The sequence below is a fragment of the Phymastichus coffea genome, unplaced genomic scaffold (genome assembly GCF_024137745.1).
Source record: "Phymastichus coffea isolate CEN01 unplaced genomic scaffold, Cenicafe_Pcof_1.1 PCOF00059, whole genome shotgun sequence".
In the NCBI taxonomy this organism is placed as follows: domain Eukaryota; kingdom Metazoa; phylum Arthropoda; class Insecta; order Hymenoptera; family Eulophidae; genus Phymastichus; species Phymastichus coffea.
In genome coordinates, this window is record NW_026706870.1 from 1,529,455 (window position 1) to 1,673,297 (window position 143,843).

General features: G+C 36.7%; 12 protein-coding genes and 1 long non-coding RNA gene across 21 annotated transcripts in view; 5 read left to right on the forward strand and 8 right to left on the reverse strand.

The window, feature by feature from the left end:
• The first annotated feature begins 14,751 nt into the window (after positions 1-14,751).
• On the forward strand, positions 14,752-18,721 carry LOC131666618 (uncharacterized). Of its 3 annotated transcripts, none has more exons than XM_058939455.1 (5): positions 14,752-14,873; positions 14,944-15,102; positions 15,187-15,373; positions 15,442-17,120; positions 17,196-18,721. In XM_058939455.1, exons 2-4 carry the CDS (start codon positions 15,010-15,012, stop codon positions 17,079-17,081), a joined length of 1,920 nt encoding a protein of 639 aa, XP_058795438.1. In that variant the 5' UTR covers positions 14,752-14,873; positions 14,944-15,009; the 3' UTR covers positions 17,082-17,120; positions 17,196-18,721. The 3 variants fall into 3 exon arrangements, with proteins under 3 accessions (XP_058795438.1, XP_058795435.1, XP_058795437.1); XM_058939454.1 differs by having other exon boundaries at positions 14,760-14,866; XM_058939452.1 differs by having other exon boundaries at positions 14,754-15,102.
• Positions 18,722-21,032: 2,311 nt separating this feature from the next.
• On the reverse strand, positions 21,033-23,227 carry LOC131666620 (MD-2-related lipid-recognition protein-like). The gene is made up of 4 exons (XM_058939457.1): positions 23,040-23,227; positions 21,668-21,790; positions 21,302-21,474; positions 21,033-21,213 (listed from the first exon to the last, which is right to left on the reverse strand). Exons 1-4 carry the CDS (start codon positions 23,131-23,133, stop codon positions 21,124-21,126), a joined length of 480 nt encoding a protein of 159 aa, XP_058795440.1. The 5' UTR covers positions 23,134-23,227; the 3' UTR covers positions 21,033-21,123.
• A 3,276-nt stretch (positions 23,228-26,503) lies between these two features.
• LOC131666617 (splicing factor 3B subunit 3) lies at positions 26,504-33,541 on the reverse strand. Its single transcript, XM_058939451.1, has 12 exons — positions 33,351-33,541; positions 32,378-32,856; positions 31,361-32,196; positions 30,959-31,127; positions 30,235-30,386; positions 29,826-29,981; positions 29,299-29,590; positions 28,821-29,106; positions 28,161-28,541; positions 27,747-27,860; positions 27,143-27,521; positions 26,504-27,052 (listed from the first exon to the last, which is right to left on the reverse strand). The coding sequence occupies exons 2-12, from the start codon at positions 32,772-32,774 to the stop codon at positions 26,564-26,566; spliced, it is 3,651 nt and encodes a 1,216-aa protein (XP_058795434.1). The 5' UTR covers positions 32,775-32,856; positions 33,351-33,541; the 3' UTR covers positions 26,504-26,563.
• Positions 33,542-33,738: 197 nt separating this feature from the next.
• LOC131666619 (uncharacterized) lies at positions 33,739-38,127 on the reverse strand. The gene is made up of 3 exons (XM_058939456.1): positions 37,941-38,127; positions 36,738-37,355; positions 33,739-36,334 (listed from the first exon to the last, which is right to left on the reverse strand). Exons 1-3 carry the CDS (start codon positions 38,002-38,004, stop codon positions 35,784-35,786), a joined length of 1,233 nt encoding a protein of 410 aa, XP_058795439.1. The 5' UTR covers positions 38,005-38,127; the 3' UTR covers positions 33,739-35,783.
• An 844-nt stretch (positions 38,128-38,971) lies between these two features.
• Positions 38,972-48,937, forward strand: LOC131666616 (laminin subunit beta-1). Of its 2 annotated transcripts, XM_058939449.1 has the most exons (17): positions 38,972-39,094; positions 39,654-39,813; positions 41,451-41,519; positions 42,115-42,340; positions 42,416-42,724; positions 42,833-42,853; positions 43,154-43,716; positions 43,795-43,974; positions 44,247-44,572; positions 44,656-45,069; positions 45,130-45,340; positions 45,415-45,861; positions 45,937-46,444; positions 46,515-46,917; positions 46,996-47,676; positions 47,745-48,306; positions 48,386-48,937. In XM_058939449.1, exons 2-17 carry the CDS (start codon positions 39,753-39,755, stop codon positions 48,793-48,795), a joined length of 5,391 nt encoding a protein of 1,796 aa, XP_058795432.1. In that variant the 5' UTR covers positions 38,972-39,094; positions 39,654-39,752; the 3' UTR covers positions 48,796-48,937. The 2 variants fall into 2 exon arrangements, with proteins under 2 accessions (XP_058795432.1, XP_058795433.1); XM_058939450.1 differs by lacking the exon at positions 42,833-42,853.
• A 19,256-nt stretch (positions 48,938-68,193) lies between these two features.
• Positions 68,194-76,273, forward strand: LOC131666577 (protein trapped in endoderm-1-like). The gene is made up of 4 exons (XM_058939369.1): positions 68,194-68,366; positions 71,230-71,446; positions 73,983-74,229; positions 74,680-76,273. Exons 2-4 carry the CDS (start codon positions 71,326-71,328, stop codon positions 75,341-75,343), a joined length of 1,032 nt encoding a protein of 343 aa, XP_058795352.1. The 5' UTR covers positions 68,194-68,366; positions 71,230-71,325; the 3' UTR covers positions 75,344-76,273.
• Positions 76,274-76,426: 153 nt separating this feature from the next.
• On the reverse strand, positions 76,427-80,403 carry LOC131666576 (putative inactive tyrosine-protein kinase Wsck). Its single transcript, XM_058939368.1, has 9 exons — positions 80,257-80,403; positions 79,847-80,132; positions 79,269-79,423; positions 78,569-79,194; positions 78,275-78,487; positions 77,912-78,204; positions 77,330-77,637; positions 76,838-77,145; positions 76,427-76,769 (listed from the first exon to the last, which is right to left on the reverse strand). The coding sequence occupies exons 2-9, from the start codon at positions 80,029-80,031 to the stop codon at positions 76,698-76,700; spliced, it is 2,160 nt and encodes a 719-aa protein (XP_058795351.1). The 5' UTR covers positions 80,032-80,132; positions 80,257-80,403; the 3' UTR covers positions 76,427-76,697.
• A 3,361-nt stretch (positions 80,404-83,764) lies between these two features.
• Positions 83,765-89,777, reverse strand: LOC131666643 (farnesol dehydrogenase-like). Its single transcript, XM_058939478.1, has 5 exons — positions 89,646-89,777; positions 88,079-88,244; positions 87,614-87,740; positions 87,355-87,499; positions 83,765-83,953 (listed from the first exon to the last, which is right to left on the reverse strand). Exons 1-5 carry the CDS (start codon positions 89,775-89,777, stop codon positions 83,765-83,767), a joined length of 759 nt encoding a protein of 252 aa, XP_058795461.1.
• A 2,669-nt stretch (positions 89,778-92,446) lies between these two features.
• Positions 92,447-94,105, forward strand: LOC131666592 (odorant receptor 22c-like). Its single transcript, XM_058939398.1, has 8 exons — positions 92,447-92,529; positions 92,604-92,721; positions 92,798-93,059; positions 93,295-93,408; positions 93,477-93,567; positions 93,648-93,784; positions 93,844-93,976; positions 94,042-94,105. Exons 1-8 carry the CDS (start codon positions 92,449-92,451, stop codon positions 94,090-94,092), a joined length of 987 nt encoding a protein of 328 aa, XP_058795381.1. The 5' UTR covers positions 92,447-92,448; the 3' UTR covers positions 94,093-94,105.
• Positions 94,106-129,024: 34,919 nt separating this feature from the next.
• Positions 129,025-131,480, reverse strand: LOC131666520 (farnesol dehydrogenase-like). Its single transcript, XM_058939267.1, has 5 exons — positions 131,246-131,480; positions 130,344-130,509; positions 130,150-130,276; positions 129,797-129,941; positions 129,025-129,710 (listed from the first exon to the last, which is right to left on the reverse strand). Exons 1-5 carry the CDS (start codon positions 131,375-131,377, stop codon positions 129,519-129,521), a joined length of 762 nt encoding a protein of 253 aa, XP_058795250.1. The 5' UTR covers positions 131,378-131,480; the 3' UTR covers positions 129,025-129,518.
• Positions 131,481-138,017: 6,537 nt separating this feature from the next.
• LOC131666472 (uncharacterized) lies at positions 138,018-139,611 on the reverse strand. Of its 2 annotated transcripts, XR_009302098.1 has the most exons (4): positions 139,560-139,611; positions 139,210-139,435; positions 138,890-139,124; positions 138,018-138,187 (listed from the first exon to the last, which is right to left on the reverse strand). It is a non-coding gene; the product is annotated as an uncharacterized LOC131666472 (long non-coding RNA). The 2 variants fall into 2 exon arrangements; XR_009302097.1 differs by having other exon boundaries at positions 138,890-139,435.
• Positions 138,206-142,335, forward strand: LOC131666471 (lipase 3-like). Of its 2 annotated transcripts, XM_058939155.1 has the most exons (9): positions 138,206-138,383; positions 139,920-140,121; positions 140,209-140,329; positions 140,407-140,653; positions 140,716-140,865; positions 140,945-141,029; positions 141,092-141,234; positions 141,313-141,479; positions 142,196-142,335. In XM_058939155.1, the coding sequence occupies exons 1-8, from the start codon at positions 138,213-138,215 to the stop codon at positions 141,463-141,465; spliced, it is 1,272 nt and encodes a 423-aa protein (XP_058795138.1). In that variant the 5' UTR covers positions 138,206-138,212; the 3' UTR covers positions 141,466-141,479; positions 142,196-142,335. The 2 variants fall into 2 exon arrangements, 1 of the variants encoding a protein (XP_058795138.1); XR_009302096.1 differs by lacking the exon at positions 142,196-142,335 and having other exon boundaries at positions 141,126-141,234; positions 141,313-141,341.
• LOC131666470 (uncharacterized) overlaps positions 141,158-143,843 on the reverse strand; it is a 3,817-nt gene continuing 1,131 nt past the window's right edge. For 3 of the 4 annotated variants that reach the window (XM_058939152.1, XM_058939151.1, XM_058939154.1), the window contains 5 exons: positions 143,790-143,843; positions 143,543-143,720; positions 143,242-143,469; positions 142,432-142,661; positions 141,518-142,295 (listed from right to left, as the gene is read on the reverse strand). The exon at positions 143,790-143,843 is cut by the window's right edge and continues 419 nt beyond it. In XM_058939152.1, coding sequence (XP_058795135.1) covers positions 142,128-142,295; positions 142,432-142,661; positions 143,242-143,469; positions 143,543-143,720; positions 143,790-143,843 — 858 coding nt within the window. In that variant the 3' untranslated portion in view covers positions 141,518-142,127. Of the gene's footprint in view, positions 141,355-141,517; positions 142,296-142,431; positions 142,662-143,241; positions 143,470-143,542; positions 143,721-143,789 lie in introns of those variants that run through there. The other variant, XM_058939153.1, reaches the window with a different exon arrangement.

The following is a 143,843-nucleotide window of genomic DNA, read 5'->3' on the forward strand; positions in this document are numbered from 1 at the left end:
ATATAAGTATTAATTATTTTTCAGACCTACACCCGTCGCTACACCTGCCATTCATAACTTTAGAAATCCAAATCGAATCATTGTTAAATTAAAAGCAATGTTGTAAACTCTGTAAGAAGTTTATGAAATAAAATAAAAACTGAAAATAACAAATAGATGGATGTTCATTTAAGAATCCCAATAAAAAAAGAAACCCATAGTATCAAAACCGAACTAAAATACTCAAAAAATCTGAGAAAAATTAAAAGCACGAATTTGTAAGAAATTATATATATATATATATATATTAGATATTTATTCATATTTTTATTCACACATAAAAATTCAAAAATTATTTCTAAATTAAATGATCAGGTGTAAAACTTGATCGGTGGAAACTTCATTAGTAAAATTAGAATCCAACGTATTTGAACAAGGGTGGTTGAATTCACAATATTCGTGTGGATTTTACTGCCAGCGGATTTACATACACACACACACGCACGCACACATGCACACGCACACACGCTCGCGCACACACACACACACGCACACACACACATACATATTCGTGCATACAAAACCAGTAGAAAAATAAAAATTCTTTGACAAAGACCATTTGGCGTAAAAGTATGAATCATTCATTAACCCTTTCGCTACGGTGGGCCTCGCCGCGGAGTACCTCGTCTAGAACGGAGGGCCGTGCCGAAAGTGGGAACATTAAGCGCGCGCAGTCTTATCTTAACATTTGGTTCCATTTTTGGAGCGGGTGACTATAGTCACCCGTCGTGTGCGGGTGTCGTTTTGTGGCGGGTGACTATAGTCACCCATAGTAGTGAAAGGGTTAATGCACAGTTGCATCTTTGGAGTGTGACATACTACCTATGTCACGTGTTTTGTGCATAATATTGTAGGCATATAAATAATAAATAACAGCCACGCAAATATTTAAAACTCCTTTGTTTGGTATTTTAACTTGTTATTCTCAGCTGCGTAGTTTTCTTAGTTTTCACGCTCGTTAAATATGTTTTTGTTTTCCTTTCAATACTTAAAACTTAGAAATTCGAACGCTCATAAAATGATCACTTGAACGCTGCGACGTGCTGGTTCATAAATTGGAAAACAAAAACAATAGTCTTATCGACAAGTCTCAACTCGTCAATAGCCACGCTGCACGTGTGGGCCACCTGCGAGGAAGGAATAGGCCGAAGCTGAGAGAACAGAAAAGTGAAAATCAGCCTTCCAATTCGCCAGCGCTCAGAAAGGAGACGCCCTGTTGCCTCACACGCACGCGCGAATGCAACGAGCAGCATCTCGAGCAGAACTTCGAGACTGCATCACAAAATCAAAACCTTTCGAATTTCTTTTCAACGCGCTTTTTAAAAGTATCGACAGTGCATATATTTGAATTAGCTCGAGACGCGCGCCACAACCTCTGGCGGGGATATTACAGGAGTATTGAAAAATCTTAATGTAGATATACTTGAAAAATGACGACAACTCTGTATCCTGGAGCAGCTTCAAAAACCTCTAAACAATTTCAAACAGGGCATTTCGCGCAAAGACGTAAGATTGGATATTTACGCTTTCAGTTTTCGAACGGCAATTATTGCAACATTGCTCATATTTCCAATCAAATGGTAGTTTCAGAAATAGCGTGGAGTTTAGATGGGCCTAGATAAACACAAGTCGTTTATAAGGACTGAATTATAGGTCTATAAAAGAACCTTGAAAAATCAGACAAGCGCAGAAAGGGAACATACATGCTGTTAATTCTCCAAAGAACGATCTACTTCAGAAGAAATTTATCTTGCGATTGAGATTCAGGAAGATGTATGAATTCTTTATTTCAATTGGAAGCTCAATGAAACTTTACGTCATGACAAAAATCACGCCAGAGTGAATATTTGTCCAGAAGACGACGATTCTAAAGCAGCACACTTCATTTTAGCGGAAGAGCGTCGTTGTTGAGCAATTAATTTTCGCGATATACTGTGTAGTTTTTATTAACTACAAGGAAAAAACTTCTTAAAATAAATTAATTGTATTTTACTCACTTTAATTTAAATATAAAATAAAATAGATGTAAATAAAAATGTATGAATGTCACGAGAGAAAAGATTGGCCACTCAAGGCAACAATAGGAAGAGGAGATTATTATAACTGCATTCCATTATCGACTGATCGATGTCAATCGATGATGGAGTGAATAGAATAAAATGAAGGAAAATATATTTATATCTGTTAGCAATTGTGATAACAATCTATATAACAAGGCACAATAATTATCAGAATATCAAATCCCTTGAACTCGAAAAATGTTGACGAGTATTTTCAAAGAGGCAAAAAACAGAAACAATTTAAAAGAAACAGCGCTAAATAACTCTAGTTGTAGATACTATAGTCATGGTAGACGAGCTGAAATAAAAAAGGTTTCGACTCTTGCGCTTACAGCGTCGTAATGCAATTAGTCTGACTTTTTTATTGATGACAGAATTTTATAAAGTGTGTTTGGACATGAGCTCGCGGGTAAGTCCTGAAAACAAGACTTCAAGAAGGGCGTTTCATCAAAAAGAGTGAGATTGAACTCCTTAATAAGAATGAGACACCACTCTCTATGATCTTTCGTACTCGAATTTATACATTGGACGTAGTTACTTCTTTCAAAGAATCATAAGTCCACCTAGCGGCAAATAATTTCACCCAATTGCCGTTGTGTTATTTGAAAAATATGTTATCATGATTCAAGCTATTCAGTGCCTGTGTGAACAAATTTAAAAGTTTGTATACATATTATAGGAGAGATCTAACTTTGTCAATATATAAAATCATTTTATGCATTTCCATTATATTTAATGATAAACTCTATTCATAGATTTATATATTATAAATAGGAATTATAGTCATGATAAATTCTATTTTATTAAAATAAGCAAATGATTCACGTAATATTTGACTGTAAGGAATCACTCAACTAACAAACTATAATTACAAATTGACAGGATAGTAACTAAATAAAGATCTCATAAATATAAATGCATGTTTTGTTAGTACCATGCATAGCATATCAGGAAATATGATTTGAGCGGAAAGGCGTGATTATACCAAACAAGCAATAGACTGGTGCTTTTAATTTTTCTCTGATTATTTGAGTATTTCATAGATTTGTTAAAATTGCGGATTGACGTTTGGTTTCAAACTTGATTTATTCTAGTATTGAATAGACTCGTATATATAGGTAAATTGAAAGATTCGAATTCGGGTTACCCTGCATCGATAACATAAAAAGAATCTTATAGGCAGCAAACATAATATTGTTTTTTTAATATTCTTGACAACTACTTATTATAAAAAAGACACTAAAACGAAAAAATGAAATGACAATTTTTCAACGCTCTTTTAATTTCTCCAATGAGTTTTGAGACTATGGATTTCTTTTTTTATTGGAATTCTTAAGTGAACATTCACTCATTTTTTATTTTCAGTTTTTATTTTATTACATAAACTTCTTACAGAGTTTACAACATTGCTTTTAATTTAACAATGATTCGATTTGGATTTCTAAAGTTATGAATGGCAGGTGTAGCGACGGGCGTAGGTCTGAAAAATTATTACTGTATATATTGTTGATCGTACGTGACAATAATGATTATGTTTATTATGAAAATGCTAAATAATTTTCAGGAGCTAACATTCAATGCCAGCACGTAAAGATGAAAATCGATTGAATCATGATTAATTGTATAATAGTAGTGTTTATTATGTGTTAGAGTCAGAGTCCTTTTTATGTGTTAGTTGTGGAAGTGAAAGTAATTGATAATTGTATAAAAATAATCTTACCTTACAATGCTGTACCAATGATTGGAAGTATTTTGTATTACTGTCTGTTTTTTTTACTTTTACAATCTTGGGAAAATCGTAAAGACAGAAATTGACATAATTTTTGCAAGTGACGTTTTTCTGAAAGACAATAAATTTAATTATTCATTTATCGGTACTATAGATACTCCTAACAAGTGAGTAATAAGTTATGGTAGTTGCGGTTATCAGTGATAAATTTATTCGACTTAGGAACGAAAAAGTTACAGTTTTCCAAAGTGCATTTTGTAGATTGTTTTCTACTTGAACAATACCTGTTTAATAGCCGCGCGAATTTTATTTTCATAATTAAAGAGGAATTCTTCATCTGGCATCATCTGAAAAATAATAATAGTCAGTCAAAAAATAATAATAATAATAATTTCTACGTAATTATTTAAAACATTTCTAGAATACCTCGGTATTTCCTTTAGCCTCATGCAAAACAATAAACGAGAATAAAATTAAGCAAATTAGTTTTCTGTGCGACATTTTTTTTCTAGTTCAAGTCTGCTTGTGAGCGTGATATAGATTGAACTGTACTTGAAGAGAAACGTTCGACTTTATATAACGCTATTTATAGCGAATTTTTATTTCTCTTGCACGATTTTTAAGTATAACTGTAGAAATTTCATTATTTTCAACATTTATTTTTTATTTTCTACTTATTTTCAGAAATGACATTGAAATGTTATATTATTACTCAGCTAAATATTGTTCCATGGAATAATCCAATCGATTATTTATAGACGTATTTCAACAAGAGACGATTCAACAGATTTTTAAATATTTGTGTTATTAATAGGTAATTGTTTTCAAGTATAGACAATTAAATTATAATAAATAATAATTGTAGTTATAATTATAATTAAAATGTATCATATGTGATTTCATAAGTGATTAATTGTAAAGTTAACGAAATTGTTCACTGTATTAATTTTCATTTATAGACATATTTTGTCTTATTCTTTTCGACCAACCGATACAGTTTCTTCATTTTGCATATGTACTATTCTTTCTTCGTTGGACTGTCTTTGTTGTGCCAAACGTTTTTCCTTTGACACTTTATGAGATAATCCTAAAAATAATAAATAAAATGAAATATCAAGTATTTAAAAAATAATGAGGAAGATTCTAATCATATATTTAGCAGTAGTAGTTCGACATACAGCTTGTCTATTTGATATTGATGTTAATTTAGTATGTTTTTGTTTTGTATATTATTTGATATTACGGTTAGTTGATTATATATATGATGAAGTGAATAAAACTACATCACCTGATTTACAATACAAATAAAAGGAAAAATAAAATATGAAAATGTGTAGATTTCAAAGCTATTGTTTAATTAAGGAGCGATTATATCTCAACCCTATAATAATTTTGATGATTCAGAACTATTCTCCTAGACAATGTTTTACTGTATTTATGCTTGCAATGATTGGAATCATATGATATAGTTTTGCCTCGGTCCATTGGTTCAACCGCCTTAAAATCGTCCGAAATGATGTATCAATTGAGTCCAACCAATACGCATGCAAATTATATTGTTCATGCATGTATACTATATGCTTGTGAACACGTGTAGCATTAAAAGAAACGAAGTCGCAATTTATTTGCTATCGTTCTAGTTTGATATATATTTTATAATATATAAATTTTGCAATCGCGTCCAGAGTAAACTAGTTAATTTTGCAATCAATGTTTATAGGCCTCTAAGTCTCGGCGCGTTATAAAAGATCTCAAGCCGCTAATATCCTTTGGAGGTAGAAACAAATAGCTCATGAAGATGATTCATACATATTTGAAATCCATTCGCATAAGGCATATAGCGCGGTACACTTTTATGTACACTAAACGCCCCTAATAATTTTGAGTACACGGCTTACATTTAATTTTTTCATGTATCTATTGTTCCTGTGTGCTAAAAACTTGAAAAATAAAGGAACTCTTTTGAAAATAGAGCATAAGATCTTGGGTAAGAATTTTCGTACGAAATTGCATAAGAAATAGCATGAGAACTTAAATATATGAGCACTTGTACAAGATCTATCGGTGGGTATTCCACGGAAGAATTTACGTAAGAAATTGCGTAAGAACTTGACTACTATTTAATTAAAAAAATCATTTTGATTATTATTTGACAATAATTGATTATTTTATTTATAATTTTAATATTCTACGTTCGTGCCAATAATCAAGCATAATTGCTATACATATATTATAACTTTTAACGAAAATTGTTCACCAAATCAAAACTTATGGGACTGGGCATATAACTCACTGACTGATTTTTTGCAATTTTGCTTGCGAGTTACAAGCAGCTGTACAAAATCAATGTACTACTTTCCAACCCGCTATTCGCCTATACGTTTATGAACTAGTCCAAGAAATAGATTTGACGTTATTAGTTCTTTAATGTTCTCATCCGCCGAGATTTCGTCTATATCCATGTCAGTGCAATCAAAATAGTGATTCGTGTCGACTTTATCTTGAATTGTCCACCTTTCATACTTTCTATAAAAGAAAACTTCTTAAATATATAAAATGTTTACTTACATTATTTATAAATGTACCTTCTACTGTTAAAGTTTTATCATTTTCGAAGATGCTAGAGTCACTTTTCAAAAATTTTTCTAATCGATGTTGCATTAAATGAGAATAATTTTAAAAAATTTCTCGAATATTTTCCTGCATTTCCGTAAATAATAGACTGTCGATAATTATTAACAAATGTATAGTTAATCTTGGACCTGTTTAAATACCGAAAACTTTGATTCGTGTTAACGTGGCAATATAAAAGCTCATTATTATTGTTATCAAGAAATGTCCAACATGACAATCCAATGAATTCCAAGTCTGCGTTAAACGCTTAATCTATAATCACGCTCAATGATATCTGGTAACTTAGACACTAGTGTCGTCAAGCGTGCTTCACTTTTGTTTGCGTGCCATGTTGAGCTGCAAGTCAAATCTATTTCTTGGACTAATTCATAGACGCATAGGCAGAAGGTACTTAGATTTTATACAGCCGCTTGCAAATCGCAAACAAAATTGCGACTGGTAATTGTATAAGAGAAATCAGTCAATGCGTTAATATACCGAGTCCCATAAGTTCTATGCTAACGAATAATTTTTGCAAAACGTTATAATATGTGTATAGCGAGTATGCTTGATTATTGACACGAGCGTAGAATATTAACATCATAAATAAAATAGTCAATTATTGTCCAATAATAATCCAAAAATTTATTTAAATTAAATATCAGTCAAGTTTTTACGCAATTTCTTACGCAAGTTCTTATCCAAGATCTTATGCTTTATTTTCAAGTGGGTTCCTTTATGTTTTAAATTTTTAGCACAAAGGAACCATAGATACATGAACAAATTTAATGTAAACCGTGAACTCAGATTATTAGGGGTGCTTTGTATACATAAAAGTGTACCGCGCTATATTCCTTATGTGAATGGATTTCGAGTGTGTATGAATCATCTTCCTGGACTATTCGTATCTAACTACAAAAGATATTAGCCGGTTAAGATCTTTTATAACGCGCCGAGACTTAGAGGCCTATAAACATTGATTGCAAAATTAACTAGTTTACTCTGGACGCGATTACAAAATTTACATATTTATGAAATATATTTCAAACTAGAACGATATAGTACATTACGATACAAGTACGGGAAAATAGATTCTTGACTCGTGTGGCGTATACGCCCGTGCGAAGCGAGGGTGTAAAGGTACACGAGACGAGAAACTCTTTCCCGAACATGTGCCCTACCGTATTTTTCGATACAACGTGTGGAAAATACGATTTTCAACACACGTTTTTTGCTAAGCGTGCGGGAAAAACGCACTCTCCGCACGGAGTATCGAAAACAAATAAACTGCGATTTCGTTTGTCTTAATGCTACGCGTATCTACAAGCATATAGTATACATGAACAATATAGTCTACATACGTATTGGTTTGACTCAATTGATACACCATTTCGGACGATTTGAAGAAAATCGAACGAATGGCCTGAGGCAAAACTATATCATATGATTCCAATCATTGCAAACATAAATGCAGTAAAACATTGTCTAAGAGAATAGTTCTGAATCATCTAAATTATTATCAGATTTAGATGTAATCTCATCCTAACGCTCCTTAATTAAATCATAGCTTTGAAATCGATGCATTTTGACATTTAGTTTTCTTTTATTTATATTGTAAATCAGGTGATGTAGTTTGATTCACTGGTCATTAATATATAATTAACTTACCGTAATATCAAATAATATACTGTAACGGTCACAATACACAATACAAAAACAAAAACAAACTAAATTAACATCAATATTAAACAGACGAGCTGTATATCGATCTACTACTGCTAAATATATGATTAGAATCTTCCTCATTATTTTTTAAATACTTGATATTTCATTTTATTTATTATTTTTAGTATTATCTCATAAAGTGTCAAAGGAAAAACGTTTGGCACAACAAAGACAGTCCAACGAAGAAAGAATAGTACATATGCAAAATGAAGAAACTGTATCGGTTGGTCGAAAAGAATAAGACAAAATATGTCTATAAATGAAAATTAATACAGTGAACAATTTCGTTAACTTTACAATTAATCACTTATGAAATCGCATATGATAGATTTTAAATATACTTATATCTACAACTAATTAATTATTATAATTTAATTGTCTATACTTGAAAACAATTACCTATTAATAACACAAATATTTAAAAATCTGTTGGATTACCTCTTGTTGAAAAACTTCTGTAATTGATCGATTGGAATATTCCGTTGAACAATATTTAGCTGAGTGGAACTACCTCTTATGTATGCTTGTTTATTGAAATAAGATAAATATTATCAATTCGTAAAATAACATTTCAATGTCATATCTGAAAATAAGTAGAAAACAAAAAATAAATGTTAAAGATAATGAAGTTTGTACAGTTGTATCTAAAAATCGTGCAAGAGGAATAAAAATTCGCAATAAATTGTATTTTATAAAGTCTAACGTTCCTCTTTAAGTACAGTTCAATATATATCATACTTACAAGCAGACTTTAACTAGAAAAACAATGTTGCACGGAAAAGTGATTTTCTTAATTTTATTCTAGTTTATTGTTTTATATGAGGCTAGGAAATGCCGAGGTATTCTAGAAATTGTTAAAAAAATTACAAAGAAATTCTGACTATTATTATTATTCAGTTTGTATATAAGATGATCAATTCGTCTTCACTTATGAAAATAAAATTCGCGCGGCTATCAAACAGGTATTTTTTAAGTAGAAAACTATCTACAAAAAGCACTTTAAGAAACTGTAACTTTTCCGTTCCTAAGTCCCATAAATTATCACTGATAACCGCAACTACCATAGCTTATCACTCACTTGTCACGAGCATCTATAGTACCGATAAATGAATTATTAAATTTATTGTCTTCAAGAAAAACGTTATGTACTTGAAAAATTACATCAATTTCTGTCTTGACGACTTTCCCAAGGTTGCAAGTATACGAAAAACAGGAAAAAATATTAAATACTTCCAATCATTGGTAGAGCGTTGTAAGGTAAGATTATTTTCACACAATTATCAATTACTTTCACTTCCACAACTAACATATAATAAACGCTACTGTTATGCAATTGATCATGATTCAATCGGTTTTCATCTTTACGTGCTGGCATTGAATGTTAGCTTCTGAAAATTATTTAGCATTTTCATAATAAACATAATCATTATTGTCACGTACGATCAACAATATATGCAGTAATAATTTTTCAGACCTACGCCCGTCGCTACACCTGCGATTCATAATTTTAGAAATTCAAATCGAATCATTGTGTAAGTAGTTTATGAAATAAAATAAAAACTGAAAATAAGAAATGGGTGAATGTTCACTTAAGAATCCCAATAAAAAAAGAAATCCATAGTCTTAAAACTCATTGAAGAAATTAAAAGAGCGTCGAAAAATTGTTATTTCCTTTTATCGCTTTAGTGTCTTTTTTATAATAAGTAGTTATCAAGAAATATCAAAAAAACAATATTATGTTTGCTGCCTATAAGATTCTTTTTAGTGTTGCTAAGTTATCGATGCAGGGTAACCCGAATCCGAATCATTCAATTTACCTATATGTGTCTATTCATTACCAGAGTAAATCGAGTCTGAAACCAAACGTCGATCCACAATTCAACAAGTCCATGAAATATTCAAAAAATCTGAGAAAAATTAAAAGCGCAAATTTTTACGAAATTACATATATATATATATAGGTCACGAATTTATTTTATAAAATAGAAAGAAAATGTAAAGGCAGTGTCACGATTAAACGTGATTTAAAAAATATTGTTCAACATTAAAACATGCTGTGCAGTCTATTGCCTTTTTGGTATAATCACGCCTTTCTGCCCAAGTAATATTTCGTGATATGCTGTGCATTAGGGTGGTTCTTAATTTTTTTTTTCTTAGTAGACCTTAGGTCCGGGTTAAAATGGCTTCTAGGTACTCTATAAACTCTGCGCAAATAGTTTTTAATTTTTTTTTATTGTATTAACACGTGCCTCAAAGCACCTCAAGTTTCCTATTGATTTTATATGGGAAAAACGAGTTAAACGGTTTACCCTTCTAAAACCTAGTCTAATTTTCGGATTTTTAATTTTGAAACCACATACTCTTGTGTATTTTGAGTTGCCAAATCGAATGGCACTATTAGCTTTTGTCTAAAATGCGATTAAAAAATTTTATAAGCGAAAATTGTCAAAAAAATGGAAAAATCAGTGAAAAAAAGACAATTAACTGGCTTGTAATGTTTGTAACCAGTCAGTTATGTTTTTAGAAATACATATTTCCATGTATTTTGAGCTGCCAAATCGAATGGTATCATTAATTTCCTGAAAGCTAAGCGGAATATTAAAGTTATAGGCCAATATCGGTGAAAAACTTGGAAAATCACCGGAAAACGGCAAATAACTTGCATACAATGTTTATATCCGGTAATATATCAGAAATTTCTTCGCGCTCACGTCAATTTCTATATATTTAAAGCCGCTAAAATGAAGAGTACGAGTATGTTTTTGTCAGTATAGCCACACTAATTAGTTGTAAACCAAAATCCTTAAAAAACCCGCGCAAAGAAAAGGAATAAGAATCGTATACTTTTGATGAACATAATTATCAAATTTTTCCAGAGTAGTTCATATATTTTTTGACACAAGAAGAAAAAACAACGACTTATTTCTGACATTTTTTAACTATAAAATTCAAATTGTAGTAAGTACACGTATAAATTTTCACTAAGGGTCTGTCTCCATAGGGCCTGCCTGAGTCCGTCCGAGCCGGCCGAGATTTTTTATGGGCACGCCATCTCTATAATTTCGTGTTCATGCGTTTCTCGTATTGGCTGCGTCCGATCGGGCTCGTTTATGTAAACGCAGCCATTCACTATGAAACTCGCCATTGGATACGAAATTATAGAGATGGCGTGCCCATAAAAAATCTCGGCCGGCTCGGACGGACTCAGGCAGGCCCTATGGAGACAGACCCTAATGCATGGCATTCCAGTTCGAGCTATAGCGCCCCCGTCGGTCGAAACCATGAATTACAAAGCAGCTTCAATTTTGAAATAGTAACTTTTTAGGATTTCACCTCATGTGTTTTATTTTCCACGAATTCGAAAATTAACTCGGAAAATTCTTTTTATTGAGTCAATAGTTTTTGAGTAAAAAATTAATCAATTTTATTCCTAGTATACATTTTTTTCAAATTGGTTTCACAAAATTTGAAAAAATTTCAAGTCTGACAATTATTTTTTTTTGCTACCCTCGCTAAAAGTCGATTTTCCTGATCGCGACGCGATAGGACTTTAGGCGAGAGAGTTAATTTTCGAATTCGTGGAAAATCGGAAAATCGAAATTTCCAAATTCGCTATAAAAAAATCTGAAAAAATTTGAGAGTATTTCTTGACTAATTTTAAGACATTTTTGTTCTTAAAAATTTGTCACTAAACTTGATAGTTTTGGAGAAAAAAATTCGTCAAGTTTAAAAAAAAAATTTTTCCTTTCGAACGCCATTTTGTGTTCGCTATTTTGAATTTCAGAAAAAATCCAACGGCATTTGAAAGAAAAGACATCTATAACACCGATAACAGTGTTTCCAATGGTGTGTGCAAACTTTTTCCATTTCAAAATATACTTTTTTTAGAAAAAAATACGCGAAAAATCTGTGAATTTTCCGGAAAACCGGCCTATAACGTTTCCGGCTTACAATTTAGGCAAATTTTGTCAACGGCATTCGAAAGAGGAGGTCAAAATCTACAAGATGTGATGCTTGATAAATTTTTCATACGATTTTTTCATTAAAAGATATGAGGATGAAAGTTAAGAAAAAACTTGTGTTATTTGGGAGGAAAAGGGTTAACGCAATCCTACATAACTACTGTAGACAATGTAATTCAAAGGTGCGATAACACATCTTCCCTGCGTATAATAATCGAGAGAACATTAGTTACTCTTTCAATGTCACTAATATCACAAATACAATAGTTTTTTGAAAGAGAAGATTTTTAAAATAAGTTGAATGATCGATGTCGTCGACAAAATTAACGAAAATTATGAAGATATTGTTAACGGATCTATTTATAATTCTCTCCTTCCTGTTTTTTTAAAAACTAATGATAATATTACATTCACATGGAACACTGATGGGATGCCGTTATTCAAATCTTTCAAAATTAGTATTTGGCCTTCTTACTTTATGATTAACGAATTGCCGAACAGAGAAATACAATTAAAAAAGAAAATTAACTACACATTAAGGCTTTATTTTTAAATATCAAACAATTCACCAGTATTTATGCTTTTCCAAGTAGCAAAATAAGAGATAGAGGAGAAGGAAACGTTACGATATATCCTTACATAAAAAATCTTGAATTACGAACTGTAGATGAGTCGAGACTGTCCAGGTGAGGCTATTGAAACTGAAGACTCGATGTTTGAGGTGAAAGGTTCTACAGATCTCAGTTTTAACGTATATTTGGTTTTAGTTCAACGTAGATTACCATGTTTAAGGTTTTCCTCCTTTACCTCTCTCATTAATGGCTATTTATACTGCTAGCATCGGAACTTAAATTATGCTTTTGAATATACAACTTGTCTACATTAGCAAAGATCACCATACCTAAATACTGCAATCGTCATATTATACTTCTACATTGAAATACACTGTTAAAATGCAGAAATGTATCAGATGCCATGACTGATTAAGCTGTTACGATCTTAAATGAGTACACGCTACGATTCGATGATAGAAGTAGAGAGTATACAATTTTAAGACTCCATAGTTGGCTCTTAAGTCTTGTTAGAAAGTAAACAAACCCAGAATATTATAAATAACTTGCGAAATATTCCTAACATTGAAATCAATTTAACGAAATATTATATATTTCACAGGATATTGATAAATGTAATTTATTATGGATCAGACTAGTATGTCAAAAAAATGAACATTGATTAAATAGAATTGCAATGGACAGAGCTGCTTCAAGATTCTTTATTTTGTAAATGTGCTTGTGAAAAACAGTACTACGAATACGTTGAAAATTGTAAAATGCATGCAATTATTACTATACATGCGAGATACAAAGTGCATTTGAGGTATTTTTATTGCAACTCACTTTCCAACTATTTACACGTGAAAGGCACTGATAATAATTTAATAGCTTTTGATGTAGGTGCAGTGAAACCGATCTGTATTTCACTAAATATGTTGTAATTCCAACGAACTTCAAAGTAAATTAAATTTATTAAATCAGTAATTATAAATATTATATCCCTAACTTATATTTTGTAATCAATAAAGATGACATTATGATATTTAATTATTCTTATTCAATTACAAATTTATACTTATTTAACAACGACTAATAAACATATCAGTAAAATTTTCATGAAATCATGATTACTTCTGTCAAATTTTTAAAACTAACAGAATATGTACTCATGTACTTTTTATTTCCGAGAAATATATTTAATTACTCGAGATTTTTCAAGTTTTAAAAACTTACAACAATTTGTATAAACTTGTAAAAATGTGACTAATCAATGCAAAACCTCTGATGGTTTTCATATAAAAAATTAGACAAAATTTTTTGTAAACTGTACAAACTTGCGCGAAACTTGCAATAAAATTTCATTTTTCAGTTTTATTGGATTACGTGATAAACCTATAAACTTATCATTAGTTCCATATTAAGTGACAAACTTTTCGGAAATATGTTACTTATGTTTTCATTTCCATGTTACTAACATTTCTATTCATGAAAAGAATCCGAAAATTTTATCAATGAGATAACTTACATTAAACTTGGGAGAAAGGAAATAATTTTTACGCTGAAATATGATGAAATTCAAAATTAAAAATTCACAACCACTTTACACATCAACCAATTACAATGCTAAATGTCGGAGACTCATCATTTGTTTAAAATAGGATCATTGAAGTGAATATTATACTTCATATTTTTCGAAAATTAAATTCATGACTTTTTTCCAATATTTTCTGACAGAGTTACACTTTCATATTTCAGCTGTATTGCGCTTACCAAATCCAAGTCTTCATAAATATATAATAACATATTCTAAGTTAATAAATATATTCCAAAACCTGTATAGATTTATAGGTACCATTGACATACAAATCCATTAATGGAAGATTTCCAATAGGCTTCCAACAAATTTAACTTCCAGTTAAAATAAAGTACATTATCAATAGGGTAATATATACATCTAAGTTTTATTTAGCAGGTCGTATTAGCTCGTTAAGTCCTAATGTAAGCCAGGAATATACTCAAAATTACAAGCTACTGATCTACTAATTCTACCTCATTATCGTTTCATCAATTGTGTTGTGACAAGCCCGGAACATTAAATAATGTTAATTATCTTGGTAAATTATTGATTTCGATTTTTATCCGAGAAAAACATATATTGACTCTATGGTGACAGGATTTATCCAAGTAATTTGTAAATAACTAGAATGATTTGTGATATTTATCAATACTATCGCGCTAATATTAATAACTTTTCTATTTAGAACTGAAATAAAAATCGCAAATTTATCTAATATAACAGATCATTCAGTGTACGCGAAAGAAAAATTATGATGAATACTACTATTGAATGTTATAAGTGTGCCAAAAGTGAGTGCAATTTACCACAGGAACAATGGTCACTTTGCGTGACTGCATTTAACGTAAGTAAAAGACTCAATGACTTCATCTGCAAATTTTTTACGTGTTCAATTTGCGTATAAGCAACAAATATTTCGTAATTTCAGTGTTGGAAATCTATCTCTCGAAAAAATTCATTCGTGGTTTGGAGTAATAGTGGATGCATCAATACATGGCGTGAAAACAATACTATTTGCGGAAATAGTAGAGGGATAACTGAAGCTGGAGATAATATCAAATGCTGTGCAACAGAATTATGCAATGATTATGATTTTCAAGTACAAGAGGCACCATGTAAGCAGAGTTTTTTTTTCATTCAATAAAAGTGTACTATACTATAACTCGTAATTCAATCGATACAGCTGGTAGTTATGTGCTGAGTATTCTTGTCATCGGTTTCCTTACTATATCATTACTCTTTACATTGTATATGGTGTTCTTTGAATGCATGGACAAATCATGGAAAATTGTTCCGCAACGAAGGGCTCATCCAGTGTTAGACGACGAAGAAGTAATGGAGGAAATACCTATGTATGTATATTATTCAGAAGCGCTCGCGAACGAAAATGCCTGGGCTTTTTCTAGAAGAAATAGTGAAGAGATTGTAGTACCACCGCCAATAATAGGATTTAATGCACCTCCATTACCGGCCACAAGCACAAATGCCCGGGTCGATGTTCGTGAGAAAAGTCCAGACATTCCAGAAATACCGCTAATAATGGTGACTCAACAACCTTCAGAAAGTTCCGGGACTGAAAATACTGGCAGTAATTCTAGCAGAAATAGTCCGGAGGTTCAAGAAATAACGCATGTAGTAGAAATTTATGCCGAGAATAAACAAAGAATACCGAGAATAATTGTGACTAGTGCATCTCCAGAAAGGTTCGTGAACAAAAATGCTTGCACCGATGTTGGCCAGATGAGTCCAGAGATTCAAGAACTACCGGAAATAACTAATGAATCTCCAAAAAGGCACGTGAAAAAAATTGCCTGCACCTATTCTGGTAAGATGAGTCCAGAAATTCAAGAACTACCGGAAATAACTGAAGAATCTCCAGAAAGGCACGTGCACGAAAATGCCTGCACCGATGCTGGCAAGATGAGTCCAGAGATTCAAGAGCTACCCGAAATAACTAAAGAATCTCCAGAAAGGCACGCGAACGAAAATGCCTGCACCGATGCTGGCAAGATGAGTCCAGAGATTCAAGAGCTACCCGAAATAACTAAAGAATCTCCAGAAAGGCACGCGCACAAAAATGCCTGCACCGATGCTGGCAAGATGAGTCCAGAGATTCAAGAGCTACCGGAAATAACTAAAGAATCTCCAGAAAGGCACGCGAACGAAAATACCTGCACCGATGCTGGCAAGATGAATCCAGAGATTCAAGAGCTACCCGAAATAACTAAAGAATCTCCAGAAAGGCACGCGCACAAAAATGCCTGCACCGATGCTGGCAAGATGAGTTCAGAGATTCAAGAGCTATCGGAAATAACTAAAGAATCTCCAGAAAGGCGCGTGGACGAAAATGCCTGCACCGATGCTGGCAAGATGAGTCCAGAGATTCAAGAGCTACCGGAAATAACTAATGAATCTCCAGAAAGGCACGCACACAAAAATGCCTGCACCGATGCTGGCAAGATGAGTCCAGAGATTCAAGAGCTATCGGAAATAACTAAAGAATCTCCAGAAAGGCGCGTGGACGAAAATGTCTGCACCGATGCTGGCAAGATTAGTCCAGAGATTCAAGAACTACCGGAAAGAACTAATGAATCTCCAGAAAGGCACGTGGACGTAAATGTCTGCATCGATGCTGGCAAGATTAGTCCAGAGATTCAAGAGCTACCGGAAAGAACTAATGAATCTCCGGAAAGGCACGTGGACGAAAATGTCTGCACTGATGCTGGCACGATTAGTCCAGAGATTCAAGAACTACCGGAAATAACTGGTCAATCTCCAGAAAGGCACGTGGACGAAAATACCGAGGCTACCTCTAAAGTATAGTTCAGCATGTTAGACAAAGTATCAAGTCCTTTATGAATGGTAATATCTAGTTTGTTTATCAACTGCAAATATCTTAAATTGACTTCTGATTAATTTAAATACGATTCTTTGCAGGAACGCTTCAATGACCTTACGAAAGCTCAGCGACTTTTCTAAGCATATCTCATTTATCATTTATCAATTTAATTAATTGACGAACCAATAATAGGCTTTCAACTTTCACAAGGAGATTGGAAATTTAGACAGTTTTCAACAAACTAACATTTACAACTTGAGCCTTCAAAATATGACTTCGATTTCCAAGTGGCTGTTTAAAAAAACAAAAGTTTTATTTCAATGAAACAAAATCTGAGGAAACGTGCGAATTGATGGACAATAATTGAAGGCCTGAAATTTTCTATCATGAGTATACTACTCATCTAGATGACTAATATAACGATGATCTTGGATGACATTTAATTTTTCAAAGACGTAATTCTTTTATTTTTAATATCACTATAATGAACTGATGGCGTTCATTAATGATCGAAAACTAGTTGATATTTATATATCATTGTGACTTGCGTATATCTTTAAATGTTTAATCATCAGTGATTTTTAAACATTTGGTTTGTCTCTATATATTACCATCGTTAAGCACAGTAAAAAGATATTCCGCGGCTTCAAGAAAGTTTTAATTCCATTAGTTATAATTTTTCAATTGTACATAATTTTTTATGCAATTTATCTCTTGATTATTTGTATGTATTATTTTCTCGCGATATGTTTTAGTTTACTTATTTCGAACGCCTTGTACGCAACCTTAATTTAATCATCGAGACTCAGAATGTTAATTGTAACAAATGTCAAGTATTTATATGATAAAATTACCTCACACATGTCGTGTTTATTAGGGTCATACGTAAAAAGTGAACGTCGAAGTAGATCAATCTACGCGTTTAAATATCTGTGGAATTCCGTGACGCATCGAGAAGTGCATAACTAAACTTCAACATTTTTAATGGCTTCTAATGGCTTCAAACATTTAATGGACTAAACCATTATAAGTTTAAAATTAATATAGGACCACCTATAGGTTCACAATCAAGGTGTGCGAGCGAATAACATTGTGACGTACATTATCGTTCAATGATCTCTACTAGGTGCAGGCGAACCTTGATTAATTTGTAAATATTTATAATTTACAAGCAAATGTAATTTTTGCGTGTATTTTGTGGACGTTGATATCTTATGTCAATATACATATACTTGGTGTAATTTGGGAAAGCTAGTTTATTCGTTATCATAAAGACGTTTCGTTTCAAGTTATAACAAGCATATGCATTATTATCTTGTTATAACGGGAACTTTACTCCTTTTTGTACCTTCATCTTTGTTTGTCCAACTACTTGCCCCTTTCCATTTTTGTTCCATTTTTTGTTCCATTTTTTGTTCCATTTTTCTTTCATATTTCTCGACATTTTAACAAATAAAATCTTTGCCCATGTAATATACCTTATATACTCCTTTTTGCTCTTTGCTTCTGCCCCTTCCTTTAATTCTTCTTTGCCACTGCTTTACCTCGTTCTTTATAAATGCATGATATCTGTAGATATCTTTTGCACTTTTTTTATTGGACAATACATTTGTATAATTTTTCCATTACATTTTTATGTTATATTTTTATTTTTTGAAGTTTGTTCGTATATAATTATTCCAACTGCTCTCAAATCTTTCAAACTGACTGAATAATAGTAACAATAATAGTATCGTTTAAATCTCAAAATCTCTAATTCTACTCTTTTTAAAATGATTACATTATTTATTACCATTTAAACATATAATTTGTTAACTAATTACTCGTCTATTTTTCGATAAACCACTCCAGATATTCGCCTTTAGCTCGTTAAAATACATATCATGTGCATAGCTTGTTATAAAGCGATAAAATTATTAAATATTAAGATATATTTTATTCAGAGTGCATAGAAAAATTAAGGTAAGTAATTATAAGGTTTGAATTATAAGAATGACGTTATTAAACGCTATTAAAAAAAAGATTCGGTGCGTTCTTTATTACGAAACACGTAGTATTAATATAATTATAAGTCAACGATAGATTTAATTTTTGTTTTTCAAATATATTCCAAAGAAAATGTTGCACTTATCTTATCTAATTAGTATAAAACTCGGTTATACATTATCTACTGTAATCGTTTTTTATTGCTGTCATAGTTACTTCGTAGGTAGTCAATAATAAAATTAATGAGGAGCCTTAGCCTGAAACGGCACTGATGAAACAGCTAACACAATAAAAAAATATACAGAGTAGAACTGCAGGAAACTCGAAAACAGAATTTCGGGACTCTAAGGGCAATTTATCGAACGGTAGTGTTGGTGAAGAATTTTTATTCGGTAATATGGTAAACACCACCATCGATCTCGATATCCACGTCATCCCCTCTAAATTCCAAGTTTCAACAGAACTAAAAAAAAAACATTCAGTTTATTGCGTGTGTATGCTTCTATGAGAATTGACAACAACTTTACCAGACTTTGATATACAAGAACAGGCAAAAGTTTGACCTGAAGTTTACTTGGTTGTAACGTTCCTGTTATAGGCTAGTCTCTTATTCTCACTGGATTACTGCAACCCGCTAAACTCGTCAACCTACTAACATCAATTAGCATATTAAACGGCGCCACCTTATATATTATATGATTATCTTAGTACCAGAGTCAAATTTCATGACCATATAAGGAGCGTGAACCTATTTACAGATATCGATATAATAGTTTTTGTTGTTTTATTAAAATATGTTAATTAAGAGTGATTTCGATGAAACAAAGCATTTTTTATATAGATTTTATGGCATAGATTTAGATTATAACAATTTTAATTGCGTTTAACTACTAAATTATATTGAATTTTAATGTGCAAAGTTCATTTGTTTATTACATTGTAAATATTAATTATTAGAATAATGCGGATACTCTAAATTCGTGAAGATTATCTAAGTAATATGAGTAAGAAGTTGTTTCATTGATAACAGCTTAGTTATTACTGTTATCAATAAATAAACAATTAATAATTTATTTAAACACATAATTGTATATAGATCGAAAGCGTTAATTTTGTACATAACAACGACAACTTTATAATTTATTGATCTTAATTAACTAATCTAGTATTTGCATTATAAGATTTTACAAAAAATGATTATAATTCAAATGTTATTAACTAATTTAAGTATTTCTTTTTAGGAATTACTTCTACTAGTGATATATGTAACATTTTATCATTGTTTTATTGTAAATATTGCGCTATCACATTAATTAACTTAATTAGTTAATAACTTTTGACGATACTTTTTGCGATGATTGTAAATTATACTAAAATGATCGATATCTACTTCTGTAAAGTTTACATGACGTGATACTTGAGTCATAAATATCGTACAGCATTTTATGGCATTGCCGATCTTAAATCAGCACTTACGGTTCGTTTATCCGTGAATTAAAACGGTTCAATTTTACATTTTGTGGTCGGGGCACAGCGCAAAAATGAGCTACTTAAGTAACGGACAGGCGTTACTTAAGTGCTGATTTAAACCGCGCAGAGCTGTAAAATGTACTTTGTTTTACCGAGATATTGTCAAGCTATCCGAAAGAATTTTTCGCCAATGTGTGCGCAATATATTCGCAACACTTTCAATTCCCACACGGGAATCACCAAATTTATATATTTATACAATCTCTGCTGCTGCACTGTTAAATCTCGAACATGCAACTCGTTTTAATCTTTAGATTGTTGAAGACTAAACATGAACAATCGTATTAAATAGCGATTGTCGTGCAAGTTGTTTGGCTTACTTAGTCGAAATAATGAGATAAGATTTATATGGAAGGTTATACGTAAAAATAGGGAATCGATCATGGCCAAGAATAAATAATTGTTTGAAATAGTCAATAGTTTTTCGAATTATTTTAATAGTTTTTAATGTCCACCGTCAATTTTCACATAAGGGTATTTGTTTCAAATCAAATAATGATTGGATGTATTTCATTTGACCAGCTTGACTTGAATCATGAAGCAGCAATTTTCTTCATCTTTATCCGTATTCCATAATTTGAATTTAACATCAAATGGTCTCTGAAAATGTGCACGTGTTCTCAATAGTATCAAGTTTATTTGTGGTAAAAAATTTATGGATAATACATTATAATGATAATCAACTTACAGCGGGATATTCCTTGAGTATAGGCAATTTTATCTTGTAAGTGTTTTGAGCGTCTTTCTTTAAAGGACACGTTGTTCCTTCTTTGCAAGCATTTGTTTCCATACCCATGAAAGGTAAATCTATCAGCTGATTAGACCAGAAAGCTCGGGATTCCAAGTTTTTGGATTCAAACTCTTCAAAAATAATGTATTGATTAATACGTATTAGTACGGATTATGAACAATTAACTAATAATATACCCGGTATACTAGCGATTTTTTAATAGAGAGCAATTTATTGTGTACATCTGATATTTTATTAAAAGTTCTTGATGAACCTATATACCAAATTAAACTACGTCGGTATGAAAAACGAAAAATAACTCACTTGGAGTAAAGTCGTAGCTGATTGTCGCATCCTCGCCTTTTTTCAACACGCAAGCTTTACCTTGGGCTGCTTCCTTGCAAGGATCAACGCGTATTTCATTTATCGTGCAGAAGTTGGTTTTTGCTTAATGAAAAAAAGAAAAGTGAAGATTAGGTAGTTAGAAAACTTCGCAATGAAATTTCATCGCAACAGAAGAAATTGACAAACACAGAGAAAGAAAAATTAAGGGTCATCAATAATACAACCATGTCGGTTATCGTCGTTTTCTAAGTTAAAATATTAGTAGGTATCATCAGACCTTTATAAGTACTACTACTTATATATTATCAATTTGTTATACCGAGTGACCAATGAGTAGTAAATTTTAAGAAGTGTTAAAATTATTATTGATATTTTTAACTTAAATGGTAATTTATGCCTTTTTTGAATTGTCTACTTCTTTAATCTGTTTTCTATTTTAATATAAATACTTTAAGATACTTTTTTTGCAACTGTGGCTTTAAGAAAACTTCTTAATCGGAATTATATTTATTAGTTATTACAGAATAATCGATATAAAGTTCGCATATTGGTTCTATTTAAAATGCAGGTGATATGCATGTTCACGTCATCTAGAGTTGAAAATATCTTTGGCTACACATGCTAACTCGATAATATATTACGTATTGGCAATGTTACATAATAAAATTATTTTTGTGAGTCACTTTTGTTTCTACCATCGAAAAACGAAATTTATTGTGATAAACTGCTAAACTTAGTGTAAAATATTCAAAATTTATTTTATTCTGAGGAAACAATTTTTTTTACTAAAGTTACGTTATAAAATATTTTTCAATTTGGGTATCCGCGAACAGCTGTAGTTAAAAATGTTATAATATCTAATAGCGCGTTATTAAAAAAAAATCTTTTAAAAACTATAAATTAAATAATAGTTTTTGTTTAAATGCTCCGTTCAAAGTTTACACGGATATAACAATGAATCGACCAAACTTTGATAGAAAATTATTATTCAGTCGAACTTCCCAAAAGGGCACGTCAATAAGTTGTCTGAAATAAACAATTGGCTTATTATTAGCTTTTAGCGGAGAATTTTTTAAATAGAACCAATTTAAGTATTCTTTCAATGAAACATTAATTTAATATTTTGAAAAAAAAATTCAAATTTGTATAGCTTAATTATTTAATAAATTAAACGTTGAAAAAACAAACGACTAAGATTTTCTGACTAGGAATAAAGAGATGGAAACTTGAAAAGGCAAAAGTTCTAAGCAAAACGAAAAATCATCGATTGCCGATAGGCGTCGCGTGATAAAATTGAAAGGTGCGCATAAGCGAAGAGCGAGAGATGAAGCGAGATATGAACAAGACTTACTTTCGGGGCATGCTTTGAAGGGGACAACTTCGGCGTGCACCGCGAGGTCGAGGCAGGCAGCCAGGATAAGCAGACCGATCCAGGAGCTGGTCATTTCAGTCGGGTGTCTTAGAGAGCAATGATAAGAGAAGAACAAGGAAGAAGTACAGTTGAGCAAAATAGCCGGTGATTCACGAGAGTCGGAATGGGGACCGAGAAAGGCCACGGGTCACAGACACACTTTACTAATTCTCTCTTTCCCTTTCTCCCTCGCGCTCCGACAGCGTTCTTTCAACCAAATCTCCAATTGTTCTATTGAATCGTGTCGAGTCGTGCCTCGTGATGTCATAGCCAGCATCTCGACGAGTCATTTTCGAAGCCCTCCGCGCGCATCACGCGACGCGTATTATCTGCTTTTATCTACGCTTTCAATGGACGTATTTCGCTCCCGGCCGGCTGGCAACGCATGCATCTCTCCTTTGTGCGTTTGACCGTAGCCTCCTCGCGCTTTCTCTCCCGAAAGGCAGACTTTTTCTTCTTCCAAGTTCGCTTCGTCGGATCTCGACGGATTACCCGCTATCGGACGGACTTCAATCAAGTATTACATTAATGATAAACTTTATTTGCAATATGAATAGAAACTCTGCAGCCTTTTGGCATTATTCGTAGCATCTTGTACGAATTAGGCCAGTCACCCCGACGCAGATTAAATGATTGAAGAGAATGAACGTATTTTGTAAAAGGAAGCGTTGGAGACGTGTCGTCGCGCCCGTATCTCTCCATTACGTTATTTTTTTTAATCTTGCGTGGTAGGATTCGATGTCGTGCACGCGACCTTTTTCAAAGTGGAAAAGCAGCGAATGCTTTGATCAACGCGCTACAACACGGAAATTGCAATTGAAAGCATTATTCCCGTCTTGGAGCTCGGAGACCAAAGCTGCTTCGCTGGAGATGCTTCAAAAACACATTTTTTTCAATTGCTATCCATTTATTTTATTATCATTTTAATGCAAACATTCATATGATGTATACTTTATTAAATATTTGATGGGGTTATTTCCTATTTTTAATAGCATATTCGCAGACATTTATCTTATTTAACTAATTCAGTTTTCTTATGAATGTTTAACGCGTTTAACTATTTATTATTAAACCACTAGATTACATCATTGTTTTCTTTGAAACGGAAAGATAACTAATTTTAAACACTTTACTCAGTCGAAGTCTGCCAGAAAAACATTATTTCATTACATTCTTATTATTAATTGAAATTCTCATTTTTTAATAAAAGTTTTAATTTACAATCAAAATTATAATTTTTAATGAGTTGAGATTCACTCATTATGCCTCTCTCTCCTCTGTCAACTATTTATAATAATGTTAATAGTAATAATGATTGTATCTATTTTCTTATTTACTACCTCCGTATGAATCAGCATTAGATCAAGTAAGGTGTACGAGATAGAAAGAGTACGCATACCGTAAATACAGTGCGAATAGAAAAGTTGAGAGTTCTCTTCAAAATGCGTCAAACTAGAGGACAGAGATTCATAATCTTAATTTAAGGTCGGAGAAAAATATTTAGGTCGGATTTGCTTTTCCTGAACACGCTTTCCACATTCTACACTATTATTTCAGTATAAGTATATACTGCACCACTACTTGCAACAAATAGTACAACGTCAAACGAAACAACGTACAAGTAAAGCAGAACGACGTGAGTGAAGATGCCTGATGGTAGTATGCAGATGATGGCTATGACTGTAATTAACGAGTTAAAGAGCTTGGCAAGCGGAATGGCAAGTCCTGCAAATCCACATACAATCACATAGCCTCATAGCTTTTTTAGAGAAAGAAAAAATAAACTTGTCTGCAATCGATATTATCTACAAAACGCAAATAAAACAATCGAAGTAATAAACGTAGTTATATTGCAAGTTGGAATAAATAATTTAAAAGGATAACAACATAACGACTTGCACATTCAAATTAAAAGCTGAAAAACATTATATACGCTACAGTGCCACTAGTAGCTTGAAGGGTATATGTATACATTTTGCAGACCTTTGACCTGAATTATTACGATATTTAAAATGAAAATTTAACACAGTTGACGGCACCGTCACCATGCAACCTATATGCGTCAGTATTTTATTTGACAACGAAGGCTACGTTACAGCCCTCCATGAAACTCCTTGGCTTAGGATTGGCGCACCAATATGTTGACGGCTGTAACGTCTTGTATGGCGACTCGTAATTTCCAATCTGGAAGCATAACCTGGGGGAGGCATATGCCCTCCAATTGACCTGTAACGGCATGCCTCGGGTTATATCGGCTAACTACACTGATTGGACTAATAGTTACAAAATCGAGGAGTATTGCAAACAAGTATTTCGTAACGTGTAATGTGCAATTTAATACTTCACACGATTGATAACGAAGATAATTTGAAAGACAGTTTTGGTAATAACGACGGCTCATTTTCAATAAGCATCGAAAAAACTTTCCATAATCAAGGTCGCCATGAACAAATCAACGTGGATATTGACGTATATAGGATAGCAACCAGCATAGAGATTCATAGTCCACATTGATGAGATACACGAACTGGAACGAACGTTATAAACTAGGATCAGTGCTCTTTTCATGTCGCATTTAAAAGCCTATTATATATATGTTTTTGGCAATTAATTAAATTTTTTTCAATATGAAATACAAATTAATTACGTTATATAAGTCCATAAATATCTAACATTAAAATTTAATTTAATGAAATTTTCAAAATATTAACCGAGGTCACAACCTGAATATCAATCAAAATGCAACTATTTGAGTCTCTTCAACTTGAGCTTGAATGGAAGCTTTTATTCTTGAGTTCAATAACACAGACTCGAGCTTCAGCTGGTCGACTGATTTGACCAGCCATTTATAAATTAATAAAGGAAAGCGTATATGAAACTATTGATGGAGCTGAAGTTCCAGATCAAATTTATCGAGCCATTACAATTGTGATTTAAGAGACGACTTTACCTTCTTTAAATATTATAATTTCATGAATGTTTCTATTTATTCATCAGAATGAATAGATGTAAATTCAATCTTTGCAAATATGCAATTTAAATCTGAGCATTAATACGACCTTGCATACAGACGTGATATGAATTTGAAGTTTCAATCAGTAATTATAAATTCTATATGAGCATCTTTTAAAGATAAGATTTTTTATAAAACTAAAGACGGCAGTAAATTTTTATTGAAATAAAGTAATAAGATCATAATAAAATAATCTGAATTGCTAAAAAGAATGAGATAACATATTATACTGAAAATTGAATAAATTATTATTATGTACAATCTTACAGAAGTAAAGAAATTCTCATACAAGTAAATGCCGTAAAATTATCACTAAAATGAAGTCAATATTTACAAAAGTTACTTAACCACTTGGTTGAATGATGAGGAAACGTACAATAGTTGAGTGCAAAAAAAGAATGTGATTACACTGCGTCCAATACTTTGAAATAAGGTCTATGCAAAAACCCGTTTAGAATGCGTAACGTGTTCTAATGTCTTCAAGTTTCTTCGATACTTCTGCCGGTGTTCTCTCGAGATCTCCTGCTATGCTTTTTTGCTTTGCAGGTTCAATAGAGTTGAACTGCTCACAAAGATCACCATCGATCACGTTCTTCACCGGATAGTAATAAGACCTGAAGCTCAAATGGTCGCGACCGCAAATGGGAGGATGTTCAGACCTCATATGCATCTCCAAGTGTTGGAAAAAGTCATGATCTTCGTGGCTAGTGAATGCCACGAGGACACCGACAGTACCACTCAACGTGGTATATACCAGTGACTCGCTACCTCCAGGAATAAGAGTAGCTCTTTGCAACGACATCACCGTTTCGCCTACGTGGAAGCAAGCGACAGTGTCGGCTTTCTGAGACGCGCCATTCAATAAACCACGATCCCAAAGTGCCTTATTCCCTGTTGGATCTTCGTCTACATCATCGTTTATTCCACTTGCTAAACGAACCTGTGTATGAAAAAATAGAATTCACGAGTGAAGACATTCATGGCCAAGGAGCAATATAAGCAAAATAAGCAAGATAAAAAGAGTATTCACCACAGCAATATTTCCAAATTTGTCAGCCGTAGCAACAGTGTCATAATCAAGTACACAAGTAGTAGTAATCCACCTCGGGTGCGTATCGTCAGCGAATACGATGAGCTGATTCTCCTGTCGCTTGTATCTGACAGCATAAACCGACTCCTGTACGTCACTGGCGTATATTCGCTGACCAATGGCATTGATGCAAATAACAGCATTCGGGATATGTTTATTTTCACATTTGCGTAACAGTTTCTTCTTGCCAAGGTCATAGAGGCGCAACATACGACCAACGCCTACTAAAACGCGACCCTGGTACGGACAAATTGACAAGGGAATCTCGTCAAGCGTCGTACGGTGTATGAGTTCGATAAATGTGCATTCGGCATTCACTCTGAAATCAAAAAGCATATATGTTATTCAATGTTAAAAAAAGAAGAAAAATATTATTTTTTTTTTAAGAATTTAAAGTCAGTACTGCAGGGTTCTCATCAATGAGCAGTTAGTGTGATATTGTCATCATTCAGAGTAGTTATTTCAACATTTATTAATTTATCTTTAAGAAATTAATATCAACTAAATAATTAACGTGAGTGAGAATTTTATTGATAACACTTACTTGTACGTGTACAAGAAACCACCATTGCTGATCCTTGGATTTAGTTGGTATTCTTTTGCAACTCCTACTATGAGGAACTGTTGTGGATTATTAGCGAATTTAACAAAAGCCAAGCTGAAACAAAAGATAATATATTTTAATACTCTTTATTTAGTCAATAAATATTATTGTAATCCACTTCAACTCTAACTGATTTATAACAATTTTAAAAGTGTTTGCTCACTTACGACTTCAGTAAGCAACAGATACAGACTGAAGATGGGATATAGCAGCAATTTGATATTCGCGTTTTTGCTATCTACAGGTTGATAACAACATTTGCAGAGAACGAAACGCGATATTATAGTTCTTCAAATACCACAAAAACATGTTTTATAAAATATTTGATAAACAGAGCAACGAAACGAAACTTACCACATGGCAGCAAGATTTTGTTCCAGCCTATGAACCTGGAAAGTATTTCCCGAAGTCGGCGCCATAATTCTGATCATCGAAGCCCATAGTCCAGGACCAGCTCTAGGTGCACCGAAGACCTGCTCGTTTGGTTCTTCCGAGAGAAAAGCCTCGGCGAGCTCTCGAGCTACAGCCGCTTCCTCAGCACCAGCAGCTTCTTGCATTTCTTCGGCCATTTGCAATCGTCGCTGCTGCTTGGTCTCTTCAGTATAAGCATTATGCTCTGTCTCGATCACCACAATGTGCGCCGTCTCGTTATGGATAATAAACTTGCGTGGCGTATACTCCAGTGGGAAACTGACTTGATTGAATACCGCTCCAAGTTTTTCCAGGGCCAAAATTCTGGAAAAGAATAAGAAAACCGTTACGCTTCAGAATTGCCCTAAAAATATTATACGAAATAGACAAAAATATTCTTATTAAGCTTAAAATTTAGTGATTTTTAATTGTTTAGGCCCGTTTACCAGGAGTACATTAAGAATGATTGCAGCACACCAACGATGCAAAGCCTAATTTTATCTCGCACTGTTTTACGACCGGCAGTGGAACGGAGAACGCACGCCGGAGATACCACAATGCTTTTACCACATTATAACAACCAAATAAATATCTCTCGTTCACCTTAAAGTATTCGTTGAGATGGCAACGATACCTTCCGGACATTGTTCGGAGCTGAATCCCGATGCGTACTCGAGACTCTCGTAAGATAATGGGGTAAGGTGGAAGCGATTTTGGAAGTAATAGCTAAGCCAAGAGCGACTACTCATAGCGAGAACAGCTTCCTTGCCCTGCATTTTTATACGGAAAAGTTGTACTGGCCTAGAACCGAGATAACGGGTTCTGGTATCTGACAGATCACCCGATATAGGATCCAATACTGTTCTCAGCAGTACTCCGTTCTGCAAACCTGATGAATAAAATTTAATATCATTTTTTGCGAAACAACTCGACTAATTCTTCTTAATATATTTAAGAAATAGTCATTTTCAGAGGTTGTAATCAATGCTTTCAGGTGAAACACGGACTGATAAAAATAATCATTCATAAACTCCATTTTAAGCGATACCAAATAAATAAAGATAGCATTTCAACAACGTACCAATATTTAAATGTAGCGTCGACTGTATTTGATTGCTGTCTTCGCCAGCATCGTTATCCTTGATACCCATTTCAACGATACACAAACTTTCAGCAGCTGCTGGCAAGGCCTGCATACTCCTCGGCGACAGACAGTCTGACGGATCAAGCGAGATTATACGCACAGTATTGTCCTGAAGACCAACGGCTAAAAACCAAGAACGTTGCTCTCCTGCTGCTACATTTCCAAGGGCCATGCACATCACTTCCGATGGCATCTTTTTACGCTCCGTGTACTCGTTTAGTTGGCCGGTCTATGATAAAGTGGTGAGTTAGTTTTCAACATTCCAATAGAAATATAAAAGGATTATTTTAATAAATAAAAAAGTGTTGGCATCATAACGACTTCGGCAAGCAACAGTGACGCGACGAAGATGGGATGAGGCTAATTACTTTACGCGTCCTTTACAACTCCGAGCATACCAAATGATTACTCGCAGTGAACAGAACGCCATCGTTTCAGAGAAAACATAATATTAGTGAACTTACAGGGTCCATTTCAAAGTAAACAAGTTCGCCGCCGGTTAAGGCGATGACGACCTGTCGCTGATTGACGGCACATTTGATGATTGTTTTTTTGCCCGGTGCCTTCCACTCGTTAACTCTCTTATCTGCTCGAATATGGCGAATACCATCAGGGTAAACCTGTAAAAAGTACCACGAATATTAGTTTGGTTAAAATATCAATTATTAATCACAACCATCAAGATTATTGATTTGAAATATTTGAGCTCGTGAACGGAATGCTTTAGCAAATAACAAGCAAACCAACCTAAAACTCAATTTCATATTGCACTTTCTTGCGACCGACGCGTGGAGAAGTTCCAGACATCGAAGATACCGCAGTGCTTCAATCAGACACTTTTCATTCTTTCAATATATTAAAATTAAAAATTACCTGAACCAGAGCATCATCTCCAAGAGCTGAACAACTGAGCGTACGCGTAGTTCCAAGAAATCCCGAATCAGTGACTTCCTCGACGGTTTCACCGATACTAAGTACCAAGGTGGCGTTCACGAAGGACACTATGATGTAAGCATCGAATTCCTCTGAAAACAGAATAAAAAATAGTTTGTCCAGCTTAACGGAATCGCTTGAAATGCACATCATTGTATTACAGATTTCTCTGCATTAATAACCATCAGTGATTGAATTATCAATCAATGATGGAGGTAAAAAATTTCAAGTGTTTTAAAAATAAAATTTTAAATTGCGTAGTTCCGTGGATAGTTTTCTCACGCAAAAGCAGCTTCCTTTACCTTTTGCACTTTCATGAGCCTGGTTTTAATAGACAGAGCATGGGTTGTTGATCGCCTGAAAGGAGAGAACTGGTGTTTGATAAGAGTGTATCAAACCACCAGACTGCTATTATCTTTACTTTTTTAAATTTGTTCATTCCAAGTAGAAATCTTATTTCATTGATTCAACACCAAAATATGAATTACTTAAAGATTTGATTATTATACGATTTTTTCTACGAGGTTTAACAGGGTTTGAAAGTAAAAAAAAAGAAGTTTGCTAAAGTGTGAAAATCAGAGTGACAAATTCTAGAATATTGAACACCTTTGCAAAAGAGTAGTCTAAAATATATTCCGGTGTATACAATAAGTTTTTCACTAACCGTCAATACGCCGCTTCACAGTCCATACAGCATTAGGATTACCGGGCAGTTCACTCACAGCCATTTCTGATACTTCAAGACCGTGTCTTAAGACCCTGAGAGTTGAGCGAGGTCCACGTCCACAAGCAATGTAAAGTTGTGGGGTATCTTCATTAGCCAAGTCAGCAACCTGAAAATTGAAATCACATTAAAATTCAATTTTCTTCACTTTATTTATATTTACAAATCAAAAGCTTTATGTTGTAAATCCATGTTATACTTTGATTCACTTCGAAATGCAATTACAATTCAAAGGCGACAAAGCATAATTACTCTGGCACTCTTCACAGAGAAACAACTTGAGCATGATCATTTCTCTACTTGCGAGTGCTATTCTTTGATTAAAAACATTAAAAACTTTACCTGACAAGTCATGATTGGTGATAAGCTGTCCATTTCATCAACAAGAACGAGATTCCTTAATGGTCTAGGTGCAAAGAAGAATGTGTCTCCCTCCTCAAGAGGCATAGCTGAGCTGAATTCAGGCTCGTCATCATCATCACCAAGGTGAGCAATCTGGTACAGGTAGTGATTACCAAATTCTGATGCAATGAACAGAAAACCAGTTTTCAAGACACACATGCTTGTAGCTACTGGTACTGTATCAAAATACTTTAGTTTGATTTCAGTTACTACATCTTCATCTGTCTCCAAGGTGATTTTAAAAATATCCCCTTGTTCTGTTTGAGCAAGGAAGAAAAACATGCTCTTTGTCTTGTGAGTAGCTGAACAGACAAAAATCATTCCTCGTTCAGGATCGTCAAGGTCATTCCTACGTCTTGGAATTGGACAGCGAATATCTGGCTGGTCACCTAAATTCTTATAGGTCAAGTAATTCTCAGAGCAAATCAAAACACCACTAGGTCCATCATGACCACCAGGAACAGATACAAGGAAATTTGCGTGCTCCTCCAATGGTTCACTGTACTTTCGTACGACATGATTTAAACCAAGATCAAGTTCATAAAAAGTTAGTGTTTGCTGAGTCTTAATAGCAGCTTCTCCTGTTGGATCAGAGTCAGCCTCCTCATAATCAATTTCAAGGCAAGCAAACATTGGATTTTCAAAGCCTACATCTACTCCCACCAAATGGTAGACTAAGGTGTTACTCTTGTGAGCTTCAAGAGGTGATGAAATGGTAAGTCTTGCCTCTGGATCTCGATTGAGAATGTAGACAAGTTTTTGTTTCTCAACAGCTCCTAAAAAATACAAAATAACTATATGTAAATTTATGTGACTAACCACATTAAAAAATTAATAAATTTATTTCCATCATTATCTAAGTATATAATCAACATTTATTCAGTTGAAACACGGATAGGTATAGTAATCACTTGAATTTGTTAAGGAGAATATGTCTTCAAATGTCATGTTCCTTACCAATCATGACAGCACGACCCTTAGGATCAATAGCCAAATATTGCCCAGGAACAATTCTTCTACAACCACTCTTTCCAAAAGTTTCTTGATGGACCTTTTCAAAGATATTCTTAGCAGGGATATATTCCAATATGACAATGCGCCCGGAATCAGATCCAACAACTATGTAATCCTTTGTACCACCAGTCAATCTGAAGGCTATCAGAGATCTGATTATACCAAATACTTCAACTGTAAGTACCGTATGGACTTTGCCAGTGTTAGGGTCTGGCCTAAGAAGTTCTAATGATTTCCCCCTGGACACCAAGATTTCCTGCATCTTGGTGCCAGAAAAGTTTCCATGAACGGCATGTGTGATGCCTGTGGCACGCTGCAGGGTTAAGTTGTACAAATACATCTTGTCAAAGTTCTTCCAGTGAAGTTCTCGATGATTAAAAAGTAAGAATGATCACTCTTGATGAAAAAAATGTCTGTGTATACTGAAAATAATATAAAATAATTAAAATGCAAAAGATAATTGTTTGTTTGAAAAAAATTATCTCACTTGTCCAGAATGTAGGTTATATAATAATGCAGTAAATGAGAGTGCAGATTGAAAAGATAAAATTACCAAGTGGAAAACCACCGAAAGGAATGATGTATGACAGAACATAAAAAAACAAATTATTCGAAATCGAGTTTTAAAAATTTACGAAATTTATGTTAGCTTTATCAACTGAAAAGTATGAAAATTATCCAAATTTGCTACGATTATCGCACATTAAGGTTATTACAACATACGAATGTCGAGAACTAAAATCTACTGTTTTTCAACCATCGCGAGTAAAAACCAACATACGGACAAACAATTTATTACGTTAAGGCATAAGCAATGTCCTGATTAGGTTACTCCAAAAAAGCAGACAAAATACACTAATTGAGAGAAAAATATTCAAGTAAAAATTTAAATGGAATCGTAAGCTACTAAACTCACATTATTTTACAAGGCCATGATCAGTAACAGAACCGATGTATATGGATTCGGCCGCAAGGATGCCTCTTACCAAAGTGGCCATTCACAACGACAACAAAAATCCGCCAGTTGGCAACCGACGCCGTTCAAAGCAGAAAAAAAATGGAGGAGCCGCGACGATTCCGCCGGCAATCATAACGCCGAAGCCGGGCCGGGCGGAAATGGCGGAAATACGCGTAAAAGAGATAAGTCAACGGTAATATAGATGGCACTGTAACATTCACCCGCGAGTTTCAAAATACTTTCGACTATGTACTTATTACTTATTTAGTTTTCATACAATTTGAAACTAGTTTTATATACGTTTTTCTTTAATAACATATATCAGCCTTTATAATTACATAGGTGTAAATATTTATTTGTTCAAATTAGATTGGTATTTTTATCTAAAACTTGTTTTTAATAAAATTCAACGAACTTGTAAATGATTCTAAGAAAATATATATGCTTTATATTGTACAGAAAATATTTACATTGTATGTTTCATCAATTTATTCGAGTGTAGTTTTAATTTTTTTTCTTAATTCGTCATAACTTATATTTATTATTTATTTTCAATTCTATAAATTTTGCATTACTTTCAGAAAATTCAAAAATTTTCACAGTATCTATTTTTTACTTATTGTTGTGCTTTGACTTATGATTGCTTTGCACCTTTTAATGGAACTGCGAATTATACGTAAAGTTATTTACAAATAACTCAGAAATGTTAATTTCACATTCATGTTCGTATCTTGTTAACAAAATAAAATAAAAATAAGATAAAATTTACCCGTGCATATATAAAATGTACCAAAATATTGATTTTTTTTCACCAGAGACAAGGGTGCAATCGCATCCGTGGGCGTCTATACATGGCGTGTCCCAAAAGAAGAGGGGGCGGCGAATTACACGAGGATAAATACGGCATCATCAAGAATATCGAAAGAGCAGAACGTCATAAGAAAAGCGTTAAAAATGAATAATATGAAAATTAAGGAACGGTTCCCAGCAAATGAAAACGTTCGTGTCGGTATTGCACCCACCAATAAAACAAAATGTTAAGATAAACGAAGAAATAACACGAAAAGCTATCTGCGATTGGGCAATTCGCGCGAACAAACGAATTAAGAAATGAAGAAGAGAAAGAGCCACAGAGCGCGTAAATTAGCGCGCGCAGCCGAAACCGTCGGAGCTGGCTCGTTCAGCGCGGCGACGAGGATTTTATCGGGACCGGAGTTCAAAGGCGATAACGACCCACGCTCTCTTTCTCTCAGTGTGCCTCTTCCTTCCTCCGACGTCGCCGCGTCGAGATATACGCGCCTTGTCTGCCTGCACCACCGTCCTCGGGTCCTTTTTCCTCGGCGCGTGCTTGTTAACTGCTCTGTGCCTATAAGTGCCTCCATTACAGCGGTTTGTCAGTGAGTACTCAAGTTCTCATAGCTTCTACCTACCGTTGCTTTCTTAATTTCTTCATTCCATTTTCATCGGCATGTTATTGCCGCTTTCTGATCATCCAAGGCAGTTTCCGAATAGCTATATACTTATCGCGTATGCCTCACTGCCGAAATTGAATAAACCGATATGGAAAAACTTTATTATAATTGCACTCCGGTTTGGTTGATCGCGATAAAAGACCGGTATGCGCGTGAATGTCGCGAACGAGTAAAAAGCGAGCAAAAATAAAAAAGAGCTAGAGAGATACGAAGTTGTATGTGAGCAAATCATCACGGAGTTCCTTCTCATCGTCGACGCGGCCATCTCATTCAGATAAATTCACTATCGGAGATTTCAGGAAATTGCCGTACGCGAGCGACGACCGAGGGGAAAAACAGCGCTTCTTCTCTCCCCTTCCCCCATTAGCGTTTCTATATCGCTCCGCGAGTCTCTTGCGCCTTTGTCACAATGTGACGAACTTTTCGAAGAGCTTGCGCATCTTTCTTCAAAGTCAGCCACAGAGGCTTGCCTCGCGTGGCTCACAAGTGCGCCGCACGTGTGCGTCAGCTCTCGGACGAAGCTGCACGCCGTACGTCGCAGTCGGCCCTCGCTTTCGATTTCCGTGAACGCTGATCGCGTCGGGAGACGAGCCGACGGTTTCTCTCACGGCGACTCGTCGAATTTGTTTACTGCCTCGATGGGAAATGCTTACGAGATCGGAGCACCTCGTTCTGCCGACGGCCAGCTTCTTTCAAATGTCCTCGTCGCTACACACTCACCTGAAAAGTATTTCGATCCCTTACGTATATCATCTCTGCGGCAATAGAACAAATAATCTGCTCAAGTAAGCAGTTACGATTACTCGATTGAAATCAGCCGGCGGCACCGAGAGACAGAGAGAGAGAGAAAGTTTTGACCTACAGCTCGATTAACAACTCGGCAGCCCGTTCATTCGAAATTCGTGTTCGCCCAATCGCATTAATGCAAAGTCAGAGGCTTCGCGTTGCTAATGTTCAGCGGTAAAAGGTCCGGCCAACTCTTGACGAATTCGTCGTAGGTGCAGCAGTAGGTGTAACCCTCGCGCCTCTGGCGAAACTGCGCGAATTTGTCGTCGCACTGGCGATACGCCCCGCAGGTCTTGTACTCGCGGGCCAGCGACGCGTCGTCCGCGTAGGGATTGTTGACGGTGACGAAGACCAGGGCCTCGTTGCTCTTCGCGTCGTAGGCCAGCTTGAACAGGAGCTTGGGCGCGGGCACGAGTCGCCTGTTGTCGTTACGCCTGTCGGTGGCCAGATAGATCTCGCGGTCCGAGAGCCGCAGCACGCCGAGGCCACCGGTCCAGACCTCCATCTCGCCGACGATGCCGGCGATACGCCGCACCGTCGCCTCCACGACGCGCCAATTGCCGTTGTTGATGCTCTGCCACATCGGCAGCGCGTTCACGTAGAAGTACGTCGAGCGCTGCTCCGCGTGATAAAACTTGTCGGCTCGAGCCACCAGATGGCCCCTCACCAAGTAGTTCTTGTCGCCTGGGTGCAGCGGCAGTGCGTCTCGTGAGCATTCGCCGACGTACCGCGCGTTAGTCACCGTCCCCGGATCAGCCCCGGAAAATACTCAACGTGAAATTAAAAATAAAAAGAAAAATAGTCTTCATTCGCATGGGAATTGTTGAATTGTGCCTAACCTTTGTCCGCGGTATCCACGTAAAATGACGATATTTTGTAAGTCTTGAGCTTTCGACAAAATTGCTCTCCACTTGAAGAACTTCGCTCCGATATGATTTGATTGAATACTGAATAAGACACTACTAATAAATTACACGTATTGTGTATCTACAAGCAACGAAAAGAGCAAATTCGTCGAAAGTGAAAACTATTGTTTTTTGATGTTGAGCACTTGCCGAGGCTGATCTGGGGGTGGTGCAGTACTCACCACTGGCAGGAAGATACTTGTCGACCAGATCTTTATTCCCATCGAAAATCTGCATGAAGGTCTGCACTTGGTTATTCCTAGGATACACGTTTCCCATCAGCACGCTCTTGAAGTAATTGCCTTTGCCGAAAGAGGCGGTTTGAGGCTCTCTGCTCCTGAAACCGTTCACGGCGCCGGGGATCTTCGAGTGAGCCCAACTGGTCGTGGCCAACTCGTCCACGTAGCACAGGTCGATCGTGGTGAGGAACCCGGAGCTCAACTCGTAGCCCAGGTTCACGACCACGCCGTTCTTGCATTTCCGCGCGGCGTCTTCTCTCGTCGTGGCGTCGGGACTCTTCGAGCAGTGCACCCGGTCGATCGAGTACTCTTTGCGCTTGGCCACGCTCGAGAACGTCTTTCCGCCGACGCACCTCGACAGGTCGCTCGCCGAACCCAGGCCCGGCTGCAGTGTGCCGCCGAGGCAGTGCAGCACGCGCTCGTCGCCGGGCGAAAGCGACAAGACGCGCGGCTGGCTTTTGCTTGGATAGACGACTTCCAGACCGCGGGAGTCAAGCAGCAGCGGCGAGCTTGCGTTCAAGTCCACGCTCACGTCGATGCTGCATCTCGCTGTGCTCACTGCTGCTCGAATTGCAATTCACACGTCCATTACTGCGTACTCCGAATTCGCGCTCTCTTTGTCGAGAGGCGGGGCAGAGTTCGGAGGTAGAAAAATTCAAGGACTAACGGAATTGCTCTACCAATCGCGAAGCGGCCATTAGCAATATCATCTTTCTGTCTTGGTTGTCGTCGACGACGCATATTCTTTTAACGCTAAAGTGCAGACGACGTTTCGGCACCTATAAAGTCTGTTCCTCGTCGCATCGTCTCTCGTAAAAGCAGCGAACCGAGCGACAGGCGTTCGCGTATCGATCATTTGCATAAATTCAAATGTGCGCACACGGCAGATTAGTCACTTTATCGTTCAATGATTTTCCGCGATCGTCAATCCGTATGTGGCAAATATTCCAGTCGAGCGAAGCCAACGTACACTCTTCAAACGTGATACTCGTGAAAATTTTCCGAAGCCGAATGTCCTCCGCGTAAATCAACTTCGACGTTGGCCCGAGTGCGCGATGCACTGGCGCGCCCGAGCCCCGCGAAGGAAAAGGAAAATCCGAAAGTTGGCCCGCGATAAGCGCGGAAACGAAGGGATCCAATACTTACGGTGCGCCTGGCGCAGAAATAGAGCGAGCGACAAAGCTAGAAGGCGAACGACGCCCGCAGCCATTTGGCCTGGCGCGCGAAGCTCGACTGCCGACGAAGGCGGCGCGACGTAATATTACGCGCGCGCACGCGAGGCCAGAGTTCAGCCGATAGCCGCTCGCAACAGTGCACTTCCCTCGCTGGCAGCCTTCGGTCCCGGACTGGCGATAAATTAGCGCGAACGCGTCACGCGGTTCTCGTTCGCGGCGCGCCCGTCGACGTGCACGGCGGAGCTGCGGCACGAGGATGAGCCGTCGGACCGCGAGCTTTCGAACCGCTCGAGTCCTCGCTTCTCGGCGGCCGAGCGAGTCGCGCTTTTCGGGGCACGGCGGCGCTCGAGAGCCCCTCGCTCGTCGCGAGCGCCTGCTAAGTCGCGAATAACGCGTCTATGGGAGCGGCAAAAACTAGCTCACCGCCTTGCCTTGCATTCGGAACGGAAGAGAAGGAATGAAAGTGCGCTCCGCACTGCGGATAGAGACGCTCGTACGAGAGAGAGAGAGAGTCTCTGCTATAGGTTTTTCAGTCCTGCTCTGGCGGGCTCTCCCTCGAGTGGCGCGCCGGCTGCTTACAAACCATAGAGCGGAGCGCAGACAGAAATAGGAAGGCGGCGGCGACGTGGGTGAGAGAACGACGGAAATGAGGAGAAAGAGAGAGAGAGAGAGAGAGAGAGAGAGCTTGTCGGACGTGAAGTGCGCACCGGTGGAGTTCAACGATTTTCGCATGAGTTGTTCGGCGATTGTTTAGCAACAAAAAGAGAGAAAAAAATTGAACGGCGAGATTGAAGGTTCAACCGAGTAGCGAGAGAGACGAATGCACGTGCGGTGTGGATCCCTCGGTACTCTCCTCTCTCTCTCTCGTCACTTGGCTCGCGTCTGTGTGTTGGTAGCTGGGCTCCCCTCTCCTTAAAGCACGTCGCGCAGAGTCTCTCTCGCTCTCTCTCGACTCAACTGTAAAGAGGTTTCCGTCTTCTCAGTGTGTGTGGTGTGCCAGTGCAGCTCGCTGGCGCTGGATGCTGCTGCTCTCTCTCTCTTTCTCAGACGCGACAGACAATCCAAAGAGGCCGCGAGGAGAGAAAAAAAAAAGAACGACGAAGAGAGCCAGTTACGGTTTTGCAGGTATATACACGTGCTAGCGGTCGCTCCAAGTGTGCACAGTGCGGCGTTTCGAGCTCGCGAGCAGCAAAGAGAAACGCGAGAAAGAGCCAAGGCCTTTTAGGGATATAACGCGGTCGCGCCCATGTTGCAGCCCTGCGCCGTTGCTCGGCGCGCGCGAGGCAACAGAGCTGCGCCTGGCTGCAGCCTCCGCGGGCGCGCTCCGTCGGCCGACGCGGCTCCGAAGTCGCCCGCGCGGCGCTCGCCGTTCGCGCCGACAGTCCGCGGCCGCCGATCGCGGCGCGCTACCGACCAGTGCACATCGTAAACTCTCGACGCTTTATTGCGCGGACCCCGCTGCTACGGAATTCGTCGCGGGCCAGTCGGCCGCAGCTTTGAGCTCGCTTCTGCGCGCGATTTCTTCCGTGGCGGCTTGTCTGACCGACCGATTCGCACGCGACGTGGCCCTCGAATCTGTTCGCTCTCGTGAATTCATTAATTCCTCTTTTTCTTTTGTCTTCGTAAAACCTCGTTGGGCGCTGACATTACGTTGACGCGAGCGTGTTGGAAATCTGTGTTGCAGATAAGAATGGAGTTGAGCGACTAAAGCGGTGGCAGCATCTACGGTGAAAAGAGAGTGAATCGGCTGCAAAGACACAGGCGCACGCATACAGCCACCACGATGACTCGGTCTAACCTGGCCCTCAACCTCTTCGCTTCAATTCTGTTCGTCTGTCTCGCAGGTAAATTACTATTCTTTTTTTTCCCCCTTCCCTCCAAGCTCGCAACTGAAAAGTCTCGAAATCCGCCTTCGCATTCCGCGCCACTTTGCACGAGCAAGTAATTTTGCGAAAATTCCACCTACGTAAGGCCTTCTCTTGCCGCGAACGTATCAGTTTTCGGATGGAATTGTACTCTGCTCGCGAAATGTTACACCGCGGTCGCGCGGCTGAAATCGCTGTCCCAATGCAATCTGCAATGACACCGCCAAGCTGTGAGCTTCTTCGTTATTTCTGTGCGAAAATCAGACAAAAGTGTTACCTTCCATCAAATAAGCGAGTTTTTTTATCTAATCGAGATTTCGATCGATTCAATTTGTTTGCGCGATCGCATTCAATTTATAATAGAACTTTTTTTGGAATTGAATATATTTTCAAGTCTACGCCTCATTTAAAACTTATCCATGCACGTCAACGTTCAAAATCTGTGGACGTCTTTCTAAAGTACCTTCGAATTCTTCGGATGTTCTATTCTTAAATGGTCCGATGAAAATCCAAAGTAGGCTTTGTCGAATGATTCGAATTCACATACAGCGTGTTAACATCATGGATATACACTAAAGAAATAACGCATCTCGAGATGACGACACGCATCGTTCGAAATTGAATTCTTACGAGAATAGTTGCGAAATGATAATTTCATATTCGGCACGAATCCGAAGATTAGAAACAGACTTTGTCAATTCATGAGATGAGTAAACATTTACGCAAATTAGCTATTTCAATTTTCGATGCTTTTATAATTCAATAAACAATCAATTTTTGTTGATCAGTCACCTCTGTAAATAAATGCTATTTAATTAGCAATATTCACGGGAAATCTTAAAACAGTAGTAAGTTTAACTAAATCGAGAAGAATTTTCGGGGCAAGCAGTCGCGTAATAAGCGAGGGTCGACGGGAGGTCAGCAGTTGGTCGGCGCCGGTATCTAATCTTTGGTGGCAAACCGGCCTGGATAAAGCCGAAAAGAAGAAGGCGCGAGAGAAATAAAAAGTCTGTCGCTCTCTCTGTCTGATGCGACGAGAAGCGTTGAACTCCTTTGATAATGGCCCTCGAGGTTGGAGATCTGGGTTATGTAAAAACTTCATTACGCGATCAACGTGCAACGGCCACATACGTGGGTATCGCGAGAACGCGCGTATCTCGCTCGTTGCGAATTGACTGTCGTGCAGGCGTAGCTCGCCCGCCGATATCCCGAATCGCGGATAGCCATCGCGCTGGAAGGGCAATCGTTCGAGCGGTGCGGAGGCAAGTGGACTTTCCAAATGGACGCTTGCCGGCAGAGAAGAGCGGCGGTTTCGAAAGGGAGGCAAACGCGAAAGCCAAGAGCACTTTTGTTAAACTCGTCGATCGAGAGGCGCGAGGGAGAAGGGGAGGGGGGGAATAGATGGCCGCGGTTAGCGCAGGCAGCTCGCGAGATTCTCGTAAACATCCGGCGCTGTGTCCCTAGCCGATAAGCCCGCGGCGATAGCGGCTCTTCTCCGAAAAATCAAAGTGCCCGATCGCCTCGCTCGCCCGAACTCCACAGCGATCTCTTTCAGGCCGGTCCTTGCCCTCCCTCGAGATCCGATCGCGACTAATGCGACGGCTTTGTCTGCGCAGGCCTCGTCGGTTCAGCCGGAGGACAGGCACGAGATTATGGCAGGAACTACACTCGAGTGCCGGGACGAGGTAAGATTACAACAATTAGACAAATGACTTTCCGTTGATATCGAGCGCGGGGCAAGCGGGCCGTCCCGTCGAAACCGAGAGCGGAGTCGAGATGCCAGAGAAAGGAGACAGTGGTTGGACGCGGGCATGAACGATGAAATTGTAGGTACGAGCGCGATCCAGAGGGGCGACATTAGCGGCGTGGAAGAAGAGCCGCTGATGGAAGATCGTCTCGACTGGTCCTGGCTGAACGTGCTGCGTCCTCGAGGTAGTCCTTGTGAGAGACATTGACAATCAATCTACCTCCTTAGTCTTTCTCTCTTTCTCTCTCTCTCTCTCTCTCTCTCTCTCTCTCTCTCTCTCTCTCTCTCTCTCTCTCTCTCTCTCTTTCTCTCACCTTGACAGTAACCACGGATCATTTGTTTCCTATTTGTTAACGAGTTTGAGTATGACGGGAGAATGCGGATTTAACAGGTGCAGTTGGTACTAGGCGAGGGCTAACCAAAACGACAAAACTGCCGCTATTAATGATATTAACACGTAGTCGCGTACGTGCAGCAACCGACTCGTTCGGCGAGTGCATTCTTTAACGAACGCGATCGATCGTTTGGCGCAGGCATGCAGATCAAGCGGCCACACCCGTGCGAGCAGGGCTCCTGTTACCCGGCCACGGGTAACCTGCTGATCGGCAGGAGCAAGGCGCTCTACGCATCGTCGACTTGTGGACTGCGAGAGCCCGAGCGCTACTGCATCATCTCGCACCTGAAGGACCGCAAGAAGTGCTTCTTCTGCGACGCGCGCAATCCGCGACACCAGCACGACATCACCAACATCGTCAGCGGGTTCGTCCACGCCTGCGCGCGCGACTCGCCGGGGACACCCCGCTTTTGGCTGACGCCCGGCTTTTGTGCTTTCAGAACGCCGCACCGCACCTGGTGGCAAGCCGAGAACGGCAAAGAGGACGTGTACATTCAGTTCGACCTGGAGGCCGAGTTCCACTTCACTCACATCATCATTCACTTTCAAACGTTCAGGCCTGCGGCCATGGTCCTCGAGAGGTCCTACGACTTCGGCCAGACTTGGCAGGTTTATCGTTACTTTGCGCACGACTGCGCCTCGGCGTTCCCCGGTGTGCCGACTCACCAGCCGCAGAAGCTCAGCGACGTCGTGTGCGACTCGCGATACTCGCACGTCGAGCCTTCCACGGACGGCGAGGTGATCTTCAGGTAGGAACGTTTAAAGGCTGTTCGAAACGCTGAGTCAGCGAAGCGAGCACACAAGAAAAGTGCGATATTCATTCTAAAAGCAACGTCTGTGTTCTTTCACGCGCGCAGTCTCGAGGAACTTGAGAAAACGTAAGCTCTAAAACTCTGGTAAATGTGATCGATTCGCACCCGTAGTGCACTGTGCATTATGCAAAGTCCGATGTGTACACGATGTTCGCACGTAGTCATTCTCGTAATTAGCTTCAAGTAACGTTGCAACAATGAGTAGTTTGAAGTTGCGTAAAATCCTTGCGACACACGCGTGTCTAGACGTCCAATGTGATCGGCAAAGGTTTCCCGCAACATAGCCCGAAACTACACGGTCACAGACAGCACCGATAGCAGTTGATTCGAATGAATAAAGGCGAACGAATACTTGGCGTTTCGCAGAGTGTTGCCGAGCAATCTGAAAATCGACAATCCATACTCGAAGGAAGTGCAGAATCTGCTGAAGATCACGAACCTGCGCATAAACTTCACGATGCAGCACCGCTTGGGCGACGAGAAACTCGACAATCGTCCCGAAATCAACGAGAAATACTATTACGCCATCAAAGACATGTTCATTCGCGGCTCTTGCTCGTGTTACGGGCATGCGTCTCGCTGTCTGCCCATCAACGACTGGGTCGACGAGGAGGAGATGGTCCACGGCAGGTGCAACTGCACTCACAACACCAAGGGACGCAACTGCGAGCAGTGCCAGGAATTCTACAACGACCTGCCCTGGAAACCGGCCGTGGGCAAGCAGACCAACGCCTGCAGGAAGTGCAACTGCAACGAGCACAGCCAGAGCTGCCACTTCGACGAGGCCGTGTACGAGAGGAGCGGCCGCGTCTCCGGCGGCGTCTGCGACGACTGCCAGCACAACACCATGGGCCAGAACTGCGAGCTCTGCAAGCCCTTCTTCTATCACGAGCCCTCCAGGGACATCACCGACTACCAAGCTTGCCAACGTCGGTATAGCGCCTTCGGTTCGCCTGCTTTGCGAGCCATCGTTCTTACGATTTATTTTTCGCTTCGGCGTTGAACAGCTTGCGACTGCGATCCGAGGGGCTCGCTGGACGAAGGCATCTGCGACGCTCGCACCGACCCGCTGAGCGGCGACGAGTCCGGACGCTGCCACTGCAAGACCAACGTCGAAGGTAGGCGCTGCGATCGCTGCAAGAACGGATTCTGGAACTTCACCGAGCTCAATCCTGATGGATGCCAAGGTGATCATTTTACCACGTCTCTTGCTCTTTTACATAGAACTCAACATTCCATAAGTTGACAAAAGCGCGTGCTTCTTCCACTTGCTATCTATCTCATTATCGCCAGAGGAAATTTGAGTCAGCGCGCGCGGGGCTGTGCAGATTAGATTCTCGGAATAGGTCGAGCACACAGCGTAACATCGATAGCCGAAGCGCATAAATTTCAAGCGAGTCCGCCCCGCGTCCCTTCCTGAAAAAAAAAAATCATTTCGACAATGGTAAATACGTTTCAGCGTGCACCTGCAACACTCTGGGCACGATAAACAATCAGGGCTGCAACATGATGAGCGGCGAGTGTACGTGCAAGCGTTACGTCACCGGTCGCGACTGCAACCAATGTCTGCCGGAATTCTGGGGTCTGTCGGACGAGACGGAGGGCTGCAAAGCTTGCGACTGCGACCCGGGCGGCTCCTACGACAATAACTGCGACGTCGAGACCGGGCAATGTCGCTGTAGACCACACGTCGGTGGCCGTACATGCAGCAATCCCGAGCAGAGTTACTACACCGGCTCGATCGATTATCTGATCTACGAAGGCGAGCACGCCAGAGGCTCCGACGTGAGTTGCCTTATTTCGAATCGAGTCTCGCGCGAGCCCTCGTGAGATCATTCTAACTCCGTGACATTTGTGTGCGAGTGCAGAACTGCCAAGTGGTCATTCGCGAGCCGTACCGCGACGGTCGCAACAGCACGTGGACCGGACTGGGCTTCATGCAGGTGATCGAGGGTTCGGTATTGAACTTCACCATCGACGACGTGCGACGCTCGATGTGGTACGACATAATAGTGCGCTACGAGCCTAAATATCCCGGAGTCTGGGAGGACGCTCGGATTGTGCTCGAACGCGACGGACCGCCGAGCCCCGATGGCCCATGCGGCAGCGACTGGCAGCCGGAAAACGACCGACTCGTGGTGCCGCTGCCCGCCAACCAGAGGAGTTCCGTGGCCATGCCGTCGGTTTGCCTGGAAGCCGACAAGATTTACACGGTGCTGCTCGAGATCAGGAGGTTCAGCGGACCCGGCGACTCGTCCATGGCTTCGATTCTCATCGACTCGGTAAGCTCGTCCAAGCGAAGAACAATGGGCGTCGGCGTCTAACGTAATCGGCTATCGCAGATCGTCCTCAGTCCAAGAATAGACTCCATTCCATTCTTTACCGGGGGTCCTGGAGAAATTCGCCGTCAGGAGTACGAACGATTCCGTTGCGCCGATTACTACAACAACGTCTACGACTACTACAGCATCTACGAGAACAGAAGCGACATCCGCGAGATCTGCTCCAAGTACCAGAACAGCGTGGGTCTCTACGTCTACGACGGCGCTCATTGTAAGCACATTTTTCGCGGACTCGACGAGAATCCACGCAGGAAGCTGGCTCAGCGGCCAATTTTCGTTCGACAGCTTGCGAGTGCAACCCGACGGGCTCGCACAGTTTGCTCTGCGAGAAGTACGGTGGCACGTGTCAGTGCAAGCCCTACGTGGTCGGTCGTCGCTGCGACCGCTGCGCTCCGGGCACGTACGGCTTCGGACCGGAAGGTTGCATACCTTGCGACTGCGACGGCATCGGAGCCTTGGACAACTTCTGCGACGTCGTCACGGGCAGATGCAAGTGTCGGCCCAACACCTACGGTCGCTCTTGCGGCCAGTGCGAGCCTGGCTTCTGGAACTTCCCGCACTGCATGCGTTGCGAGTGCAACGGTCACGCCGACAACTGCGACTCGGCTACCGGCGCTTGCCTCGAATGCAGAGACTCGACCACTGGGCACAACTGCGAGAGGTGCGTCGACGCCTTCTACGGCGATCCCCGAATCGGCGTGGACATCCCTTGCCGGGCTTGTCCCTGTCCAGGTTAGACGAGCAGCTCTGCTTTCTCGACTCGGCCGTTCGATCCCCGCGCTACCACCCTTCGGCTCTGATTGTCAGGAACGCTGGAGAGTGGACACGCCTACGCGGACAGTTGCTCGCTCGACCCGATATCCCAGGACGTGGTGTGCGACTGCTACCAAGGCTACGCAGGGCCGCGCTGCGACGTGTGCGCCGACAACCACTTCGGCAACCCCGAGGTGGCGGGCGGCAAGTGCCGGCAGTGCGACTGCAGCGGCAACATCGACGTCGCTCGGCCGGGCAACTGCGACGCGAGGACCGGTCACTGCTTGCAGTGCCTGTACAACACCGCCGGGGCCAATTGCGAAGTCTGCCAGCCGAATTATTACGGCGACGCGCTGATGAAAACTTGCCAGGAGTGCGGCTGCAACATCTTGGGCACGGACTCGAGCGCCGGGTCCTGCAATCACAGAACCGGACAGTGCCCCTGCCTGCCGCACGTGATCGGCCAGGTGTGCGACACTTGCGAGGATTATCACTGGAGGATCGCCAGTGGGCAGGGCTGCGACCCGTGCGAGTGCGACGTCGTCGGGAGCGTCTCCGACAGGTTCGTCCGAAGAGCTTCCCCGAAAGCTCCCCCCATTCGGAAGCTCGATCGACGTTTGCTCTCGGCGCAGGTGCAACCCTTACGACGGCACGTGCGAATGCAAGCCGGGCTTCGGGGGTCGCCGCTGCAACGAGTGCCAGGCCAACTACTACGGCAACCCGAACGTGCAGTGCCACCCGTGCGAGTGCGACGAGATCGGCTCGGCGAGCCTGCAGTGCGACCGCAACACCGGCGCGTGCGTTTGCCACGAGGGCATTGGCGGCGACAAGTGCGACCAGTGCGACCGCAGCTACATCGGCGTCGCGCCGAGCTGCTCGCCCTGCGGCGAGTGCTTCGACAATTGGGACGGCATCCTCGACGGCCTGAGGAACAAGACCGCGTTCGTCATCGACGAAGCCTCCAACATTCAGAAGGTCGGCACCACGGGCATCTACAGCCAGGAGTTCGACGAGATCGACAGCGCCATTGCTCAGGTGAGGCTTCCTTGCGCAAATCGATTGCGAGCGAGCGAGCGACATTGTAATCGGTGACGCGCCTTGGCTTGGGAACAGGTGAACGCCGTGATCGAGAGCTCCTCGGTGAAGAATCAAGATCTCGAGGAGGTGAACCAGCTGGAAGCGAGACTGGCAAAGGACATCGACCATTCGTCGATGATCCTGGACGACTTGACCGACCAGCTGGAGAACGTCTCGGGACGAGTGACGCTGGCCGACGAGGCGCTGAAGCGTCTGAAGAACCGCACCGACGTTCTCCACGAGGACGCCGGCAAGCTGCGCGAGTCGGCCAATCGCCTGCAGGAAGCCAACGTTCAGGGCGCGTTGAACATCACGCAGCAGATGGCCGACCAGTCGAAGATGGCAGAGCGCATGGCCGCGGACACGGGCAACGTGCTGCTCGACGCGGAGAGATACAAGAAGAACACGGAGAACCTGATCGCCAAGAGCAGCGCCAGTGTCGACGAGAATAGGCTGAGGAATCAGCAGTCTCTGGACTCCTTGAACGCCCACCTGGACGAGTTGAAGGGCCACGTGCCGCAGCTCAACCAGGACATGTGCGGTCGCAACGTGTCGGACTGCAGCGACGTCTGCGGCGGTGCTGGCTGCGGACACTGCGGCGGTCTGTCCTGCGACGCCGGTGCGCTCACCAAGGCCAGCCAAGCGCTCGACGTCGCCAAGCAGCAGGCCTCCAAGATCAAGAGCCACCAGGAGGAGGCCGAGCAGCTGCTTCGCAACGTGAGTATTGCCTCGGCCCGCGGGCTTCCGCTTCAAGTCGAGAGCACCGATTCGATCGCCACTTCCAGATGAACCGGCTGAGAGACAGCTCCACCGGGGCGCGCGGCAACGCCCAAGAGGCATTCGATCTGGCCTCCCAAGCGCGCAACCAGTCGGACAAGCTCACCGAGGACCTGTCGGACGTCAACAAGAAGATCTTCGATTTGCTGAGAGCCGAGCAACCGACGCCTGCGGAGGTGCGCGACCTCGCCAGGGAGGTGCTCAACAAGAGTATCACGCTCACCCCGGAGGAGATCAAGGATCTAGCCGACAAAATCGCCGAGATCGTCGGATCCCTCAGCGACCCCGAGCGCATCCTCAGCGAGACGTCGAACGATCTGCAGCTGGCCAATGACCTCAGAGACAGAGCCAATTGGACGAGGGCGATGGCCGAGGAGAAGGAGGCGTTGGCCGGCAAGGTCATCGAATTGCTGAGGGAGACGCAGGAGTCGCAAGAGTTGGCTCAGGAGGCTATCAGCAAGGCCGAGAACGACATTGAATTGTCGCAGAAGGACCTCGACGAGATCTCGCAGATCACGAAGGACGCCAAGGGGAAGGCCAACGACACTGCCAATTCGGTCAATGAGTTGGGTAAGCGTACTTTGTCCGTTGCTTCCGTCGCTCGCGGTAAACCAGTCACTCGCGAACGCCGGTTTTTCTCTCGTTTCAGAGACAAGATTGAAACATCTGCAGACGGAATCGGTCAAGAACGACTTCATGATCAAGCAGGAGATTCAACTGCAAGCCAGTAACATCTCCGACGAAGCTAAGAAGGTTCAATCGCAAGCTGAAAGTCTTGGCGAACAGTACAAGCAGGTCGCCGAGTCGCTGAACCAACGCGTAAGCAAGAGCAAGAACGACATCATTCGCGCCAAAGAGTTGCTTCAGCGAGCCAGCGAGTTGACCGCTGACACGCAGTCCAAATTCAAAGACCTTGAGGGTATGGAGAGCGTTTACAAGGACAACGACAATTTGCTGCGCGAACTTATGAGAGACGTTGACAAGCTCAACGACCAGATGGACAAGGAACTTGCCGAGTTCGAAGCCAAGGCCCAACTTTACCGGCAATGTATGCAGTAGGCGTAGTATTCATTCATCATCGCAAACGCATCACCTTCTTTTTTGTCTCTCTCTCTCTCTCTCTCTCTCTCTCTCTCTCTCTCTCTCTCTCTCTCTCTCTCTCTCTCTCTCTCTCTCTCTCTCTCTCTCTCTCTCTCTGTATGTTAACAAAGGATTCAAGCGGAAGGCTGCGTGATTTTTAACGACGTACTTCAACTGGTACTTAGCTGTAAAATTGCCTCGTTTTACAGCACTAAAAAACTCAATTTTTTATCATCTTGTGTTCAAAGCTATATACCAGAAAAGCATTTCTTATTGTACTTTTATATATTCTTTTTTTTATGCACCACCAGTATGACTTATTCAAAAAACAACTCGTCAATATTCTTCTATAAAAGTGCCATAAAAAGATGACGCGTAGCACTCGGAAGCTTAGAAATTAAGAAATAAAAGAAAATTTTGAAAAGCAATACCTTTTTAGCTTGCGAGGCTGTAAATAAATGACAAACAAGTGTAAATAATATATGACGAAGTAAGTCTGACAATCAATACTCTGACAATGCTTGCATTATGTTTCGTTCTCAGCAGAGTAAATAGTGTTTCTTTCCTAATTTTATCAGAAAATCATGTAACTGTAGAAATAGTTTAGTAGATTCCAGTACAAGTTTTCAACTAATAATTGTAGAAACTATAAATGAATTTGAAAAAAAAAAAATATATATATATATATACATATATGTATAATTAGTTTTTTCTATGTTGTAATTTGATACTATGAAGTTGAAAGAAAAATTTTATTAGATTTACAAAACTATGCATTGGCTATTAAAACCAAAGTTTATCTTAATACGTAGCAAAGTATTTGACATGTAGGAGACCTTTTGGACGATGAAAAGAAAATCAAATGAACAAAAAAACAAGAAATTTTCTCGTCGCATAGTTGTTTCGATTCTTTGCGAATTGAAATTTTTTTTGACGGGATTTAATAATACGTAAATGTTTGAAGCCAAAAGTTTTGAATTTTTGTACGAATATTTAATACTTTGTATATGAATGTATGCTTAATGAAAATATTGTATAAGAAACATATATAATAAATTAGCTTGTCGAAAAAAGTATAGAAGTAATAATGATGTATTTTATTGACATGATTATAAATATAACAATTATCATTAATCCTAATGTATTCAATGTATTATGTTTTTCAATTAAATAGCAGTTATTCAAAGAGTTTTATATTTGGTTAATTAATTTTATAGAATTTTCATTATATCGGTGTGCAATTGTCAAAGCATATAGGTCTACAATCCTCTGGAACTATAGGTCTAAATTTTTGTATAGTTGAGAAGTACGTATTTGTTAAGATTACGTATAGTTTTTCAAAATTAATTAATAGTGTTTGCCATGTTATAGCAAACAGTACGTAGAATCAACATGATATACTGACATTTTTTCTCTCTCTTACCAAAGCGTTAGTAATTAAAAAAAATTCATTAAAAAATGACACAAATAAAACCATTTATTATGTATAAGAGATTCTTATGAGTTCTTGTTAAATAATTCATGCCAATTTTGTCAACAGAAAATGATATGATGACAAACTGGTTTGCTCCAACTAACAGCACACTTTGCTGTAATTAAACTTAAATTTCTGAGGAGGTTAACGAATTCTGCTTCTTCTTCTTATAGATGGTTATGCCTAAGTTAACGAATTAGTTAAAGTGAAAAATTATTTGATCGTTTCTTTACCTACACCAAGCTCAATTTCCTTCATATTTCTTCACAGACAAATTGGGAAGAGCAACAGTTCAACTTGGCGAGTTCTCTTAGAAAGGATTGAAATTTTTACGTATGCCCGAGGCTTTTGCAATAAAAGGTACCTAGATTAAACAATAAAAATGCAAGTAGTTCTGGTACAATTGCAAAAATATTGCATGTATTTACAATTGATAACATGTTCTAAATCGTAATTATACAAAGATAATACGTTAGAACAATTAACCTATTCCACTTGTAAAGAAACACGAACAATCAATCTATATAAGACGACAAAAATGCCAGCAGAGTACAGGGACACTAATAATAATCAATGGTTCTATCGGAATAATTTTTTAATGGATATATAAATTGATCAATGCTTAATTGTTATCACAAACGTTAACAACTCATCAAAACATTTAACAGGAATCTTTTACAATTATTTTTTGATAATCTATTATTTGACTCGTGTTCACAAAATCATAATTTGTGAAATATACAACTCTATATTTTTAAATTTTTGTCAAGTTAGTGTTACGATTAATATAATTTTTATTTAAACTTTACGAATCAACTATAATATCAATCAGTGAAAAAGCCGTATACTAATTATTAATTTTTATCACGTTTTCACGAGTTCAACAAGTTTCATATTTATATTTTCTACTTACTCTTTTTATTAGGAATACTCCGTCAGCAAATAATCAACTATAGGTCACGAGTAATCAAATGAGATATATTCAGATAAAAATCCACAGAGTCTATTAATTATCTTTAAACCTTCCCCATCTACAGTTTTTTCAAAACACAGTTTCACGACAAATAATATTAAAAATAAATATCATTACTCTTAATAACTAGTGTACATAGTAAAATTAATATAATTTTTTTATTTCCGTTTTTCAACTTTTGAGTAATCAGAAAGTGCCGCATAACTCATAAAAAACAAGGAAATAGTGCTTTACATATAACATTCACGATAAACAATTCTTATGTTAATATTTTATTTTTTCCGACTATTCGTTTATAGTGAATGTTCCTAATAAAGGGACGTCAAGTAGGAAACAATGATGACTAAACAGCTAAAAAAGCTTTAAGGTTTGCAGTGTATACTAGCCTAGGACCCCGTTGCGCTTTTCGTTGACTCATCTTAAAAAAGCTATTTATCAAATATATGGTAGATCCTATCCCAGTATGAAACGAAAAGACCTTCAGCTAATAAGGGAACGGGGGATATGCTTATAGGGTAGCTACCCTTGTGTAATTTTTTTTAACAAAATTATATTAGCAAAACTAAAATGAAAATATATGACTATTAAGGTTATAAATGGTTTTACGAAAAAAATATTCAGCTGGTAATTTACCGTGATGAAGTCTTTCATATAGCCGGGTAAAAAATAAAAATAAATGTTTGTTTCCATTTAAATTGACAAATAGCAGCAACTCAGATATAACTAAAATTTTTTTTTTGTTTTTCATCATAATTAATAGGTCATTTTCTAATTTATTCACTTGATAACAGACAGGAATATAACATATCTTTTCATTAGCTTCAAAAATTCAATAATGACTTTTGACTGACATCTCCGTGAAGAAAATGAATATCATATATATTGAAATATTTATGACTAATAGTTGAAGTGTAGAATATGATCCACGCAAATTGTAGATTTGTTGTCGATGTATTTTTTTGTTGTCATTTAATATATATTAATTTAATTTGTATAAGAGATCTGAAACTAATTTTTAATATCATGCCATTTTTAAATAGATTTCATTACTTTCAAAACTTTACAAACAATTTAACGTAAATAATAAGATGATAGAGAGTGAATTTCAAACTGAGAAGTTTTTTAAATTTTGTAAGAAATAGTGTTATTTTTTTTAATTAATAAGATATTAATTGAAAGTAGCTGACAACCATACTAACAAAATTTTTTTTAAGTATTTTTTCTGTTTTATTTAATAATAATTTACGAAACCAATATGATAGTAATTCATAGCATCTTTGTCATTCTGTAGATAGATTTCATTTTTTTCAAAATTTTGTAAACAGTTTCTAAAAATATATGGGTTACAATGCTTAAAAATTAAAAATTAGAATAAACTAAATATAGAAAAAATTAAATTATTACTTTGATTTTCTTAGATTTTTATACAAGCTTTTATAGTCAATATTGAGATATTGGATATCTTCCATTTTATTTATTGTATTTTCCTCAAAATTGATTTGTATCATTTCGGATATCAATCTCTTAATGTGATTACCTTCCCTGTCTAAAATAGCAATATTACCTCAATCAAACTTACAGTTTGGAATTTTCATAATTAGGAGTGACACTGCAGTAATAATTTATCTTTTGTATAGTAACATAAATTAGTTTCACTGTATATGTCAAAACTATCCTTACTCAATTTTATATCCTGTAACTTACGGTTAATTAAAGGAATACATCATATATATTTTTTAATACTAATTGGACTGATACAAGCATTAATATAAATTTTTACTTAAAAAACTGTTTTTCTCGTGGAGATTTCACTTATTTCAATATAAGATATGGTCAATTATTTTACGTCAATAGTAATAAAAAATCTATTACTAACAATCTTTCAGATCATGTTCAGATTAATAAAATTGAATGTTAATTCATTAAATAACATATTTCTGTTAAAATTACTTTCTGTATGTCACAGTAGAAATGCCTTTGAATAATTAATAATTTTGTGGTATATGTCGACTAAAACTCTAGAGGCTTGACTCTACTAATCTGTTGTGTAAATGAAAGTCTGTAATAAAAAATCAGTCCTAGAAATCTGGTAGATTCGCTGGATTTAATCACTAAGCCGTCAATTTGGATTTCTGTTTCACCGGGTTTTACGTTCTTGTTGTTAATATGAATGAGTACAGTTTTTTCAGGTATGAGAGAGAGATAAATTTTAGTTAGATTATTTTTAATTTGATTCATGACTTTTTAGAATGACGTCAAACTACTGAAATAGAGTGCTATATCGTCGATAAATTGAGGTATTAGGACTTCTTTTGGAATACTTTTGATAATATCGGCAACAAATATTATGTATAGAAGGGGGCTAAGAACCCCCCTTGCGGAACGCCTCTACACGTCAATTTTGGTTCGCTTTGTTCGTTGGCGTATACAAGTCTATTCGTGAATTAATCAGTGTTAGAGGGCATCCAATTTTCGCTAGTTTATTTAGTAAAATTTTTATATTCACATTATCAAACGCGCCTTTAACATCTAAGAAAACGGAATAAATATCTTGGTTTCTTCGTAAAGCTTTTTGTACAGTAATTGCTAAGTTTATTAAATTATCCTGACATGATTAAGCCTTACGGAATCCACTCAGACTATATCGAGCAAAATATTATTGGTTTCTATCCACCATTGAAATTTACTCTTAATTATTGTCTCAAATAATTTGCAGAGTGCTAAGGTGAGGGCCATCGGCCTGTAGCCTTTATTGTCAGGTTTTAGGATGAGGTGTACGTATGACTTTTTCCAGTTGGCAGGGAAATCGCTGATCTCATACATCTCGTTATAAATATCGAGAAGTATAAGTCTGTACTTCAGTGGGAGACTTTTAATTGTAAAGTAATCTATTCCGTCAAAACCAGGGGATAAGTTCCGTGAGTCAAGAGCATGATTGAATTCGGCAAAAAAGAAGGATTTTTCTAGAAAGTTATTTGGTTAGTAGTCTGGAAGGTAATTTGGATTAGTTTGTTTTTTTAATTGAAAGGCATAGTTTATTAAGAGCTTCTAGTTTTTTTACTAAGTTGTAGATTTTCCAGGACATGAGGTACGTTAACTTTGATCCACTTGTTTTTCAGGATTTTTACGTAGCGTCCTTTCGAAAGTACATTAATTGTGCTGGCAAATTTTTTATAGCTTTCTTTCTTTTTTCTTTTAAAAGTTTTTATAGAAAGTGCTAACTGGTTTTTGTACTCAATGAGATCATTTATGTTTTTTTTTCTCTTCTATATTTTGAAAGCAGCGTTTCTTTGCTTTTTGATGATTAGAAATGGCTCTTGTTATTTTGCTTACAAAATATTCATATTTTTGACTGGCGCTTAAGTTTTCGTAAACGCTTGGTAAAAAAATTAACGTATGAGCTGTCAAGTTGTTGCATTACATTGTTCCGAATTGTTCGTTGCGATCTGATTTTATGGCTTTTTTATGGTAGATGTGTTTTTCAGCACATTAATATTAATGTAGATAGGGCGCCATGTATCTTCGCAAACTTGAATCGTTCTGCTATGTTTTCGCTTGAAATAATTAAGTCAATATTCGACGAAGAAGTGGAATCTATGTGAGAGTAGCTGTCACTATTATGTATAAACAGATTATTTTTTGAATGCATACTAATAAGTTTTCACCCTTTGTATCTGATTTATTGCAATTCTAGTTTGTATGGTGAGCATTGAAATCGCCAACAAATATGCAGTTGTGTAAATTTTTTAGATTATTGAAGATTATTACTGCCTACTTTGTATGCGCTAAGACCAAATTTGTCATTATTAATATTTTTGATTCAAACTCTATAAGGGCCTTTGTTATCTATTTTGAACTGCATGATTTGATTAGACGAGGGCCGTTTTAGAGTTGAAGGGCATCTTTATTCAGTGGGTGTGGATTTTCGGCGCCATAGGTATCTTTGTATGGACGTCATTGATCAGTCAGTAAAACCTTATTTTGATGAGAAATATCATCTTCAGCATTTCTTTTCTTACTGTTAAGCTTTGCGTTAATCTCCATGGGGCTGGGATTATAAAGATCATGATTGTTTGGTTCTATGATTATAGAGGCATGAAATTCATGAAAGTCTGAATGTGGTAAAAAGGCACTGTTAGCTTAATAGATTTAGCTTAAAGAGATACGTTTTCACCCACTGCGCTTCGTGCCCGTGATGTCTTGAGAATTGTTTACATTTGTGACCGAGTTGGAATTTTAGGTAGGATTTTTTAACAATTTTTGAATCAGAAATATGAAAACAATTATTTTCTTGGTGTAATATACATTGAAATATTACCCATTCAAAATTTCTCTCAAAATGAAAAATTATATTTATTATATTATATTACTTATATTACTTAATTGTACTAAAACATTTATCGCCCATTGAAACTTTAGCCTTAAGCACTTTGTTAATTTTTAAGCCAATTATTTTATTCTTGTCTGAAAATAGTAAAAATTTAATTATCAAAATCAATACGAAAAAATACTCTATTTTGTTTTTTATGTTTACAATTATTACGACAACTTTTTTCAGTATCGCGCCACACATTAATATTTTCATGAATAATTAAATTACGATAACTCGTATAAGTAACAACAAAAATTATAAATGGTTTTACGAGTTCATTCCAAAAACATACCGACAATGCTCAATCATGGTTACTCATTTACCCCATAATGGTTCGCGAGATTCGAAATGAGAAATCAAAAATTAGTTAGAAAATTTTCAAAAATGGTTCTCTTATATGTTCTACGGAACATCTAACAGCCAGGAGACTAAGGTATGCCATTGGATTTTTACTGAGGAGTTTGATTCAACAATACGGACGAAACGCCTAATTTTTGCTAATGAGTGACAATGTTTAAGCGTTGTCGGTATTTTTTTGGGATGAATTCGTAAAACCGATTATAATTTTTATTTTCATAACTCATTTGCTGCACCGCAGATGCCTCATTGTTTTCTGAATTTGAGTATAAATTAAAAATTTAGTTATATGTTCTAATGAATAAGTAGTCAATAAAGCGCGCGCATGTAATAAAGAGAGACTGCGACGGAAAATAGCGAGCGCGAATGTGAGAGACCGGAGGAAATTTCGGAAGCACACTGAGGAGAAGCATGCGGTCGCGGGGTTGGAAGGGGGAGAGCTGCACGCGACTAGACGAATATTAGTATCGCTTCGATCGGCGAACCGGACAGAAGGAAAGAAAAAAAGAGTTAGCCTGCGTCAATTTTCTCTCGCCAATTTCTCGTCGTATCCCGTTCTCGCTGGAAAATTCGTGTGATTTTTGGTGCGACTGATCCAAACAATAATTTTAGGAGCGTTCGTCGAGAGTTGGACGTCCGGTGCAGTTGACAACAAGAAATTCATCGTCCGGACCGTCGCTTTTCGGATGACAAACGCTAGAAAAACTAGAAACCATCGACCGTCACCAGCAGCTCTCGTACGCCTGGCACGCGTATATCCACATCGTTGTCTGCAGCAACGATGTTAGATGCTAAGTAAGTGAGGAATAATTATTTTTCGAGTGCAATACTTTGACTTGCGTGCGTCGCGTTTTGTGCTATTTCGCGCTGATTTTTGTTTTCTCTTTGTTTTTACTAGTAGCGGTCAACAAGTACGACTGCTTGTTGACACTTTTATTATTGCGTGCTCCCAAATCTTTCGGTCAAAATTTTGTTGTGTGTTTGTCACAGGAAGATAAAATAAAATCCGCACATTTTTTCTCACATTTTTTCGTGTAACGCTTTACGTATCTCCGATTAAAATTTTACTTATTCTCGCTCAGAGTAAAGAACCGAAACTTAATTTTATTCATCTCTTGATTTATTTCGTGCTTTCGCGTTCGTTTTTAGCCGCGTGAAATGGCTGCACGCTACCATATCAGGAACGGATCGAGGCGGCGGTATTGAAAATTGAACTGCGACATGATTAAAGGATTTCAATATCCCGCTTAACCGTAAAATTGTCTCTTTTGATCACTGTTCTTTAGCCTACCTAATGATCTTATGTTACAAGTAGTTGTTAAAAAATGGAAACACTTAAGAAACTTTATTTCTTTGTCAAATTCTATCGTAAATATTTATGCTTGTAATATAGTAATCAAATTATTTATTAATGTAATACACTGCCGTTCATATTTATTTGCTCATTCAAAGAAGAAATTATATAAAACAAAAAATTTTGTTACTACAGGCAATAAATTTCTTATAAAAATTACAATGATCCTCACGGCAAAGCTGAGACACTTAAATAGTTAATTAATAACAAACTAAGTTATATGTTTTATAACTCGATCACAAGATGATTTTTGTCATAAAAAAGTAATAGTGTTTTTAAATGTGAAAATAATTGATAAATATTTATTAGATAGAATTGTCTTTGATAGATATTAATCAAACTTCAAAACTTGTTTTTACATTTTGTGACAACATTCATAATCTTAATAAATAAAGTATTATGAGTTAGCTTTATTTTATCGAACGAATTTGCTGATTTTAGGGTAAGGGAAATTTACCATGATGGTTTCATAAAATAATTTTTTTGAAGTGAGATTCTTATACTGTTATGTTTTTAGAAGTGACTTAGCTGTTTAGATATTTTTATTAATATAATATGTAATATTTCGATTAAACATCAATTTCTGAAGTTGTCAACACGTGTCAAATCAAACTATGTATAACAATGACAACTAATAAGGAAACCCCTCCCCCAACTCGAAATCATCGATTTTAATAATCTTTTGATATCTGATAGTTCATAAAAAAAACAAGTAATACGTATTTTTCTTTATCTGCAGAAAAACACTTTTAGGGGGTGAAAAAGGCCATCAATGTACACCCCTAAAAACGTATTTTGCAATATATCTGAGGTTCTAATTGATATTTTACGATGAAACAAATTTCATTTGACTGCTAACGTAAATACGAAACTAATGCATGCAGTTTCGACGATAAGGAATGCTAGTCTTATTTTTTTAAATAAAAATTCAACTCTTTTTATGACTATTGTTATAAAAAAAAGAAAAAAATAAACTTAAAATAGCCACAAAAAAAATATTATCGTAGATAGAATGCTAAAATAAATTTGACCTATTCGAGATTATTTTTCAAACCTCCCTCAAAATGGGAAAACCACCCCCGAAATCTATTTTACGACATATTTCAAGTTCTATGTGATAATTTACTATGAATTAAATTGCGTACTATTCCTATACAATTTATGCATATAGTTCTAATAGTGAGGGGGTTGGGTTGGGTTCAGGTTGGGTTAGGCTCAGGTATAGGCTCACGAAATGCAAACTTGATGTAAACGTGCCAATCCCGGCTTATTACGGGCAATCATAAAGACTGATGACTATTTACAGTCAAAACATTCCTTTTTCCTATCGTCGCCCGTAAGAGTTTAAGAATGCGTTTGTTTGTTTCCGACTCTTAATGTTAATTACGTCGGGTCGAATATTGCCTTCATTTGTAGATCTACTTCGCATCATTAACAAATACATCCCTATCGATAGTAATCACATAATTCAGTCTAACCTTCACACCACTTTTATTATATAGCGTTACTTTGTCCTCAGAACCACATGACAATACCAATTTCGTTGGTCGTCGCACAGTGTTAATTACTCGTTTGCAATTTCGGCGCGCGTTTGGGCAACCCCTATTTTTTTCAATGAAATTTCTATCTTTTTGTGCCTATTATAATGAAAAAAAATTTTAAACGAACCAACAAAAATTGAAAAATATATTATCGTGGATTGAAATCAAAAATTAAGTTGAGCTGTTTCAGGTTATCTTTTAAATTACTCTTAAAATAGAAAATCCACCTCCAAAAAGTGTTTGTTTTTTCGATATACTACAAGTTCTTCTTGATAATTTACTATGAATTACAATGCGCAGTACTTCTGAAAAAAAACTACAACTAAAACATCTAATTCAAAAATAAAGGTATATACGTGCACGAGTCGAAGGGGAATTCGGGTTGCGGATGGATGTCAAAGTCTTTCCGTAAAACGAAAGGTTTTTAGTTGGTACCCAATACTTGGAATTCCAACACACTGCTATATTGGGGCTAGGGTCGTTTACACGATCCCAACAACAATGACATGCAATGGTCTATAAAAGATTTTTACCTTAAAACCCCTTAAAAAAAAAAAAAAAAAAAAAAATTATGTTCATGAAGCTCAGGAGAGTCTCGGAGTCCTTATCACTCAATGCCCTCCATTTACGCTCACACTCTGAAGGAGCGGTACTACTGGCTATGGCCCAAATGTTTATCTACTCAGAAAATGCCAACACATATTGAGGTCCGAGCGCTGCTGGCACAGGGCTTCGAGACAACCTTCCTTTCTGAGCGGGTAGACCAGGCTCTACATCTACCTAAGCAGTCCTCACGGGTGACCATTAGTGGCGTAAGTGGCAATCAACCCTTAGGGAAGGTAGATGCCATGCTAACATCTATCATCATGCCCTTCTGGATGCATTTCACGGCCTTCGTATTGCCAAAGATCACTACGATCCTTCCTGTCAGGTCAGTCACTAGGAAAACCTGGTCTCCTCTGGATCGGCTAAATGAATTTAATTCTATTATAAGAGGGCGTAAAATTTTTCAACAATGGATAGTAGATAGTTATGTAAACAAGAAAAAATTGAAAAAGATAGAATTGAGTATTGTAAGAAACATCAGAAAGAATTACGAGCAGACACGTAAAAAGGTTTACATGATTACATAAGGAATTGTACAAATGATATTAATGGTCATGTAGGTAAGACTGTAATTCTTCCTTCCTCGTTTATTATCATTATTTATTGGAAAAATTATTATTCTGTAATATTTAACCTTTAGATGGCCGGAAAGCCACTATAATGGCTCACCCCCTGATCGACACTTTGCCTGTGATCAATTAATGATATAAGGTACCTTTTATACCAGTTTTCTGAGGGCGATATTCCCCTTGAAATCCCGGCTGTCTAAAAGTTAATAAACCACATTTTAATTTTTCTAATTAGATTCAAGTAATAATTTGTATGAAAAATAATATTATAGATGCTACACTCTCATGATTATTGGAATTCATCCATATTTTACGTAACAGAGCGGAAAAAGGTTCATGTCGTAAAATACGTATAATTATAAAACTGAATCATATTTTTGATGAATAGTTCGTACTGGGTAAAAAAATAAAATTCCTAATTAATGATTCTTACGCTTTAAAACTATTAGAAAATCGAAATATTCGAGAAAATGTGACAGTCAATTATTTGGTCTATTTTAGAAGCTCCATTCTAATTTTTTAACTGTTCCGTATGGTCCGTATGGTCCCGTCAATTTCTGGCAACAGCGTATCCCATTTTATATGTAGTAATAAGTAGAGTTAGTTTACTATAGTATAGGTTTACTTGATGTACACAATGGTTAAAGTTAAACATAAAAATAATAAAATAATATTTGACAGTCAAGTTTGTAACAAAAGGGGTAAATAAAAGCTAAATGATAAAAAAGCCCTTTTTCAACTATTGAGGGTGTTACCTCAACTTACTAACTGAATAATGGGTTTACTATTTCAGAAAATATAGTTCAACCAAAAGATGCAGTACCAATGCTTTTTTAATCATCTGCTGGAAGAAGCCTTACTACAAATCCTTCAAGTGAAATTCTTATATTCATATAATAATCGACATATGAATTAGTGTATATTGTCAAAATGTAGATATTAAATTTATCCTGATAATATTTTTATCATTTTATGAAATTCTAAATAAATAGATATGTTTTGGATAGAAGCACTGCATTTTCCTAAAATTATAGACGGTAAGAAAGTTGCTATACATTCTAAAGAGTGGAAGGGTAGCAAGAAAAAGAAAATCAGATTCACAACAGATAAAAGAAATTCGAAAAATTGTAAGAAAAGTTAAAAAAAAAATCAAATTACCGAAAGACGGAAATAAGAAGAAAGAGAGAGAAATAAAAATAGAATTGCAAGTGAAAAAGAAAATGGTGAAAGAAAGAAAAAAAGAAGAAAGACAGGCAAAGATTGCTCTACTCATAGCAGGTAAAGCAAAGACACTGTACGTTGAAACGATTGTTGATTAAAAAGCTTTAACTGATATTAGCAATATTACAGTAAATGTTATAAAAATAACCGATATTAGCAATATATTAGTAAATGTTGTAAACGAGATTATTTATTAGTGTAAAATAAAGTTCTTAAATAAAATGTTAAGATTGCCAGTTGGTTATAAAATAAATAGTATTTCGTCTAATCAAAAATAAAAGTGTGATGAAAATATACCTTACAGATTTGCGATGTACGGATTGAATATTTTTAACCGTTCACTATTTGTAATTACTAGAAAAATAACATTACATTTGATATCATTTGGTTCAGATTTTTGTTACAAACGCACGTCTCGTCCTATATTGCATAGATACAGTAAATTTATGCGATGGTCAATTACTGGCTAAACATTGGTCAATTTTTAAGTTGGAGCGGTCTAAAACTAGCTTTATGAGATTCTCCGGTAAAAACGTTATTTCAATAATATTAATTCTAATAATCATTAATTTTTATATTTACTTTTGAAACTTAAAGGTACTGCAAGAACGATTCGAAAAGATTAGTATAAATAATTATAATATAATTTAAATACCAGCTGCTGAAGGTCGTAATTTCACAAACCGGTTAAAAAACGGGCGATTTACTCCCTCCTGGCTTCTCTACGGTGCGCTTTCGAATTTTTGGCCGATCTCTCTCACCTTCACGTTTGCGCACCCGTTAATGAATGTTTATTCGTTACAATATGTGTGTGTGTGTGTGCACGCGCTTGCGCGTGTGTATGTACATATATGCACACACACACACTAGAGGGAGATCTCCGCCCCCCTGAGCGCTTCGCGTGCCAACCCCCTCCTCCTACTCCAAATAAAACATCTTTCGCATCAGCAGTTAAATTTACTTTGAAAATTAAAGGAATGAAAATATGATTCATAATGTTCGAGTCTTCTAATTCATAACAAATTCTTCCAAATACAAATAAAAAATATTATGTATGAGTTCGAGCAGTTGATTTTTATTGAATTTCTATTTCTTTGAGAGTTTTTCGACATAAAGCCCAATAAATTTTAAGGCAAGGCTTATGAAATGCGTTAACGTATTTACATTCCCGATAAGAAAGATTTACCTCACGTTCCATATCAGAATCCAAGCTACATCATCGAGTGCGTAATGCCAACAAAGAGTATCGACAATAAAGCCTCATCGGCCTGCGAATTGATAAAGTTCAACATAAGAAATGGAATAGCAAGCGAGCGAATTTATACTTTCCGTATATCTCGGTCCTTCAGAGAAGCCCGTCGCGCATCTGCGACGGGCGCCGCGGTCGCGATAAACACAAGCGCGTCGTTTATCTATTCACATGCGGCGCGGGACGGCACGTGCGCTGCACCTGCTGCGCGCATCTCTTTCCGTCAGGGTCTTCTTGGCCGCTAATGCGCTCTCGCTCTCTCTCTCTCTCTCTCTCTCTCTTTCGCTCTCGCTCTCTGTTTATTTGAATTCGTCAGGAGGACATGGGGCTCGACCTCGCCGGCGATTTCGAAGCGCGTTTTTAACCTACACATTCGCGGCATGTGACTGTGTTTTTCACGAAACTCTGTGTTCGATTTGCTCGGCCAGCTGGCAAATCGTCGAGTGAGGGAACCAGCTTCGAAGACACGTGACGGAGTGCAACCCCGACGATTTTTACGGTACGAAAACTGCCAAACAAATTGAAATTCTCGTTGATGTGTGACTGAAACGAATGCCCCTGTCGAGCTTCTGAATGCAATTGTCTGTTGCGTGCATGCGTGCACACATCAGCACAGGCGTCCTTTCTTCAATTATGACTTTCTCTTGTTAAGCAATATCGAGGAGCGTTCAATGTTACTCTTCATTGAACTTTTTCTTTCTCAACATATTTCGCGGAATTATTATTATCCTTTGCTTTTTCAACACTGCCATTTAGCGAAAAAACGGAAAAACGGAGTGTAATCTAGACGCCGCCATTTTTCGGAGATATATGAAACTTATATTATATATACTACTCAGACTTTGGTTAAATTGTAGGGGAAATTAGCCGATGGTTTTTGCGAGACCACTACATTTATCGCATTCTAATCTCGTTGTGTGCCTTTTACGAAAATCTTCTAAAAATGTATACATAATTTGAAAAAGATTGGTCAAGATGAATTACTGATATGATTATTTTGTTTATTTGTTTTTTATTTATTTCTTTACTTATTTTATCTTATAACGAATAATTATTTAAACAACGTCAATTTATTTTTACCGAAAATATATAACGATAATGAAAAAATATCTACATGGATTTTTTAATTTTCTAGTTATTCAAATGTGTACTCATTAATCAGTAATTACAAAATGATCCTACTTAGATAGTAATTTTAATCCTAACAATAATATTAATCTCCATTACATTTCTTTTTTATTATAGTATTCATACCCCCCGTATATATTATACAAAATAAGAAAGCTCACAGTAACGTTCACAAGATTCGCTTGTAGAAAAAAGTATGTCAAATGTTATTCGTGAATACTGTCCACAGGATGCCTGCATGAAAAAGTTTAATATGTTTAGTTAATAAACTGCCATAGTAATCGAGCGAAGGTGAACCCGATGTGAGTATTGTCAAATGAGGATATACGTCAGACAAAATGAGATCCAAGACGTGAGTAGCATTTAATAAGCGTACAACTATTCGCCGACTTCAAAAAGGAGGAGGTTCTGCATTAAATTTTTTATATATGTATGCGTACATTCCAGGAACCATTAAACTGATTGCAATAGGGTGAATTCATTTAAAAGGATATGTATTCCGAAATTGTTTCGTTCGTTATTGACTTGATTAAAGCATAATTTTATGAGTAATTACAAAAAATAAAGTTGAAGTTAGCCTTCTTTTTGGAAAAGTTACTTGTATTACATAGAATTTTAAAAGAATGGCTTTTGGATAATATATGGATTTATATATCCATATATTATTTATATTCAAAATCCTGAATGTTTGTGCATTTTTATTCACAAAAATTCAAAAAAGTAGCAATATTAATCTTCATTAAACAAAATTAATTTTTGTAGATCGAAAGAGTGACGATAAATCGATGCCAAAAGTACATGAAATCCATAGCGGTCAACACTACTCAAAACGGCCAGCAGCCATTCAAGTTGAAAAAGTTCCGTCAAGAACCCGGTGATGCCGATAAAGTTATTTGTATTTCAAACATAACTGGAGACTGTGTAACGTTTTCCGAAAGATTGGGATATGGATGAAGAAATCTGCAAGGTACTTACGTTTTTTCACTTCAAGTATTTCTTTTTCTGTCGTGCCTATGTAGGATTACGTCATCCCACGCGAATTTATAATTGTAACTTATATCTGTGTAATTTCATTCCTTGCAGTTAAAAATTGTTAACTTTAAAATTGAGAAAATCAATCTTGTTTAATAAATTTGAATTGTACTTCTAGATTCAAAAAAATGATTTTGCGTTTTTTAACTTTATCAGACTGATTAATTGTTTTCTTTTGGTTTTCATATCAACGTTTCGGAAAATTTTATTAAGTTAATTGGTTTTCAAACTTACGGCACATAACTGTAATAATTATCCGCCAGTTAAAAGAAATAAAAGACCAAATAGAAATTCAAGATAAACAAATTGTAATACTACTTTGTAAAGGAGCTTTAAATAATGTAATTATAATTTTGCCACATTCCTTGAAAACACCACAGCTGGAAAAGCTTTTTTTATCTGAATAGACTTGAACTATCAATGCATTAAAGTTGGTATTCGTTTGTTAGATATTTTATTTACTATAGATAAATATTCTAGAATACTGAATATAACTAGAAAAATTATATTGTAATCCTTCACTTTAAAAAAAAATTTTTTCAATAAAATTATGAAACTTTGATCGTGTGTTAAAAAAAAATAACAAAAATTGAAATGCAAGCGGTTTTAAGAGTTTATTTCGTTCGTGTGTATGTTATATCTTACTGTGGCACTACTGATTTCAAAAGGATTAAAAATACATGTTATGCTGTATCCGACTCCGTATTTATTTATACTTACGTTAATTTAACCTGCACAGTCATATACATTTGAAATCTATTCAACGTTGAGCAAATAATATGAGTTGAAACGAAAAGTTTGATCAAGACAATTTCTTGTAAGGTGTTCGACCAGTCGAGTAATGGAATTGATGTTACTAACTAGTACCTATGGTGCGACTCTTCATGAATTGAATTTCAAAAACATATGAAGGTTGGAATTTTCTGCCGGTCGAGTTCTTTTAATTATTCCATTGACGTTCGTTGCAAATTTAATTCGACGATCGCCTGATTCTGCTGCGGTCATGTCAATAATACTGATGATGTTCATTTCAATAACGAATAAATAATTCTAATCGCTTACTGTTGACTAAACATTTTCAAGTACTCAGACGCTCAGCAAAAGATACTTCAAAATACTATTAAAGTGTCCAGAGTTCCATTCATAATATTTTCGAAAGTTCATTGATATTTGTTTACAGCACATAGGCATCGTTTGTTATCGACGGTTTTACAAAAAGTAGAGTTGTTTTCTTTTCAAGGAGTCGAAAAAATCCGGAACCAGTGAAACAATTAGCTCGAGCCGAAGGACGATCGCGGTGAATTTCTGTTGGCGTTAATTTGCCGTTCGGAATAACGGCGATGAATCATGTGGCGTAGCTTCATAATAAGCGCCGCTTTATCCGCGAAGTCGGTGAGCGAGTAGATTGCACAGAAAACAAAGCCAAAGCTAATCCGCGATCGGCGAACAAGAGGCGAGAAATCACGGTCCGCTGTGGGGCGGGGGGGGGGGGGGAGCAACAAAGCGGACCGAAGGCACACGCGCAAAGCGCGTTTTAGCGCGAAACGAGGATACGGCTTATCGGCGGCGCATGCCTCGGCTATGCGCGGCTCCTGCTATCGCTCGCGCGATGAGTGTGGCTACTCATCCGGCCCCCGCCGACCTCGATAACGGCTCCTTTTTTTTTTTCACTCCGCTCGTTCCTTTTCTTTCTCCGATGACCGGCTCCCGAGTGGTCGGCAGCGCACGCGCGCTTCAACCTACGACTACGAGGCGCTCGCTGCGCGCTAATTGGAGCCCTAACGCGCGGCGTTAATCGCGTGCAAAGCTCGCGCGAGCTGCGATTCAATATCCACTGCGACAATGTCGGCAGCGCACACTGTAAGCCGATTTGGAAGCGACTGCACGCGAGCCCAATTAGAGCGTTCGAGCAGATGTTCGCAGCCTAACGAGGCCGTGCCTGTCGACTTTAAAATGAATCGACGAACCATTGTAACGCACCAATCGATCTCCGTCGCGCGGGTGAATCTCGGCGGATAACGCACTCTCCCCTCGGTGCGCGACGTGACTCACGCGACGGCGCTCGGCTCGGTATCGATTGGCTCTCGCTCCTTGCGACGGTGATGCTGCTCCGCGCACGTCAACGATTCGGCGAATAGCAGAGCCGAGTACAACTTCGTACTAGTGTCACGGCGAGCGACGTAGGTCGAATAGAAAAGAAGGCGAGAGAGGGAATATGACGAGGGTTCGCCTTGTTGGCCGCGCGTCAACAATAATACACCTGCATCTCTCGACTGCGCTCCTTTGAGAATTTTTCATCCATGGCAATTATGTTGCCGTGTTTAAGTTATTTGACAAATGATAATTTTCAAAAGTCTCGAAGTCTTAACATGGAACAACGTGCTCGGTATTTTTGACTAGGATTTATGTATTTTCTTTTAATGAAAGGCGCAAAAACCGACCGAAATTGAAGAGAGTTTTGCCGAAAATAAAGTATTCGTTGTAGTTCATTATCAACATGAACTTGGAGATGTTGGCGTTTCCAATGGATGGCCTAAACAGTTTTTACCGATTACTCGACAAGTTTTGATAGAGCATTAGAACTGCGTACATTCCCCGGCGGCGCATCATCCGTACACGAATAAATAGCGAAGAAGCACGCAGCAGGATGCGATCCAACTCGGCGACAGCTCCTCCCTTGATTACCCGAAAGCGCGAGCAAACACGGAAAAAGCAACCCCGAGAGTGCAACGGCAGTTGGCATTCGGGCCGCGTTATTTGTTCTCTTCGGCGCAGCTGTTTCCTCGGCACAATGGCTCGAACTACGGGGCTGCGCCTTTCGCGCGAAATCGCGGCGTGATTTTCTTTCTTCTCGGATCCGAGTCGCCGCTGCCAAGAGGAAGTTGGCCTCTTTCATACGTCGCGCGTCCGATCGACAATCCTCCTTTTAATATGCCCAGCGAGCTGCGTGGCCGGTTTGATCGGACGTGATGAGTATTGGCGATCGGTCGCTGTCCAAAAAACGTGACGTAGACGCGCGCGCGCGCTTTATCAGATTTAGCGCGTTTTGTCATTGATCAAAGAATTGATTCACGTCTTCCCGGAGCACGCGCCGGGTGACTTATTCCCTCGTCTGCCGGGCGAACCACTTGAACAATTGCCAGTGCAGAAGGAACTGAAAATCTGGGAATCCCGTTTGGCCCGATGAACTCGCGCGATAAGATAAGCCCGTCTACGAAAGTTCCCGCGGAGTGCGCGAGTTAAAAATAGAAACAAGCGTTTTGTGTTTTTTTTTTATTTTTTATTTTTCCTCGCTTACTTCTTCGGTGCGGACCGGATTACTCCCGCGCGCGAGAAAAACCCCGACGCGCTCGCGCACGAAACCCTTGCTTGTCGTCGTGGACCCGCGCGCTCATACGTGACTCACGGCCACGACGACGTGTATATGCGCGCGGAGCAGCTTCAGCTGTGGGGCGAGTATGTCGGCTCTACGCGCGTCGCAGGTTCAGTCGGCGTGCGGCCGCGTGCGAGCGAACCTCTCGTACGTCGAGACCATGAGGCGCCCGGAGTGACGTTTTTTTCTCTTCGTCGTCTATCCGTTCTTTCTTTTATTTTCGTTTCCGCGCAAGTCAGTTCCTTACTTTTGCCCGGCAAGCGTGTGTCTTGTCGACGCCGTGGCTGCGACGTGTCTGCTGGTAAAGTGTGCTCTACTAATGTATTATCGTATACAGTGCAATGTGCATTGAGTGACAAGCAAGGAAGAGAAAAAGAAGCGAGTGTGTGCCATCGAACGAAGGCGATATATTCGAATGTTAATGTATGCTAAGCGAGTCGATAATAATACGTCGCCCCCTTCTTTCAAGAATTCCTCTCCGCGAGGCGAAGCGAATAAAGAATTTTTCATCGCGCGAGTGTTTAAAGTCAGTTATTTATTTTTTTTTTTTTTGTGACGAGCGCAGCTTGTCAAGAGCGAGAGAGAGAATATAGAAGCGCGGCAAGGCTATCATTTGCCGCTAATCGCCGTGCGGCCGCGCCACGCACTTCCCATCCATCGGAGAGCTATCGCGCAATTTTCTCGTATCGACAAGTCGCGATGAAAAATCTCTCGCGAGCGCGCGATTGACTTTCGACGAGAGCGAGCGAATCCTCGTCTCCGTCAGCGCCAACTTCGTTCCGTTCATGTATCGTAGGTATACGATTTTGTTCGCGCGTCGCGAGTGGCTATTCAATGAGAGAACGAGCCGGAAGCGTTTCGATGAATACGCGACCTTTTGATCGATTGTCACACGCCACGATGATACGACGTAGTCGCGTGCTAGGACAGACGAAACGCTCGTTTGCCTAATGCACGGCGCGTCACTTTGAAAATTAAAGGAAAAGGAAAGACGAAAAGCAATTTGCCGTGGCACAAGATGAGTCTGTCGCGGGCGGAGAGGCGAAATGCCAAAATTGATTAAGTCGATGGGCCGATTAATAAGTCAAGCCCGACGAATATATAGTCGGCCTGATAGTCTTATCGGTCGATTGTCGCGTTTACATCTCAGCCCGCCGACCGCGACCATATCTCCGTGTGACTAATTTGCACCGTTCGCATGCCGACGTTTCCCACACGCGAAAAACAGGTTCCCGCAAGCGCGCGAAATCTGCCCGGCAGATGCTGCGCGGAACGCGCGTGGCCCCTCGACTCGTTTTGTTTCGCGGGCTGGCGGACTGCGACACCAGCCGACGGCTCATTCCTCGCTCATCGAGACATCTCAATTAGCGACCGCCGATTGCCGATGTACTGTTACATCGCAAGGTCACTGTAACCATGCTCGTCAGCGTTATTAACGAACTATTTTATGCTTTTTGCCTGTATAAACAAACGGACGACGTTTGCAAGTTGACGAATATGTAAACTTGAGGAAATTAATGTTACATTATATTAATCGCAATTTCGGTTTGCTCGTCACTTTTATCGCATGTTGGGATGATGTAATATTTATTAGTGTGCCCGGTGACAATAACACGAAGAATATTGACACTTACCGATCGATATGTGTCGATATTATATCAATCTATCGCCAATACGCATGAAAATAATACTACAGTACGCAAAGCTCTGACTTTTACATCTTAATTTTACCTTCTTTTTCTAGAAGAATAATTTGTTCGTTGCGTGGTTCACAACAAATACTATCTTATTTTTGTACGCGATTGAAAATAGAAGATTTAATCCAGTCATTGATTACACGAGGCGGCCGACGACGATGCCGACGAAGGAAAAAAATGCTATGTTAAAACGCCATTATTTTTAGACGACGGGCACTGAGCGCGACTGAAGGCGACGGAAATAAGAAGAGAGAGAGAGAAAGAGAGAGAGAGAGAGAAACGAATGAATTTGAAAAACCATCCATTGAGTTGAAAAGCATGTGTGTCCCTTCCTCATTATCTTGCGGCGGCGGCGTCCATTTGGGCCGACCGCATTACAAAAGAACAGCCAATACAAACACCATTGTTACCCGATGACGATTGTAGGCACACGAACTCTGTTGCGTGCACAAACAAGACGGAGCTTTTCGATTGTATTTACTAGCTTTCGCGCACCGACGATGATCGAACCGCCACGTCGTATCGCGAGCAAACGTCCAACTGCCAATTTCTGCCTGATTTTATTGTGACTCGGTCGTCTTTGTAAAAAAAATCGTCGACCCGATTGAAAATTTAAAGGCCCCCGATACGAGTCATATCGCGGCTCCGGAAGCGCTTGTAATTGCGCGCGGCATCGAGCCCGTGATCCGGGGGCCGCGTAGCGCGCACTTGCCTCGAAAACAGGCCGACTAATTGGGCTTCCCCCCTCGCCGTCGTCCCAATATTATTGAATCACGGCGACAATGAGGATATCGGCACGATGCCACCGTCACGTCTCGCGCTCCAAATAAGCCTCCTCCATCTCTTCCTTTTTCTGTTGCTCTTTGGGTCCTCGTTAGGTTTGTTTTTGTTTTTATACGGTTTATTCTCGGATATTGCCTTGTCTAGAAATTACTGAATTCCACGATGCGCATTTATGTGACTCCTAATTTGATCGTTCAACTACTTTATAACTGTTCTAGTTGATTCTCAATTACGTTATCGTTGACTCTTTAAAACATTCTTCAACATTACGTGCACGTTTTTTATAAAGTTATAAGTTCTGAATGTCATATATGTAAATATAAATTCTCCGGGAAAAGAATCTCGAACTGACTTAATATTTTATTCCCTTTCGGTATGTTGAGAATATATCGTAAAATCTGCATTCCGTCAAATACTTCGTGTCAACGCAGATCTTTTCAATTTTGGCAAGACCTTACGTGTTATTTAAAAAGACAAATTTCTAATTTCAAGAAAAATCGTGTTGTTCCAAGATATTTTCCTTTGAGCTTTGCGAACACTTCAGACGCCTATAATTCTGTCGAGCATTGCGATACAGTCGAAACTAGATCTATATAAATATCTCCGGCACAAGGAGTTTGTAGTTTCCGCGATCTGGCGTGAGAACAAACCAACCATTATCATTGACTGTTTTTCTGTTGGCAGCGAGCAGCAAAATGTGCGACAGGTGATGAAGGAAACACAGCATACCAAAGCAACGAATCGAGCAATAGACAAAACCAAAAATCAGAGTAGCGAACAATGGTAAATGGTACGATGGGATTGACGATGGATCATCACGAGCAGATGGTGCATTTTCCACGGCCGCTCACCATCTTCGCCGCGGTCTGTGCCATCATTTTCAGCATCGTCGGCGTTCTCGGTAACGACACTTCATACCGCTACTACTCATTGCTTCTCTGTTCTTTTTTGCAAGTGTCCGCGATTCTTCTAATTGTTCTCTTGTTATTCGGCTTGGACGACTTATTTTTTACTGCATAATTTTCGAGGAGCGCGTTTGCTGTTATTCAAAAATTCTTTTGTAAAGAATGTCTTATATTCTATTACTTTCACTAGAACTGCGAATCATCGACTGTGAATTTCGATTACTCATAATTTTAGTTTTGAGAGTGAAAAATCGAAATACGGTGAATGGCAAATGGTGATGAAAGTGATATATTGCTGAAATATATCTTTCACTTGTCCAAGCTACAAATCACATACGAAAACAGCAGACAACTATGACAACGTAATTGAAAATGAAAAGTCGATTGAATCTCGGTGAGGTCGCGATCGACTGACGACATCAATTGAACTAACGACTCATCCTTTTTCTTTTTTTTTTATTCACTGGCGCAGAAGTGTGCAACGCAACTTGGTAGTACGCGCGGTGGCTTAATTTGCCGATTAGCAGAGGGATCATGTTCGGAGGCGCTCCCATAATATGCGAGAGTAGGTGCGTACACAGAGTCAGAGGCCCTCGATTAGATAGGCCTTCTATTTTAATAAAATAGCATCGCGCCATGAACTATGTCACCGCGAGCGCCCGAACGACTATTAATAGGACCTTTTTCATTTCGCCACGCACCTCCCTTCTTCTTCTTCGATCATCATTTTCGCATTATACGATGTAGGTGTTGATTCGCACGTCGTTCGCCGTTCGATCTCGACTGGATGATAAGAGAAGGAAAATTCCTGCTGACCGTTTCATTCCATTGCTTCAGTTTGCGTTCGCTTATTTCAATAACCTTTCGTCTTTCTCGTTGCTGGCGCGTTTACGTTTTTCTTTATCATTGATTACTCCGCGCGCAAGTAGTCTCTATAAGATAACGCGACGCGTACTTTATACCGAGCGGTAATTCAATGCCAAATGCGCCGAAAACACGAAGAGCCTCGTTTTGCCGGAAATTCGAAAAAAAAATAAAATAAAACGGAAAAACAAAGCAACTATTGTCAGGCGAGCGCGAGTGAGTGAGAGAAGAGGAAAAAAAAAATCACGCATCTGGAGCATCGCATCGGGCGCAAACGCTGGCGTCAACTGGAATTGATATTACCGCGATGGCGTCACGTAATTAAAGCCGCAGCGAGCGGCTAAATAAGCTTAATGAGATTCGCTTGTGGCGAGAAGAAAGGAAAAAAAGAAAGAAAGAAAAAAAGACGGGCGGCTCAATTGGAGAAACAGGAAGAAGCAGCGCCCTATTTCTTCTTCTTCCTTCTCTATCCACATTTAGCGAATTCATTGAGCTCCCTCCCCTAAGTAAATTCATTGATTTCGTCGCTGGCGATTGATCAAAGTGACCTCTCTTTATCCCCCTTCGGTAAGCTGACGATCACCCGTGTGAGTTTTGAATCGCGTGCCCCCGATTAGCAGTCAATGCTATGGGCACGCAACAGTTTCTAAAGTTTCAGTCGAGCATATGTCGGCCGATTGGTTTGCCCGGCGACAGCTACTCATTCGTAATTTTCGGGCCGATTTTGCATATGCGTACAGAGGCGAGCTCTGCGTTACTTTGCGCAAGACGCATAAATTAATTTTTTATATAGCTATCGGCAGAATAATTAGGAGAAAACTAGATCATCGACTGCATTTGCGAGTCTTCGAATTAAGCAGTGGGATCTCCTCTGATTCGCCTCCTGAATCGATGACATCACAATTTTATTGTAGACTATCCACTTGTTCCATGCTACGTTCAACGAGCGGAGTGAAGCGTCAACAGCCGGGAAGAAAGTATCCGAGGAGCGAAGTAAACAACAGACTTAGAAAAAAAGTGTCGAGAAACAGGCCGAGCGAGTCGTTAACGTCATCCTCGCGACGCCTCGAGTCGCGTGGGCGGAATTCCTTCGATTAGCCCGACAGGCGCGCTAACGAGCTTTTATTCAATCATCGCTCGGGCTCTATTAGATTTTGATGCATGTATGATCTCCGAGGTAGCTTTCTTGAGCCTCCCGTGATTTGTTCCTTCCCAGCTGGCGTCGTACTTGAAAAATGTCAGTTTAATCTCGATAAAGTAAAGAAACCTCTGGGAAAGTCGTCGCGAGCAAGCAAATATGAAGCTTCGGATAAACGTTTGCTTTTGGATAATGGCAGGGTCACCAGATCAAATACACCTTCGCAAAGTGTACTTCGTACAAGCGAAAAACTCCGCGCGCAAGAGCGAGATCACAAGTCCAAATCCACGCGCTCGAAGCTAAGCGAGTCGAGTTAATTTTACAGCCAGGCTTGCGTACCGTTAAAACGACGTACTGCGAGGATAGGAAAAAGAGGCTGGTCTCGAAAATAAACCCATGAAAGTCGTCCGTAAAAAAAAAATGATAGCAGACGGGAGCCCCGGAAAAAAAATCGCGGCACTAACAAAGGGTCCCATTGAACATTGTTTCGATCTGACGTATGGCTGTTTTTTATTTTGTATCCGGTGCAGGCAACTTGGTAACAGTGATAGCGTTGTTGCGCTTCACGCGGTTGAGGCGGCACGCAACCACAGCCTTCGTCATAAGCTTGAGCGTCTCGGACCTGATCTTCTGCGCGGTCAACATGCCTCTCACTGCCAGCAGGTATCTGCACGAGCGCTGGATCCTCGGGGACGCCTTGTGCCAGGTGTTCCCGTTGTTTTTCTACGGCAACGTGGCTGTCTCGCTGCTGAGCATGGTCGCCATCACGATTAATAGGTGAGTTGTCTTTTCTCGCGTACGACTCGCAGTCCGAATCAGTCTGGCTCCGTCGGAAGTCGAGTAGATCTTGGGTTATTGCTTTGATGAGTACTCGAACCGACAATGTCTCGAGGAATTTAGCGTGTGCGATTCTAGACGGCCGAGCGAGGGGAAAGAAAGAGTGTCGGTGAAAGAAAAGAAGGAAAGAAAGACTCGCGGCACTAGTGAATCACGCGTTCTTCGGCGCGTTATCGGCACGGGAGAGACGGCGCGCGTGTGCGCCACACACCTACGCGCTCGCTCGACTCTCGAGTGCCGCGCACTCGAGTGATGCGCGCCAGAGAAAGCTCTTTCTCCTCGTAAATTTCAACGGCCCGAGCCGTCACTTTTCAAGAGCGCGCCCGGTGCTGGGAATACTAGTGGTGGCGTCTTCTCATGAACGCCGCTCGCATGTGTCTCGGTTCGCAGGTACGTGCTGATCTCACGCGCCGAGATCTACAGCAAAATATACACGAATCGCGGCATAACGCTGATGCTGATAGCGATTTGGACAATCAGCTTCTCGCTGCTGGTGCCGCCGCTGCTCGGAGTATGGGGCCGCCTGGGCCTTGACGAGGCCACCTTCTCCTGCACGATACTCAAGAAGCACGGCAGAAGCCCCAAGAAACTTCTGTTCGTGGTGGGATTTCTCGTGCCGTGTATAGTAATCATCGTGTCGTACCTGTGCATCTACTGGAAGGTGCGCTCGAGTCGCAAGAACCTCGAGGCGCACAGCTCCGTGGCGACCAACCGCCGGAAGAAGCCGGGCTTCCAGCGACGAGAGGACTCGCGAGTCACTCGCCTCATGCTCATCATCTTCGTGGGCTTCCTGCTCTGCTTCCTGCCGCTTATGCTGGCCAACGTGGTCGATGACCAGATGCGCATCCCCTCGCTCACAGTGCTCGCGTCGCTGCTCGCTTGGGCGTCCGCCGTCGTCAATCCTTTCATCTACGCCGGGACCAACAAGCTCTACAGGGAGGCCTACAAGCAGTTGCTCTGCCCCCGGAGACTTCAAAAGTCCAAGGCAGTGCTCTCGGCCCAGCCGAGGCCGATAAACTCGCACTCGAGCAAGCTGTCGTCGCAGCCTACCTGAGCCCGAGCTTGCACTTGAGTCTAGCGACACACGGTGACACTGCTCGGAGTGAGACCGTGCCAGAGACTCGAGTGTGACACCTTCTCTCCTTGTACATATCAATTTACTCGCAATCGCACGGCCTTTTCACACTTTTGTATAGGACATCGACGTGTACGCCAAAGTACTAGTTTTATCTATTTATTTATATTTAGCCAAAAACACACAGAGTCAATTAACTAACCAAAGAAAGCTGAGGGTAAGAGACAAGATGTAAGAACGACGCGTTTATGCAAATAATACTATTGTATTTTATCATTGTATAAATGTTTATGTGCGCTATTTACACGTATTACTGCACGTCCGTCTCTTAGATTCTATTTACAAAAATGTATAATGTAGCTGCTTCGACGCTTTCGTAAGCTTACAAATTTACCGACGGTTTTCTCAGTTCAGTTGACATGCCAAAGTATATTATATATATTTATATATATGTATAGGAAGTAGTACGAGTTTCGACCATATTATTTATTTAATTTGAATAGAAAATGCTCACGTTTTATCAATATTATTATTATAATAATTATTATTATTACATTTTGTTGTTTTTGTACTCTTGTGACTTAGTCACGAAGATGTAAGGCATCGACGATATTAATTAATTTTGAATATAGCAATTATATTTCTTAATTATTTCTCGTTTATTTATTTTCCCTTCCTGTGTTTGTGACAAATACAAATATGTCTGAAAGTATATCATAAATATACTATTCGAGTAAGGCAGAAATATCAATTTTCTTTCTCAGGAAGCGTCAGCAGTTTCATAAATATAAGATGTGTAAAAAGTATCTCGTAATTAAATATAAATACTCTAATGAATAATTTGATTTTAATATATTTTTCAGAGTACGATTCGTCGTGATATATAATCAGTCTATAAAAATTATTTATTTCGTTTGATGAAATACGCTTTCAGTATCTTTAAAAATCTTACAACTAGATTAAATTTAAATTTCTTAATATATGGCTTATTTAGTATAAAAATGGACGGAAACAGTGTCATCGAAAATTTTCTCTCATTAGAATGGCTCATTAAAATGGAGATTATTTGAATACTGTGTAGTGCTTAGTAAAAAAACTTCTATAAAGTTCTTTAAATGCATAATAAAACGTTCACGCCAAGCGAAATATTGTAAAAATGTAATTTCGCTGTAGTATTAAGTGGCTGGGTAACTATATAGGCATATTGCTGCATCCAAATTAGAGTATTATCCTAAACGAATATCGAGAAATTAAATGCAAGTACAATCGCATCATTAAGTACAAGTAACTCATTCCTTCATTAATCTCTGATATGGAAGCAAAATATTAGCTTTTAATTATTCAACTCCAGTTCTTGTAGGTACGGTTCCGTTATCGATGCAACAGGACAAATAGACAACGTATCCTGTAAAACATGTAATTGACGTAGAGTGGAAATTGAGTTATAGAATTCATCAAAGAAAGATCCTTTACCAATCTCACAAGCTCATCAAAGGTCGGCCTTTCAAGCGGATCAACGAGCCAACAAGAGCTCATTACCTCATACAGGGAGTCGGGTATGTGCATGAGCTGATGAAGTCTTAGACCAGCGTTAACCAAATCCTCGACATCGCTATCCATTAGGACATTGGAATAGGGTGTACCTCCCAAGCTGAATATCTCCCAAAGTAACACACCGTAAGCCCAAACTACTCCTGGCTGATGCTTTGTCTGATTGTTGAAGCACTCAATTGCTGTCCAACGAGCGTATTTAACAGCTTTGAGTGCATTCTTTGATAGGCCTAAACAGACAAGAAATTATTATAATATTAAGATTCGTAAAATGTGGTTCCAAAGTTCTAACCAACTAGTTTTATATTTTTTTAGTGAAAAACTATTTTTAAATAATATTTAATTTACTAATTTTCGAATAAATAAAATGTATAAGGTCACAGTCTTTTGAGATATTACAAACAAATAATTTACCATGGCCCATGAGCTTGGGTGTCCAATCGTTATTCAAACCAACGCTTCTAGCACATACGCAGGTGTGTACGATTTTAAGACTTTCGAGGTGTCTTAAAGCTTCAGCAACACCTGCGCCTATCTTCAGCATTTGGTCATGAGGGAAATTTTCGCCTGATCTTGCTGCTATTAGCCGAGTTTTGAGATTCTGCGGTGGCATTTCCAATGCAACAAATAGTGTGTGAGGAATCTCACAATTACCTACTAGACCAGCTAGATATTTAGAATTGCCTGCTTTAATGCAGATGTCCAACTCGCGTAGCATTTTCCTGTAAAGAATTTTTGTTAATTAATTCATTTGACTATTATTACGTTTAATTAATACAAACGTAATTCATAGTTTTATTTTGTTTTTATTTGTAGATACAGTCATCATTAAAAATAAATGTTTCTTAGAAAGACAAATAGTCTACTAATTAATAAATAGCTTTAGATTATTAATTAACTATATTATTTTTGTTCATTAGAAAATCTTTATTTTAAATTATTGAAAAAATGAAAAGTAGGTAGAGTTAAATAAAACTTTGTCAGTCTTCAAAATACCTCTTTTCAGAGCCTCTCAACTGAGTATCTAATATTTTATGAACCGCAACCGCAACCGGAATTCCATCTCTCTGCACAGTACCCATATGTACTGTCCAAAAACGACCACAACGTATGGAATCGGTATCGAAATTCAAAAAATTCCGTGGTATGCTCCAAACTCTGTTTTTCAATTCTTCATAATGATTCGTTCTTTCAGGAATATCTTCGGGAATATAAGCTGTATTATCAACTTCAAAAACAGGTCCTTGGAGTGTCAATTCTTGTTGCTCTGGTAGCCTCTGCATTCGCACCTACAACAACAAATAGTTTTTCTAACTTTTATATTCAATCCTTTTACAGCATGTCCAAGCTCGATCATACCTTTTCAAACTTTTTACGAAGTAACACAAAAATTAACATCGAGGCTAATAATAGCATAGCTAATAATACTATAAGAACCCAGAGAATGGTGTTGGCTGCACTGAAATTCATATCTTGACTATCGCTAGTTGCCAATTTATGCATTCCATTCGCCAAATTAGAATAACTGTATTGTACTTCGCCCCGAACCCTCGATTCGAGAGCAATACCAATCTAAAAATAATAATAATAGAATAATTCTTTTAAAAGCTTACTTTTTGATATTAAGAGCATTATAAAAACTATCATCCGAACCTGTGGTTGCCGCTGGTTTTTTTCTAGTGGTGCATTGTAGTAGCCGCCAATCATCCGACCATCACCAACGACAAACCTCTTGTAATGTGCATAATCCGAAATATCAAATTTACCAGTAATGTAATATCCTAAACCTTCTTTACTGGCCCTGTCGTAATTATCATAAACAACGTCACTTCCCGTTGGTGGTACTGTACCAGATTGGACCACTATAACGTGGTAGTAAGTAATAGGTCCATTTTCACTGGTTCCAGGAGGAATTTCAATGGTAATAGTGTTCTCGCCTTTAGTAATAATTTTGGGAGGATTAGGTTTATTTGGAGGTCCGATACGCGTCCAGTCAATAGTGTAAGCCTCGTCGCTAGACCCTTGAGTGTTAGTTGCGAAAATTGTTATATTGTACTTGGTACCAGGGTGTAGGCCTAAGATAGTTGTTGAATTAGCAGATTCTCCCTGAACTTCTGCCTCTATTGGAGCCAACGGATATAGGGATTTGGTTTCTAAAGCTGAAGCCTTCAAAGTATATGACACTATTTTCCCATTAGGTACATCAGGCAACTGCCAAATTACTTTTAAAAAATCCTGGCCATACTTGCTCACTGATACTCGTCTTGGAGGACTTGGTCCTAAAATCAAATTTAGAATAATCCAAATGTTGAACAAAAACTTCAATATTACACTATAAAAATTATCTCTTTACCTTTTTGACCAGTTGAGTAGACATTTATGGCATCATTAGAACCACAAGTTATTGAGGAATCATCTATGCATGGATCTTTACACTCGTCGGATGGCCCATTTTTGCCATAATGACTACCACAATAACACTGATGGCCATTCATCAATCCAGAGAATCTAGAAATTATGATTGATATATAATAACTGTTAACTATTATTTTAAAGTTAACTCAAAATCAAATTAAATGAACCCTAACATAGTATGTTTAATTATGAACTATCTGCACAGAAATGAGAAACTACACATCCAATCCATAAAGTAAGTCACATATGTTAATCGTAATTTTTTCAACATTAGTTTTAAATTGGTTTAAAGTAAGGTAAATAGCCTGTTTAAGTGACTAATCAAGTACAATTTGACAATGTGACTTATAGCTACACCATACAGCTCAAATATGAATTTAAAGCAACTTCATCAAATAAACAAACAAATAATTCATTGTATATGTTGTAAATATTACAACGTTCCTATAACAATAATATACACTTGTTATGCTCTTCTGAATAGCAATATAATAATAAAAAAAAATCGATGCTCACATAAAGTACCGAGCCTTGCATTCTCTGATGCATTCTTCGGGCGAGCCAACCCTTTTAGCGACGAGAACAGGCAAGTCGGGATCGTTTGGGGAACTCTTGAAGCATCCGATGCTTTGCTGACCTGCGGCCAAAGCAAGCAGCCACAGAAGCAGCCAGCTCCAGGTGACCCTCCTCGAAACACTCATGTTGAAGATTCAATGCATCATTGACTAACCGAGGCGTATACCTTTTAACTGTAGCGGTTCTTGGCCTGAGTCAGCTGCGAGTTTTCAAAGTGACAACAAAGCTGCAAGAGAGAAGGCTATAGTAAACTAGAGAGAGTGGGGTTATATTGTACAGAAATTCAAGTATATTTTAGGCTGAGATATATCAATATATATACAGGTATACGGCTGAATATTTTTACTTGCCTTTTGTCGGCCGGTTAGTTAGTAGAGTTGATAAACGGGTGATGAGATGGATGCAGGGCGCGGTTTGCGCGCGCGGAAATCGCGCGATGCCGACAACGGCAACCCGACAGCAACCAACTCTGACGTGTGGCGTTGTGTATATGTGCGTTGCTCCGTTCCCCAGCCGTTCCCCTCCCGTTCTTCACGTTCTTTCATACGATACACATCGAGGTTATTAACGGCTTTATTGGGATTGGAAAAGCTAGTATCAGCGCTCCTTGTGATCGAAATCGTAAGCCGGGAGAGAGGTTCGCGCGAGAAGCTCCTGGCCTCCTGCTTATTTTTACATCTGAAAGTAAGAAGACGATTGTTGATTACTCAGTTATTTGCAGTAACGTAATTTTTTGCATAAATAGATTGAAAATTATTGTTTTAAAATAACATTTCTTATAAACAGAAAAGTCGAACGCTACCAAGAAAAAGCAATTTTGCTTATTGTGTAAAAAACTGTCAATCGTAAGTACGCGTCAACACTAAATTAAGTTTCTACGTTTTTTCTTCATATACAAAAATTATTTGAAATATTATTTATTAAAAAATATTATTAAAAAACATATTTAGAATTGTTGATTTAACTAATTAATTTGCAATGTTCTTGGAATAAAGCTTTGAGTATCATAGCTTTAAACAAATATTGGAGAGTTTGTTCAAAGCATTTTAGTCTCGATGACTTTTACAAGTGGTAAATAAATAATTACCGCAAAACTTATTTCATTTAAGATATAGCTTATAATTTCTAAATTCCTTTTTTCGATTAAAGGATCTATAAAAAGGTTAAAGCAAACAGTTATTCCTTCAATAAATTTACCATCTCAGCAAAATCCTGATTATATTGCAGCAAATAGAAAGAGAAAATAGCGCACAGAACGTTGTGAAAGTTGTGAAAATGCACAGAACGTGCATTAAAAGTCATTAGAAAAAATGAAGTACGTAATGACTTCTGCAACAAAGATAATACGAAAAATTTGGATTTTTACGAAAATGATTAAACAGCAACATTGCAGATAGATATTTACGTAAATACATACAGTTAAAAAAAACAACTAAGCAATGCACACGGTCATATGCACAACTCGTTTAGAAACTTCTCACGGCTTGTGATTTTAGCCACTAGGGGCGCTGATGCTAGCTTTTCCGATGCGAATTGTACCACGTTTCTTGTGCGTCTTCCTTCGCAGAAGTGCACTAGTGTCTTTCCATACCGAGGGAATATTCCTAATATAATTAATAAGAAAAGTTTTATATTAATGAAATATGTTATTAGATAATGGACGATATGACTGCATGCGTATACGAAAAATCTTGTAATTAATGTCTATCATGTATGTTTAAGAAAAATTTTATTACGATAGTTAGCATTAACTTAAAAATTGCATCAGCAGCAGTTCAAAGAAAGATGATAATATTATTTACTGAAAAAAGTTTCAAAGTTCAAATCTCTCTGTAATTTAAAAAAAATTTTCAAAATTTGTGAATTCAATTCGCTATCTACACTGGTATGAAAAGTTTATACTAAAAAATTATAATATATGTACATATACATATACACTCACGTAGACACACACACACACATATCTAGGTTTTATCGTTACTGCAAAGCATTATATTATAGGATTCCTACAAACCGTCATACTTTCGATTCTACGGTTGGTGCAAAGCACAAATTACTGTTCAATATAGTCATTTGGATTTGATATAAAATTATGCTTGTATGACATTTCATCTTGAAATTTCTGTTATAAATAATTAAACTACATAAGATGAAATAATAATACAGGTCTACAAAATAAGACTTTTTACTCCAAGAATACCAGTAATGTATCCTAAAGGATTTTTATGCGCTGAACACAAATCCGGCCTCGAAATTCCTCTATCACGTCTCACTTTCGAGATATCTTAACTTAAAAGTGCAAAAAACACGTTTTATGGCTATATTTACGCTTTTACTACATCACCAGAAAAATTTTTTATTTTAAAACTACTCACACCATCTAAAAGTATAACTCTTACTCTTCAAAATCCATTTTTCAGATTTGGAATATCTTTTTTTCATCGAGATATCGTCAATTGAAGTTAAGTACTTTAGTGGTATCTTAACATCGCACATATACTTCATTTGTTTTATCTAAGTCGATACACCAGATCTTGCAGGTGACATTATAAACATGAGGGTTCTTTGAATCGCTGATCATGAATCCTAGGTCTTTTAACCTCTCACGTCAAGTTCAAGGATTTCGAAGGTCAAATCGCTGTTGATCAAATAAAAATCTGACAAAAATTAGATATCTATTTTAAGAATCGATGAATTTGAATATATCATTTGCTTGACCCTATATGGTCATATAGAGGTTAATTAAAGGACATTTAAGGGTTAGATAAACAGGATAACAGGCTTATCGATAAAACAATGACGTGTGCGTGCAATGTTAAGATACCACTAATACTTAACTTTAATTGACGATATTTCAATGAAAAAAAGATATTTCTAACCTGAAAAATGGATTTTGAATGGTAAGAGTTGTACTTTTAGATGGTATGAGTCGTTTTAAAAAAAAATTTTTTCTCGTAATGTAATAAAAGCTCAAATATAGCCAAAAAACGTATTTTTGCACTTTTAAGTTAAGATTTTTCGAAAGTGTGACGTGATAGAGCGATTTCAAGAACATATTCGTGTTCAGTGCACCGAAATTCTTCGGGATACATTACTCTTGGAGAAATATCATATTGACCTGGGTAATTTGTACTAAGGTCGACGAACCAAATGTGGGACTACTATGCACAAGCTGCTGTAACGTTTGATTAAAATTATAAAGGCTTATTCAATAGCTGATGAAAGTAGTTTTAAAATGAGACATCGCTCGGTCAATTTAAATGATAATAATATGCCAAGAAAGGGCATTCAAATATAGAACTACTTTACGTATACCTGAATCGTGTGTGAAGCATAAATGAGTTAAAACATCAATTTTACATTCGAAGACAGCTAGTATACACGACATTTAAAAACAGACGAAAATTGAAAATTTGAATGAAAAAGTTGAATAAAAAAAGAAACGTAAAATAAGTTCATTCTTTTATTAAAATCAAATTTGCATTTTAGTATATATAGTAACACACACACACACACACACACACACACACACACACACACACACACACACACACACACACACACACACACACACACACACACACACACGTACGTATATACATACATACATATCTATTATAGTATAGTATATAATATGTATATATAATATAGTATAGTATACTATGTTATACTATTTTATACTAGCTGTCTTCGAATGTAAAATTCTGTAGAATTTAAAGAAAGTCTATAATTATAATTGAATTAGTAGTATTAAGTACATATTAAAAAAAATACATGATCCTCCTTTCAGTATAAAGAAACGTTGTAAATTCCACTTGTAAAATTTTTATAAATAACACGATCAGTCCATAATATTTTTCATATTAAGATATCTCCCGGCGACTTTATTGTTAGTTCAGCAATTTGAACGTGCTGAGGGGTTCCAACAATGTACACAACAGCATCAGCGATGTCTTCTACATCTAAAGCTGCAAGCGGATTTTCATTCTTTATAGAATGTACTTCAGCACCTCCGATATCGGTCTTTACATATCCCGGGCTGAGACTCTGAAAGAAGGAAAAATATTTTCAAAATTTTCAATGATTACACAAAGACAAAAATAGTTTGTCAGATTCAGTGCAATTTTTTGCATTACAAAATGATGGAACTATGTTTCAATTTCCTAGTTAGTTTTAATAAAAAATGTCATTTGGATAAAAGGATCATTATTATTATTATTATTATTATTATTATTATTATTATTATTATTATTATTATTATTATTATTATTATTTTTTTTTTTTTTTTTTTTTTTATGGTGGTAAAAAAACAGGATAAATCCTCATGGACCATAACGGTTGGAGTGTGACGGCAGTTCACCGAAGCTACCCACCTACACTCTCCCACCCGCCGTGTGACGTGACTCGCTGATCCTCTCAGACCGGGCTGTTTCAAGCGATCTATCAATCGAACGCAAGGAGCCTCCGGGTCGTCGAAGACCAGCTGACCGCCCAAATCCCGCTTCTCTTCAACCGGAGGGTAAACCATCCGGGGAAGAGTAGTAAAGTCCACCTACACCATTCTCCAGCGGGGAACCGCGTAAGCATTACTTCCCGCTGGAGAACCCCGTCAAGTCCTCTCGTTGTCCACGGGTCCTGTATCGTTTCGTTACGTCCGTTTATTCACATTCATCCATTTGTTCATACCATTTACTCCCGCATTCTTCTCGTCTAACACTCGACTTCCAGGCAACCGTCCGCCTTTTTCCCTCGTAGGATAGTCTCAACGTACGTTGCCGTTACCGTCCAGTAGTCTTTGTCTTGTAGCATCTTTGCCACAATGTTGTTGGGCGTGATGTTTCCAAGCGTCGTCTCCAGTCTTTGCCTTTCGTCGTTCCAGTGTGAGCATTTGAAAAATGTATGCTCTGCGTCATCACATTTGTATCCACAGTATTTACAGTCGGCGCTGTTAACTTTGTTTCTGTCAAACAGATATTTCCTGAAATACCCGTGGCCGGTAAGAAACTGGGTCAGGTAAAAATTCACTTCCCCAAATTGCCTCTCCGTCCACGGTCTCAGGTCGTCAATGAGTCGTCTAGTCCATGCTCCGTTCGTGCTCATCCTCCATTGTTTGTTCCAGTCCGTCATCGTCCTAGTTCTTTCGTCCTGGGCAGCTTCCGTTCTGGTCATGTCGCTGTTTCGTTCGTACACGCGTTTCCGCTCTCTGGCGAGCATGTTTATCGGGATAACCCCCGCCACCACCAGGACAGCCTCAGCCGAGACTGTCCTGTAGGCGCAGGCTATCCTCAGTGCTCCCTGTCTTTGTACGTTTGTCAGTCGTTTGCAGTATTTCTTGACCCCCAACGCGTCGGCCCACACCTCCGCCCCGTAGAGCATGATCGAGTGGGTCGTTGTCATCAGTAGTCGTCTCTTCCATTGTCTCGGTCCAAATGTATTTGCCATAAGACGACTGAGAGCGGAAGTCCTCTCTGCCGCCTTCCTCGCTGTCTGTTGTATGTGCGGCCAGAAGGTCATCTTCGTATCTAGGGTCACCCCCAGATACTCGACCGCCCCACTGGTCCGCAGCGATACCTCTCCGACTGTCATGGGAATCAGGGTATTAATCCTGCTTCCCGTCAGAAGGATGAGTTCTGTCTTGGCCAGGGCAAGGCTAAGTCCGCGTTCAGTCATCCATCTATTGATTCGTAACATCGCGCGGTTCAGAAGCATTTGCGCCAGCTCCGGGGTACGGGCTATTATCACCACAGCCACATCATCGGCGTAGGCAACCAGCTCCACCCCCGGTGGCATCGGTAGTCTTAGTAGTGCGTCGTACAGTATGTTCCAGAAGTCGGGTCCAAGGATTGAGCCTTGGGCGACTCCTGCTGTGATTCGTCTGGTCACTGTTCTGTCGGTCGTCTCGTATCGAATCCATCTGTCGTGTAGGTACTCCCTCATCACCCGCATCAGGTATTCGGGAACCCTGAAAGTTTGTAGGGCCTCCAGAATATCCCCCCACCGAGCGGAGTTGAAGGCATTCCTGACATCAAGAGTCGCGAGAAGTACTATTGGCCTCGCTCCGTAGCACACGAGCCTCGTCCGCCGAAAGGCGTCGGTCACTTGTCGAATCGCCCCTATAGTTGAGCAGCCCCGTCTGAATCCGTACTGGTTTCCTGCAAGTCCTCCGTTTGCAGTTACCGCGTTCGTCAGTCTTGGTTTCAATAACGCTTCGTAAAGTTTACCCGCTGTGTCTAGAAGACTCAGGGGTCTATAGGAAGACGGACTATTCGGCTCTCCTTTTCCTTTATGCAGGAGAACCAGTCTAGCAGTCTTCCATCGTCTGGGAAAGATGCCCGCACGTAAGACCGCGTTATACTTATCCAGGAGGAGTCCTGGACGTACGCTCACGATCTGCTGGAGGATCTCTCCCGGTATACCGTCTGGTCCGGGTGCCTTACCAGGCTTGATCGTGGACACAGCCTTAATAAGCTCTGCCCCGACAAACTCTGGCACTGTCGTCTCTTGTTCGTTCGTCATTTCTTCCGTCTCTGGTTGGTTTGGGAAAAGTCCATCTACTATTGCTTTCATGGTGTCTTTGTCTTTTGGTTCAGAAGGGCCAAGGGCCCCCAATTTCTTGGTCACAATCTTGTAGCCAAGTCCCCAGGGGTCCCGCTCCACTTCTTCACACAACTGTCTAGCGCATCGGTTTTTACTGTCCTTTATTTTAGTGGTCAGTCTCTTACGTGCCATCTTGTACGCTGTCGATAGTTCGTCCGCGTCTGGTCTGCTCTTTTTCCGTGCGCGGTTCATCCTCCGGCGGCAGGCAATGCATTCTCCACGGAGGAGGCCAATCTCGTCCGTCCACCAGTACATTGCTCGTTTGTGTGTTCGGCCCTTGCGTCGAGTCATCGTGGCGTCGCACAGTTCCGTTATCAGTTCCGTTGTCTTGTCCGTTATCCATTCGGCACGCTCCCGCAGACCAAGCTCTGCCGGGACAGACTCGGCGGGTAACGGTGCCTCCCTTAGCAGTTTGTCAAACAGCTCTCTATCTTGTCGTCGTAAGTTCCAATACGTTGAAGTCCTGTCTCTAGTTTGTCCGTTTCGTATGTTCGTCGATTGATTTGTCACCTCAAAGACGATGTGCTGATGATCGCTGGCTGTATAGTCCTCGGTCACCCGCCATCCTCTTATCCGCGACGAGATCCTGTCTGACGTCATCGTCACATCGGGTATTGAGTATCCGAAGCCCGGTCGTCTATAGGTCGTTGTCGTCCCTTGGTTGACCACTACCAGATCAAGCCTTGCGGCCATTTCCAGAAGCAGTCTTCCTCGTTTGTCCGTCGTTGTCATACCCCACTCGACCGCTCTCGCGTTCATGTCTCCCGCGACGACAAAGTCACCCGGATTATTATTATTATTATTATTATTATTATTATTATTATTATTATTATTATTATTAAATCTCTTACCGAAACGCGGATTTTACTGCCCAGTAGTTCGTTGGACAAAACTTCTGAGACCGCGGTAACAGCATACTTGGTGGGTGAATAAACGTTCAAATTTACTCTCGAGCCATCTGGAAGCATGATGTTTGGCACTTTGTGACCTGCAGTACTGCAAACAAACCATTATGGATAAAAAGTGCTTTATAATCAATTACCATAAAAAACAAGAAGCTTTCGCCGGAAAAACTTATTATCATAAATTTGAAAGTAAAATGTTCAATACCTATTTATATTGATGATAAGGCCTTCGTGGTCTTTTTCTTTCATCAGTTTTATGGCGTGTTTCGCGCAGCATACCACACCCATGAGATTAACATTGATAACCTCTTGTATATCCTTCATGTCAGATCCTAAATCATTGGAAAATTGCAGATTAAACTTTGATCCGGATTATCTTCGTGTCATGGAAAATATTTAATAATTCGCTAGTTTTGATCATTTACTCATTGTTAGTATTCTAAATCGTTGCTTTCAAAACCGACGTTTAGTTGAATAATTTTTTTTTATTAAAAAAAAAACAGAAGCGTAGAGATCGATTAAACGTTGTCCAGTGAGGACGTGTTACAAACCGTTTTGAAAGGCAAAGGTGCCGTGTAATTGTACAATAAAGTTTAATTAAAGTTTAAATTATATAATTTCGTTGTCAAGTTATTGTTATTTATAATATTCGGTATTGTTCGTACGTCACCTTCGATAGTTTGCTTTTTTGCAATACCAGCGTTATTAACTAGAATGTGGACAGTTTCGAAGGTCTCCTTTACATATTCAAAAGCTTCGTCAACGTCCTTGTCTTTGGAGACATCGCAATACCTAGCGAAAAACTTTCCGGGACCATCTACGCCTTTCATTTCATTCTGAAATTATAATAAGAAGTGCTCTTAATTATCTCTTGCTAATCTCTGTCCTGCACCTTCGTCACTTGTTTTTAGCAATTTTATGGCTCAAAAATACTGTGTGCGTGTATTATTACATGATTGTCTGATACGTTAACACTGTTATCAGGTCGACTTGATTTGAAATATATGAATCCGAATATAATTTCACTAGCATGAGCCATTATGAGCATCCATTGTTTCGAAAGCTTTGGAAAGGTGATTTTTTTCTATCGTAAAAAAAAACCAAAGCATGACTTCTCGTGGTTTGATTTGTGGAACTATTAATACATTAAAATAAACTTTTCTCGTCAGATATTTAGATTATTTTTTACATTTTTGGTACTGCTTAATTAGTTCTTAGGGAATATTAGCTTTTATTGTTAAATAATTATTTATTTAGATATAGGATATTCATAATTCTTAATATATATTCTTTTGTAATTTTTGGAGAGAAATGCAACTACGTACTTAGAATTTAGAAAAATCGCGTTTTACATTGAGAAATCCTTCAAAATATCTAGACACAAATTTGGATGTGTAAGAAAGGCATCAAAAAATGAAAACAAAATTACAATTTTCATAATGGAGCCAAAAATTCAATGTTGGATGAAGAGATAAGATACGAATAATTATATGTAAGAGATAAGACAGAAAGACGTCAACAATACGTCACATAGATAAGTTAATTAATCTTTTTTAATACTTCATTATAAAATAAAGATTAAATATTATTATTGGATAACTTGTTCCTCTATCGGAAATCTGGTCGAGTTTCTTACAAAATCAAAATAAATTCAGACGTAAAAATAAAATAAATTTTTCCTTAATGAACCTAATTGCAATTATTGTGATTGTTATCATTTTGAAAACGTTTAAAATACGTCAGATTAAAAAACAGATCACTTATTGACGCAACGCACGCTATCACGTCACGAGAACTTATAAAAATGTTTTTGATAAAAACCTCATTTGTGGGTAAAAGCAGCGAACATAGACGCTTTTTAAAACAGCAATTTACCAAAGATAGAAACAAGGTTGTTGTTCAACCTTTTCCGAATCCTTGGTTTGTAGTTCGTAATCTTGACTTTCTACTCATCGTATTCGAATTTGATCTTTACTTACCGGATACCTCACCCAATGCATCAACCATTTAGGTGATGCTTACATATATATATATATACGTGAAGCGGTATATTCAAGGGAGCAAACGTTCACGCGCAGCTATTTTCATATTAAAAGTCAATAAGTATGATAGAGCAATTGTGCACTGTACAGCACGAAAACACAATGATTCCTGATCTGCGAAGTGCACTGCACGCGCCGACTGCTTTCCTATTTGAATGACGAGCAAGTGACTTGCGCTGCGAAGCGAAGATTTACCAGCATTTTTTCCATCCTGCGAGCGAAACCGACTACGGTCAGTCCTTCGCGAACCAGCCTTTTGGCAATGGCCAAGCCGATGCCACCCGATGCTCCGGTCACCACAGCCACTTTACCTCTCCAGCGCTCCATTTTCGCGAACGAGAATACAGCTGTACTCTGTGTCGATGCTTGCGGCGCAACGAGGCTGCGGCGACTGGTTGCCGGATGCCAGAAAACACGAGCCCACTCCTGCTACGCGACACGGGTATTCGACCTGAATCTCGCTGCCTCACTTAATTCACAGTTTAATCGTCATGATACAGCCGAATTCCAACCTTCTTTCTTATTTAGTATCTCTGGCCAAATCATCAATCTTAGATGAATAATGTATCGTTTATTCATGTAAAAATATCTATATCGTTAAAAACATCAGCCTCATAGAAGTCATTTCATTATTCCATTAAGATGCAACATTTTATTTTTGCAAACAATTACTGAATGTTTGTGTCGGATTTTGAATTCGTTGTATAGTCCTTATGATAAAAATTGAAACAAAAACATAATATAATAATAATATGCATTATAATCTGATTCGATGTTTCATACACTATACTGCTGTTAGAGCAAATAATAAATACAGTTAATTTTTAGCATTTCTACACCGCTGTGAGTATTCATCTTATTCGTACGACTGATACAAACGGCGTTATTAAAAATATCTTCGTAGAAAAAAGTTCGAGCGAACGTATATATAGTAGTACAGGACAGCGCGTATAGTGACGTTATACACGGTAAACCCATGTGTTTAAATTTAAACGTTTAATATGACGTCACCAATAAGAAATACGTTGTCCTCAATTTTAAACACTTCTAAACGTTTAAATTCAGCGACAATGTATTTCTTATGGGTGACGTCAAAATTACACACTTAAAACGTTTAAATTTAAACACATAGGATTTTAAGGTTTTGCCGTGATATTAACGAACACTCTTGAATGATTATTGAATGAACTTTCAACTCGTAGATTCATCGCCATGAACTATAGTCAATTTAAACTCTTGAGCCTCTATTTTCGTTATATTCGTTATTGCGATTATACTTATATTACTGACATTACTTATAAACTACTAAATCAAAGAAGAAATTAGATCACCTGTAATATGATTTTTTTTGATGATCATGTAATCAGTTAAATTAAATTTTTTTATAAAAGTCAAACGTTTCTTTTATCAATATTCAATCCAATGTAGAAGCAGTTACGAATGACGCAATGTTCGACATCCCGAAATTCAAGTACGCAAGTTGGTCTAACTTTCATATTACTCTATTGGTATTATTGTATTACTGTATCTCTGGTATTATTGTAATTGATGAGGTTAGCAGATTTCTTTTTCATGTCTGAAGTTTGAAGTGTTTCTAATATTTAACCGCTCTAGTTTTTAAGAGACCTGTTGATTAAATCGAAAAATTGTATAATGCTCGTTCTTATAAACTTATTTTTTGTCTAAATTTAATGTGTATGTCATATGATCAAATCTTCTTTGATATCTGTGAAGTTCCTAAAATATGTGTCTAAATTCGATTGCATTTCGATGTAATGAGAACGTTCACGTATGATTGCCTTATAATGTAAAATCTGAACTATTGAAAGTTTAAATTTTATTAAAAGGTATTTTAACGTTACATAAAAAGATAGCGAACAAGGTATTTTAACGTCGCATCGAAAAATAAAGTTAGAAAAAGCAATTTCACACTTGTTTCGCTTGGGCGCAAACGTCCACACAAGAGAAATTATTACTTTATCACATTAAAATGTAAATGAAATATTTTCAGATTATCTATTAAGATTTGACATCGATGAATCATGACATTGCATTGCGTATTTAAAAATGTGCTGTGGAAAACATTTCAAGTTCTTGGCACTCCATCAATAATTTATATAAAATATCGACTTGGTGTTGAGCTGGCCGATTTAGCTTGTGTGAAAATTTCAGTGCCAGTCACAAAGCATTGCGATTAAATATTAACATGCACTATATTTTTGCTCAACCACATTCCAACTTACTTATGTATTTATGAACGCACTCAATTATTTTGTTTTTCTCCATTCGCTGCACACAAGAAAGTGTTAGAGTACAGCATAAAAGCAGCTGTACCGGTTTGCCAATAAGATTACACAGCGCAAAATTCGGCCTCTTTAAGAAACTGATGCAATTTGGCATAAGGGCACACTGTTTCCTTTAATTGTGCCTGACAATATGTGTTGGGTTGACTATAGATTAGCTGATGGATTTACCGACTCGATCGTAGTCGAATGAACAATTACATACTTTCGTTTCCGTTTTGAAATTCCTCCGGTGATGGCAGAAACAAAATTCGTCACAAGTTTGGCGATTATTGCGAAGGCGAGCTAGGGAAGGAGCTATATGCAAAAGTTTTGGGTATAGCAACAGTCAACTGTACATAGCGAGGGCGCGGCGTCACTTTGCGCTTTGCTTTCCAAATGATTAGTCGTGCCCACGCTGTTAGATTGGCAAGACGCTCTCTTGGGGTTGGCTGTATGGATATCTTCGAAGATTATTACTTGAGTTTAAACAAAAAGTTTTTGATGATCATAGGCCTTTGGCCGTACAGTCAAACCAGATCTAAAATCATACTAAAAAGCTTTTTCATGGGCATGATAGTGATACTCGCCATACCACAGGCAGGTTATCAACTTGATTTGCTTCATAAGTCCCCTTTGACTCACAATGGACATCATTTTGTTTTACTATCGTGTAGCTGATAAGTGCGGTAGTGCATTACGAGGATGTGGACAGAATGATGCTGAGTCTGCTCGCGTTCCTTACCGCGACGAACACTTGTTTCAAGATGCTCGGGGTGTTTATAACAGAAATGGAGGTTGAATGCTTTGTACTTCGATGGTAGGTCGAGATGGTAGGTCATTATTAACCGACGGCCACGACTGTTGTTAGATGAGAGTACTTTGCGAAAGCATCGCGGATAATTGGCTGACAATCCAGGATGAAAACGAGAGAAAGATACTGTGCGAATATTCGCGAAGAGGCAGAGCCTTGACTATTTACATTGCTAGTGAGTATACAGTAGCTAATCGCGTTATTTATTTTTATGGTAATAGTCAAGTTCGCCGACTTAATCGATTCATAAGTTTTTTATTCGACGGCTGGTATATCGATGTCTCTGCCGCCATTGATCCCGAAAACATTGGATCGAATATATCCGTTAGACGAGCCACGGCCAGACGTCTACTTGCTGCAAGGCGAGTTCTTCATTGACCGAGACGAGCATTTTTTCAAACTACTCTTTTGCGATGCCATCATGTGTATCGCAATGTGCACGCTCGTCATAGGCATCGAAAGCATGTACATCGTTTCCTCCCAACATTGCTGCGCATTGTATGCTATCCTTCGGTAAGTTCTCGCTTTTCACAAGTGCAAGTGATTCGGGTTTTTTACTTATAACACCTTTCTTATATACTCATTAGTTATTCGTATATAAGCCATTTTAACGTATGTTGAAAAATCAAGATAGTTTTCTCGTGAGTCGCGCAAAGAATAAAAAAACATTCATTTTTATACTGTAAAGCTGATTTTTATTTGTTGCGACTGCGAGTTATTGTGATTGTATTCTCTTATATTTTTTTAGATATCGTTTACAGAACGTGAGGTCAATAAGTTGCGACAATCCGCTTACAGTCGTGGATGGTGACTCGCATAATTGGATGATTCGTACGATTGAGCTTCATCAGAAAGCTTTAAAGTGGGTTTGGATTGGTCAACACTAAATCACTGACGTTCTAGATTAACAGTATTTTTATGATTTTCTAGCTTCACGTCGACAGTGAATGCTACCTTTTCCTTGACTTTCCTGTTCATAATGACATTGTTTATTGCGATGATTCCTCTGACTGCGTGTTCGGTAGGTTAAATCGGATAATTATCAGCAATGGTATCGCTAAATTAGTTGCTGAATAATTGCACAATTATCGGCTTTTCTAGATACTTGCCAACCTACGTAGTTTGCTGGGGGTTTATCCGTACATCGTAATTTTCGTAGCCTTCGCTATAAATCTCTTCATTCTTTGCTGGCCGGGGCAAATGATTCTCGACCACGGACGTAATCTCTACGTTACCACGTAAGTTTTTCATCAAATCCTTTCCTGCTTTTCGTTGTCAAACCGCTGCGCATCTACAGTTACTGTAATGAGTGGTATGCCATGCCTCTTCATACCAAAAAGCTGCTTCTGACTTGCATGCAACGATGTTCGAAGCCTGTTTCGTTGAATGTAGGCGAGATATTGGAGATCAACTATGAACTCTATTCTAAAGTATGCTGTTTAACGCTTTGCTGCACATTGCTCATTTATTATTTTAACGTTTTGAATTATTTTAGATATTGAAGACGGCCATATCCTACATTACGGTCCTCGCATCATTCCGTTGAATGTATCTTTCCGTATATTTATCGAAGTCTATGGCACGAAATTTGATGTCAATTTTATTTAATTTCTAAAAGTATTTTATAAATATATAAAGAAATAAATATGGTCAATTTCAAAATTATTTTTATTTTTCAACTTGGAGTCTCCTTGAGCAGGGCGATCGATCAGAGTTAAACCGTTTATCAAGTTCTTATTACAATAGACTTATTCAGTGTTTAATTTTTAATGAATATTCAAGGTACAAATTACATTCTTTTTTTCGTTTTCTAAACTTTTAATCACTACTTCCGCCATTTCTACAGATGATTTATGTTTATCCAGCTAGATATCGCTAAATTAAATTTGTTTCATCAAGACTCCTTTTAAAAGGTATAATATATTCAAATGTAGACGAACGGAAACTCGGTTTCTGGTCTAAAGATACGATTGTTGGCGGTTTTGAATTCAGCCTACTGCATGTAGAATACTTTACTTAATTGAGCTCTATATACTAAATTACAGATTTCAAAATGATCTCTAGCGTGAAAATAATTTGTAATCTTGTTGCTATAAATTTTAATCAACCTAGAGCTGCACAAGGCTACAATACGCAATCGCATCATAAATAGAAATTGTATGGTTTAGTTACGTTCAATGCTTCCAGGCGCACACGTTTTTTTTTGTTTTATTTAGTTAATTATTACTAATACGAATATGCAGATCTATAACAGACGATTTTTCAAATTATTAAATGTGTCATCGCTTAAACATAATTAATAGGGTACTAAAATTTGTAAATATAAACTAATGATCAAAATAAAGTTAGTTTTTTGACAATGAAAGATATTTGAACATTTGCAATATGTATGATTATTAAAAAATATATATGTCGAAGAAAAAGTTTCTTTTCCATTTTCTTTCTATTTTGGAAAATGATAATATTACTGACTAATGTATACATACATATATTATTTTGCACAAGTTTAAATGTTTGAGAAGATTATTACTAATTTTACCTATTGCTATTGTTGATTTGATTAAAAAATATCAAGATAATGTATGGAAAATTGTTTTAGAATTAAGAGAAGTCGGTAATCTTTCATGTTAACCCGCATTACCTGAAGTTCGAGTAGCTCTTTTACAGTCAAGCATAGTTACTTGAATTTAAGAATCAAATGTTTTCTAAACATTGATATGAAGCTAAAGTATAATTTTCTCGTACACTACTTAGAACTCATAAGAATATACGGGCCTTTATAACATTTATGGACCCTTAGATTTGAAAGCAAACATAAATATTCAAAAACTATTGTTAAACACATACAACATTTTGAAAACGCAACCCAAACTCTTACAAAAAAGCACGAGCTTTTACAAAGTTCATTTATAAACCAATTTATAAAAAGCAAACTTTTTTAGCTATTAATTCGTATTTTAAAACAAATATTAGTTCCATTGAGTGTCTTTATAGGTCTGGATGAAGATAATACCGAAGAGGGAAAAACTATTACCTCAATCAAAACTATAGTCACTTATTTTAATGAAAATTTTAATGATTTATTCCTGACAGCACGTGAAAGTACAAAATTTCTTACAATATTTTACAATGTTTTACGTTACATGTTAAGCTACAATATAATCAACTTTTTAGAATTTCTAGTTCGAAAAAATATAACTTACAGAGAGTTATCCAACAATTTTGACAAGACTTACGTATAACTTGTGTATTTAAGATAAAAATCATAAATTTCATGAATTATTATAAAATTTTTCAGCCCTCACTAACGAAAATAATATCAATTGTTCTACTCAACAAAAATACACCCTTTTCTTAGACGGCAAATTTGCCGATACTGTGGAAACCTTTGTAGAAGCAGAAATTATGATGATCCAATCTTACTTCGTCTTTAATCGTCTATGGGCGAAGAAAGTTGCTTGTTTGTTAGAGTTTCTACAAATTCACTATTTGAATATCTTGGAAGATAAAAGTAGAAGCCATTCGAAAAAAGTAACAGAAAAAGTATTAACATTTAAGAAAAATTGGCACTGTGTTTCAATAGATTCATCACAGTAACTTCATTTTCTTTCATAATTATTAGCATTTTTCAACGTTTTTTTACAAGTGTAAAATAATATTTTTTCTAATTGTAACAAGTTCTAGATTGAACGTAAAAGTTTGCTGAAATTCACAAAAAATTGAGTATTTAAAATGATTTTAGATCGAATGTCTGTTTAGCATATTTTTCATGTTTGACAAATATCTTAAAATTAGTCATTGCATATCTTAATCTCATCAATTGACAAATATTGATCTTTGATTTTATCGTAATTTATACAATAAGTATATGATATTTATAAAAATGACTTTTTTAATCTGAGCCTATATTTTGATTCTTATTAGATATTTCGGTGTGCGCACATGCGTATTTATTTTTTAGTAAAGTAAAAGTTACGAAGCTTCAAAGAAACTTAAGTTTAGAAGAAACTGGCATACTTTATTGTACTTATTAATTTTAAGCTGATTTAAGAACTTACTACCAAAACTATCATTTGAAAAAATATATACAATGGTGTAATTAATAGATATTATTTAAAACATTATAAAGTACAAGTTACAAAAATGTGAGCAGTAAATGTAATTGTTACTATAAAATTACTAGATTATCGAGATTTCACTGTTCTCAGAATCGTTTCACATCCAACTCTCAGACTAGTGATTTTATAAAAGTAATTTTTACAGTGTAGCATTATTTAGTACGCGCTCTTTTGTTATTTTTATTTTATTTATATCATACAACCATAAGTTTACTTAATAATAGCAGTATTTTTCTATAGCCTTAGTATTATATTACTATTAGTGATAAATTTCAACATTGAATGTTTTCTTGTTTCCTCGTTGAAAATATCAGCGAACATTCTTTTCAATTTAATATTTTAATAATTAGTTTCCGTTTCCCGCATACCTCTCTTGACGATGTAAAAACTTAATTTCATCCAATTCTATTTGAAAACGATACTTTTCATTTCACAGATGGTAATCAAATTATTGATTCCTACTAATTATTCCAGTATAATTTGAAATGATAATTACTTATTTTTTTAAAATGATTTTTTATCACGGTATATTTCTATTTTTGCAGATTATTATCCACTTTAATTATTCATAAATTGAATTTACTGCTGTAATATGAGTTTCATACTCTTAGATATATAATACAAATAAGTATACGAAAATTCAAATTTTCGTGCTTTTAATATCAATCACAATACTGGCTGTCGTTGACTTGTCACTTTTTTAAGATAGGATATAATAATGATAAGTGATAAATTGAACACATGCTCCCCTGTTAAACATAACCTCTTATTTTACTTGACCAAAACCAAAAGGACTACAGGAAACCGTAGCAATCATAATTAAAAGTTTCACAACATCTAACCATTATTTTTTTTTTAAAGGAAAAAAGAGGATGTTTTATAGTATAGTAAAGGCGGTAAGTTAAAAAAGTAAAAAGCAATTTTTCGATTTCGCTTAATTTAGTTTTGCGGTTACGATTTTTATTTTCATTTGGATTTTTGAGTGGACATGAATCTAGTTTTCATTTCAATGTTTATTTTATTAGATAAGAGCATAATAGATCTTACCACACTTTAAACAGATGAAAATAGCAGACGTATTTTTTGATAAGGCTCTGAAAAATAATCACTGCATGTATATTGTTGCTCCTACATTACAATAATGATTTTGTTTATAATGAAAATGCCAAATAATTTACAGTGGTAAAAATTGAATGCCAGTATGTAATGATAAAAATTGATGATTTATTCATAAATTTAAAGCACAAGACTGCTTATTTGGCTTTTTTATGTGTCTATGAGTATAAAGTAAAAATAATTTATGACAATCTTACCTTGCAATTATTTACTTGTAGATATTCAAATCTATTATTTGGTTCATATATGTTCATAATCTTGGGAAACTCATTATCACAGAAATCGACGTAATTATTGCAGGTTATGTTTTTCTAGAAAATAACAAACTTAAATATTCATTCATCGTTACTATAAAGATACTCGTAACAAGTAAATGAGAATTATTAAGGCATAGAGATAATTTATGGCAGTTGAGGTTGTCAGTACTAAAGTTACATTACTTCGAAAAGAAAACGTCATAGAGTTACGATTCCACAAAGTGATTTTTACAGATAATTTTCTATTCAAATCGGTACCTCTTTGATAGCCATGCGAAGTTTGGCGTCATAAGAGAAGAGAAAATACATATCGTTATCATGTATCTGAAAAATTATAATAGTCAGAATTTCTTAGTGATTTCTTTTAACAATTTATTGAGTACCTGCCAATTTGAAGATATTTCCGCTACGCAAAAGGCAACGAACGTGAGTAAAATAAAGAACAAGGTTACTTTTCCATGCGACATTTTTTTTCTAACTAAAGTCTGCTTGCGAGTGTGCTTCAGATTAAACTGTACTTGCAGAGATTAGTTTGGTTCTGTAATAAAGTATTTTATCTTGAATTTTATTCATCTCTTATATCTGGATACATCTGTGTAAACTCTATTCTATTCAACATTTAATTATTATTTTCTATTTGCTTCGAAATGTGATATTGAATTGCTATATCTCACAGATTTATTACTTAGCATACATTCTAGGAATTTTCACTCAGCTAAATATTATCCCTACGAAATAATACATTTTCCAACTGATCAATTATAAAAATATTTTAACCAGGAACGTTTTAACAGATTTTTCTAATTTTTAAAAAACTAATTGAAATCCTATAAAAAAACGTGTTCTCGGGTTACATTTGCATGAATGGGACAAAGCATTCAATTATTCGTTGTATGTTATAAAATGTTATAAAATGAACTTCTGCGTGACGTTTCGACGATCGATTGTTACACAGCTGTGGTATTTCAACATCGATGTGAAATGTACGAAAAAATACCTTCGATGAATTGAAATAGTACATTACGATACAAGTGCGGGAAAGTAGATTCTTGTGTCGTGTGGCGAAGCGAGGGTGGAAAGGTACACAAGACGAGAAACTTGTTCCCGAACATGTGCCGTACCGTATTTTTTGATAGGACGTGTGAAAAGTGCGATTTTCAACCCACGTTTTTTGCCGAGCGTGCGGGAAAAACGCACTATCCGTACGGAGTGTCGAAAAGTAATAAAAACTAGAATCAATACTTTTTATCACGATATTGATCTGTGAAATAATATTTATTAAGAAAATACGCTGGCAAAATAATATTTGTTTAAAACAACGAGATAAAATGAAAATATATACCACCTATAGGGGTAAACTGTGCACTAATCCTGTTATCCTTATGTCATGTAATCGCACAATTGTTGAAAGATTCGTACAACCAACATAAACGTAACGTACAGGACTATAAATTTTAATTGAATGTTTACTACTAAAATTTTAACTTCAAACCAAGCATGCATGGTTCTTTGCCGCGACAGAGCAGTATATAACATGATCACATCGCAGTCAATCAGATCACCAATAAAATGCTTCCGTGGCATCTATCACGTTTTTATAAGGAGATAACGAGATACTTGTTACCATAGTGATAGCTAAGGGCGAGGCAGAGTGTTTTTTTCCAACGTTAAAGAGAAAAATGTTTTACGTTCAAAAATATCAGACGAAATATTGTTATAAACACTGGCGAGATTAGTGATTGAAAACGAATCACGCAGAAAAATTGACTTCGAAAGAGCTCATTCACAGTTTTGCAGAATAAAAGTGCAGGAAAAAGATCATTGATTATTTTTATTTATTTTGTTAAAAACATTTGATTGTTATTTTTTATTTTATTGTAAAAAATAAAAATTGTTATTCATGTCTATTTATGAAAAAATATACGATTGAATTATTTATCAAATGTATGTAAAAAATGACTCAGTGAAATTTTTCCGAAATTTCAAATCTCTTTAATGGGCTCTATACCGATTTTAGTCTCTGACCTTGGGAGAGCTGAATCCGACTCTACGTGGTATGGTTTCGGATTGAGATTTTAGTTATAAATTTTATAGATTAAAAGAATGTAAAGATTATTCATATATAATATTTTTCGATATGATAAATCATGAATTTGAAATATATGAAACTATTCTACTAATGCACATTTTTCCGTTGTGATATGTGTTTTATACAAAATTGTAAAATCTACCCGTAAAAAAATGTACCTGTAAAAAATTTATGTGAAATTCGTACGTTATAGTCAATATGACAAGAAACAAAAAAGAAGATATGAGAGCACGAAATATGACTAACGATAATCTATTCAGCTGTTTCAATAATTGACATAGTCTAACGAAGTGGTGTCTAAGGTAAAGCTGTACGTAACACGTGCGTGGGGACTGGACATTACGCATACTCGAGTAATCGAAATAGTACATTTTGACATTTGTGCGAGATAGTACATTATAGGGAAATACTTTGCCGGTGATTATACGATTTTTCCGTACATTTCCGTAAAGGAGCGATGCAACGCCCTCAGCGGGCGACATAGCTCGCTGCTAGGAGGCCGAACAATCACCACTTTACGCGCAGTGTGCGGAAATAGTACATTTCAGCCTCGTGTAGACGAAAAGGCTACTTTTTCGTACATGCACCTAACTTTATTTTTTGAAACGACGTGGATGGGGCGAAATTATATTCCTTCAGCGTGAGCGAAGTCGAGTATAAATATAATATATATATAATATATATAAAATATATATATTCGACCCCGCACACGAAGTGTCGAAAAAAAAATATAGTATCCTAATTCGTAAAATGAAGATAGATTAAATAACAAGCTCATTGAATATAATTTTTCTAAATTCATCATGAGAATAATAATAATAACAACAATGAGAATAAAATAATAATAAGAATAAAAATAATAAAATAAGTACTAAAATCGAAAAAGTCTCAAGGCAAGTTGAATTTTTTTTGAGTTTTACATGCTATTCTATTCTTTTTACTTATAACCTCTTTTATATACTTGTTAACGATTTATACAGATCATTTTAAAGAATGTTGAAAACTCAAGGCAGTTATCTTGCGAAGAATAAGAAACCATTCATTTTCATTACGTAAAGTCAATTTGTATTTGCCTCTATTTTGAGTCATCATTTCATGTTATTCCACTGGATCAAATCGAGGACTGCGAAAATAGCCCCCGGATTTTCATGGGAAATTGTTAGCCAAAAAGGGAAAACAGCATTAATTGCTCTAATTGTCGCTGATATACGTGGTAGTTTCCCATTTACGGAAATAGGGGAAAATCGCATTTTTCCGTTTACCTACTCACTAGCTGATTTCTCCAGAAATTATTATTCGATTTTTACGGTTAAGGTCTTAAAATTAAGATTATAATTTCCCACGCCATCCCCCGTATTCACATTAATGCTAAATACTATTAATTTTAAATAAAAATTCATAATAACATTGATGACCCGAGTGGCGGGAAAACTGTTTCATTCATCAAGAAAGTGATCATGTAGGAGCGGGAGAGACGGTGCATGGTGCTAGCGGGGGATGGACTCATGGTTCGGGTTAGATGAATTAAGGCAGAATCGGTATGGCCACTGGCCGAGCCGTCCCAATCTTGTGAATTATGGAAATTTTCCTGCACGTTGAGTGAGTCAGAGTTCCTATGGAGTTGCCTCCCGGTACAGATTCAGAGAGTGCCACGCCAAAGTTTATATGGCTGCAGTTGTTGTGACACAACCTGTCATTACCGTTCGCCGAAACTGCGGTTAAAAGTTGGAGACAACCATCGACACAAAGGACGGCCATTTTTCTTGGCTCGGCAGTTGACGATGCGCTTAATGTGTCGATTTTCTAGCGAGAGTCATATTGTCTCGCTAATGACAATTTACTGGGTTGTAAAAGATCATCGCAAACCCTCGTTTCTGCGTAAAATTGAAATCAGATGTTTGCGCCTGCGCTACAATCCGTGAATGAGATTATCTCTCTCTCTCGCAAGTGAATGTGTGATCACGATTCAAAAATCTCTTGGCCATCGGGTTGTAATTGTTTGGTTTAAGGGATATTTGTATCAAGTTACTCATTGATTTGATGAACCTAACCTAATAATCGCAGTCAGCAAGGCGGCATTAGTGTCGCAATAAGAATTATTAAACGGCTGGGAATCTAATAAATATCTCTCCTGTTAGTTGCAATAAACTTATTCAGTGCTTAATTTTTAATGAACATTCAAGGTAAAACTTGCATTTTTTTTATCGTTTTTTAATCTTTCGATCGCTACTTTTACCACTTCCATAGATGATTTATATATTTATCCGGCTAAATATCGCTAAATAAAAATCGTTTCAAGGTCCATTTTGAAAAATAGATTAGTTTCGACCTATGTTTTAGGGATTTTTGTCAAGATATCAATTGAAATATTGAAAAAATAATGCTTGAGGAAACAACTTGGCAATGCCGCATTGCCAGACGGCAGCATTTTTCAAATACATATGAATACACACTTGTTTGGCACGGCTGTGAAAGATTATTTAACATTGCGGTGTATGTCATAAGTAAATGTGACGTATATAATTAATGAATATTTATCGGTAAAATTACTCATTGCACAGAATAAACATGCACCATCAAAACATGTATACCACTGACTTACATTACGTGCCTGTGACTTTACCAAATTTTAATACATCGTCGGTAATAAAGGTACTTCTATCGAACCAATTAAACAAGGAAACGTGTCCTTCATAGAGCTCCCTATACTAAATTATAGTTTTCAAAAAGACTCATAGCGTGAACATGATTTACAACCTATAAATTTTAATCAATCTAGAGTTGCCGATGATTGTGAATGCAATCGCATATTAATTGAAAATTTTAGAATTTCGTTGTGTTCAATGTTTTCAGGCGAAAATGCTTTTCTATTTTATTAATTAACTATTACTAATACGAATATAGATATTTCTGACAGACAATTTTTTAAATATTTAAAAAATCGTCTGCATATTTGTCGTCAATTAAATATAATTTCCAAAATTAATAGGGTACGCTGCCAACATTTGTGTAAATAGACAAATGATCAAAATAAAGTTAATTTTTCTGATACTGATAAATATTCGAACATTTGCAATGTATATAATTATTGATAATACACATGTTGGAAAAAAGTTTCTTTTTCATTCTCTTCCTATTTTAGAAAATAAAAATATTATTGACTAATGAATAAATTAAAACTTTTAATTTTTCTCATAATTTCTTTGACTTACTAGATTTGAAGGATTACGTTTTGTTACAGAGTTGATTATTTTATGTTATTAAATTAATTAATAAATTACAAATCGTGAAAAAAGAAAACAATCTATCAAACGAATTAGAAAAAAAACAAAAGATTACAATGAATTGCTTAATGAATTGCTTTTTAAAAAGAGACAGAATAAAATAAAAATGTTTTCAAAAATACATTTGCTGAAAAATAACAAAAGAAATCCAAGATTAATAGTTAAAACAACAAATATGAATGATAACATAAACTTGCTCTTTACCTCATTAAAGACAAAAGTATTCAGATATAGAAAGTTCAAACAAAAATAAAAGCACTATTATAATAAACTGTAAGGACGAAAAAAATGTAAATGCAATTGAAAAAACGCTAATTAAAAAATTAGCAGCTACCATTAAAATTGAAAAAGAGCAAACAACAAAACTAACAGTGAATGTGACAGGTATTACGAAAATATTGATTACAAGTAAAAAAAACATTGAGTCAGATATAAACCAAAGAAGTTTTAAAACTATGATCATAATTGCAAAGTTTTATATGTTTACTGTTGTGAAAAATTCAAAGCAGTAATGGCTTTGGTCAATGTAACATCGAGATTATCAAACAAGAATCAATCCTGGGGCCACTGCTCTTCATAATTTACATAAATGACATAATGTTATCAATGCGTGAAGATACAATTATCTCATTTACGGATGATGCAGCCATTATCTCAACTGGAAAGAATTGGCAAGAAATAGAAAATAATATAAATAATCAATTTGAAATTGTTGGTAATATGGTTAGCATTCAATAAACAATAAGCATCAACAAAACGGATCATATCGAATTTAGTAACTTGTAATAATACACCAAAAAACTTCAACATTAAAATTTTAGCTAAAAAAATGAAAATAGTAGATAATATGAAGTATTTAGGTTTTATAATTAATAGTAACATACAATGTGACCCACATCTACAAAATTTATACAAAAAAACCAAGTGCTCAATTTTTACTTTCTACAAATTATCAAGGATCATAAATACAGAAAATTATTAAGATAGAATAATTGCATGGGGAGGTGCTTATTCAGGGAGAAAAAAGGGACTTCAAAATCTACAAAACAGATTACTCAAAATAGTTAACAAAAATCGCTTTATATGTAATAAAAAACCCCTTAATCATAGAGCAAACTTTTTTTTATAAATCAATATTATACCATTATATGGAACTGTCTCAAACATACAATAATAAAAACAAAAAAAACTAAATGTAACAGATTGCAATTACTAAAACGATTAAAATCAATAAAAATAGTTACATAAGGGCTATAATACTTTTTAACAAACTATTTAAAAAAATGAACTTAAGTTGATAGAGAACATAAATACTAGAAAAGGGAAACTTAAAAAATGGAATACTCGTATATATATATATATATTCTAAATATAGATGTATATATATGAAATGCACGCGCGCGCGCACACACACACACATGTATATTTTAGAAAATCCTTAAATTATTAATGATGACCTTAATATATCCGATATCAAGGGTATATTAAAGATATGTGGGGTCGCAGACTTTTCCAAAATTTGCACCGCACATGTTCCTCAACCTTTCTCTCAGTTTTTCCGATAAATCGTAAATCAACTGAGGAGTTTATTTATTTTTTATAACATATAGAAGGATTTATTTTTTATGGTGTCTGACAAGCGCTCAGCTCATTGAGCACGTAGTGCAATAAACGACAGCCGAACCTTTTCGGCTGGGCCTTTTTTGTAACATGCCCGCGCGCGCACTTTTTTCTCTTGGGGACAAACACCGTCCTGCTGAGAAGGAGTTGAGATGGAAATTCTCCAACAGCTAGGACGATGTTGTAGAACAATGCTCTTAAACGCATTGGCACACTCCTCCATTGTCGGCTGGAAATGCCGTCTAAACCAGCAGCCGAGGCGAGCGGTATCTCACTGTCCCTGATGTTATTGGGACAAATCGGATCTGCAAGCCATTGCAGAGTCGGGTCCTCATGAGCGACTATTCCCTCTTCAAGATGTTGGGATGGAGCAGTGAGAATCGGTTTCCAAAACTCAGTCATCTGCTCCATAGAGGGCTGAATGGCGCGCACCTCACCATCCAGGACTAACTTAGCCGCCCTTGACATGTCCTTGGTCCACAAGCTCTGCATGGCAGCATATTCTCGCCGCCTCTTACGCCAGTTCGAGATATGTACGGTCGGCGTGTCTCTATAGGTATTCTAGGGCCACGATGTTCTATATTGGGTGGAGGAAAGACCTTCACTATCCATTGATGGCAATCATCAGGTGTAATTTGATTGCCATCTAAGAGGGCCTCTGCAATCTCGATCAGGTCAGAAGCCCGATGAGATATAATCTCTCGAACTAACCCGATCGATTGTCTGATTGCATTGATATAAATATCATTGGTCCCCTCTTGTGATGAGGGAAGCGTTAGATGGTCATCGCTATCCCTAGACACTTAATAGGTGGTTGGGTTGATGTTCGACCTAACTATATCTGAGGAGGGACCTGGGGAGGGGCTTTGTAGAGATGTTAGTTTTTGCATTACGAGGGCTTTATACGTCTCCTACTTACGGAGACCCTTCAGTCGCTCAAGATCACACCCAAGCGACTTCAAAAGGGGCGTAGATAACAAATACTGCCGTATAAATCGGACACTGCCCTCGTGAATGGCTTTAGCCTCCTCCATGGCGACCAGCTCAATCTCCTCGTCTCTCCATCTCACCTTTCTATCTGCCAACCGTACTCCCTCATTAGCATTCTCAGGATGAGCTCTCCTTATATGGACTCCAAGTCCGATCTTAGTGACAAACTCTCTCGCACAAATTGGACACTTGTAACGGCTGTTGTTGTTGCCATCACTTGCGGGTAAGACCGGACGGTCACGGTCAGTTGCCGAAGCAGGGCCGGCAATCCGAGACCCCAGTGGGGCTACCGGCGGTGAATCACATGACTCACGAGAATTGTTGATTGTACTCGTGCCTGCTTCCTGTAGAGTATAGGGAAGGCAACCCGATACCCCCAATAATACCACCTTCCTGAAAGGATACCGCCACTAACTAGTGGGAAGGCTGGTCATATGAGAGGGCTGCTCTCTCACGGTATCCCTCCGCCTTGGAGTCTTTAGCTACACTTGCGCCTCGTCAAGGGTATTACTAGCGGTACCACGAAGAGGTAGCTCCAAGACTTGACTAAGTTAGAGGGGACACCTCTCCGCCTAGTCCATTGAGCAACTAAAAACTCTATCACCATACGCATTGCTTTCAGCCACGCGCATTGCTTCCAACCATACGCATTGCTTTCGGCCATACGCATTGCTTTCAAACACGCGCATGACTTCCAGCCATACGCATTGCTTTCGGCCATACGCATGACTTCCAACCATACGCATGCCTTAAGAGAGTCATAGTTACTCCCGCACAGCAATGAGTGTTCTCGGAGAAAGTGAGAAGCAAAAGCCTGTCTCGGTGGTGCATCCTTGCACCCCCGCGAATGACCAGAAGGACGCAACGTCTCGTCGAGTGAGCATCGCCAACTCCTCGTCTCGCTACACTCTTTGGTACGCGCGTGCATCTCTCGTGATACTCTGTAGTGCTCGTCTGCGCATAGCACACCCATTCCAACTCAACATTATAGTGATATTTATATATTACCAATGTAATATAATTATTTATTTCATCCTACGCACCTAAACATCCATTATTTCTCCTTTCGCCAAACGTCTAATCCAAAAGATATATTCATAAACTAATTAACTTATGATAGCTTGATATTACTAAAGTGCAATAATTAGTGCTGATATGGGAGCAAAATATTTATTATATTTTTTATCGTAGCTGTATATCTTCGTTATAAGTCTTTTGTTATTATATTCTAGACCATCCAATATGAAACCAAATCTTAATTTAAGATTTACAATAATAAAATCCAATAACGAAAAAATAGTTTTAGGTTATTCCATAATTCATGTTAATTAACCGTCATAGTTTATGAAGTGAGAAATACGTAAAATCCGAATGAAATGAAATAATATTTATTAAGAAAATACGCTGGCAAAATAATATTTGTTTAAAACAACGAGATAAAATGAAAATATATACCACCTATAGGGGTAAACTGTGCACTAATCCTGTTATCCTTATGTCATGTAATCGCACAATTGTTGAAAGATTCGTACAACCAACATAAACGTAACGTACAGGACTATAAATTTTAATTGAATGTTTACTACTAAAATTTTAACTTCAAACCAAGCATGCATGGTTCTTTGCCGCGACAGAGCAGTATATAACATGATCACATCGCAGTCAATCAGATCACCAATAAAATGCTTCCGTGGCATCTATCACGTTTTTATAAGGAGATAACGAGATACTTGTTACCATAGTGATAGCTAAGGGCGAGGCAGAGTGTTTTTTTCCAACGTTAAAGAGAAAAATGTTTTACGTTCAAAAATATCAGACGAAATATTGTTATAAACACTGGCGAGATTAGTGATTGAAAACGAATCACGCAGAAAAATTGACTTCGAAAGAGCTCATTCACAGTTTTGCAGAATAAAAGTGCAGGAAAAAGATCATTGATTATTTTTATTTATTTTGTTAAAAACATTTGATTGTTATTTTTTATTTTATTGTAAAAAATAAAAATTGTTATTCATGTCTATTTATGAAAAAATATACGATTGAATTATTTATCAAATGTATGTAAAAAATGACTCAGTGAAATTTTTCCGAAATTTCAAATCTCTTTAATGGGCTCTATACCGATTTTAGTCTCTGACCTTGGGAGAGCTGAATCCGACTCTACGTGGTATGGTTTCGGATTGAGATTTTAGTTATAAATTTTATAGATTAAAAGAATGTAAAGATTATTCATATATAATATTTTTCGATATGATAAATCATGAATTTGAAATATATGAAACTATTCTACTAATGCACATTTTTCCGTTGTGATATGTGTTTTATACAAAATTGTAAAATCTACCCGTAAAAAAATGTACCTGTAAAAAATTTATGTGAAATTCGTACGTTATAGTCAATATGACAAGAAACAAAAAAGAAGATATGAGAGCACGAAATATGACTAACGATAATCTATTCAGCTGTTTCAATAATTGACATAGTCTAACGAAGTGGTGTCTAAGGTAAAGCTGTACGTAACACGTGCGTGGGGACTGGACATTACGCATACTCGAGTAATCGAAATAGTACATTTTGACATTTGTGCGAGATAGTACATTATAGGGAAATACTTTGCCGGTGATTATACGATTTTTCCGTACATTTCCGTAAAGGAGCGATGCAACGCCCTCAGCGGGCGACATAGCTCGCTGCTAGGAGGCCGAACAATCACCACTTTACGCGCAGTGTGCGGAAATAGTACATTTCAGCCTCGTGTAGACGAAAAGGCTACTTTTTCGTACATGCACCTAACTTTATTTTTTGAAACGACGTGGATGGGGCGAAATTATATTCCTTCAGCGTGAGCGAAGTCGAGTATAAATATAATATATATATAATATATATAAAATATATATATTCGACCCCGCACACGAAGTGTCGAAAAAAAAATATAGTATCCTAATTCGTAAAATGAAGATAGATTAAATAACAAGCTCATTGAATATAATTTTTCTAAATTCATCATGAGAATAATAATAATAACAACAATGAGAATAAAATAATAATAAGAATAAAAATAATAAAATAAGTACTAAAATCGAAAAAGTCTCAAGGCAAGTTGAATTTTTTTTGAGTTTTACATGCTATTCTATTCTTTTTACTTATAACCTCTTTTATATACTTGTTAACGATTTATACAGATCATTTTAAAGAATGTTGAAAACTCAAGGCAGTTATCTTGCGAAGAATAAGAAACCATTCATTTTCATTACGTAAAGTCAATTTGTATTTGCCTCTATTTTGAGTCATCATTTCATGTTATTCCACTGGATCAAATCGAGGACTGCGAAAATAGCCCCCGGATTTTCATGGGAAATTGTTAGCCAAAAAGGGAAAACAGCATTAATTGCTCTAATTGTCGCTGATATACGTGGTAGTTTCCCATTTACGGAAATAGGGGAAAATCGCATTTTTCCGTTTACCTACTCACTAGCTGATTTCTCCAGAAATTATTATTCGATTTTTACGGTTAAGGTCTTAAAATTAAGATTATAATTTCCCACGCCATCCCCCGTATTCACATTAATGCTAAATACTATTAATTTTAAATAAAAATTCATAATAACATTGATGACCCGAGTGGCGGGAAAACTGTTTCATTCATCAAGAAAGTGATCATGTAGGAGCGGGAGAGACGGTGCATGGTGCTAGCGGGGGATGGACTCATGGTTCGGGTTAGATGAATTAAGGCAGAATCGGTATGGCCACTGGCCGAGCCGTCCCAATCTTGTGAATTATGGAAATTTTCCTGCACGTTGAGTGAGTCAGAGTTCCTATGGAGTTGCCTCCCGGTACAGATTCAGAGAGTGCCACGCCAAAGTTTATATGGCTGCAGTTGTTGTGACACAACCTGTCATTACCGTTCGCCGAAACTGCGGTTAAAAGTTGGAGACAACCATCGACACAAAGGACGGCCATTTTTCTTGGCTCGGCAGTTGACGATGCGCTTAATGTGTCGATTTTCTAGCGAGAGTCATATTGTCTCGCTAATGACAATTTACTGGGTTGTAAAAGATCATCGCAAACCCTCGTTTCTGCGTAAAATTGAAATCAGATGTTTGCGCCTGCGCTACAATCCGTGAATGAGATTATCTCTCTCTCTCGCAAGTGAATGTGTGATCACGATTCAAAAATCTCTTGGCCATCGGGTTGTAATTGTTTGGTTTAAGGGATATTTGTATCAAGTTACTCATTGATTTGATGAACCTAACCTAATAATCGCAGTCAGCAAGGCGGCATTAGTGTCGCAATAAGAATTATTAAACGGCTGGGAATCTAATAAATATCTCTCCTGTTAGTTGCAATAAACTTATTCAGTGCTTAATTTTTAATGAACATTCAAGGTAAAACTTGCATTTTTTTTATCGTTTTTTAATCTTTCGATCGCTACTTTTACCACTTCCATAGATGATTTATATATTTATCCGGCTAAATATCGCTAAATAAAAATCGTTTCAAGGTCCATTTTGAAAAATAGATTAGTTTCGACCTATGTTTTAGGGATTTTTGTCAAGATATCAATTGAAATATTGAAAAAATAATGCTTGAGGAAACAACTTGGCAATGCCGCATTGCCAGACGGCAGCATTTTTCAAATACATATGAATACACACTTGTTTGGCACGGCTGTGAAAGATTATTTAACATTGCGGTGTATGTCATAAGTAAATGTGACGTATATAATTAATGAATATTTATCGGTAAAATTACTCATTGCACAGAATAAACATGCACCATCAAAACATGTATACCACTGACTTACATTACGTGCCTGTGACTTTACCAAATTTTAATACATCGTCGGTAATAAAGGTACTTCTATCGAACCAATTAAACAAGGAAACGTGTCCTTCATAGAGCTCCCTATACTAAATTATAGTTTTCAAAAAGACTCATAGCGTGAACATGATTTACAACCTATAAATTTTAATCAATCTAGAGTTGCCGATGATTGTGAATGCAATCGCATATTAATTGAAAATTTTAGAATTTCGTTGTGTTCAATGTTTTCAGGCGAAAATGCTTTTCTATTTTATTAATTAACTATTACTAATACGAATATAGATATTTCTGACAGACAATTTTTTAAATATTTAAAAAATCGTCTGCATATTTGTCGTCAATTAAATATAATTTCCAAAATTAATAGGGTACGCTGCCAACATTTGTGTAAATAGACAAATGATCAAAATAAAGTTAATTTTTCTGATACTGATAAATATTCGAACATTTGCAATGTATATAATTATTGATAATACACATGTTGGAAAAAAGTTTCTTTTTCATTCTCTTCCTATTTTAGAAAATAAAAATATTATTGACTAATGAATAAATTAAAACTTTTAATTTTTCTCATAATTTCTTTGACTTACTAGATTTGAAGGATTACGTTTTGTTACAGAGTTGATTATTTTATGTTATTAAATTAATTAATAAATTACAAATCGTGAAAAAAGAAAACAATCTATCAAACGAATTAGAAAAAAAACAAAAGATTACAATGAATTGCTTAATGAATTGCTTTTTAAAAAGAGACAGAATAAAATAAAAATGTTTTCAAAAATACATTTGCTGAAAAATAACAAAAGAAATCCAAGATTAATAGTTAAAACAACAAATATGAATGATAACATAAACTTGCTCTTTACCTCATTAAAGACAAAAGTATTCAGATATAGAAAGTTCAAACAAAAATAAAAGCACTATTATAATAAACTGTAAGGACGAAAAAAATGTAAATGCAATTGAAAAAACGCTAATTAAAAAATTAGCAGCTACCATTAAAATTGAAAAAGAGCAAACAACAAAACTAACAGTGAATGTGACAGGTATTACGAAAATATTGATTACAAGTAAAAAAAACATTGAGTCAGATATAAACCAAAGAAGTTTTAAAACTATGATCATAATTGCAAAGTTTTATATGTTTACTGTTGTGAAAAATTCAAAGCAGTAATGGCTTTGGTCAATGTAACATCGAGATTATCAAACAAGAATCAATCCTGGGGCCACTGCTCTTCATAATTTACATAAATGACATAATGTTATCAATGCGTGAAGATACAATTATCTCATTTACGGATGATGCAGCCATTATCTCAACTGGAAAGAATTGGCAAGAAATAGAAAATAATATAAATAATCAATTTGAAATTGTTCGTAATATGGTTAGCATTCAATAAACAATAAGCATCAACAAAACGGATCATATCGAATTTAGTAACTTGTAATAATACACCAAAAAACTTCAACATTAAAATTTTAGCTAAAAAAATGAAAATAGTAGATAATATGAAGTATTTAGGTTTTATAATTAATAGTAACATACAATGTGACCCACATCTACAAAATTTATACAAAAAAACCAAGTGCTCAATTTTTACTTTCTACAAATTATCAAGGATCATAAATACAGAAAATTATTAAGATAGAATAATTGCATGGGGAGGTGCTTATTCAGGGAGAAAAAAGGGACTTCAAAATCTACAAAACAGATTACTCAAAATAGTTAACAAAAATCGCTTTATATGTAATAAAAAACCCCTTAATCATAGAGCAAACTTTTTTTTATAAATCAATATTATACCATTATATGGAACTGTCTCAAACATACAATAATAAAAACAAAAAAAACTAAATGTAACAGATTGCAATTACTAAAACGATTAAAATCAATAAAAATAGTTACATAAGGGCTATAATACTTTTTAACAAACTATTTAAAAAAATGAACTTAAGTTGATAGAGAACATAAATACTAGAAAAGGGAAACTTAAAAAATGGAATACTCGTATATATATATATATATATTCTAAATATAGATGTATATATATGAAATGCACGCGCGCGCGCACACACACACACATGTATATTTTAGAAAATCCTTAAATTATTAATGATGACCTTAATATATCCGATATCAAGGGTATATTAAAGATATGTGGGGTCGCAGACTTTTCCAAAATTTGCACCGCACATGTTCCTCAACCTTTCTCTCAGTTTTTCCGATAAATCGTAAATCAACTGAGGAGTTTATTTATTTTTTATAACATATAGAAGGATTTATTTTTTATGGTGTCTGACAAGCGCTCAGCTCATTGAGCACGTAGTGCAATAAACGACAGCCGAACCTTTTCGGCTGGGCCTTTTTTGTAACATGCCCGCGCGCGCACTTTTTTCTCTTGGGGACAAACACCGTCCTGCTGAGAAGGAGTTGAGATGGAAATTCTCCAACAGCTAGGACGATGTTGTAGAACAATGCTCTTAAACGCATTGGCACACTCCTCCATTGTCGGCTGGAAATGCCGTCTAAACCAGCAGCCGAGGCGAGCGGTATCTCACTGTCCCTGATGTTATTGGGACAAATCGGATCTGCAAGCCATTGCAGAGTCGGGTCCTCATGAGCGACTATTCCCTCTTCAAGATGTTGGGATGGAGCAGTGAGAATCGGTTTCCAAAACTCAGTCATCTGCTCCATAGAGGGCTGAATGGCGCGCACCTCACCATCCAGGACTAACTTAGCCGCCCTTGACATGTCCTTGGTCCACAAGCTCTGCATGGCAGCATATTCTCGCCGCCTCTTACGCCAGTTCGAGATATGTACGGTCGGCGTGTCTCTATAGGTATTCTAGGGCCACGATGTTCTATATTGGGTGGAGGAAAGACCTTCACTATCCATTGATGGCAATCATCAGGTGTAATTTGATTGCCATCTAAGAGGGCCTCTGCAATCTCGATCAGGTCAGAAGCCCGATGAGATATAATCTCTCGAACTAACCCGATCGATTGTCTGATTGCATTGATATAAATATCATTGGTCCCCTCTTGTGATGAGGGAAGCGTTAGATGGTCATCGCTATCCCTAGACACTTAATAGGTGGTTGGGTTGATGTTCGACCTAACTATATCTGAGGAGGGACCTGGGGAGGGGCTTTGTAGAGATGTTAGTTTTTGCATTACGAGGGCTTTATACGTCTCCTACTTACGGAGACCCTTCAGTCGCTCAAGATCACACCCAAGCGACTTCAAAAGGGGCGTAGATAACAAATACTGCCGTATAAATCGGACACTGCCCTCGTGAATGGCTTTAGCCTCCTCCATGGCGACCAGCTCAATCTCCTCGTCTCTCCATCTCACCTTTCTATCTGCCAACCGTACTCCCTCATTAGCATTCTCAGGATGAGCTCTCCTTATGTGGACTCCAAGTCCGATCTTAGTGACAAACTCTCTCGCACAAATTGGACACTTGTAACGGCTGTTGTTGTTGCCATCACTTGCGGGTAAGACCGGACGGTCACGGTCAGTTGCCGAAGCAGGGCCGGCAATCCGAGACCCCAGTGGGGCTACCGGCGGTGAATCACATGACTCACGAGAATTGTTGATTGTACTCGTGCCTGCTTCCTGTAGAGTATAGGGAAGGCAACCCGATACCCCCAATAATACCACCTTCCTGAAAGGATACCGCCACTAACTAGTGGGAAGGCTGGTCATATGAGAGGGCTGCTCTCTCACGGTATCCCTCCGCCTTGGAGTCTTTAGCTACACTTGCGCCTCGTCAAGGGTATTACTAGCGGTACCACGAAGAGGTAGCTCCAAGACTTGACTAAGTTAGAGGGGACACCTCTCCGCCTAGTCCATTGAGCAACTAAAAACTCTATCACCATACGCATTGCTTTCAGCCACGCGCATTGCTTCCAACCATACGCATTGCTTTCGGCCATACGCATTGCTTTCAAACACGCGCATGACTTCCAGCCATACGCATTGCTTTCGGCCATACGCATGACTTCCAACCATACGCATGCCTTAAGAGAGTCATAGTTACTCCCGCACAGCAATGAGTGTTCTCGGAGAAAGTGAGAAGCAAAAGCCTGTCTCGGTGGTGCATCCTTGCACCCCCGCGAATGACCAGAAGGACGCAACGTCTCGTCGAGTGAGCATCGCCAACTCCTCGTCTCGCTACACTCTTTGGTACGCGCGTGCATCTCTCGTGATACTCTGTAGTGCTCGTCTGCGCATAGCACACCCATTCCAACTCAACATTATAGTGATATTTATATATTACCAATGTAATATAATTATTTATTTCATCCTACGCACCTAAACATCCATTATTTCTCCTTTCGCCAAACGTCTAATCCAAAAGATATATTCATAAACTAATTAACTTATGATAGCTTGATATTACTAAAGTGCAATAATTAGTGCTGATATGGGAGCAAAATATTTATTATATTTTTTATCGTAGCTGTATATCTTCGTTATAAGTCTTTTGTTATTATATTCTAGACCATCCAATATGAAACCAAATCTTAATTTAAGATTTACAATAATAAAATCCAATAACGAAAAAATAGTTTTAGGTTATTCCATAATTCATGTTAATTAACCGTCATAGTTTATGAAGTGAGAAATACGTAAAATCCGTTAATTGAATAATAATAATGTAATACCATAATCAAATGACGTTTGAAGGAAATATGAGTTAATGAGTTAAAGCGCTCGATAAGAATGAATAAAAGTTCAAGTATAACTATATAAAAGTTCAAGGTCAAATTTGTGTAAATAATGCAAAAAGAGAATAATTCAATTTAAATGTCCATAAAACATTGTTTCATAAGCACATAACATATTTTTACCATTAAAACATGTTCATGTACCTCTGTAAATAAATAAAATAAGAGTAATTTTGTGCATAATAATTACAAGCAATAGCATCGTTTTACTGTTAAAAAACGATACTCTAAGAGGCATCTATGGAGAAAAGGGACCAAACTTGAAGAGAGCCGCCTACACACCACCAAAAAATTTACGCCCTCCAGTCAATAAGATAACTTATTTCAAACGAGATAATCGAACCACCAATGGCCTATTGGATTTTACATCAAAAATCCAGGAAAGCGATTTTGATCCAAGCGCCTTAAACTCATAAAAGGGCTCCGCTATGTCCAGAGCTCCTTCTCGTTTTTCCGCTACCATCATCAGGATCAGCCACTTGAGGACTTCGATGAACACTTGAGCGCGCAAAGCTCTCGCGAATTTTGTAATAGTGTGGAAACAGTAAGGGAACTGCAGCAATTGAAGATAAAAAGAAAGTTTTGTAAAATAAGCACTACACAACTATTAGTTCTCTAGAAACCTATTCCTCCCACTGTCCTGATTTCGAGTCAGCTTATCACTCCGCGAGGCTGATTTGTTACTCTTCATTTTTCGTCAGAAAAACAGTTCATAAGGCCCGATCAAGGCAAGCAACTGCAGACCCAAAAGCGATAATCATAATTGTCGTAATTACGTAAAAGTACATGGCAGTCAAATCGAACGATTCGGCTATCTGGAATACGTAAGTCGCAAAGTAGCAGTCGAATGCAATTGGAATTCGCATCGGTAACGTAGCAACACTAGAAACGTAGGCAACAAATTTGATTTTATTTGTTAATGGTTTTTAGCCACTACTTTTTATTTATAAATAAAAGACTAAGTAGGCAATTCCTGGCTATTTCAAACAGTTTATAACATAAAGTTTAAAAGCTTAACAGTTTAAAAGTTGGTAGACTTGTTACCTATACAGAGGTTAACAACTGTGCAGAGTTGTAGATCAAAATATTGATAAGGGGCCGACTTATCAACTGTTGAAAAAATATTGGATTTTTTTTTATTAATTCGATTTCTCGGAGACTAGTAAAGATATGGACATGATTCTTTTTTAAAAGACGCGGAAAGAGTTTCACTTTTAAAATGTAAATAGTAAAATACCAAATCATTTATTTATGTCATTGTTATAAACAATTTTTTCAAAAAATCGACGATATCTCAAAAAACGATATTTTTTTTTTTATTTTTGCACCATCGTTTTCCTTGTCATTTTTCACATAAGAAACCGTTGAGAAAATCAAGTGCCCGCTATTAGGATTAAGACAGCACTAAAATGAAACGAACCGCGCCTTGGCCGCTCGGCCGTCCGCTACTCGTGCGGTTCCAACGTTGCTTGCGGCAAATGCCTTTAACGAATAAATAATTTCATATTCTATCAGTCTATATGTATTTATTTAAATAATATATAAATCAGTTAATTAAATAAGTAATTAAATTTAAATTAAATTTAATGACTTATTTACTTAATATAACGTAATATAAAGTAATATAAGTAATATAAATGAACTATTGTTTTGTACAATCTGAAACAACATTGAATGAAACATTTGTTCTGTGCGTTTGATCGGGCGTGAGAATAACGAATATTCAAAAATATATGGTAGAAAATAGGTTAGAACAAATTACTTGTAAATAACTTATTAAGAGTATTATGGTGTAGGTCCGATAAAAAAATATTTTTAATGCGGCCGCTTCGTAAATAAGCGTCAGTCTCAAGCCCGATCAAACGTAGAGAGCAAATATTTAATTTCAATATTATATCAGATTGTATAAAAAAATAGTTCATTTACATTACTTATTTAAACAATAAATTTATATATTATTTAAATAAATACATATAGACAGATAGAATATGAAATTATTTATTCGTTAAAGGCAATTGCAGCAAGCAACGTTGGAACCGCACGAGTAGCGGACGTTCGAGCGGCCGAGCGGCTAGTGCGCGGTTCGTTTCATTTGAGTGCTGTCTTAATCCTAATAGCGGGCACTTGATTTTCTCAACGGTTTCTTATGTGAAAAATGACAAGGAACACGATGGTGCAAAAATTAAAAAAAAATATCGTTTTTTGAGATATCGTCGATTTTTTGAAAAAATTGTTTATAACAATGACATAAATAAATGATTTGGTATTTTACTATTTACATTTTAAAAGTGAAACTCTTTCCGCATCTTTTAAAAAAAGAATCATGACCATATCTTTACTAGTCTCCGAGAAATCGAATTAATAAAAAAAAGTCCAATATTTTTTCAACAGTTGATAAGTCGGCCCCTTATCAATATTTTGATCTAAAACTCTGCACAGATATTGACCTCTGTATAGGTAACAAGTCTACCAACTTTGAACAAAATTGGTGATTTGATGTTTTAAACTGTTTGAAGGGAGTCGCGTTTAAGACACCGAAGCGAGCAGACGTGTTTACTCGCGCTGTAATCAGCCTACCGACGCGTTTGTACCTTCCTACTAAACCTTATATTATTTGTGTAATCAGCTATACTGTGAGTGTTAGTGCATAAGTTCTACAGTGAATCCTTCTTATTAGAAGGATTAGCTAGTGTCTCAGCTCTCAAACTGCGGATGCAGTTTGAAATGCTGCAACAACATCAAGCCACAATGGAGTCTGACAAAGACGTCCACAAAGATAATCACAGCAACAACCCTTCCACAGCACCAAAATCTAACAGCTACGCCTCAATTACAGCTCAAGCTCTTCTCCCAAAAAAGGAACATGCCATTGTTTTAGACTCAATCGTAGGAGCGACAATAGACGACTACATTGACGGCCTTGAAATTCTTACGGATCCCAACAACATAAAGTTTATATCCAAGATCTCAGGCAACAGAGTATGTGTCTACCTCAGCGACACAAGCTTAGTATCGAATCTCTCTAACAGAGAAGTCATAGTTAAAGACGCCAAACTCAAAATCAGACCTCTCATTGGAAAAAACAAAAGGGTCGTCATCTCCAACGTGTGTCCAGTCATACCGCACGACACTCTACTCGAATGCCTAAAACATAAAGGAATCAACCCAGTCTCCAGCATCACTCACATAAGAGCAGGTTTGAATAAACCGGGTCGGTCTCACATACTGTCATTCAGAAGACAAATCTACATAAAAGAAGAGGACGAAAAATTACTCCCGGAATCAACTCAACTTAACTACGAAAACACTGTCTACTGGATCTACTTCAGTACAGACTCTATGAATTGCTTTGTATGCAAACAAAGCGGCCACACAGCCAAGCTCTGCCCAAATCAACCTACTCAAGCCTCTACGCTTCACACACATACAGAGTCAACGAAAAGCCGCCCAGCTAATATTCAAAACGAACCTGTCTCCCTCCTCAGCGAGCCTACTCTGAACCCAAAGAGACCCGCACCCTCTACGTCGCCTTCTTCATCTGACAGTGCGTCTCTGCAACCAACTGATTCGCTGCAACAAGAATCCGTAAAGAAAACTGACATTTCTGGCCTCATATTCAAACGTCCTAATCCCCGAAAGAAATTCAAGGATGATGATTCGGACGCATCCAACAACACCTTAAATCTCCATGAGCTACTACGTCCAGCTCATGAGGCACTGAAGCTTCATCAAGTCGCTACTCCAATCGATCTAACACTCTTGAAACAATACTAGCAAAAACACACGCGCAACGAGACGCTCAAGGTATTGTTCTAACCATCACGGACAGCACAGACGGTGTAATTTCTACTATCGACCAGATATATCAATTCATTGAAAACAAAACACTCAAAGGGCGCTTAACGCGATTGAAAAAGAAACTCTCCAAAATGCCCTACAGCGATATCGACACCGAACATGAAAGCGACTCGTCACAAACCTAACACTTTCTTTTCCAAAATGACTTCCCGTGCAAAAAACAATATTACTTCTGTCAAAACACCTCTCATTGCCACCAGCTTAAACAGCTCATCCACTCAACTGAAAGATCTCAGATTACTCTTCTGGAACCCAAGAAGCATCGTGAATAAACAAGAAGACCTCCTAAAAACTTTACCCGAAATTGACATTTTTACCTGTGCCGAATCGTGGCTAACTGAAAAAAATAAAAACTTTCATTTCACGGGATACAAGACCTTTCGCAAAGATCGCTCCCATGCCATTGATGGCGGCATTCTCATACTTTTGCGCAACAACCTAGCTTTTACAGAACTCACCGACCTCAAGAGCCCCGACCCAACAGTTGAAATAGCCGGCATTCGATTAACGAACATTTCTCCTCCACTAAATGTAATTGTTTGTTACCGAGCCCCGGGTAGTACGTTAACCCAAGCGCAATGGGATGCTCTACTAAATAATGCCGAAAGAAATGATCCAACAATTTTTTTAGGTGACTTTAACGCTCACCACCAAGGCTGGAACTGTCAAAAAAATGACACTAACGGCGACAGACTCGCAGAAAGTATCAATAAATCTGACTTATTTCTCCATAACACATACACTTCCACTCGGTTCCAAGGCTCTCTCGCGTCCAACCTCGACCTCTTATTTTCAAGTCCAAATATTGCTGACAAAATTAAATTTGAACTAGCCAAAGACTCCTGGGGCTCGGACCACATTCCTATTCACATAAACATAACAGTTACTAAAAGCATTTACCGCAAAAAGTCATTCAACGTTAAATCAGTTAGAACGGACTGGGAAAAAGTTAACACTAGCCTCGAAAACAACTTTGTCTATCTTCTCTCCAATGAATATAATTCACTACCAGCAGATGGAAAATATAACCTATTTACTAATATTATAACTGAGGCTATTGCAAACAATTCCCCCAGAAAAAAAACGGTCTGTAACAAAACTCATCGCAACCCGGTAATGTGGTGGGACTCAGAGTGTGACAAATTTAAAAGACTCAGAACAGCCGCGTTCAAACGCTGGCGTTTTACTAAAGCTCTCGACGACTTTACATCTTACAAAAAATCTTGCGCTCAAGCTACTAACTTATTCAAAAAAAAAAGAAAGTTACACTATAGATCATTTGCTAGCTCACTTAACTTCAGATCTAATCGTAGCTACGTGTGGCACTCTAGCAAAATTTTAAAAAACAAATGGGCTAAAACAAAACCGGATCACACCTCTGAAAACCTTCAAACTCAATCTAAAATTGAATCTGCTCTCAACAAAATAAGCCCCCCATGGTGCTCCACTGACCCAAGCCACTTGCCAGTTTGCGACGAAAACGACTTTCTCAGCGCTCCCTTTGACTTTACTGAGTTCAATGTCGCCCTCGAAAGTAAAAACTCTAAGTCGTCCCCTGGAATTGACGGAATCGATTTCGACACTATCCAATGCCTCCCCATTAAATATAAACTCGTCCTGCTAGATATTTTCAACGAAATGCACACAACCGATTGCTATCCAGATAGCTGGAAAAACTCTTTCATCCACTTAATAAATAAGTCCGATGGAAAGAACGTCCGCCCTATAGCGCTCACATCCTGTTTATGTAAACTTTTCGAAACCCTGCTGAAGAACAGGCTGCAGTGGTGGATTGAACACTTCAACCTTCTTCCTAGCAGTCAAACAGGCTTTCGAAAAGGCCAATGCACAACTGACAACCTCACCAATTTTCTAGTATACACCGAAGAGGCTTTCGCAAATAAAAATAGTGTTCTGGCTGCATTCCTAGATGTCAGTGGCGCATTCGATAAAGTGCTAATAGATCTTTTACTTGTAAAATTAGCTTCACTTGGCTGCCCCTCTAATTTCGTCAAATTCGTTCAATTCCTTCTTACCGACAGAATTATTCACACTGACAGTCTGGGCTCTGCCACCAGAACAGTCAATCGTGGCGTTCCGCAAGGAGGCGTGCTAAGCCCTCTTCTTTACTGCATTTATGTATCATGCGTAGCTAATGGCCTACCAAAAAGCGTCAACATGTCTCAATTCGCCGACGATATCGCTATCTATCTCAGTCAAAAAACCAAATCCCGCGAAAAACTGCTAGAAAAAACCATAAAGACAATCCACCTTAAGCTTTCCGAACTAGGTCTTGATTTCTGTGCAACCAAAACCGTCTACATACAATTCAACAACCAAAATACCCCTCCAGGTTCCTCTGAAATCGTCGTCGATAATGTCACTTTACAATCCAGCCACTCTGTAAAATTCTTAGGTGTAATTTTAGACTACAAGCTCAACTTTAAAGACCACATCAATTCCGTGATAGCCAAGTGCCTTCGATCCCTCAATATTATCAAGTTTGTAAGAGGTACGTGGTGGGGCGCCGACCCCGACACACTGTTAATTTTGTACAAAAGCTATGTCCGTTCTTGTCTCGACTACTGCAGCTTTATCTACTTCCCCACACAATTGAAAGAAATCGAAAAACTCGAAAGGATCCAATTCTCAGCAATCAGACTTGCCCTTGGCTTCCGCAAAAGCACGCCTACTAACATTCTTCTTGCTGAATCCAAATTACTCCTGCTACAAGAGCGCGCAAAGTTTCTGTGTAACTGCTACCTGTCCAAAATAATCTCTAACACTAATTTGCCAACATGTAAAAAAATCAAACATTTTAAAAGGAAGCTCCTTAACCCCAACCACCGCCTCTCAAATAACGTACGTACCATTTCTATCTGCACTAGAGAACTCCGCGACTTAGAAGATATCATTTACTCCAGCAGCAACTACAAAATGCATATACAAGACTACGACTCAATCATAAAGAACTTGAACATAGACACAAATTTCGGTATCTCGCTAAAAAAAAAGCCCATCAACCCAAACACTGAAATAAACAACATAATCGCAAAAAATAACTCGATTGCCATATTCACCGACGGCAGCAAGACTCCGCTTTCTCCTTCAACCGGCAGCGCCTGCATATGCCCTGCCTTGAACATATCCTCCTCCATAAGTTCGCACAATACTGCTTCCATTTTCACCGCCGAATGTCTCGCCATTCTGCTAGCTATTGACATCGCTCTAAAAAACCCTCTCTCTCTCAAAAACGCCAAAATGTCAGTTCAAATCAACCCCTACATATACGAAATCAAAAGAAAAACTCTCGAATTTTCCAAACTCAGCCCGAACAGCATCTATTTCTTCTGGATCCCATCTCACTCGGGCATTCAAGGCAATGACACTGCCGATGAAATAGCCAAAAAAGCCTCTCTGTCAAACCCTGACAACCTTTTCACGATTCCACACACTGATTTTAGAGAGAAACACAAGAAACTTGCCACTGAAAATACTAACTCCATTCTAATTGCACAATCTCTAACAAAAGGTGAAAAATACTTCACAAAATACTTTACGCCTCAATCAAAGCCATGGTTTTCCGGCTTAAACTTACCGAGGGCAATCATCACCACCATAAATAGATGCCGATCGGACCACTATAGTCTAAATGCCTCTCTCAGCAAGATAAACCTTACCTCAGCTGACTGCTCGTGTGGCCATGACTCACAAGACTTAGACCACATACTTTGGCTCTGTCCTCTGTACAATATTCCCCGCTCAACCCTTCTTAAAAATCTACAACAAATGAAATTCTCCCCACCACTCACCTCCAACGTCTTTCTGTTAAACCCTTGCGTAAAAACCTGTAAAATCCTATACTCTTTTCTATGTGATTGTAAACTCTCATTGTAATTGCGTTGTAATGAACGAAATCACATAAACACGAAAAGGCAACTTGAGACATGTACAATCCTTCTGTATCAATTAATGTGTTCGTATTGTACTTAGCATAATAATTCTGTATGAATTAAATTGCCTCAATAAAAAAAAAAAAAAAAAAATAAACTGTTTGAAATAGCCAAGAATTGCCCTATAATAAAAAAAAGTAATTTTTTTACTTTGCTTTGGTTTTGTGGTTGGGATTTTTATTTCTGTTTGGATTTTTGGAGAGGGCAACAATCCATCTATTATTAAAAAAATTTGTTTTATTGAATAAATGCATAACAGTGTTCATTCTGATAAGGCTTGAAGAAGATCAGAATTTTTTGATTTCATTTGCCTTACGTTACAATTGACGAAGTAGTGACGGACGAGGGCCTGAAAAGTAATCACTGTATGCATACTGTTGTTTTTATATGACAATAATGATTTTGTTTATTAAGTAAATATCAAATATAATTTAGAGTAGCAAAAAGTCAATAATAACAGCGTGTAAAAATATAATTATCTTAAATTGACTTAATCGTAAACAATTGCATAACAATAATGATTATTTGGTCGCGAAAATCTTTTTTATGTATTAATTAGTTAAGTGAAAATAATTTATATCAATCTTACCATGCAGAGCTCTATGTTTAATTTCAAGTGACGAGCAGAAATACGTGATGTATTTATTTTTGCCATCTTGGGAAACTTATAATGACAGAAATGGATGTGATTCAAGCAGGTAATTTTATGCTAGATGATAACATTAAAAACAAATTTTAATTACTACTGTTATCAGTAATAAAGTTATGTAACTTAGAAAAGGAAACGTCATAGAGTTACAATTCCTCAAAGTGCTTTTTACAAATAATTTTCTATTCAAATCGATACCACTTTGACAGCCGAGCGAAGTTTGGCGTCATAAGTGAAGAGGAAATGTAGTGTATCTTCATAAAACTGAAAAATAAGATTAGTTAGAATTTGGTATTGATTGTTTTAAATAACTTCTTGAGTACCTCAAATTTTCCAGATATTTTCGCCACGCAAAAAACAATGATCGTGAGTAAAACTACTTTGTCATGCAACATTTTTTTTCTCGTTGAACTCTGCTTGCGAGTGTGGTGTCGCTTAAACTGTACTCTTATATTAATTTTTGAGTGTGTAATAGCTCCTTTTATCGCGTATTTCATTCCTAACACACATGTCATTATGTTCGACATTTGTTTTTCATTTTCTATTTGCTTTCCGAAATGATATTGAAATGCTATCTCACGGAATTTATAATTCAGTGTATGAAATCACCATTTTTATTCAATTAAACTATTAAGGAATAATTCAATCAATAAATTTAAAAATATTGCAACGAGGGATATTTCAGCGTATATTTTAAATATTTCATTGTTTTTCTTCTTACAAAATACAAAAATTAAAAAATGGAAAATCTAGATATTTCTACATCCACATCTATTAAATATTGAATAATAAAAAGGAATTTGTTCAAACGTCCGGTTAATCGGATATTGTAAAATGAACTTCTGCGTGATGCTTCAACGTTGATGTGAAATGTACGGAAAAATGCTCCTGATGAATAGAAAAGTTGGGGAAATTAAATTAAACATTCACGTGAAATCCCCGTACAAGTTTGTAATTTCAGTTTTTACTAATCAAATATGTTACTTGATTGACGGGGTCAGATAAACGATAATTAGTGTTAACAGGTGCAATTTATGAGTGAGCATAACTATTTACATTATAGCGGAAAGGAATTGCGTTCGAATGTTCCTTTGTTTTTTCCATTTCAAATATAAAAATGTAATGTCACCGATTGAAAATTGTTTGTCATAAAAAGTTTAAACTATTAAAAAATATTAAAAAATATTCAAAATATTAAAAAGTATCTTAAAAAATGAATATAATATTTCTGTCAGTAACCGTGAATCTATAAATGAAGTTGTTAAATCTGAGTACAAATATTTATACAATTATAGCTGCAGAAGTGAATGGAGCAAACTTTGAGTCTTTCACTGTAGAAAAGTCGAAAGCAACACACACACACACACACACACACACACACACACACACACACACACACACACACACACACACACACACACACACACACACACACACACACACACACACACACACACACACACACACACACACACACACACACACACACACACACACACACACACACACACACACACACACACACACACACACACACACACACACACACACACACACACACACACACAAGCCAATTGCTATCCTACTCAATGTACTTTTTTCTAGAATTATTTAATTTAATTTTCGTGTCTATCAGTGTCTTCTTTAGGCTTTGTGTCGCTAAAAGTAATATGAACAACACAATAAAATTAAAATACATACCATCTACATGGGTAATCTACGTAGTAATCCTGTTTTGCATATGTCGGATTATATCTGCGAATACTCACCTACTGTAATATTCCATTGTCAACTGTTCTGAATTCTATAATATTCAGTATCACGTCATAATAATTAAAAAAAAAGTTTAAGGTAAGTAGAACGCTAGCTTTCTAAAATTACCATTCAAAGTACATATATGTTTATTTGAGTATAAATTGTTAATTGTGCAATTTTTTATAATACTATATCTTGCTTTACGTTAATCAAGTTTATTTTTATACTATTTATATCATTCAATATTTTTAAGCATTTACTATTAAGATAATAAAAATTATAATACAAGCTCCTTTTAAATAAATTATTTTTGGAACTCAAATAGTAACAATGTAGTTCTTATCTAAAGTAAGCAAGTGCCATATCGTATCGCTATTCTAAATTGATTTTTCTTTTCAATAGAAATTTACAGTCTAGGAATCTTTATTTAATTCACATGTCTTGAAAAGCACATTATGACTAACACGTGTCGTTTTCAGTTAAAACCATTTCGGCGTAACGAGAGTGGGTCATTTTACGACCATAAAATTATGAAGGTATCGACTATTTTTCATGTCGACACTTGCAAAGTTTTCATTTCTTTTCTACGTTTTCAAACCCGTTATGACCTTTGCACCAATCTGTCTAATTAGCTGAGAGACATCGACGAGCTTGTATTTTTCACCTTAATCGAATTAATTCTTTATCATTAGCGACATATTCTTAACGACACTTTATCTAAATTAGTTTTTACATGAAGAGCACAATACGTGTGCTAATGAATAACGTCATTATTTAAATTACGAAAGCCATTCATGACATAATAGTCACAAGAGTAGAACAAGACCGACCTACGAATCGATTGCAAATCGATCTTTTACAACAAATGTAGCGTTGCAAAATGAGAGTTTATCGCATTAAAAACAAGTGTGAAAAATTGTGTACAATTAGTGACTCGTAAATAACTACCGACACTGATGAAACAATAAATTAATAATGATGACAACTATGTGACCAACCCTAGCAATAATTTAACTGTATGATGAAGTTGACTGTGCAAATTATTGTTAATGTCCATTGATATTGTTAGTTGTGATTCGGCGTACAAAAGGGAGCTTTTTTCAACTTTATTTTTATTTATTCTGCCAGTATGGTTGAGGTAAATAAAATTTTGCAGCTTCTGCATTTTTTGCAAATTTCATACACTATAACTTTGTTTCTATGAATGTTTATCAATTGTATAATATTTTTCGAGTAAGAGTCGGATATTATTCACGATAATATTTTTGAGCGATTTCATTAATAAAATATTTCACATTGTTCACATCCACCTTGAATCACAATTCGACTAGACTATAGGCAGAACACATTAACAACAACCTTACCAATCTAATTTAACACAAACGCTTCCCTAGCACCCAGTGGCATTTCCGCGCAGAGTGCCACTATATACTTCGTGCACTCTCACATATATCTTAATCGTATAAGTATAAATTGGTTGTCGCAAATCGATTTGTTATATACAAGATATTCATTTTTAATTAATCATTAAAATTAATAATTTAATTAATAAATTTTAATCATATGCTGCTTTTTATACGTCATTTTTGTTATTTTTTTATCATGTTTCGACGTCATTTTGATAAGTAAAAGGAATGTTTCTGCAGTTAAATGATTATTCAGAATTAAAAAAGTGTGTCACGTTTGACATTGTATAAGCGAATCTGTTTAACAATCACTATGAGCATAAGCTGTGATAACGCAGCATAGTACATCACCTAACTATTCTGGGAAAGTAGATTCTTATCTCTTCCGAGGTTTACGCCCGAACGAAGCAAAGCGAGGCTCAACGGGCACACGAAATGAAAAACTCTTTTCCGAGCATGTTAGCTACAGTTTTTCTTTCAAAACAACGTGCGGAAAGCGCGAATTTGAACACAAGTTTTTCGCCACACGTGCATCAAAGTCGCACTTTCCGCATGATGTATTGAAATGTTATATTCATACGTTAACGACGAATGAAACTTTTTCGCATTCTGATTACGTAATATAATAATTTCTATCACATACTAAAACCTTGTGTTATATCTTTTAACTAAATTGAAAGAAGCATATGTATTATTCAAATAATTTTGCTATTCCAATTTGTGAATGGATAATCTTCTTTACTAAAACTGTATATAATCTCAAAGAATCATTAGTACAGCTTTAATTACCGAACAAATAATTCAAATAAATGTTATACCAAAAAAGCTTACACACACACACACACACATATGTTTAAATTTGTTCATTAGTATTCATATCGATAATCCATTCAACTGTTTCCACAGCTGATATTGTCTTACAAAGTAATGTCATCGGTTCCGCTGCAAACACAAGTTTCACGTAGATCTATTGCAAAACATTTTATTATGGATAAAAATAGTCACTAAATATTATTCATTATAGTCAACGGCGATAAATAAAATGTCACGAACTGTGATAATCAAGTAGTATTTTGTTATTTTTGGCTTTGAACATTTGAGTATTGCAGTTATTAATCATTATTTGAAACGTAACATACATTAAAATTGTTATTATAAATTAACCTATTCTATAATCCCAGTATATTCATCAATAATTACAACGTGTACATATTCAGTAGTTTTGATAAAGTTGATATTTACTTTTGATAATATAGTACAAAGAATTGTAATTAATCACGAGTCGATGATTAAAAAAGTTAAATTGTTTTAGCTACTTCACACAATACATTTGCAAAATAAATAAATAAAAATATAAAAGTAAAAAATAAAAATTTTCGAAAATAATTATAGTATCTTTTTTATTTTTTCCAACTCCTTCGACTATCCCTAATTGAATTGCGACGTTGGAAAAATATTAAGTTCAAAATTTTAATGATTTCATTTTGAATGCATAAATAAAAATTGTAGTAACTTCTAAAAATAACTAATTTAAAAAAAAAGTATTTTAAAAGTAATTTGTATTGTATCTATCAAAAAAATTAAGATCAAAAAGCTTTAACAATCACCGATATATTAATGTAAAAAAATTTCATCAGATTTATTTCATTATTAACATTTTTTAAATAAGCTTCTTCAAGATACCGTTTACGAAAGAAATTTTTTAACTTGGATAAACAAATTGTGATTTTTCAGCAGATTAAAAACGTATTTAGCTTTATCTGGTTGGTAACTAACGAACAGCATGGCAGACAATTGGATAATCGGTAACAATACGGAGCTTGATATGCTTTAAAATTTATTTATTACAAATGGCAGATAAAAGTAATGAAAGTAATTATGAAGTTATACAAAACAACAGAACAATAGAACATCTTTTCAAATACTATATATATATACAATGATTTAATATTGAGATTTTGTTCTTGACGTGCGGACAATTACATACAGTTTTATTGTATATATACAAATTATTGTGAACAATAACGCAGCGTGAGTACACAGTAATATAAACAGCATTAATATACGCTGATTCATACCATATTACTGGGCACAATAGTTTGTGTATATAATAAAACCGTGCATTTTTTTCCTTTAATTAAAAAATCTCAAAGAATGGTGAAGACAATTTAGTACATCAACTCGTGAAATGAGGATAACATTCTTTTTAAATTGTTCATGCATTTGGCAGGCTATACGATTTTATTTTTTTATCACATATTTTAAAATGTGATATTTCTGACTTATAAATTTAGCTTGATAAAACGCGAGTATTTTACAATCAAAAATATTCTCCCAATGGTCTTATCTTCAGCTCAGTTATTTGAACATGGTGAGGAGTTCCAACAATGTACACAACGGCATCCGCTATATCTTCTGCATTCAAAGCTGGAACCTTATTTTCTTCCTTTCCAGAGATACTTTTTATGTCATCTCCTCCAATTTCAGTTTTTACATATCCCGGACTAATACTCTAAAAAATGGAAAATATTTTTGATCGATGCATACGCGAAAATGTACATAGCACAAAACAATTATCATGATGATAGAATTTCTTACCGTGACACGGATTTTACTGCCCAATAGTTCGTTAGTCAAAACTTCAGAGATCGAGGTAACAGCGAATTTGGTGGGTGAGTAAACATTCAAATCCACTCTCTTGCCATCGGGAAATACGACGTTTGGTACTTTGTGGCCCGCAGTACTGTAAGCAAACGGGTATCAATAAAGACTTTCAGTTTTTAAGGAAACACAGAAAAAAAATGATATATATTCAACGTAAAAAACATTAATTTACAATAATTGGAGGATGCGTCGAATAATAGCATAATTATTTTTGTATTGAGTTACGTGCCGTTAATAGCTGTGCCTCTACTTATATTGGCAACGTTTGCAAGTAGAACGCTCAGTACCTGTTTATATTGATGATGTGTGCTTCGTGACCGCCTTCTTTCATTAATTTTATTGCTCGTTTTGAGCAGTGCACAAGAGCCACAAAATTGACGTTGATGACTTGTTGCATATCCTTCAAGTCAGAATCTAGATCATTGAAGAATATCAAATTAAATAGTCATTCGGATTATCCTCGATATTACCCATGCATTACCTTCGATCGTATTAATTTTAACGATGCCAGCGTTATTGATAAGAATATGGATTGTTTTGAACGTGTCCTTGACATAATCAAAAGCTTCGTCGATGTCCTTTTCTTTGGATACATCGCACTCTCTAGCGATGAACTTTCCAGGTCCTTTCACACTTTTCATTTCGTTCTGGAAGATTAATATCAAGTGCTTTCAATTGTCTTTTATTGCTGAAGTTACGCCGTCAATTTATTCAATACAATTGTTCTTTAAATTTTATGTTCGTGTAAAAAGAACAATAGTCCGAGTCCATAGCACGTAAAAGCTTTTGGGAAGAGATCGTTAATGAGTACGTAATGAAATTCACAATTCCGATGGGAAGAAAAGCTGTCGTATATGTTTAGCTACCTCTTCGTTTCTCAGGGAAAAAGTTCATTGACAGAACGGCCACTGTGCACCGTGTTACTAGCTACTAGGCTACTACAGCTGACTTCAGATATCTCAACGTCGACAATTCATTAAAAAAAAGTTAGCTTACTAATTAATTTCATCGTTGTTAAAAGTTCCCATGTAAAAGTATTTTCTACAAACAAGAATGTATTTTAATTGTATTTAGCTAATGTTAGTAAGTTTGACTACGGAACTATAAATACAACAGGGATTTTCTATATTACTGAACCTTATAAAAACTATTTGTAATTTCTACTAGTCATCTCTGTAATTTTTATGCAAATATGTTTTCCCCGTGTAACCGATAGAACTAATTTAAAAGGTATTTTGATAGTTTGAAATATTTAAATATTAAAGTATAATAGAAAATGGTACGATAATCGACAAAAAAACTATTTCTAATCTGAAAAAATGTCCTTTTTAGTTAATATCTTTTGGAATAATACATAAAACACGTAGCTGAATGGAAATTTACCAGCATCTTTTCCTTCCTGCGGGCAAGGCCCACAACAGTCAATCCTTCACGAATCAGACTTTTGGCAATAGCCAAACCAATACCGGCTGATGCTCCAGTCACAACTGCCACTTTCCCCCTCCAACGTTCCATTTTAGCAATTAAGAAAACAAATCCGATTGACCACACTGCGCCTGAAGGCAGACTATCTCGATGCGTTCAGTTGAACGAGCCAATGGCAACTGGTGACTGTGCAGTGAATCCACTCAATAATATATAAGTGTTACGCTATATATTAGCATTGAAATCGCATATCGTCGATATGACATAGCAGTATTCTACCTTGCGAGTTAAATTTTACGTTTCATCCAATGATTCATCAACATCTGTTATTAATCTATTGATAAATACAAACGAAAAGTGGTACTTGATAGATGATAGGTAATTAGTCTTTCAACCTTGAGCACGTCACTCGCCGATATTTTTGCATTGATTCGTTATATCAATCAATAAAAACAACCAAACGAATGCAGTCTTACTCGTAAGATATTGACCAGAATTTAAGATCACTTGTTTTTGAAATGCCGAGGAATTATCCTCGTAGCCAGATTAAAATAAAAAAATAAAATAAAGATTACGGATAATTCAGTTTGTGATCTTACACAATATATTGTTACATTTTAACATTCACGCTTTCTATAATAACTGTGATTCAAATCTCTCACAACTTTATTGATTAAGGATATGTTTACTATTTTTATAGCAAAGTAGACATTTTTATAATTATAAAAACTACGTATTTTAAGATAGAGAATCATTATCAATACAGAAACAGAGGAGGAAAGAAAGTTTACCTAAGTTCTTTAGTGTTTCAGTCTCTTATTTTATTTTTCTCGAAATATGGTAAACTTCTTTTTTACAACAAAAATTCTGTTTACCTCTCTGCTCTTGGAATGAAGTTTTAATCAGCATAGTGTAGTCCTGAAAATTGATATATTTTTTGCGATCTCGGTTTTACTTGCAAAATTTTGTATATTGTTCTATGAATATTCTATTGCAGCCGATTTTTTACAATAATCTAGTTAAATTTAACTTTCTCTTTACTATAAAAAATTTTACTGTAACTTCAATCAACGCAATACTTTCAAAAATTCCAATTTCTTTAATAATATATTATGATTACAATCTCCATACTAGTCAGACGTGTTTACACCTTTTCTGTTATGTTGTGATTGCGAGTGCTTTTCTTTTCGATAGTGTAGTATATTTCATGTTACTCAATTCTGACTCTCATTACGTATAGTGAATTTACGCAATAACCTGTTGTAGGTGCACCTGATGCAGCACAGATTCTTAACATGTCAACTTCTGACTACAGAGGTTCACAAGCCAACATAACTAAACTATGCAAGTGCAATTAAAATCGACAATTTCCCCAAAAAAAATTAAGCTATAATTATAGATTTAATCGGTGGAAGCTCAATTAAAGATTATGTAAACAAGATAGCTAAGCTTACCACTACGAAAAATATTACATTTACCTCGCGAATATCAAATAAGGGATGTTTGTATTTATTTGTCTTCCAAAGCATTAGCGGATGATCTTAACGAAAAACAAATCTCAAGAAAAGAAACTCCAGTGTCAATAAGACCTCTGATGGTACGAGCAAAAAGACTAATTTTATCGAATGTATGCTCGATCATCCCGCATGATATTCTAAAAAAATAATTAAACAAATACAATGTAAAACTAGAATTGAAAATTTCTTTCATTAAATCTGGTTTCATTAGTCCAGGATTTCCTCATATTTTAAGTTTTCACCAACAAGTGTATGTTAACCCTGACGATATTCAAAATATTCCAGACTCAATTTTTCGCAAAAAGATTGGAAAAAATATTAATTGAACTCTATATGGAAATACCAGAAACGTTACCTAAAGTCCATCCAATTAATCCGGCTGAAGTAGGTGATATGAAAATCTCGAATCAAGCACACAACTCAAATCCTCTTCTCGACTCAACTAACGTCATTTATACAGACGGTGCTAAAAATAATTCAGGTTCTGGAGCTGGAATAATCTTTCGGGATAAAAATGAAGAAATTCAGGTCACTTTACATAGGTCTTATTCCGAGACTGAAGCAAAATGTATTTTACTTTTCAAAGCACTTGATTTGGCCAAATCAAGAGGATATAGTAATGTCATTTTTTTGTCAATTTTGATCATGTTTTCGAGCAACTGCAGAATCTTTACACTGAAGATCATCTTACCTAAATTATTCATACAAAACTACGACAAATATATAACAAATTGATTAACTATATGATTAAATCTCCTAACTTAAACTCGTTGGTATTCAAGAGAACTACTGCAATAACACGATAGACAACTATCGATCGATGTCTAGTAGATGATTCTCTATTACTAGTTAAAAATGTACAGAAAATGATGCCTAAAGCAATTTTACTGAAATAGCAAAATAAATGGAAAGAATCTAATCCTTCCTTCTTGAACTTAATCAGAGATGACATTTATATGAAAGTTCAAAACCGCAAGCTATCGAGAAAAGAACAAAGAATTTTAACTCGGCTGAGAATTAGGCACACTTTATTAACGCATCAACACATTTTGGAAAAACATGCTCTGATTAAATGCGATCATTGCAAAGTTAGAATGTTAATTCCACACATTCTAATTGAATGTCCTTCTTTTGCTGAAGAAAGAAGAAAAAATAATCTACCCAGTAGAGTCAAGAAAATGCTCAATGATTTTCAGATGTTTCCTAAAGTGATAAATTACTTATCAGACATCAAACTCCTTGATAAAATATAAGATATTATTATTTGTATTATGTAATCACAGTGATCTTTTTATGTATTTATTATACTACTTGTACATATTTAGTTAAAACTAATGTAAAACTTTTGTAATATGTATTTCCAGTCGTTAATGGTCAAGTTATCGATGTGATATTAAATAAAATAAATTACAAAAATATATATTATGATCCATTGTATCAAACGCTTTTGCCAAATGAAGGATTGTTGATATAATTTTCTGGTTATTATCTGTTCTATTTACTATTACATTTCTGATATGAGACAGTGCATTTTTTCCTAAACCTAATTTATTTATTTCAGATTATTTTATTTTTATAAAAAATTTTTCCCAATTTTTGATGTTAATTATATAGCTCTATAATTAGTTTGTAACGTTCTATCTCCGGCTCCGAATATTATATTTGGAGCAATAAGATTTAATATTATTATATTTATAAGCTGTAGTTCTCTAATATCTACTGTTATTTTTGCTCCAAATCTTTTTTGGTACTACAAAATTTATTTAAGGTATGAGCAATTTTGTTCTTATTTGTAATGATTTTGTCACTAATTTTCATTGATTCTATATCAATTAATTATTCTTTTGACTGGTTTAGTTTATAATTTATATACTTTCAAATACTTTTAGTATCATTATGCAAATCAATTTATGAAATTATTTAATCAACAAAGCGATCATGATAATAAAAAACAGGATGATTACAATGAACATTATCACAAGATTTCAAAAAAATACAATTTACAAAAGCTTTATATTCTATATCAAAATCTACATTATACAATAATATCAAAAATATAAATCGACTGAAACTCTTTTTGACACTATAAATAAAATAGCTGAAATAAATAATATCAAGGCAAAAGTTACAAAAATAGAGTCTGCCCCTGGAAAACCTAATCAGCATCGATCGAAACTGTATCACGATGACCTACGGGGACATAAACTATTTAAGAAATAATAGAGTACTACTCTATTTTGGTAGAGGCACGAAAAATCCAATATACTCACTAAAATTAAATAAAAAATATAAAGATCTAATAGTTGTTAATGATAATTTTTAGATTTTGCAAATGTAACTCAATTATACTACATCAAACAAGTTTGCCACACTATACTAGAATAATGTGTGCAGTAGGTCTTACTTGTCCAGCAAGACTTAACCACACAGAAAAGATCATTTATGCAAGGAATAGAAAAGAGAATAAGGATTATTACATTACTCAGATTCTAACGAAGAAGATTATAATAACAGTAAAATTAAACTATTATTGTACAGACGAAGTTAAACCATTTCAATCATTATGCTTCTGTCTTACTTTTTAAGTTTTTTCCTTTATTTTTTAAGTTTCTAATTATAGTGCAGACCAGCGAACAAGAATATATTTTCTCTGTTGGATTACAATTTTTATTGTGAAATATATGTGTACTTATTACAATCATATAATCTATGTATTGTACTTTGGATTTAAATAAATAAAGAAACTTCCTGTTTTATCAAACATTCTTTGTTCTTTCAATAATATCACTTGTTTCATTATAGTATTTAATCTTTTTTCATATGTTTTATATAGTATTTATGTGTTGTTATAAAATGATATGATTTATAGAGTTACCCATTATTGCTTAGGTTATTATCTCTTAATTTTTGTGTTAATTTTTGCTGATTATTTAATTGATTATTGTATTTTATACATTAATTTGTCGATAGCCTATTCTAAATCCTTCATAGACAATATGTCATTCCAATTTCGTTTGCTTGATAATTTTTTTAGTTTTATGAATTAACTAAAAATTTTTTTCTGTTCTTGTTGTAAATTGTTTCTATCAAATTTGTATTCGTTACTGTTTCATGTAATTTAAATGCCTGCACTGTTTTATTAATCTTTACAAATACGTTATCCATGCGGGTCCTACAATTTCGATTGTTTTCAGATGGATCAGTGAACCCTTAAAATAATTATATATATTATTTATTAACAAGATTTAACAAAAATTTTGTATTTTATTTTTAAAATTTTTTATGTTAATCTTAAAATCTCCAATAATTACAATAATTATGTAGCTTCTTATATTTTTACATGAAATTGTATATTCTTCCAAATTTTTTATCATTATCATGACATCTATATAATCTTGTAATTGTATAGTTAGTTTGTTTACTTAATGTTATATCACAGCTTAGTATATTTTAATTTTTTATATTTTAAAAAATGTTAAAATTTTATGTTCAGTTTTATATTCAATATTATTTTTAATGTACTTTAAAACTTTACTTGTGTTATTGATATTGCAGTAGTTATAATAAAATTTATATTCAATGATTTAATTCAATGAGTTAATTTTCATGTTTCCGAATATACTATTACGTTAATTGTATTTGTCGTCATCTCATTGACAGTTTCTAATTTGCATTTAAACTTCTTGCATTGACGTTAATATTAATATATAAGCTTATGTTTAGAAATAATATCATTCAGGGAGAGTAGATCTTGTAATTCTATTTTCGTATTATTTTCTATATTGAGTAAATAATGCGATTGATTGCGTGTCATTTCAATTACCAGTATCTATCTGTTTACGTTAATTTCTATTTGATTGCCACTTTTGTTTGTTTTGACTCTTTCATTTTGATGTTCTATTTTTGTTTTCTACTTCTATGTATTCATGCTCAATTGATTTAGAAACTATTTGTTTTGATTTGCTGTGTCTATAATTTTGTTAGGTAGTTTTAGTTGGACTGTTTATTTGTCCTATTGCCTTGTTGCGTTTTCCGTTATATTCAAAATAATCTTGGATTTATGGGTTTATTATACTGTTTATGTTTCTGTGGATGAATACATTAGATATTTGATATACCGAAATTCGATGTAACTCAAAACACGTATTCTAGATTTCATTAATATTTAGAAATTTGAAAAATTTATCAATTTTCTTTATTAAAATAATAAAGAAAAGTATTGTTACATTTTTTATTAATTCTATCGAAATTTTTTCTTGGCATGTTTTTTACCAGGAAAGTTGCTGATGATAGCAATATAACGACGATATAAAAATATAATAAGCCGAAAGTCAACTTCATAACTTTTTTCGTTTGAATTAATTCAATATCCAATTAAATAAAAAAATTGGATGTAACACTTCTGTGTAGGGCTAAATAGTTTATAGCACTAAGAATGTAAGGAATATTAATATCGTAAATTATTAGTATTGCAGCAGGTGATCGTAGTGATTAGTATAGGAGGAAATACTATACGACTGCCGAACGTCACTGAATCCAGCAAATCAAAAATGTTTGAAAGTTAATGTAGCGTAAATATTTGGAACAATTTTGCATGATAAAAAGATGAAAATATGTATTTAACACTTGTATGGCTATCATACCTTTTTCTTTGAAAATATTATTTCATTGTAAATACTAACAAATCACTTATAATAAAATGGGTCGGTGAACTTGTCGTCGAAATCTTATTCAATAAAAAACTTTATTTTCATTGTTACTTTAATTGTCGGAACTTTAACTTTTTTCCGAAATTTTGCAAACCTATATTTTGTACGCAAACTCATACAATTATGCAAATAACGGTAAATGAAACTGAACTTACACAATAAGTATCAGGCCATATATTGTTTTTTTAATTTTTTTCGTCACTTCACACACATGCTGTATGTAATTTATCAAATAATTTTATATCAAAGGAAATTTAATTTTTGCTTACAGCAATAAATTGAAGAAACGTTTAATTTGTTTCTATTCGAAATACTTATTACCATTTAATAAAACGTTAGCTCTTTAAGGGTTAACTTTTATGTTCAGAATTAAAAGCTTTATCAATTACTAACAACTGTTGTTATAAGTACTCTCGACGTAGAAAAAGGAATTAAATGGAAAAAATTTTCTTTTATTTATACATGAAATATTATGTCAGTACTCTTTGGATTATACCTTTTCCAAGTCAAGCAACTGTTAATCCAATTACATTTCCTTCAAAGTCAGCCTTATCAACGTAATACTTTATCTTTAAACACAGCTGCAAATTCACAGCTGTGAAAAAGTCTTATAAATAATTGAACGGCCCAAGATTATTTGAGCTCTCTGCTTACGTCTTCAATTCATTTCGAAACTGCAAAGTGATAAAATTTGTAAAAATGAAAAAATATTTCATAATAATTTTTGCCATTGTTTGTTTCTCGCCACAAGTGTTGGGCTTTTGGAAATTTATTAGAAAAATTATTCAAAATGAAGATTCTAATATTGTCAGAGTTAGAACAACCAAAGAAATGACCGAAAGGAGTGCCGAAAATGCAGTGCTCGATTTCGTAAGTTATAAAGCGACATGCAGCAAACTTAACTTTTTATTAAAATATCTTATAAAATTGTTCGGTAATGATATACCATAAGAATTTATATAATTATATAAATTAATTTAACTTAGTCTTTAGATTTAAGTTGATATACCACAGCGTCTTGTTACTTACTTGTCAAATATTTTTGTCTTTGTGCGGGGATATAAGATAATATTCAAATAAACATTCCCACAATGCACATCTACATATATATTTATATTAATAAATAAATGTATATTGTCATTACCGGCAGTGTCATAATTTTGAATTAATGAAATTTAATCTGCAATATCATTACTATAATCAGCAATCATACAACAAATCGAAGTAAAAATAATTAAACTTCCGTAATGTTTTCTAGTAATTTGTAGTAATTTCATATATTATAAAAATATAAAAACAAATTATTATATTCAGAATCACCGAGATATCACAATTGACTTTAATGTCCGTATAATGACAGAGCATTAACTACTAACCTATAGAATCCACTTTTTTAGTTTTTGTTTGATGATTTTTGTATTTAGTTCATTATAATAACATAAGGACTCTAATGTATAATTCTGATGCACCCACAGTGGATAATTACACATGCCGACATCTAAAAAATACCTAGAAACGCGATAATATATTTCAGAAAATATTCTCGATGCACTGAATCTGAATTTAACTTCGGAATCGATCCATCACCTGAGATTCTCTATATATCCTAACCTAAAAGTACAAAAATCACAATTATTTGCTATGTTTGAGGTTATGTAATACTGTGTATAAATTTTTTTCCAAATACTAGTAAAACCATCTCAAGACAGCACTTGTGATTGATTACATCTGATGCCACATTCGGATTCAGCACTTCGAAAACCTACGGATATATACTATCGCGTTTCTGGGTTTTTTACATTTTGAAGTTTTGTTGGCGTGCGTTATCTTTTATGAATTTCTTTTCACTTATTATTTTCAGAAGTTTGTTTTGTAAATAAAAATACTTATTCTAGCACCTCCGCATAACTAAATTCATAGTTCTACAAAAATTATATGTAATAATTAATATTATGTAAACTTATGTTAAAATTATATAAAAATAAATGGATCATAAAAGTATTATTGTTAGACGGAAATTAATTGATTGGGCAGAGTTCAACTTACATCAAATAAAATATAACGCGAGATCACAGAATAAGATTACAGATGGTCTTTATGACGAGGTTAATTTAGTACAATGAAGCACCACAAGAGACTTCTCAGAATGGAAGTCAATATTCGAGCACAGTGATTTTCAGAAAATTTCCAAATACCTTTCGAAACATACAAAACATGTTTATGACAAATCTTCTAACTACGATATATAGATACGATATAGAAGATACGATACATATTTAACAGACATTTTTTTAATTCAAATTACATTTTATGTAAAATCTAATATTAAATCTGTCATTTTTGCTATATTCTTAATGTAAAAAACATAGACCTCAATATTACACGTTTCTCATAATTTATTCGTAGATCGGACTTGTCGAACAATACAAAGGATATACTGCTGAGGAATATCAAGTAACAACACACGATGGGTACATTTTAACATTACACAGAGTTAGTGGAAGTCCATCGAACCCTGCAGCTAGCGGCAAATCAGTCGTTTACATCGGCCATGGTCTATTTGGAAGCTCTGACTTTTTTGCCATACTAGGACCTCAACAAGCACTGCGTAAGAAGTTATTCGCTGGATTCGAATTTAAAATATTTACTTCGTACTATCAATTAAATGACCGAGACTACCGTTATTGTTTTTCAGTATACATGTTAGCAGACGCTGGTTACGACGTTTGGATAGGTAATTTTCGCGGCAACACTTATTCCAGGCGTCATGTCAAATATTCAGTTAACAGTGATAATCTTAAATATTGGGGTTTCAGGTATTTCATTGTTTTCATTATTACTCGCTATTCATAAAACTCTATGCGATTAATGTTCAAGATCTCTTTTTCAATAGCATGGATGAACTAGGATTAATCGATTTACCCCTGTTCATCGACACAGTTCTCGAAAAAACGAACAAAACAAAGCTATCGTACATCGGATATTCGATGGGAAATACACTTAGTGCCATGCTTCTATCTGCTAAACCGGAGTACAATGATAAAATGCACGTTGTTGTGAGCATTGCTCCAGTGGTACTTTTTACCCCACCTTTTAGTTCTCTGTCAAGGGCTCTTCTATCTTTATCAGTTCCAGCAAAGGTTGGTATCGAATTTACTGTCACTGATATTTTTCTGACATTACTGTGTCGTTTTACTTTCAGATTCTGATTTTGTCTAGTCAAGCCTATCAAATACTACCACAATCGAAGCTCATTCAAACCATTGGGAAAGATGTGTGCGTTAAAACTTCAGGTCAACTACTCTGTAACGGTTTTCTGAATAACATCGTTCACGTTAATCGCATGAATACAGTAAATATTTTCTTTGACTTGATTTGATAAAAAATATTGAAATTTTGCTCTATAGTAATTACACTATTGTTACACACAGACTTATATACCAATTATACTAAAGTACGCTCCAGCAGGTGCTTCTTATTTCATGGTAGATCAATATGCTCAGTTTTTAAAGACCGGTAAGAATGTTATTGCCATACAACTTTTTCTTAATTCAGTGATCTATTAAGCTATATTTTAGGAGAGTTTAGACCTTACAATTTTGGATTTCTCAGATTAAGCATAAGACGTGATTCTTTAATACCGTCAAAGTATGATTTGACCAGAGTTACTTCGCCCCAAGCCTTATTTTACTCCGACAGCGATGTTTATTCCAATGTCCGAGTGCGTAATTATATTTTCTCTTATATTTTGCGAATCTTTCAATTCTGACTATACGTATATAAACTCGTCTGATTGTAGGACGTTGAAACATTGAGCAGCATTTTCCCCAATGTGGTGGCACTGGAAAAAATAACTAACTTCAACCACTTGGACTATATGTGGCTGGATGAAGATAAAGAGGTTTTATACAATCGAGTACTGGAAATTATTCGCGAACAGTCTAATGAGTAGTCAACTTTAATCATGTACGTACAGAATACAGCACGAATAATGACTGATGTATGATGAATAATTTATTATTCTACAAATGTCATTATTTTAGAAGTGTTAGATTAAAGAAGTATTTATACGGCCTTGTCATGAAATTTCGACAGTTCATTGGTCAAAGACTTAATTAATATCAACATATTATTGAATGAGGTGTCAATATAAACTTTGCAACTGTAGATATACATTCTTATCAATTTTTATATAACATAAAAGTAAATAACACGTCGAACAAATATTATTAGAAAGTAGTATCACAGGTATACACAAACAATAAAAGTTTCAAACAATTCTGTGGATTAATTAGTTCTTTCGTAAAGCTAACAATACCGTCGAGTTTATCCTTTTAAATTCACTTGAATTTAACAGTGATAATTATTTTGTATTTCCTTATTAATTATCGTAATTCTTTATTTAAATTCGTCAAACTCATGCGGAGAGATTAATACTGTATGTGCATGCTGGATAATACTTTTTTTAAACAATTCGCATATCCTGTTATAGTAAAACACACATTAGATTCATCATATTTACATAATAGTACACATAATAGTACACATAAAAAACAGCTGATTAGTCAACGGCGGTAGCGATTCTTTTCAAATGTAGATCCCTCAAAAAATTAATTAAAACGATTTTTGATTAATCAAATTTTGAGCTAGCTGCTTCAATTCTTTTTTCGCTATTTTTCCAGATCCAGTTCGTGGCAAATCGTCTAGAAAATAGATGCCACCACGTAATTTCTTATAGTCCTCGAGAATCGATGTGAGTTTGAAGAGATCATCTTCGCTTAGCTGGATTATTGAGAAAACAATACGTAAGTGAGAAAGACGTATTTGCAATGTCATCTATTGCAGCTATATTATTTATCATGACATTGAGCAAGGCAACATTATAGCATGAGCATCATGTACAAAAATATAAACTTACTCGACTACTAGGCAGTTTTTTCACGAAAGCTACAGGCCAATCGCCATCAAGCTCGCGTGGGATTCCCACCACAGCTGCTTCACGTACCTCTGGATGGGATAACAAAACTTCTTCGATCTCCGCCGGGGAGATCTGGCTGTTTCTATATTTAATAATCTCTTTTATTCTGTCGACTATAAATATTTCACCTGCTTCGTTATAGTAACCAATGTCTCCAGTATGATACCATCCTAGATGCAATCAACATTATCAATATTTTATTACATGATATTTTAAGAATGTTCTCCAGTGAAGCGAGACACTATAGGAGGATTGCTTTAACTTTGTACATCAATGCAATAATATTAAATATGAAAAAGATAATACTAGGTTTTTTTAATATTGAAAAAAATTGTTAAAATACCATCATCAAAACTTTAAAAACATCATCAAAACCATTGCTTTTTGTTTTACTTGACCGTATATTTTCTCCTTAGTATGCCTGGATGTATACTATTTTTCAAACATGTTGCGATGCCTCCGATGATAATCAATTCAAAATATGTCTTAAGGAAAAATCTTGTTAGCGAGTTTTATAATTTCATGAGATATTAGTTGAATAGCGCACGTTGTCATAAGATTATCAAACGTTATGAAGAGAAGTAATTTTTATAATATGATTTTTTTTTAATTGATTAAATATTTGCGCCAGGATTTTTTTTAGAAGTAAGCACTTGTGTTTACTTCGCCTACAACATATTTCCATTGCAAAACAATTTCTTGTTTTTCATTTAACTGGAGAACATCCTTGAGTTATATTATGCCGCTTACCATCCTCATCGAAAGCTTGTTTGGTTGCTTCGGGATCTTTGTAATAGCCTAATGTAATGTTAGGCGTTTTAATGCATACTTCGCCTTGCTGATTCGATCCAAGTGCTTGACCGCTTGTCAAATCGACAAATTTGATTTGACAATTCGTAGTAACAAACCCGATTGAATCCACATTTTTTGACATCTCGGCCGTTTTATAAGAAACTCCTCCTCCAGTTTCAGTTGATCCTTTGATAATTACAGACATTTATATTGTCTACATCTAATTATGAGCATAGAATATTATAACAAGTGATAATACCATAGCCATTGTGGATAAATACAGTTGGAAATTTTTGCTGTACAGCATCAAGAACTTGACGTGTGAGCTTGCAACCGCCGACTACGAATATTTTTAAGCTTTGTAGATCGTAGTTTTCAACTATATCGCATTTCGCTATATAGTTCACGAGAATCGGTGGAACAAAAGCAAAATTGACCTTTCACATCGAAATTATTAATTTTCACGTTTCCTTAGCAGTTACAATATATAATTTTGAACAACGTACCTTGTACTTTTCAATGGTTTGAAATAAGCTTTCAAGGTCAATGCGGAGAGATAT

Coding starts and splice junctions, on each gene's coding strand:
- LOC131666617 (XM_058939451.1), bottom strand. CDS start 32,774: ATGTATTTGTACAACTTAACCCTGCAGCGTGCCACAGGCATCACACAT. Junction 29,982..30,234: donor GAGATGATGCTCTGGTTCAG/GTAATTTTTAAT, acceptor TACTTTTTACAG/GTTTACCCTGATGGTATTCG. Junction 29,107..29,298: donor GACGCTACATTTAAATATTG/GTACGTTGTTGA, acceptor TTTATTCATCAG/GTTTGCAGAACGGAGTACTG.
- LOC131666520 (XM_058939267.1), bottom strand. CDS start 131,377: ATGGAACGTTGGAGGGGGAAAGTGGCAGTTGTGACTGGAGCATCAGCC. Junction 130,510..131,245: donor GCAGGAAGGAAAAGATGCTG/GTAAATTTCCAT, acceptor TTAATCTTCCAG/AACGAAATGAAAAGTGTGAA. Junction 129,711..129,796: donor GCAGTAAAATCCGTGTCACG/GTAAGAAATTCT, acceptor TCCATTTTTTAG/AGTATTAGTCCGGGATATGT.
- LOC131666592 (XM_058939398.1), top strand. CDS start 92,449: ATGATGCTGAGTCTGCTCGCGTTCCTTACCGCGACGAACACTTGTTTC. Junction 93,568..93,647: donor TTCCTCTGACTGCGTGTTCG/GTAGGTTAAATC, acceptor CGGCTTTTCTAG/ATACTTGCCAACCTACGTAG. Junction 93,977..94,041: donor ACTATGAACTCTATTCTAAA/GTATGCTGTTTA, acceptor GAATTATTTTAG/ATATTGAAGACGGCCATATC.
- LOC131666616 (XM_058939449.1), top strand. CDS start 39,753: ATGACTCGGTCTAACCTGGCCCTCAACCTCTTCGCTTCAATTCTGTTC. Junction 42,854..43,153: donor CTCGAGGAACTTGAGAAAAC/GTAAGCTCTAAA, acceptor GGCGTTTCGCAG/AGTGTTGCCGAGCAATCTGA. Junction 47,677..47,744: donor CCGAGCAGCTGCTTCGCAAC/GTGAGTATTGCC, acceptor CGCCACTTCCAG/ATGAACCGGCTGAGAGACAG.
- LOC131666471 (XM_058939155.1), top strand. CDS start 138,213: ATGAAAAAATATTTCATAATAATTTTTGCCATTGTTTGTTTCTCGCCA. Junction 138,384..139,919: donor AAAATGCAGTGCTCGATTTC/GTAAGTTATAAA, acceptor ATTTATTCGTAG/ATCGGACTTGTCGAACAATA. Junction 140,866..140,944: donor ACGTTAATCGCATGAATACA/GTAAATATTTTC, acceptor TGTTACACACAG/ACTTATATACCAATTATACT.
- LOC131666576 (XM_058939368.1), bottom strand. CDS start 80,031: ATGAGTGTTTCGAGGAGGGTCACCTGGAGCTGGCTGCTTCTGTGGCTG. Junction 79,424..79,846: donor TGCAAGGCTCGGTACTTTAT/GTGAGCATCGAT, acceptor CATAATTTCTAG/ATTCTCTGGATTGATGAATG. Junction 77,638..77,911: donor TTGAGAGGCTCTGAAAAGAG/GTATTTTGAAGA, acceptor AATTCTTTACAG/GAAAATGCTACGCGAGTTGG.
- LOC131666620 (XM_058939457.1), bottom strand. CDS start 23,133: ATGACCAGCTCCTGGATCGGTCTGCTTATCCTGGCTGCCTGCCTCGAC. Junction 21,791..23,039: donor CTTCAAAGCATGCCCCGAAA/GTAAGTCTTGTT, acceptor TTTTTCATTAAG/CAAAAACCAACTTCTGCACG. Junction 21,214..21,301: donor TACTCAAGGAATATCCCGCT/GTAAGTTGATTA, acceptor GCACATTTTCAG/AGACCATTTGATGTTAAATT.
- LOC131666618 (XM_058939455.1), top strand. CDS start 15,010: ATGATGAATACTACTATTGAATGTTATAAGTGTGCCAAAAGTGAGTGC. Junction 15,103..15,186: donor TTTGCGTGACTGCATTTAAC/GTAAGTAAAAGA, acceptor TCGTAATTTCAG/TGTTGGAAATCTATCTCTCG. Junction 15,374..15,441: donor TCAAGTACAAGAGGCACCAT/GTAAGCAGAGTT, acceptor CAATCGATACAG/CTGGTAGTTATGTGCTGAGT.
- LOC131666619 (XM_058939456.1), bottom strand. CDS start 38,004: ATGGCTGCGGGCGTCGTTCGCCTTCTAGCTTTGTCGCTCGCTCTATTT. Junction 37,356..37,940: donor ATTTCTGCGCCAGGCGCACC/GTAAGTATTGGA, acceptor CAATTCGAGCAG/CAGTGAGCACAGCGAGATGC. Junction 36,335..36,737: donor CAAGTATCTTCCTGCCAGTG/GTGAGTACTGCA, acceptor CGCTGCACCCAG/GCGACAAGAACTACTTGGTG.
- LOC131666577 (XM_058939369.1), top strand. CDS start 71,326: ATGGTAAATGGTACGATGGGATTGACGATGGATCATCACGAGCAGATG. Junction 71,447..73,982: donor CAGCATCGTCGGCGTTCTCG/GTAACGACACTT, acceptor TATCCGGTGCAG/GCAACTTGGTAACAGTGATA. Junction 74,230..74,679: donor GTCGCCATCACGATTAATAG/GTGAGTTGTCTT, acceptor CTCGGTTCGCAG/GTACGTGCTGATCTCACGCG.
- LOC131666643 (XM_058939478.1), bottom strand. CDS start 89,777: ATGGAGCGCTGGAGAGGTAAAGTGGCTGTGGTGACCGGAGCATCGGGT. Junction 87,741..88,078: donor AAAAAAGCAAACTATCGAAG/GTGACGTACGAA, acceptor CCAATGATTTAG/GATCTGACATGAAGGATATA. Junction 87,500..87,613: donor CTTATCATCAATATAAATAG/GTATTGAACATT, acceptor GTTTGTTTGCAG/TACTGCAGGTCACAAAGTGC.